General features: G+C 34.8%; 13 protein-coding genes and 2 pseudogenes across 22 annotated transcripts in view; 9 read left to right on the top strand and 6 right to left on the bottom strand.

Moving 5' to 3' along the window:
- Window positions 1-1,975: 1,975 nt before the first annotated feature.
- Window positions 1,976-3,463, bottom strand: LOC129316853 (uncharacterized; annotated as a pseudogene).
- Window positions 3,464-12,718: 9,255 nt separating this feature from the next.
- On the bottom strand, window positions 12,719-16,538 carry LOC129315880 (probable protein phosphatase 2C 4). 3 transcript variants are annotated; one of them, XM_054960014.1, is made up of 5 exons: window positions 16,154-16,538; window positions 13,937-15,655; window positions 13,722-13,835; window positions 13,204-13,468; window positions 12,719-13,121 (listed from the first exon to the last, which is right to left on the bottom strand). In XM_054960014.1, exons 2-5 carry the CDS (start codon window positions 15,596-15,598, stop codon window positions 13,006-13,008), a joined length of 2,157 nt encoding a protein of 718 aa, XP_054815989.1. In that variant the 5' UTR covers window positions 15,599-15,655; window positions 16,154-16,538; the 3' UTR covers window positions 12,719-13,005. The 3 variants fall into 3 exon arrangements, with proteins under 3 accessions (XP_054815989.1, XP_054815988.1, XP_054815987.1); XM_054960013.1 differs by having other exon boundaries at window positions 13,937-15,993; XM_054960012.1 differs by having other exon boundaries at window positions 13,937-16,538.
- A 15,045-nt stretch (window positions 16,539-31,583) lies between these two features.
- Window positions 31,584-35,431, top strand: LOC129315036 (triosephosphate isomerase, cytosolic-like; annotated as a pseudogene).
- A 2,547-nt stretch (window positions 35,432-37,978) lies between these two features.
- Window positions 37,979-40,717, top strand: LOC129316095 (probable serine/threonine-protein kinase PBL9). 2 transcript variants are annotated; one of them, XM_054960357.1, is made up of 7 exons: window positions 37,979-38,304; window positions 38,399-38,488; window positions 38,932-39,257; window positions 39,402-39,537; window positions 39,632-39,774; window positions 39,890-40,013; window positions 40,095-40,717. In XM_054960357.1, the coding sequence occupies exons 2-7, from the start codon at window positions 38,437-38,439 to the stop codon at window positions 40,514-40,516; spliced, it is 1,203 nt and encodes a 400-aa protein (XP_054816332.1). In that variant the 5' UTR covers window positions 37,979-38,304; window positions 38,399-38,436; the 3' UTR covers window positions 40,517-40,717. The 2 variants fall into 2 exon arrangements, with proteins under 2 accessions (XP_054816332.1, XP_054816333.1); XM_054960358.1 differs by having other exon boundaries at window positions 37,979-38,488.
- Window positions 40,718-41,523: 806 nt separating this feature from the next.
- LOC129315169 (serine/threonine-protein kinase PCRK1-like) lies at window positions 41,524-44,499 on the bottom strand. The gene is made up of 4 exons (XM_054958726.1): window positions 43,896-44,499; window positions 43,202-43,462; window positions 42,670-42,792; window positions 41,524-42,396 (listed from the first exon to the last, which is right to left on the bottom strand). Exons 1-4 carry the CDS (start codon window positions 44,295-44,297, stop codon window positions 41,827-41,829), a joined length of 1,356 nt encoding a protein of 451 aa, XP_054814701.1. The 5' UTR covers window positions 44,298-44,499; the 3' UTR covers window positions 41,524-41,826.
- Window positions 44,500-58,712: 14,213 nt separating this feature from the next.
- On the bottom strand, window positions 58,713-60,295 carry LOC129315792 (expansin-A4-like). The gene is made up of 3 exons (XM_054959844.1): window positions 60,030-60,295; window positions 59,622-59,940; window positions 58,713-59,238 (listed from the first exon to the last, which is right to left on the bottom strand). Exons 1-3 carry the CDS (start codon window positions 60,175-60,177, stop codon window positions 58,929-58,931), a joined length of 777 nt encoding a protein of 258 aa, XP_054815819.1. The 5' UTR covers window positions 60,178-60,295; the 3' UTR covers window positions 58,713-58,928.
- Window positions 60,296-69,612: 9,317 nt separating this feature from the next.
- Window positions 69,613-74,223, bottom strand: LOC129315337 (RHOMBOID-like protein 1). The gene is made up of 6 exons (XM_054958968.1): window positions 73,621-74,223; window positions 72,758-72,921; window positions 72,402-72,565; window positions 72,039-72,292; window positions 70,538-70,664; window positions 69,613-70,123 (listed from the first exon to the last, which is right to left on the bottom strand). Exons 1-6 carry the CDS (start codon window positions 73,965-73,967, stop codon window positions 70,001-70,003), a joined length of 1,179 nt encoding a protein of 392 aa, XP_054814943.1. The 5' UTR covers window positions 73,968-74,223; the 3' UTR covers window positions 69,613-70,000.
- Window positions 74,224-79,179: 4,956 nt separating this feature from the next.
- LOC129316020 (oxysterol-binding protein-related protein 3C) lies at window positions 79,180-85,560 on the top strand. The gene is made up of 11 exons (XM_054960249.1): window positions 79,180-79,558; window positions 80,529-80,622; window positions 80,946-81,062; window positions 81,148-81,220; window positions 81,762-81,880; window positions 82,198-82,319; window positions 82,821-82,997; window positions 83,487-83,631; window positions 84,035-84,213; window positions 84,591-84,838; window positions 84,950-85,560. The coding sequence occupies exons 1-10, from the start codon at window positions 79,461-79,463 to the stop codon at window positions 84,835-84,837; spliced, it is 1,371 nt and encodes a 456-aa protein (XP_054816224.1). The 5' UTR covers window positions 79,180-79,460; the 3' UTR covers window position 84,838; window positions 84,950-85,560.
- A 17,592-nt stretch (window positions 85,561-103,152) lies between these two features.
- Window positions 103,153-108,130, top strand: LOC129315384 (scarecrow-like protein 33). Of its 4 annotated transcripts, XR_008594474.1 has the most exons (3): window positions 103,153-105,887; window positions 106,391-106,474; window positions 106,560-107,039. XR_008594474.1 is itself a non-coding variant. In XM_054959028.1 (2 exons), the coding sequence occupies exon 1, from the start codon at window positions 103,571-103,573 to the stop codon at window positions 105,869-105,871; it is 2,301 nt and encodes a 766-aa protein (XP_054815003.1). In that variant the 5' UTR covers window positions 103,153-103,570; the 3' UTR covers window positions 105,872-105,887; window positions 107,391-108,130. The 4 variants fall into 4 exon arrangements, 3 of the variants coding, with proteins under 3 accessions (XP_054815003.1, XP_054815002.1, XP_054815004.1); XM_054959028.1 differs by lacking the exons at window positions 106,391-106,474; window positions 106,560-107,039 and adding an exon at window positions 107,391-108,130; XM_054959027.1 differs by lacking the exon at window positions 106,391-106,474.
- A 509-nt stretch (window positions 108,131-108,639) lies between these two features.
- LOC129315383 (scarecrow-like protein 34) lies at window positions 108,640-111,579 on the top strand. The gene has a single exon (XM_054959026.1). It carries the CDS (start codon window positions 109,092-109,094, stop codon window positions 111,438-111,440), a length of 2,349 nt encoding a protein of 782 aa, XP_054815001.1. The 5' UTR covers window positions 108,640-109,091; the 3' UTR covers window positions 111,441-111,579.
- A 3,875-nt stretch (window positions 111,580-115,454) lies between these two features.
- On the top strand, window positions 115,455-118,603 carry LOC129316824 (protein FAR1-RELATED SEQUENCE 5-like). The gene is made up of 4 exons (XM_054961191.1): window positions 115,455-117,491; window positions 117,639-118,286; window positions 118,416-118,479; window positions 118,566-118,603. The coding sequence occupies exons 1-4, from the start codon at window positions 115,455-115,457 to the stop codon at window positions 118,601-118,603; spliced, it is 2,787 nt and encodes a 928-aa protein (XP_054817166.1).
- A 3,243-nt stretch (window positions 118,604-121,846) lies between these two features.
- On the top strand, window positions 121,847-124,396 carry LOC129315385 (scarecrow-like protein 11). Its single transcript, XM_054959030.1, has one exon. The coding sequence runs from the start codon at window positions 122,240-122,242 to the stop codon at window positions 124,217-124,219; it is 1,980 nt and encodes a 659-aa protein (XP_054815005.1). The 5' UTR covers window positions 121,847-122,239; the 3' UTR covers window positions 124,220-124,396.
- Window positions 124,397-124,780: 384 nt separating this feature from the next.
- On the bottom strand, window positions 124,781-127,779 carry LOC129315386 (uncharacterized). Of its 3 annotated transcripts, none has more exons than XM_054959034.1 (4): window positions 127,572-127,779; window positions 127,341-127,446; window positions 125,049-125,147; window positions 124,781-124,932 (listed from the first exon to the last, which is right to left on the bottom strand). In XM_054959034.1, the coding sequence occupies exons 1-3, from the start codon at window positions 127,681-127,683 to the stop codon at window positions 125,069-125,071; spliced, it is 297 nt and encodes a 98-aa protein (XP_054815009.1). In that variant the 5' UTR covers window positions 127,684-127,779; the 3' UTR covers window positions 124,781-124,932; window positions 125,049-125,068. The 3 variants fall into 3 exon arrangements, with proteins under 3 accessions (XP_054815009.1, XP_054815008.1, XP_054815006.1); XM_054959033.1 differs by having other exon boundaries at window positions 125,028-125,147; XM_054959031.1 differs by having other exon boundaries at window positions 124,781-125,147.
- Window positions 127,780-135,380: 7,601 nt separating this feature from the next.
- On the top strand, window positions 135,381-138,190 carry LOC129315178 (uncharacterized). The gene is made up of 2 exons (XM_054958739.1): window positions 135,381-135,825; window positions 137,474-138,190. Exons 1-2 carry the CDS (start codon window positions 135,453-135,455, stop codon window positions 138,004-138,006), a joined length of 906 nt encoding a protein of 301 aa, XP_054814714.1. The 5' UTR covers window positions 135,381-135,452; the 3' UTR covers window positions 138,007-138,190.
- Window positions 138,191-140,851: 2,661 nt separating this feature from the next.
- LOC129315857 (methylsterol monooxygenase 2-2-like) overlaps window positions 140,852-143,296 on the top strand; it is a 3,417-nt gene continuing 972 nt past the window's right edge. Inside the window, exons 1-5 of one of the 2 annotated variants that reach the window (XM_054959972.1) lie at window positions 140,852-141,008; window positions 142,091-142,228; window positions 142,742-142,897; window positions 143,065-143,141; window positions 143,266-143,296. The exon at window positions 143,266-143,296 is cut by the window's right edge and continues 182 nt beyond it. In XM_054959972.1, the coding sequence (XP_054815947.1) occupies window positions 140,979-141,008; window positions 142,091-142,228; window positions 142,742-142,897; window positions 143,065-143,141; window positions 143,266-143,296 (432 nt within the window). In that variant the 5' untranslated portion in view covers window positions 140,852-140,978. Of the gene's footprint in view, window positions 141,009-142,090; window positions 142,229-142,741; window positions 142,898-143,021; window positions 143,142-143,265 lie in introns of both variants that reach the window. The other variant, XM_054959971.1, reaches the window with a different exon arrangement.

Consider the following 143,296-nt stretch of genomic DNA (forward strand, 5'->3'; position numbering starts at 1 on the left):
ACTCTCAGCCCGTGACACTGTGCTCATGCTTAATGAAGATCAGTTCCCATCTGAGATCATCATGCTTCCCATCCCTGACAGTCATGAATCGTCCCTCCCTATCTCCTGCAAACATTTCAACCCAGGCCTTCCTTTTCCACTTTCTCACACACACACACACTTCCTTCCCTTCCCGGCATTCTCTTTCTCTTAATAATAGAGAGAGATAAGAGGTGAACATTCAGTCAATTTAGTTTTAATTTCTCTAAAATGAATCGATTAAATTACATAAAAATTTTGGATTAAATCAAATTAAAACCAAATCAAATTATAATGGTTCGATTTGATATAGACTTTGATTTTGGTTTGTGAACTCTAATTATTCATACATTCTTTTATCCAATTTTTTTTTGATGTTGAAAGCCCAATAAAAAAATGGCAATTGTAAATCATAATTCATGAAAAAATTAACAAAACTTAGTACTATTGCATTAAAAATTAAATTATAGAAATAAAAAATTAGAGCATTACATTAAACAAAAAAATATTATTACTGTAAATGGTAGAAAAATATTTCTTAATTACCTAGATGAGAATTTATTCACATTATTAAAAATATAAAAAAATAGATATAATTTGGTCAGTTTAATTTATTTAATTTAAAAAATTTTAGATTAAATCAAATTGATCAATCAAAATTTTTTTATAAAAAAATCAAATCAAACTAAAAAATAAAATAAAATAAATCAAGTAAATAAAATTTAATTTGATTCGGTTGAATTTAGTTTTGCTAACCCCTAGAGAGATTGATAATGAATGTGTATATGGACAGCACTGCGACCAACGTGCCTTCTTGTTGCCTCTGCCATCTTCCCAATTATTTATACCTATGTACGTTCCCTTCAACTCCCTCCGCTCTCCACATGTTCCCCGTCACTCTCAACAAGTTCCTAATCAATCTCTCCATATGCCTTTTAGTTTCCTTGTATCTATACTGTTAATCGCTTAATTAATGTTTTCCATTCACCCTCGGCCTGCGCACCCAACCTAATGCCCTCTGTGCTCAGTTTCTCTTTTTTCTTTTCCACCAAAATCTCCTCAGTTTCGTTGTCCCAAAAAACAAAAAAAAGGAGAATGCACTTCACTTGGGCTATTTTAACGACTTATTTATTTCTCGGGACACACAGCTCAGTGTTATACTTTTGAAAGGAATGAAATTTGGGCCGTGGGGGGGGGGGGCGTTGATAATGGAACATATGTTTAATGTCCAAAGTCGAGGTCTTGGATTTTTTTTTTTTTTGAATAAGTTGAAACATGCATAGTGCGTAGGGTAAGTACGATTAATTAGGTAGAAGGAAATAACATTAATTCAGGGCTAATGATGAATGTTTTAATTTATGACTTCATAGGAAACATTCGATTCAACGAACTAAAAAATCACTGCCTCAAGCTCTCTGTTCAAGCGGGCTTTGTCTTAACATCGTTGCACGTCATCGGTCCCCTTCCTCTTTAATTTCATTCCTTCCTCGGTTCTTTCCTTAACGTTTTTTTTTCTTTTAAATTTTTTTTCCCTCCAACCATTTTTCTGGACAGCTCATTAATTATCGTGATCTCTATACTTGAATGTGATGGAGCATCAAAACCAAGAGCTTTTAGGCATTTTAACCCTCAAAAATTAAAATTTTATTTTTTTTGTGGAGGGTTTACCCCGTATCGTATGTTTCTTTGGTTGAGTTGTGACTTGGGAGAAACCCAGGAAGCAATTATGGTTGACTATTGAAAGCGGTGATAAACCAGCAGTGGCAGGGTGGCTTGGTGGAAATACCCTCTTCTTATTTGCATAAATTGAATTGTACCTTGCAACGAATCAAGTTTTCCCTTACCAACAGGGTTCAAGTGTAATGAAAGAGAGTAGTTGCTTATAATATCAGTGAGATATCCACATTTAGCATTCGACTATGCCTACAATATAACGGTACATGTGAGCACTAAAAAAGGTTTTCCCTTCAAAACTTTATTTATTACTCATTCTTCTGTTGTTTTGTTGTACCCTTTGGCGAAACCTCTGGTGATCATAAATCAATGGCATTTGATGCATGATTATTTCTAGTTATTTATATTAATATTAGGATTTTGATATGTAAAGTCAATTCTTTCGCTAGAGTTGTTAAAATAACAGCAAGAGCATGACTTCCATACTTTTTAATAAAAATAATCGAATAGCCGAGTGGCGAAAACCCTTCACATTTGAGGAGCGGGACAAGGTTGGTAGCCCAGTCCGTGTTGGTCTTGCAGCAAGGAACACGCAAAATTTGCAAACTCCAGACAGTTTAGCATCCTTGGAATATAGTGTCTCCAGCAGAGAGCAGGGAAGCATTGAGATGCATATCTGTTGAATGATATTCTTCTTCCACCAACATATTAAGCCCGAAACACTCTTTGTCACGATTGATAATTGGATCGCACTCCCCTTTCAAGTTCCGAAGATGTAACTCCTCCTTTTCAGCACCCAAATCATCACGAGAGGACTGCGTGCTTGAGCTGACCGTTCGCTGAAACTCCCAAAACCTTGAATTCCTCTGGATAGTTTCCGAGCACGGTCTTGCTCTTCCTTAAGAAGAGGTCCTTCTTCCTGCAGCATCAATATACTGGAAAGCTTTTCATCTGATTAATGACAACTCTGTCGCTCTAGAATTCCACAGCAACGCAGGCCCGTGTGTCAGTAGGTGCTCCAGGACTATCAGAGAATTGTGAGATGCCCTCCAATTCTTCTTTTCAAATTTCAGCAATCTGTTTGGGAACAATGCCTGTCAGCTACCCATGATTACTCACTGCCGAAATTAAAGTTGAGATAAAATGAAAACCTTTTGTGCAGAATCTCGACGATCCTCCAATAATCTTCCTGTTCGAAAGCAGCTCTAGAAATTAATCTGAGTGTCGGCGAATCCGCGGCCCACGGATTTCCATTGGTAGCCTCTTCTGTCATCCTGCAATTTAATATACAGTGGAAAGACCATACAGAAAAGAGATCAACAGAGCCGAAAACGAGACCTAGAGATATCAGTACACAGGAAGTCAAAAGTGCCGAGCTTTACAGTTCGGCGGGGGTGACATCGATGAGTGTTAATCTAGCTGTCTTGATTTTCTCCTTGAGGAAGAAAGAAGCTTGCTTTCTGAATTCGTGGAACAGAGGCGTGCTCATTTTGCTGTTTCTCCTCTGTCATCAGTCCACCTAATGATCTAAACTTGGATTGAAATAATTAAGTTGAGCGCACTGCTCTTTTGATACAAGGAAACCGGCACCTCCTACTATGCAGTCAGAAAAACGTAGAATTGATGGCCCTTGCGCGAGGATGAGAATTCGATGAAGAATTTCGCAAGGAACTTACGGGTCGGATTTGAGTTAGGAGACGAAAATTTTGACTTGAAAATGATGACTTGCCTGGAAGTCGTCAGTTCTTTTCTGGCTTTTTTAATAGCAGTAAACGCATGATAAAACCATGGGGCGGTATGAAGTCAACCTGTCTAAAGTCAAGTCATAGCTTCGTTTCTGGGGTTTGAAATTTGAATAAACTTATTGCTGAGTCCTTCTGCAAGGACAACAGGAAACGCGAGTTCAAGTTAAAAAAAAAAAAAAAAAGGAGCGCAAGGGCATGATGATATGAAATGCATGCGTGACATCTCAACCATGAATGGATGAGGACTTTAGGTCACGGTTTCCTTACTGAAAAAAAAAAATAAAATAAATTAAAAAACATATTTTTTCTCAATTTTTTATTGTTAGAGAAACTATCATTTTTGATTTATATTTTTTTATAAAAAATTATCTATTTCAATAAACATTTATTAAAAATTTTTTAAATTATCCATTATAATTTATATTAATGAAAAATAATTAATATATATTTATGTCAATTCGCATATGACATTTTAATCTATTTTTTATTTTCAAACATAATTATTATAATTAATTAATTTTTTTAAACTGTGTGATATTTTATATATATATATATATATATATAAAACGGAAGGAGTAGGTAAGTATATTCATAGAAGTGAGGGATAATTTAATTTATAGAATTGAAACTCATCACTCATAAAATTTTTAAAATGTGTGATGATTCTTATATTTATAGTATATATTAGTAAATTTTATTATATTTATCATAAAAAAAGATAATTTAATTTATTTTTTAATTTATTCTATTCCGTCCTTCTTTTTTTCAAATCAAACAGAACACTAGTCTTTAGCTAGTGTTCGGCGCCCTCTCACCTTATCTTCCATGAAATTTAAGGATGTATCAATAGCATTAAAAATGTGTTCCGCGCTGTTTTTGTGCTCTTCTTTTTGGGTAATGATTTTTTTTTTAATGGAACTTTTTGAATAATGAATGAATCCCTCTCCTTTACTTTGAAAAAAAAATGTTGTTATTAAATTACATATGGTAATCTTAAATATTTCAACTGTCCCGTTTTTTTTTTAAAGTTCAATTTTCCCTTCTAAAAGTCTATTTTATCCCTTTAAAATTATGATGATGGTGGCGGATGAGGCAATTTATTATATTGAACTACTCTCTTAAATTAACTTTGTCGGAAGATGCAAGAAGTATCCAATTTTGCCCTCATTGAAATCCATGTAACGTGATTTTGGACAAATAAATCAATCTTTTGAATATCAGCAGTACAGGAAACGTGTAATAAACATTCAAAAGACCAAAAGAACGGCAATCATTTGTTTATGTTTATAATTTACTGTTGTATTAAAATAAAAAAATTTAAATTTTATTAATTTTGTCTTAACAATTAACAAGTTTTCACCTTTGTTTTTAATAAATATTTTTAAATCTCATTGATAATATCTTAATAAGGGCGAAAATGTTATTAAAATTTCATTAAATAAGTTTATTTCAATATTATTTTTTCTCTCTTTATTAAATACTCCCACCGTCCCAAATTATAAGATACTGTTTGCACCTAAATTATAAATTTGGAGGCTCAAGCCCCACTCAATTTAATTGACTTTAAAATAATTATATAAAAAAAATATTTATGAAGTCTTAGTCATTAAGTCAAAACTATCACTCATGATGAGTGAACATAATGGAAGAAATGCTTCCTAAATTCAAGAAAAGCGGCAATTATAGGGCTTGGGCATCAAGCCAGAATCATCTACAAATAGAAGAGCTCTCTCAACAATAGAATCATCATATCATCATCAGTATCAATAAACTATCAGTTTTAGACTCTGCATCTGTTACTTTATTTTTTTATCATATAACTTTAGTCTTTATTTTTCGTTGTACGGCTGTCATAGCTCGCCACCCTTTTTCTTTCATTAATGTATCTCTACTTTTCTGAATCTACATTAGTATTTTGCACTTCGCATTTTTGCATCTGGGTGAACTGTGGTAAGGGAGCCCGAGTTCCTCGCGTTTGATTAGAAGTCAAGTTCTTCCATTCTTTTGAGACCCCACGTCTCTGGCACGTCTTGCGACACCATGCCTTGATTATTATTTTTTTACGAATAATTTTTGGCACGCCCAGTAAGACTCGTGTGAAAGAAATGCCTAAGACGCATAAGGATCAACATGTTGTTGGAAAGAATAAACCTAAGTCTTACGACTCAGAGAACGTGGCTACACGCGCAGAATGTGAAATACGAGCTAATGAGAGGCAAAGAGCTCTATTGCAAACTCTGAAGGAAGGGCTAAAGAATATCCCTGCTATGTTGTCTAGATCGTCACAAGAGCAAGCTCCGATTGGCTCACATCTTTAGAGAATGGATGGACTTGGGGGGCAGTCTCCCAAAGTGCCCTTCGACCAAAAGATAAATAACAATGACCGCTATAACATCCCTCAAAAGATATATGGCAAGTCTAATTCAATAGCAGGCCTGTTCGGTCACAAGGGCCAGAGCCATTAGGGCTGACACCACAAGGGTCAGAGCTATTGGGGCCGGTACCATCGAGGCCGAAGCCATTAGGGCCATCACCATAAGGGCCAAAGCTATTGGGGTCGACATTATTAGGGCTAGCACCAGAGGGGCTGGAGCCACAAGGGCCAGAGCCATTAGGGCTAACACTATCAGGGCTAGCACCATTGAAGCCAAAGCCATTAGGGCCAACGCTAAAAGGGTCGAAGCCACAAGAGCTAGAGCCATCGAGGCTGAAGCCATTGGGGCCAGCATTAGAGGGGTCAAAGCCACAAAGGCTGAAGTCATTGTGGCCAACACTATAGAGGCCACAATCAAGGGGTTAGCACCATAAGAGCTGCAACCACAAGGGCCAAGATTAGAGGGGCTGAAGTCACAGGGGCCGCAACCATAAGGGTTGGCATCTTAGGGGCTAAAGTTTAAAAGGCAAGTTTTGTAAGGACCTTTTTCATGAGAGCTCTCTCTTAAAGGGCTCTCTCCATAGGTGCCTCGTAGTAACTAGATCTCACAGAACCAGTCCTTAAAAACTCAAAGGGCCAATTCCAAAACTAGCTCTTGAAATCCTAAAACCTTGAGAAATTTGATTCTAAACTAGACCACATGGTCCTTCAAGAAAAGTACCAAATCAACCATCAATCAGAATGAGAATGAGCCAGTCCTTCAAGACATATCCATATAAAATTGGCTTATGAAGGCTCCGGCCAATTTGTATATGGGGGGTAATGTTTGCACCCAAATTGTAAATTTGGAGGCTCGGGCCCAACTCAACTTAATTGGCTTTAAAATAATTATATAAAAAAAGAATATTTAGGAAGTTTTAACCATTAAGTCAAAACCATCACCCATGATGAGTGAACATGATGGAGGAAATACTTCCTAAATTCAAGAAAAGTGACAATCATAGGGCTTAGGCATCAAGCTAGGATCATCTATAAATAGAGGAGCTCTCTCTCACTAATAGGATCATCAGATCATCATCAACACCAACAAACTACCAATCTCAAACTCTGTGTCTGTTACTTTATTTTTCTTTGTATCATGTAACTTTAGTCTTTATTTTCCGTTATATGGCCGGCATAACCTGCTACCCTTTTTCTTTAATTAATGCATCTCTACTTTTCTATATCTACATTAGTGTTCTTCATTTCGCATTCTTGTACTCGGGTGAATTGTAATAAGGGAGCTCGGGTTCCTTGCGTTTTATTAGAAGTCAGGTTCTTCCATCCTTTTGAGACTCCACGTCTCTAGCACGCCTCACGATACCACACCTTGATTGATTATTTTTTACGAACAGATACTTTTAGATAAAATTTCACATATCAATAAATCTCATTAAATATATTTAACAACTTTATTTTTCTAGAACAAAAATATAAACTTTCAAAAATAGCTATCATTTAATATAATGAAAAGAGAAGAGGTGAAAATTAATTATAGAGAGAAAAAAGATAATATTAAAATTGGTGCATTTAATTAAACCTTAATCCATTGAAAATGTCTTATATTTTAGGATAAAAAATATCTTCAAAAGTGTCCTATAATTTAAAACGAAAGGAGTACTAATTAGGTGTGTATTTAAGGTTATTAAATGAAGAATACTTTTTAAAATTTTTATTTTTATTTTAAAAAATAAAATTATTAATTATATTTAATGAGAGTTATTAATATATAAAAATATTTTATAATTTAAAATAAAAAATATTATTTTATTGATGTAACTTGGAGGTTGAGATAAGTAATGACATAGGAAGGGAAGAAAGAGGATGGCGTTGGGTGATCTGAGATGCAGATATTATCTGTTGCAGTTTGACTTGGACCCGTCAAAAGCTGCAAGGCCTGTGTTTCAACTTTCAATGGAGCAATTAATGAAGCCAGGGCACTCACAAAGAGACGCCTACGTGGCCATTGCGTTCCAAATGGCCCGTGCCATGAAGCAGTGGCAGGGCCACAATATATGGGGACAAGTGTCTCTCAATGTCAAGAAATAATTTGAAAAAAATTACATTCAAAAATCACAGATGAAAATGGACGAGGAATGGATTAATGTTAAAATAAACATGCGTCCTTGTTGCTTTTTAAATAAGATTTGTTATAAAGTTTTGTTTGTAAATAACTTTTTTTTGAGTGATTTTTTAATATAATTCTCTCTATTAAAAATTTAGTATATAAATTTTAATATATTATTAAACGTTTATATTACTTCTTTTATCTCAAATTATAAAATACTTTTAAATAAAATTTTATATATTAATAAATTTTATTAAATATACTAAATGGTCTTATCTTTTTAAAATAAAAATATAAATTTTTAAAAATATATATAATTTAATATATTAAAAAAATTAAAAATTAATTATAAAAAGAAAAAGTAACGTTAAAATTGATGTATTTATAAAATTTTAATTTATTTAAAGTGCCTTACGTTTTAAAATAAAAAAATTTATTTAAAAGTATTTTATAATTTAAGACAAAAAAAAATGATATTTTGCATTTCCTGTTCTTGAATTTTAAGATATTGTACTTCCTCGTAGAGGAGTTTTGGTTGTTCAAACACCGGCTATGAGAGAGGTGAAGACGTTAAAGTTTGAGGGAATTATATAATTTTGTGACTTTGCAAAGTCGTGGAATTTGTCCTCTCTCTGCAATTCCTTGATTCATCGTTAAATCATTAATTCAATTTCACATCCCTTACTTGTGGTTCTTCAACACCTCCTTTGTTCCTCCTTTCACAAAATTCCACTGCCAGCCCCGCTCAGAGGATTCAAGAGTCCTTTCCATACCCTATAATTTACCAGTTTATGTCTCCATTATGTAATTTGTTCAATGAAAACTTATTCATATTAATTCTTATGTTATACCGGAATTCTGTTCTAACAAAATGATCTTTTTATTTCATATTTTAATAAATAGAATTTCTCATGAGAAGTTTTTTAGTTTAAAAATAATTTATAGTATCATGAAGTTTTTCAATTTAAATATTATAAAACTTCATTCAACTTAAAAAATAAACAAATTTAATTACTCCCACGTAACGAGGTGGTGGTGATGGACCTACGTAATCAAACATGTGCCGACCTTTTTGAGTTGCAAAAGTGACGTGGGAAACTCACACGTTTTTGATTTTTGGGGCAACGGAAACTCTTTCCTTCACAGTTCACACCATATTCCTTCCCATCACAATATAAAATATTAATAATTAATTTATACTTTTTAAAAAATATTAGTTAAAATTTTATTTTTTTAATTTTTATATTTTTTAAATCATACTCTCATTAAATATCTTATATTAAAGCATTAATACATAATTTTTTTTAAAAATAAAGTAATAAATGAAATAGGATATGATAAAAAAATTGTACTTCCTCCATTCAAAAATATAAGAAATTTTTTAAAGAGTTAGATGTTAAAAATATAAATTTTTAGTTTTTTAAAGTGTAATTATTGCTTTGTTATCAAAATTGTCCATATTAATAATGACTTTATATTTATTGTAGGGTGTTTAATAGAGATAAATATAAAAAAATTAGGTTACTTAAAAAATAGATAATTACTTTATTGAGAGGTGAGATTTGATTAAAAATATTTTATATTTTTACCAAAAAGAGTAATAGTTATTCAGTATTTTATATTTTAAATAAAGCAAGACTTTTTTAAAAAAAATTGATAAGTATGTAATACTATTTTCATCTCATCCATGTCACATCTTAGGACTTGAGATGAAAAAAAAATAGTGTTTATTATTTTATAAAAGGACTTGAAATAAAGGAAAAATAGTGTTTGCTATTTTATATAAGGACTTGAGATGAAGGAAAAATAGTGGTTACTATTATATATGAGGCTAAGGTGCAAATATTTCATTAATGTTTCTAGCCAGGCGAACGACATATTCTTAATTATATTTTGATGCAATTTTACTTTAACAACATCTTTTTCATTTTAATATAATGTTGCCCATCATCCATAGTAATCGTCATAAATTACATTTGATTGTTAAAAGTAGTATTGGTAGCCACATCATGGCATATTTTTTAAAAAAAAAAAAACACACACACACACACACACATCCACCTCAGATATTCTTCCTCATTGCAGCCTTCTTCATCCCAAACGAAATCAAGAACATAGATCAAGAACCAAAGATCTAAATCCAGAACAAAACCATAAAATGAAAAACCATCACTTAGGTCTTCTCGTCACCCTCAAAGTAGCAAATTGAGAGCATACAGCTTGGAGTTCATATCACCGGGGTTGACATAATGGAGAAATCAAGCACAGAAAAATCAGAAAAGTGAAATCAAAAGAGAAATCTTGGGTTTCGACCACTTCTCGTGTCAAAATCCCTCCTTTTATCGCTAACCTCCCTTACCTCCGCCAAACTTGCCTAACCCAATCCCATCAAAAACTCAAATAGACCTAGACAACACGAGAACGCGTTCAGCTTGAGAGCAAAACCATCAACCCTCCTCTCTAGCTTCAAATTCAACTCATCACTTCCTCTTCCTCAATCTTGATTTGTCTCTGCCGTACACCCATATTGCTCTCAACCTAGATCATAGATCGACGAAGCCATTATCCTCTGTGATTTCTTGAAATTCTTAGATCTCCTTGTGCACTAGTCTTTCTATTATTCATACATACGAAGCACACACACACACACACATACGTGAGAACAGGTTGGTCGTCATCTGGTAAAAAACAAAAGCTATGAAGGGATTGACAACAAGCATAGGGGACACGGTCTTGCGGTATTGTGGGGTGGTGTTGTTGACTCTGATACTATTAAGGACCATAAGAGAGAGCTCCATGGTGGACATCAAAGAAGAGGCTTCCTGTGCCGTCCGAGGAAACTAGCTGGGTGATCGGCCGTGCAACAAGATATACATGGTGGGAGAAGGCGAGACCCTCACAACCATCAACGACAAGTGTGGCAACCCATTTATTGTGGAGTAGAATCCCCTTATCCATGACTCGGATGATGTATTCCCTAGCCTCGTCATCAAAATTACACCCATCAACTCTCCAAATTGTGACGTTACTCAAGCTGAATTGTGTCGGAGTTGCGGTAGGATGCTTGAAGAAGAAGAAGATGTGAAATGTCGGCGGTTTCAAAGACACGATTGGAGTGGGCCACCATCACTAGCTTTAGTGAAGTTTTAAGGGGAAGAGGAGGAGCAAGCGACGACAATGGTAGGCCAAAAGGAGAGCATTGAAGTAGGTATTGAGATTCGAGGAGGATGAAGAAATGGGAGGGAAGAGGAGGACGATGAGACTTCCGCAAATGGGATCTAGGTTTGGTCCGTTGGGAGGAGAGAAGACAAAGGGTTAAGGGAGACGAGTGACACGAGGACTGGTTGCATGGCAGATAACAGTCAAATTTTTTAACTCTAACAGTCAACACAGTCAAATTGTAATGATAGGGCGAGATTGTACCTGAATGAAAACATTTAAGAGAAACTGTGCTAAAAAATAGTTTAGGATATTAAATTCAGCTGTCTAGAAACATTAAAAGTATATTTGTATCTTAATCCTTTTATATATCAGCATGTTACACAAAATATTAAATTAATTTAATATAGAATAAATGTAAGTTGTTTTGTTAAATCGTTTTAAACCAGTGAAATTAATTTAAAACACCACAACACAAACACAACCTCAGTGAAAAGAATTTATTCGAGCAGTGGATTTAAAAGAAGAAACAAGGAGTGATTTGGCATTCGGGGGAATATTTTGATTCAAAGGACAATGATTCAACATTTGCAAGTGGGAAAACCAGGCGTGGCCACCTTCTACACAACCCATTTGTCTCTATGCCATTTCTCTTACCTATTTTTTCGCACCAAACTAGATTTTTTTGGCACCCATCCTAAGTTACAAAATACTTAAAAAATTACATGTACCAGTAAAATTTATTAAATATATTTTATAATTTTATTTTTTTAAAATAAAATTACAAAGTTTTAAAAAGGCTCTTAATTTGATATTTCATTTGTAAAAAAATATTAAAAAAATATAATGAAAAAGTGATATTATAAAAGTATCATTAATAAAATTTTATATTTATCAGAATGTCATATATTTTGAGATGTCAAATCTCTCCCAAAAATCTCTTATAATTTAAATTGAGGATAGTATTTTTTTTTATTTCATTTTTTTATAAGCATAATGTTTCCCGCTTAAAAAATATATATTTTTGCTGGATTAAACTCAACAATTTTACCAAAGCATACATTCAAGAAAAATAAACAAAAAAACCAAGTAAATAATATTTCGTTTTTGAGAAAAATAAATTTTCCCGTCATTGGATCACGGAATGTGGGAATGAAATTGACTTGAATTATTTTAATTATTTCATGATGAGTGATAAGGAAAGCACAATCAGGGGCCAACCTTGGTGGTTGACTAATTAATCTAAGAACCAATCATGAGAGATGACACAATGGAACCTCAAATATCCGAACCAACTCGCGCGTTCTAAGCCGCGGTGTAGCACTACGCAGCACGATGGCAATCCCCATAATCTTTTTATGAGTCCATATACTACTTTTTACAAAGAAATACAAATACAGGAGTGAAAAGCATTGTTTGGAATGGAGTTGAGTTGGGAAGTTGAACTTGGTGATAGACCCATGATGCAGATGCACTGGGCAATATAATAGGATTTATTTTAGGAGCAACTAATGCCAGTGGTTCAGACGACGCATCTAATGCCCACCTTCCTCGCCTGCCCTGCATTTACTCCCGGCTTAGATGGTTTCATTTTTCATCCATCAACCAGCCCCACAAGTTACTACAATATTTTATACATAATTTAATTTAACCAAATATTATTAGATTTTCCTCTAATGAATGACTTGGCCAGAAAATTACAATTCACTGTAAGATAGTAGACTCAGAATGAACAACTTTACATCCCTCGCCACCCACTACATTGCCCAAGCAAGTCCCTCGGGCTCCATCCCAGAGCTTACCTGCCATGTTACAAAAGGCGAGGAGAGAGGTGAAACAAAACAACAGCAGCAAAAATGAAATGCGTGACCATTCGTCACTATACATCTCTCCGTTTTCTCCCTCAAGTATATGGATTTCCATTATCGTTATACACAGGATCTCCATATCCTTCCCTCCAGAGAAATAACAATGATAGACACATCATCATGGTAACGACGCCTGTCTCCCTGTGGTATTTCCAGCAATTCGTGGAAGTCCAGACCTGCAGGCAATAGACTTTGTGAACAATGGTCCCTTCATTTGTCAAAAGGCATAAGCGTAGTTAGATGAGAGATTAGACGTACCGGCTTTCTTTGCAGCGCGGAAGAGAACTTCTTCGACCAGATGCTGTGCTGGGTCTCCCTCGGGTTGCAGCGTGATGAACAGCTCCACTTCAGCCACAGCTTCTTCGTTCGTCAAGTACTGATAAAGTCCATCCGATGACAGTATCAAAAATTTATCCTTCGGGCCTAACCTGTGGTGCTTTAGGTACGGCCGGCACGTGATGTAAGGTGAAGTTCCCACATAGTCTATTCTGAACGTCTCCAGAAGCGCATTGTTCCACTTTGCCTGCCACATTTCAAATAGCATGAAGCAATCAGAACATCATGCCTAGAGGCAAATCCAAAAATGAAAACCCGTCCATCATATTTGGAAATATCTCTAGTTTCTGAAGACCCATTGAGATACCTCGCACGGCACATGGCAGTATGTCCGTGTTATTATTATTAGTATCATTCACACGACAGGAATCACGCATACATTGTTGATACTACATTGTTATTGCCTATGTCAAAGATTGGAATTATAGCGCAATACCGACCTGTTTGAGATATCCGGCACCAAATGCCCTGGTAACCTTCAGAGAACCCTTGACTCGATCATTTAACACTGCACAAGCATCGTCTGGGTGTTCTCTCTGTATTCTCTGGACTTCCTGAAAAATAAATTAACACTTGTTTTAATCAAGGTGAACGGTAAAACAAAAAACAAAAAAAACTGGCTCCGCACGCTTAAACAATGAGCTGGTGGACTTACTTCCTCGACATTGGTACAATGATCCTTGGTTAGCTGAAACGCACTCAGACTGGGCACCAAATTTGATCTATCATCGTCCAAACGTTCAAGATCATGCATTGTTTCTTCATTGATCCTCTCCAAGTCCTGCTTTATTTTGCCGAGCCAATAATCAGGCTCTGCCTTTTGACCCAATACAGCTCTACTGTCGCCCACGTTCATCACATAAACATCCTCTCCTTTCATTAACATTACAAGAACACACGAACCCATCAGAGCTAGCTCCGGATTTTCCAGGACCATCTTATCCGCAATTTCTAAGTAAGACTCCTCTGTTTTTCTTAGAGCTTCCGAAAGAGCTTCCAATACATCTGAATGATTTATTGGGTTGGTACAGTCATCAGAACCAGATCGATTCAGCTGTTCCTTTAATCGCTTATCAAGCTCTACTCTTTCACGATCCCACTCGCACTTCCACCTTCTCTGATTCTCCTCCCATTTCTTTGTCGCCCCTCTATACTTGCTCTTACAATTCTTACCTTGCCTTCGCTTATCAATATTCGCATCTCCACTTGTGCACACATCACCCTCCTGCTCAACACATTGAGAACAAGCATTTACCATCCTATCCTTCCCAACATCACTATCACTGCTCTGTAACGATTGTCCCACTTCAAAATTAGAAATGTTCGCCGGAAGACCGGACGTGTCGGGGGTGCCGTTGGAGGATTCAGACCCGTCGTCCCATAATAATCCCTTCAATTCTTTATGAACAGCACCATACAAATTAGATAGAAGGTAATCGGGAGCATCAGGACCATTAAAACCATCGTAAATCCCCACGAAGACCCAACCGTGCTCCTCTGACACCACAACGTGGACTCGATCCTCACCCGCTTTCCCTTGAGCCCATTGAAGATTTTGACTTTCCATCGACTCATCGTCTTCCAAACTACCATCGCTGCTGAAATTCACACTGCTTACCATCAGATTCTCGTTGTGCCTTTCTGGTTCGATAATCCACTCCGGCTCTTTAATCCCTTTGATCGAAGGGACAATCGAGTGTTGTCCCTGAGATAATGTCTTCGAAATCGCCCTCTGAAGAACTCGAATCCATCGGCTCTTTCGCGTTCTGGGTCTAAACGCATAACCCCCGTGAGAGTAGCTTCTTTGAAATTGATCAGAACTACCCCTTTCCATCGGACCCGAAAACAAGCCCCGATCGATTGGACCCGACATAAATCCACGCTCTATTGGACCTGACATAAACCCTCTTTCCAGCGGACCCGATCCAGGAATCAGACCAAGATTTCCCGAGAAGGGACCGGAGTTCATGAGAGTTCTGGGGATTGGCTGCAGGGGAAGGGAAGCAAAAGAAGTCGAGCTCTCGAAAGCTGCAGCTCTATCGATACAACCGTAAGAGTACAAATCAACGAAGGCTGTCGAAAGAGGGGTGGACGTGTTGGCACTCACAGATGCGCCGGAGATTGTTCGGAAAGTGGTGGTCTCCTCACAGTGGACTTTAGACAAAGATAGACGTGTCGGGTCAGGCCTAACATAGCAGAAGGAGTGGCCAAGTCCCTCGTCAAGAGGCTGGGTGATCAAATAAGATATATCCTGCTTCCTTCGACGGCTTCCACCGCCGGTAAAGCAGACGGTCAACTTGCATATGCCGTTGCCCATCAGAAAATCAAGGAATCCAAGCGAATGACAAGGCTTAATACAAATAGATATTCATAGCTGCAAGGTGTAGATAGGAAACGTGAGAGGAAGGGGGGAAGAGAAGCTGAAGGTGTGAAGAAGAGGTGAAGAGAGAGAAGAAGACGTTGACTTTTAAATAAAAGTTTTCTGAAAATGAAAAAAAAAAAACCTCTCGTTTTCTACATAAAATAAATTCCTTCCGATTTTCGGTGTGTGGGGGGCATTGACTAGGTTAAGTCTCAAGTATGGAATCAAAATTTTTTATAAAAAAAATAAAATAAAATTGAAACGACCCTTTTGCCCCTGTGCACAAGTTGTTCCTCCTACCCTCCCCATGGTTCTCCTCCTGTCCCGGGTGTCGTCACGAACGCCGGTTACTGACAGCACAGAGAAACCAATAAATAAGGTAATGAAAGAAAAAACAGACTCGATGGCTTGAGAGAAAAGAGCTGGAGGACGGAGGCGATGCGATGATAAGGGGGATTTAATGAAAATTGCAGCAAAATCTCAAATCAATAATGGAAGCTTAACACTAACCGTGAGCTGCAGCAAAAACTCAGATCCACTCTGATTTTACAAAAATTGCACATTGGAAAGGCCCAAGATCGAAAGTAGAAATCTGAGGGGTTTTTTCCCAAAGCGAGGAGACCAAACGATGACGGTGAGGATCTGAGACTTATCGTTCGTAGGAGTGAACGAACCTGCCACCAGCGATGGAGCTGATATGGGGCGGGGAAGATGGGCAACTCTGGTGGTGTCTTTGGAAGCTACTTTCTTGATGAGGAGCTGAGTCACGTATGAGTTGAGGGCCGAAGCTTCGAAGGATGGAGACGAGGGCAAGTTCGTCGGTCGTGAGTGGAGGATCGTAGCTTCAAAGGATGGAAATGAGGGCATATGTGGTAAAAATGGTTGGGATTGAAAGGGGAGTGGGGATTCATGAGGTTATCGAAAGCTGATTCCCAAGTTTTGACTTTTTAGGCATGGTCATGAATTCTGGTGGGTCTGGGATCAAAAAAGTCAAAATGCTGTATATTAAAAAAAAAAAAGTAGTAATGATAATAATATCGGGTTGAAAAGCATAGGAGGATCACCGTTGGATAGAGCGGAGGACGCAGAAGCAAGCAGAGTTGACTTACACGTGGCATATGGTCATTGGATGGAAGTGTCAACCGGATGTTTCCATTTGTTTTCGTTAGGTAAAGGTGTTGTGGGGCCATTTTTTCAAATTTGGAGCGTTGAATTGACAGATGAATGGGAAGAGTTCATGGAGTGTTTAGGAATAAAAGCTACTATTTGCATTAGACTGATTAGTCCTTAGGTTAATATATTTCTTAATTTGGTGGTTCCGATTTTCCGAATTGAGCAATTAATTATTTACTGCTCATTGGAAGTTTATCAGTTGGCCAAAAGAATTAAAGTACTAAGCAATTAAATAATCTAAATTCGAGATCAAAACATCAAATGAAAGTGGATCAGCAAATAGAAAAAATAATAATAAAATCTTTTTAAATTATGTCAATGATAATTTGATCCTTTGAAATGTAATAATATTAATGAAGTTTTTAGAGATTTCTTTTTCAACAATTTTTTAAAAAAAGAAGATCATTTTACTCTTATTGAAAATAACAAAACCTAATTCCGACTTTTATTTAAAAAATCACAACTTTTATTCTGTAAATAAAAAAATTGAATAAAAAATTACATGTCAAATGTAATTTCTATTATTAAAAAATCATAAGTTTTGTTTAAGGAATAATAACTTTTATTATGTGAATAGTAAGAATTGAAGAAAAAATCACAATCTGTGTTGCGTAATTTCTATTATTAAAAAACATATTCTCAAAATAATAAACTCCATTGACAACTTTTGTTTAACGAACAACAACTTTTTTCAAAGAATTATAAGAATGGAATAAAAAATCATAATTTATCAATAAAGATAAAATGGCCTTTTCCTTAAAAAAGTCCTTGACAAAAAGGTTGTAATAGCACGGCTCATAACCCCTTATGCTAGCGAATGCGATGTTAGCACATGTCCCTTCATGGGTCCATGTGCGACTTTTTTCATGATAGTATATGGGTCACTACTCACCCCACCAAAAAGATTTTTTGAAACCTTTTCAGGAATCGAGCCCCCAACCCCCTCCTACCTTAGTGAAGTTGTTGGCCAACCCTAGTCCCAACTTCACTAAGGTAGGAGGGATTGGGAGCTCGATCCCTGGGAAGGTTTTAAAAGACTTTTTTGATGGGGTGGAGAATAACCCATATACTATCACGAGGAAAGTAGCACGTGAGCCCATAAAAGGACACCTGCCAACACCGCATTCGCTAGTGTAAGGGGCTAGGTGTTGTGCTGTTATATAAAAGGCGCCTTTTATGTAACAATTCTCACCCCACCTTCTAAGGTCTTTTGGACTGGGCTAACTCATCTCACTGGAGCGGAAGCCAGATTTTCTTCAAGGTGGTACTTGAGTTATTCTTCAACTCACCAAATTGGTCTTTTAGAGCCTTCCCAAACTCAAACCTCCAACCTCTATCATCTTAAGAAAGTTGAGACTAAGTTTAGTATCATTGGGTCAACTTCTTTAAGATGGTAGAGGTTGGAGGTTTAAGTTTGGAAAAGCTCCAAAAGACCTTTTTGGTAGGGTGAGGAATAACCCAAGTATCACTTGGGAAAAACTAATTTCCGCTACTGTGAGGTAGGTTGGCTTAATTCAAAAAACCCTCGAGAAGGTGGGGTGAGCGCTATCATAGAGGTCTCTAGAGGCTTAATTAATATTACAGCATTGTGAGAGATCAAAATATTATTTACATAATCTAGAGGAATTTTATTATCATTTTTCTCATAAAATACCCCTCCTGCCAAGGTTATTAAAGTCGCGCATCTAGTTAAATGAGTGATGAGGATGTAAACTTAAACTATAAACTCAATCATAAACTCATAAAATTTTATCTCTGTTAACAAATAGCTTTTAAAAATATATAGTTAAATAATTAAAATATAAATTCTGACTATATTTTAATTTAAATATATTTTAAATATAAATCATTAAAACTAAATTCATTCGCATTTATAGATTATCATACTCAGCATAGAATTTTAAAAATAAATCAATTTATTTTTGTTATTTTCTATTAATATTAGTTTTTCCTCTTATGAACCGGATTCAATCCCTTCTATAAATTGAGTTCTACACGATATATATATACGCATCTTGCTCAATGAGTTTATGAGTGAATTAATATGATTTTATAAGTTAAAAATATAAAAATGATAAACTCGTAAAGTCAATTCACGAGTTTAATCAAGTTTGATCTAGTTTAAATTTGTGAAGAAGATAATATAATTTTATAAATTAAAAACTAAAAAATATTGAAGAGTCAACTTGAAAATTTTAGAACAGTGCCTCCCCTTCTTTCCTTTTGTATATCTTCTCTTGTTTCTTTACTAACACCATTATTGGATAATCTACGCTGTCGGGCGGGGTTCACAAAATTTTCGCCTTGAAACGGGTTATTGAAATCGAAGCATTTTTATCCCTCCCATGTTGATTAAAACGGACGGGAAATACCAAGATAGAGTCCTGATATTTGATCAGAACCCTCCTACCATCACTCTCTCTCTTCTGACTCAATCTATTATATCCCCATGATATGCATGAATAATAGTTTAAGCTCCATGTTAATTGAAAACCATTTTATACACCTATCATCCATGCCCCATCTTAAACACGCATTTTATATTATTTCCTAAACATTTCAACTCGTTCATCTAAATGGACGTGCCTCACTAATTTTAATACGTCTAGAAAACTCCCCAAGTGTGTATAATGAATGAATGCCTGTTACATTATTTATATCTTATCCGGATCGATCAAACTTTCAGCAATATTCAATAATTAAAGACAAGACAACACGAAAATACAATGCTTCAATTAATTAGTTCATTTTCCAGTTATTTAATCTGCACTGAGAAACAAAAAGGCCCAATTGAATCATTTGCTTAAATATCTTGTTTTGAGCAAGTTAGATTACATGAACGAGGCGTGCCTGATCAAGCGTTATGAAACTGCATCGGAAAAGATTGACAGATTTTCGCGGGGGATGATGAAAGGAGAATGCGAACGTGAGCGCATCGAATGAGCAAATGAACTAGCTAGAGTCAGGCAATGAAACATTAAACAGGGCTACAAAATCGAGCGCTGGAGCGTTGAAGATGAACACACGAACATGGCGAAACTAACTGGGGTTTGAAAGATCCGGGGATGTTGCTGTGAGAGATTGAGGGTCTTTCACGGATGGCCGAACACTTCCCTTTATAACGTCCAAATTTTGCCGCTGGACTGCACAACGCTTAGCTGTCCGTTTATAACTTCACCTACGCTGTTGGATGAGACCATGTGTTGCCGGATTCAACAAAAGCTCTTCACAAATTCTCCATGAAGCATCGGCCTCAAGCATTCACCGAAGTTACAACGCGGATCTTTTTCTCTTGCTGAGCTCAGCCCACTACAATTGTGGTGCATCCGAAACTCACGCATCAGTGACTCATTTCCCGCTCTAAAACACGCGCAACCGATACGTGGCAAATAAAATGGCCGTAAAGGAAAATGGTTTGTACTGTATTTTAAGTAATTTTTAAATGATGTTAAATATATTTACAAAATTTAAAAAACCACAGACACATCCTCAGCGTGAAAGGAAATTAAATAGAATGGAAACAAGGGAAGAGTGATGGTGCGGTCGGGGGAATCGATGGAGAAGGTGAGGGATTCAAAGGAATAATGATTCAATATTTGCAAGTGGGAAAAGCAGCCGCAGCCACTAGCCACCTTCTCCACGACCTGTTTCCATTTGCATGTCCCACCAACCCTCTCCCACTTTCATCTCTTAATTTTCTAATAAAGATCTACCAACCAAGTAAGGCATATTTTATTTTTTTTAAGAGATTTTTTTTTGCTCATCTGGCTCGTGAATATTTTGGGCGGATTGATATCGAGCGTGAAATTGGATATTATTAATGTTGACGCGGAAAGCATCATGAGGGGACCGACCTCGTTGACTAACTAATGTAAGAACCAATAATAAGGAGACGGCACGATGACCTCAAAAATATGTCCACCAATTTGAGCATTCTAAACCAGCGGCACTACGGCACGAGCAGTCATTTAGCTGCAGCACGATCTCGTGCCAGCCCGAGGATGGATCTCCAATGACATGTATTGACTCTCAAGCTTCGCTTCCCCAAATTAATACTAATGCATTCGGATCCTGAAACTTGACTTTGATTAAGTGGACATTATTTTATATGGTGCTAGAGATCAGAGATGATCCCACTTGCTGCGACTTCAAACTCCAACCATGGATGCTCGCTGCTCGCTGGAGACTTTGTTTTATATTTGATCAAGTTTAGTGCGATCTTTGTTACTCGCCCACGCCAATTTCCTATGATCCCTAATGCTCTCCACTTCATCCATTATCTCTCTCTATTCACTTGGATATTTAAATTTTCTTCAAAAAAGAATGTGGGGGAGAGAGAAAGAGAAGGAGGGAAGGAACGGAATGAAGGAAGGAGTGGAAAGGCATGATGGGCTGCAGGCAGAGTGAATATGTCAAATGGGGATAAGGATTACGCGTTTTGTCTGTCACGTTCTGAGTTGACAATGGAGTCATTGTTTCATATATAGTCCAAATTCTGTCCTTCTTATCTTTGACTCTCCTCGCTCGATCTCTGCACTGGCTTAAATAATATACATACTATAAGCCAGCATCTATACCTTCTTATGATGAAATTAAAGTGATCGGGAAGGATTTTTTTTTTTTTTTACCAATTGTATTTTTCTCCCCGGAATCGAATCTTCCCACCAGCCGAGCGGTATTGCTTTTTGTTACATATATCAGAAGAAGTCTGTTGATCGTTAGCTTTGGTATCTAATTTCTTCCGGCTAGGCTTTTTTTTTTTGGTGGGAAAATATTAATAAACAACCCCGAAAAACTTTATTTTTTTATAAGTTGTAAGGGCTAACAAACTGATAAGTACAGTTATTGTTTTAGCTAGTACTAAATTATTGTCTAGTGTCCTTATAAGAAATTAATTTTTTTTAGTAATCCTTCATTAATATTCTTCCCCCCTCCCCCCCGATATTTTATCATTTTATTATTTTACACTGGAGCAAATATTTTCCCGCTGTGTTTGCGTTTGTGGGTCGTGTTTAGTCGGGATCAGTTTCAGTGCTCAGCACCAAAACACTGTTTGGCTTTTTTTTTTTTTGCTTTTTTAAACCACAAATTTATTATAATAATAATAAATAAATATTATAAAATTATTATTTTAATATTTAATAAACAAATAAATCTTAACATGTCAAAATTAAATATGAACAGGTTAACTTATTAAAATTTAACTTAAACAGTTCATATATAAATTTTGGTCTGAACAGCTCAGAACTGTATTGAAAAAATTAAAATTGTAAATACAAATATTTTTTTTTATTTTATTGACTTTGTACAATTGTTTATCTATGAGAGATGATATCATTCAAGGCATAATTAGGTATTAAATATACATACTTCTCTTAATGGGAATTTAAATATTGATTTACCACAATGTAAAAAACTAGCTCATTTTGCCAGACTTGACTCCTATTTTAAATTGTTCAGATCATTTTTTATTTTTTCAATACAGTTCTCAATATTTAAACCAAAATTTTTATTTAAACTATTCAGGTTTAATTTTAACATTTTAATATTTATTAATTTATTAAATATTAAAATAATAATTATTTATTATTATAATAAATTTGTGGTTTAAAAAAAGCAAAAGAAAAAAAAAACACTGTCAAACGCCAGTATTTTGGTGCTGAGCGCCACGGAGATGAGCATCGAAATTGAGCCCTATTTAGTCTTATGCGGTTGGGTCCTGTAGATTTGTTTTATCCGTGTGTTTCCCCCTCCTTCATGGGCAGATGAAACAGACAGCTGTACCAGAGTTGATTTCCTCCTCTTCTTTTTCTTTTTTCTGGATAAAGAGTTTATTTCTAATGTTCTTCATGCTAGCTAGTAACAATTGTTGGATGGGGTATGTTTGGAGAGTTTAAAAGTTTTAATATCTTCTAATGTTTTTAATAACAAAATTACTTTTTAAGTAAAATAGAGGATTTTAATTTTATAAAAAAATCATATTAAAATAATTACTCTTTATTAAGCTTGGCAATGCTCAAATGTTACCTTTATTCCTAATTATAAGATGATTTAATAAAATGAAGTTTTTCAATATTATTCTTCTCCTTATTATCTTTCTTTTTAATCATGTAAAGTTATATTAAATGAAAGATTTTTTTTAATTTGTATTTTTATTTTGAAAAAAATTGCAAAGTATATTAAATAAATTTTATTAACAAGTATATAATTTTATTTAAATTTATGTTATAAATTATAAATTAGGATATAAAAGTATGATACTGTAAAAACAACAAAAAAAGAATGAAGCACAAGGCCACAAAACATGTAACTTGTGAATTATTGGACCACTGGCACCATTAATTGCAATTGTTGGGATGAAAATAGGTTGGGTTGAGTTGGATTTTAGTTAAATAAACTTAAGCCTGTGTGGTATATTAGAAGCTTGAGCTTAACTTAAAACCCATATAAAATTTTTTTCATGACTTAAGCCTAAACTTATTTAAAGTTTGGCTTGACTTGACTTGAAAACATACTTTAGTAGATTTACATAAAAAGCTTTAAAAAACTCACAAGTTTTAGGATTATTAAAGCCTAAATATGTACAACATGGTTTATCAACTAAAATACATGATAAAGAAAAGGATTTATTAACTACAGTATAATACAACAATATAATAACAACATTAAAATCAATACATGCATAAATTGAATCTAATTAAAAACATAACGAAAAAACCATAAGTAAAAAATAACATATTGATTAAAAATCAAGTGATGAAACTAGTATATCATAAATATTTACCACACAAAAGATAATAAAAGAGAACATAGGCAAGGAAGAATCATCTAACTTTTTCGAGTTTGATCCAGAAGAAGAACAAGAAGGGATTTAAAAAAAAGGGGGATGGAGTTGATTGTGATTGAATTTCTAAATTAAATATCATATATTATATAGTATATGCACATGTAATATATTATGTAATAATACACATGTAAATAAGCTCACTTATAAGGTTAATAGGTAAAGTCTTATAAAAATATGCCTGACTTATTTATTTAAATAGATTTAATTAAAAATTTAAATCTGACCTGATTTATTTAACAAATAGACTTGACCTGGTTTAAAGTAAACCAACCTATATGCCCTTGATATCAAATTTCTGCCCCTTGCAATCGTGTCTTTTCCTTTGATCCTTTCCCCCGAGCACCTCGATCACTCTATCTTGAAACTTACCGACTTCTTCCCCAACGCCCGCACACCACAGACAAACTTTAAAAATAATTCTTCCTTCATTGTAATACTCCACATAAACTATTTTTAAATGTTTATTTTATTTTTAAATATACAAAGTCATGATCCTTTTAAATAATTAAATAATTTTATCTTTATCTTAAAAATTAAAAAAATTATTAATTGAGTACTCAATCCACTACCATCATGATATTAATTATAATATTATTAAAAATAAAAAATATTATATTTTTTTGTGATTTTAATCAACTAATAAATTTTCATTGATATATGAGATATGGTTTAAAAAAATTTATACATAAAAATAGATGGAGTAAATAAATAAAGAAGAATGGTAGAGAATACGATCAAGGCTGCAAAACAGTTGATTTTGACACAAAACAAAGAAAAGATTAGCCGGGAAAATAATCAAATGCAATTTTAGTTTTTATGCAAATCTTGGGAAAAATGGGTAGGAACCCTGCTATTCCAAAATTTACACATTGCATATTCTCTGCAAACTAATCATTACAGGGGGAGTATAATTTTTGCCTTGTCACGTCAAAACTAGTTTCATTTCAAAAAGTTTGAATGCATAATAAAAAAAAATCTGCCAATAACTTGGAAAAATATTTTGTAAAAATTTTATTTATAACCACTTAATCACATTTAATAAAAAAGTCTATTAAATTTTGAAAATTTATTTTAGATCAAGAGTATTAAAGTAAAATTAAAATGTAACGTAAAATTACTCATTGTCGCTCGTGGAATGCTTCCATACTCAATCATCACCCATCGCCTCTTTGCCCTCTGAAGACAACAATCTGAAGCAACGTACAACCCTCCAAATACATGATCCAGGATGAGGGTCTCTTTTCAAAAGCCCTCTTCACTCTCTTCGCCGTCACTCCCTCAACCTTCATCAGCCTTTGATTCCTCCAAGCTAGGCTGGACTTTGTAGTCATGTGGAATTACTTGAAAGAATCCATGAACACATATCTCTCTCAACTTAATCCAGTAAGGCAGTAACCGCTTGATGGGAAGGGGAAGTGCATTTACGGAATCCTCAGTTTCAGTTGGATGCTTTCAGAGTGAGTGTTATCTTTATTCCTTGCTTACAATATGATACGCGCTAAATGAAATGGATTAGATTTACATAACTTATCACATTACATTACAGTACATTGAGTTCACTTCAAAGTGTTGTTATATGACTTTGCAAGCATTCTAAAACTCTTAGAAGCTATTTTAAAGTCACCCTTACTAATCCAACTTTTAACCATAATCTTCTAAATAATTCATAAAATTAACCAAAATAGGTTACCCAGCCATATAGTTAAGCATTTTTTAAATTCCATTTGAAAAATTAACATAATTGAGATTCTAAGTATTTTATATGAAAATAAGGTAAAAAAAGCTTAATTGAATCTATTTTGACATTTAAAAGAGTTACGAAAGCAAGAGATACCATCTATTGTTTCAAAATAATTATAGTAGTTAAAAAAATAACAACCCAGGACATGGGAGACCACCACAGTGTGGTGGCCCTATACCATAACTTGTCTTCACTACGTCGCACACCATGGTGTATTGTACAAAATTTGCAATATGGCTATTGTCAAATGACAGTAGCTAGGGCCAATCTTTTGCTACTTCCAATTCTCCGTCTGATGTTCGATTAAGACGATTTAAGTATTTGCAGGAAATTCTTTTCAAACTCTAACTAATGGCACTAATCTTATTCTTAGATTATTACTCAATTAAAAGTTAAACGTCCATTTGCAAAACTACACATTTTACACTCAAAACCCTTACTTGGGTGTCTAAATTCCCAATCAAGTACCAAAAAAGCTTATAATTATAAACACACCCCAACCACATTCAATAAACTTAAGACTATCTGTGCAACACACTAAACAAGCATATAACACATATTTCTCAAATTTACTTCTCAACCCCTTGAGTTTAAAAAACATAAGGGGGTGATAATTGATATCAAAAGTCATTAATGTGCTTAACAATAATCAAATACATATATTCTACTTGTACTAATATTTTGGCCCCATATAAATATGTCAAACTTTACATCTAAAACCTAAGGCCTAAAATATACTAGTCCAACACTATCAACGCTTAGTACAAGTATAGCAAAATGAATATGATCTTAGTTGGAAAATATAATTTTAAATTACACATTAACATAATTAAAGGAAGGATATATACTAAGAATGTCAATCCCTAAGCTTCAATAGCTTTCCCTTAATTTATACTCGAGTTAAAGCCTGTAAAATATTAAGAGAGAAGGGTAAGAACAACTAGGGCTGTGCAAAAGTCCTTTAGTATAGTTAGGTCTGGTCCAACCTGAGATAATTCAGTTCAGATTAAAACTAGTCTTTCAAAACAAAAAAGACCAAACTCTTTTTTTAAGTTGGACTAGATAAGAAATTGAATATCTAGACTACTTGGTCTAATTCAGTCCTATAAAATTAATTATTATTACAATAAGTTAATTTATAATAACATTAGTATTTTTTTGTGGTTTATACTTGTGAAGTTATGAATATTGAGTAAAATTTTAGCATTGACCAACCCCAGTTTTCTCCTTTTATTAGTGAATTTTTTTTTGTTAACTTGGTGTAATGGACTTTAGATATGTTAAAGGTTGTTTAATGGTATTGAATATTGTTTAATTTTAATCCTTTATGTTGTAAGAAAAATATTTTTTTTGTTGTCGTTGGAGATTATTGTGGATTTATAATTGTTGTTGTTATGATAAATTTTATATGATTATAAGTAATTTTATTATCTTAATTGAATTTATTATGTTGAAATAAATTGTTACCTCTCATAGATAAAAAGGAAAAAAACAAAGTGAGATATAGGATAAGACCAAGACTAGTTTCTTAGTCCTACTGTGTCAGTTCAATCTTGTTCAGCTTCAGATTATATCGAGACCAGACTAGTTCACAGATTGCCTAAATCAGTTTTTTTCATGAAAAGGACCAAACTTTAGATTAGGCTGAAGTTCTATCGGATTAGTCCTTTGTGCAGCCCTATGTACAACCACTTATTAACCAAAGTATATCTATCTAATGCAATTATTTATTAATTGATAGTAAACATGTGCAATAATCATAAACATATCATTTTCTCAACACACAAGGCAATCACCTTATTATTTTTCACATTATTTCGCAATATATATTGCCACAATAATAGAAATTATGTGACAATGGTAAAAGTAAATTTCACAACATGCTACAAATTTAACAACTATATGCCATATTGAATAAGAATGCATGACCTAACTATCTGTATATCTGCTTTTATCTTCTGACTAAAATCGTGGGCTATAATTCAATTAAGGCTCTGTCTATGTGAATGGACTACCCAAACTCATCAATCTCCAGGAGTAATTCAACCAAAGATCATCACACTCACTTTCAGACCATGACTTTTCCTATTCTAGTGTATTGTACACCATAGACTAATCTCCTCGACATACTAGTAGATAAGGTTAGGTTTGAGTCCCTCAATAAACAAAGGGGACAATCCTTTAATAAATAGTGGGACAAGATTTGCCCCTTGATTCCTACAATTGGCAGCCATTACTAAGTAAATTTTTATCTACTCTTCTTTTTGGGCAAACTCCCTCCAACAATGATTATGCCATGAATTGTGCTCACTCGTTTGCATACTCACACATACATTTATAAGCTCATTGTTTCACATGGCAAGCTATCACATGTGAACATCACAACTAATTTCACTTATCACACTTCACTTCTATTCTTGATATCATTTCACATTCGCATATTTTCCAGTTTACTTATATATTACATTCAAATTAATACAATGACACAAACACTTCACACTTCTCATTTCAACACATTAATGTTGCATACAAATATCTTAAATTCAAACTTTACATTTACAACTAAATTGGGTTAATCAAAACTTCACATTGTTTTTCCACATACTTACAATCATGAAATTCAATCATTCAAGTCAACTATTTCATTTTTGAAAACATAATGTCAATTAATAAACAACTATATAAAATAAATTTTCTCTAATTACCTCAAATCTTTGAGTGGTCAAAAATTTACCCCTCAACAATCTGCTTCTAAGCTTGTTCTTCAAGCCCAAAATGGTGCACAGAATAATTAATCAACAATTAATTATTTCAAATGCCATTAATATCATTACTATATAGATTCACCACTCTACTTCAACACTTTAACAACCCTAACTTACTTTCATTCGTAATACTTACACCCATTAGACATAATTACCTTCAACAACTTTCATAAACCTTATTAAACTCCTTTAGGGTCAATAACATCAATCATTACTTCTCAATAACTATATTTATTGCCCTTCAACTATTAATTTTGTCTATAATGATGAGCATATGTTTAAGAACGCATACAACCATCAATATTAAGTTTAGACAACTTAAACAACTCTTATTAACTTCATTTGAATCAATAGATTTGAATCCATAGCCCCTATTGTCTGAAAATCAACTCCCTATTATAAACCCTAGCTTAAAAATAATGCAAAGAGGAAGGGGAAGGATGGGGAAGACTTGCCTTAGTGATTAAAAGCTCTAAATCCTCCCAAACTTTTCACAATCTTGTGCCCTTGCAGAATATAGCTCATGCTCTTCGTTTCCCTTCTTTTCCTTCTTCTATTTTTGAAATATGAATGTTCTAATTTATAAAAAAATTTGACCATACGTTGTAGCGAATAGCACAAGGAGAGACTTCTTCTTGTTATGTGATGCATTGTGACTTGTGCATCGCATGTCGTAGCACGTGGTACAATAAGAGGACCCTTATGTTTTCTTCTTCTTTTAAAGCCTAGGTGGCTAAATTCTGCTCCAGATCCAATCCCTAAACTACAACCACAAGCTAAAAAACTCATTAGCCTTATCTAACTGTCCTCTAACCCAACTCTAATTAGTTAAACTTGATTTATTCTTTTGTTAATTAAGGGGTTAAAATGCAAGATGTTATAGCTTTATTGCATGGAATAGATGCTTAGATTACCCTTTGACACTTGCAGAGTCATACATAGAATCAATCATCCTAGACAAATTTATTGAATATGTGTAGAGGTGCTTGAGAAGTGGCTTCTCAGTGACATTGCTACAATCTCATCAATTGAAGATGCAAGCCTCCACTTTTTCTGTCTTAGTTCCATTTTAGACTTTGGAAGTTCGTTGTTCTCACTTCTAAACATGACATAAGCTTGATTCCTTCTCTTTTCAAGCCTTTTAGTGCTCCTGATGTAAATTTCACCACCCCCATCATCATACCATTCTATTTGTGCTTAATTTCTTGACTTGTTCAAATAATGAGATTATATATGCTTTTGAATATTTATTTTTGCCACAATATTGCATTCTACCTAAGAACTGAAGTTTCAAGAAAATTTAAGGGGGGTTTAGAAAGAAATCTACTTGATGACCTATTATAACTATGAACAACTTCATGTAAGGAAATGAACAACTTTAATATGGGGCAATGAACAATTTGTTTTACTATAATTACAATACTCGGAATAAAATTAAGATTCATCAATGACACAAACAATTATTGTAGGTCAATGAACAATTTCATGTAGGGAAATAAAAAACTCATTTTATCATGATTACAACACGAAATAAAATCAATATTCAATAATGGCATAGTTTTATTCTTAATTATGTTTTTTGTATCTTTTATCAACCTCCACTTTTTGATTAAAAAAATAATAGCACAGACAATTCCTATAAGTTAATGAACAATTTCATGCAAGAAAATAAATAACTTCAATAAATAATTAAAAAGAATGGGAGACAATGAGATAATTTTATACTGTATTTTAATTTCACTTTAATACCCTTAGTTTGAAGTGAATTTTTGAAGGTTAAGGAATCTTCTTTTTCATTAAGCATGGTCAAGAGGTCTTAAATGAAATTTTCCTAAACACTTTCATTGTCAACAGAGCCAATTCTTGATACTTACAAAAAAAAAAACTCTTAATTGCTAATAAACAAAAAAAAAAAATTATGATCCATAAATTTAATTTTAGGATTTTGCGGTTATCAATTTTCATTACTTATTTGTTCAAGTCTTTAATTGTGATTTTCCCTTCCAAAATCTCGTGACCCTGGTCGCTCATTTAATGCTTTCGAGTAACAGATCAGGTCGCTATATGATATTATCCACTGCTGCTATAGTTTTATTTTAGTTGATAAGTTAAGCTCCAATTGAGTATGAAGAACTCTTCCAACCTTTTTTTTTAATTACACGCAAGTTTTATTTTGAAATTTTCCAAATCAGGTCGCTATATGATATTATCCTTTCGATTTGAGTGAGTTGAAATATGTCATTAAAAAAAAAAAAGGAACGAGAAAGACAAGTACTCATAAGTAAGGGTGTTCATGGGATGAGATGGAACCGAAACACCTTTATCATATGTTCTATCTCGAAAAAAAGATTGAGATTAAATTTCTATCCTGTGTCTCGTCTCATTCCGTTTCATTAGATAAGAATTGCAAGTATTAAATTATAATTGATATAATTAATAAAGTATAAATTATATTAATATATTTAATATATATTTTAAAATAAAAATAATATATATCATATTTGGGACGGGACGTGATGGGATATTCCGATAGTAATTCCATGTCTCGTCCTAAACTCCTTTCCTAACTCATCTCATAAAGTCTCATCTCGATTGTTTTCGGGTTGGGATGAGACCCATCCTGATATGATTGAGATGATATCGGGCTAATCAAGATGGGTACAAATCAAACAACCTTACTCATAAGTAACAACTGATAGTGCAAGTAGAATTAAATTCACAACTTTTTAATTAAAAAAAATTTACATACGACTATATTATAAAGACATTGATCGTTGAAATATTTTTAAATACAAAAAAATAGGACATATTTTATGTACATTTAGATAGGCTAAACATATTTTTACCCAAAAAAAAAGGGTAGGCTAAACATATCAGTCAAATAAAAAGATAGGATAAAGTTAAAAATCTGGAGAAAACTTCACCCCAAATTTCTTAGCTAGTAAATCCAAAGCTATTTTTCACGTTTGACAATAGAAAAATTAACTGTGTGATTCCTGTAATTTTGAGTTAGTTTTTACAATTTTGACTTTTTAATATTTAATTTTTAATTTGGTGCAATCAATTTTAAAAATTGTAATTTCTACATTTTGAAAAATAAATTTATAAGTACTAAAGTCATTTTTTAAAAAATAAATTGTTAGATCAAATTTTTAACGATTTAGATTTAATATTTAATAAGATTATTATTTAAATTTTATATGAAATATATAAATAAATTGAAACTATCCAAATTTAATTTAAATAATTTAAAATTATAATATTTTATTTATGTATTTTATTGAAATTTAAATTTAAACAAATTTAAAAGCTTTGTTATAACGATGATTAAAAAAAAAACATGTCAATAGAAAGTAAGGGAAAAGGAAAATATTCGGATCATTACCATACAAAATGCGGAGCATATTCCGTTATAATGGAATGCGGTTGCGGTCTCCACTCTCCACCGTCATCCGTATCATATTCCCCTTAGTGCTGCCGGTGCAGCTGCTTAGTTTTTCGTCGGGATCGAAGGAAAAACAAATCTATGGGGAGAAAATTCTTCGTCGGTGGCAGCTGGAAATGTGTATGTTTCTAATTCCAAGTCCTTTTTTAACCGTCATTGGCATTTTACATTGTTCTCGCTCTACTTTTATTTCGCATCGATGAAATTTGAGAGCGCTTCCTTTACAATCTGTTGATTATTGATTTGCTTCTTGAGGATGAGGAATGGTCACAAATTTGTCCCTTCCGTGCATGCATTTCTTTATATTACTATCAGATTGGTTCTCCGTGAACAGGGGTTCATTCCTGTTTCGGAATCCATCAATGATCTGGGATACTATTTCCTTCCACAGACACCCTTGAGATCCTTCCCTCCGCGATTTGCACGAACAAATTAAGCAGTTCAATGTTCTTTAAGCAATGAGTAATTGATTCCTCAAATTGACTTTGTTGCAGAACGGGACCAACGAAGAGGTGAAGAAGATTGTTACTACTTTGAATGAAGCTCAAATTCCCGGTGAAGATGTTGTAAGTGAGTCTTAATGAGCTTCATACTGGCTTCCTTATTCTTGTTTAGCATGTAATCTGGATCTTAGATTGTTCTGAGGATGCTAAACACAAAATTATAGTGCCTAACTGAAAATTATGAATTTTCATTTAACTTGTGTAGAGACGGAGCATTTCACTTCAATTTCTGCTTGCCCTTCAACATCTTCTGCCCTATTTTCATTAATCACTAGCCTTCAGGAAAAACGGACCCGAAATTTTAACTGAAAATTAAAGTTGTCTTCAGCGACAGAAGCGGGGGCAAATTGTTCAGTTATCCCCGTTTGCAACTCTCTTTATTTCTTAAATGAGTCCATCCTATTAATGTTGTCATTGTGGCTTACAATTGAATGAACAAGATCTCTTCTTATTATTTTTGCAGAAGTTGTTGTTAGCCCTCCCTTCGTATTCCTCTCTCTCGTAAAAAGTTTGTTACGGCCTGACTTCCATGTCGCAGCACAAAGTTGTTGGGTTCGCAAAGGTGGTGCTTTTACTGGAGAGATTAGGTATGCTATGCATTGTTTCGTTAATTTATTTAAGATTTTTTCCCGTATCAGTAACTATTCTGTAGAACTTTCTTTAGTTTTATTCTCCTTTTACTTCATGTCTTTTGCACTGTGTATGTGCTCTGACCAGACCATTAATCAGCCAGTGACATGTCATTTCTTTCCTTCTCTTTCAATTTTTTGGCCTTGAAGAAATGTCATTTTGATGTCTATCATAATCACAGCGCTGAAATGCTTGTTTATTTGGGTATCCCTTGGGTCATTCTTGGTCACTCGGAACGGAGACAGCTTTTAAATGAATCAAATGAGGTAGAGTGTTCTATTGTTTATGGTCTTTCAGAAATATTTTTCTACACGTTACAATTCTTAGTGTATTGTGCTAATCTACTCCTTAGAGCAACTTGTATTAGCAACCAGACTTAACATTTGTATGTTACTCTGTACCTCTCTGTTGTCTATCACACTTTGTGGGCGATAAAGTTGCATATGCACTTTCTCAAGGTGTGAAAGTTATTGCTTGCATTGGGGAGACTCTTGAACAACGTGAAGCTGGTTCAACAGTGGCTGTTGTTGCTGAGCAAACAACAGCGATTGCAGGTGCCTTTTCTTCCTCACATTCCTTGCACAAATTCAACATCCTCAATGTTAATTGCATATTTTTTGTGAGCGAACGTTTTGGCTGTTCTGGTTGCATTAGGAGAGTGGGTCATGGCGTTAGTTTTTGTCAATTTAAGTGTTGAGGGCTGACCTTAATTGTGTTTGCAGCTAAAATATCAAACTGGGATAACGTTGTTTTGGCCTGTGAGCCAGTATGGGACTATGGGCCATTGGGACAGGAAAGGTTGCAACTCCTGCTCAGGCTCAGGAGGTAAGTGTGTCTAAATAACCTTACTCTCAGCACAAGGTACCCTGGTGAAGGAGAATGAGCCCTTAGCTGTACTGCTGCAGAACCCATTTGGTTTAACATTGCTTTGCTGAGTTGGTTTATTGGATGTTTGTTTGTACCAGGTCCATGCCGAATTAAGGAAATGGATTCATAGGAATGTCAGTGCTGAAGTCGCTTCATCTGTCAGAATTATCTATGGAGGTATTCCCAATTGCGACTTAGCATTTATCTTTGTCAGGTATACATGCACAAGCATGCTTTATTCTTGAGTTTTAATTTAAGGCTTTAGAGGAAGCTAAAGAAGAAAATTATCAGATCATACTTTTTTGAGGAAGGCAAAACATAAAAGTTTAGGTTTAAATTGTTTTGCTTTTCCACTTTATCTGCATATCATGGGGTTGTTCCCTGCTTATAATAAATTCCGTATTCAATTACCACGTATTAACTGCAGGTTCTGTTAACGGAGCAAACTGTAAAGAATTGGCAGCGCGGCCAGATGTGGATGGTTTTTTGGTTGGAGGTGCTTCTTTGAAGGTGATTTTGTTTTTTTATTGTTATTACTTCCTCTGTTTCAAATTATAAAACACTTTTAAGAAAGATTCAACGTCCCAAAATTTAAAACACTTTGACAAAAATGAGGTTTCATTGATGACACTTTTTCAATATTACCCTTGTCATATATTCTCTTTCTTCAATATTCTTTATTAATGGAGTGTTAAATGAAGGGTATTTTTAAAAGGTTATATTTTTTGTCTTGAAAAAGTAAGGTTATAAAGTGTATTTCATAAGTTTTATTAGTATATAAGATTTTGTTTAAAAGTGTTTTATAATTTGGGACGGAGAAAGTATTATATAACATAGTAGTTAACAAAATCATGCACTTTTGATTCTTTATTGGTTTCCTTTTCGTCTATTAATTTCACTGGGATCCCATTTAAATCTTTCATTTTATATTTGGTTCCATGATTGTCCTGGAAATTCATTTGCTTTCCATCTGGTCCATTAACTTGACTTCATGTTCCCTCTCTTCCTTAATTTCATTTTGATCTAATTTGATCTCTTTAACTTCAAAAAACTACCAAAATGTTTTATTTATTTAACATCGTCAAATTAAATACTTCATAGAAAAGTTCATAATTACTTTTTGGTTACTTCAACTCTGGTATTTTCTTTTCAAAAAAAAGTTAAAAATGGCTGTGTTAAAGGGAATAAAATATGCATTTGGGTCATTTTTCGTTTTTTTAAGTTGAAATGTCAAATTGTAACATAAATGAAATTAATGAAAGAAAGTAAAACTTAAGATAGAACTAGTATACGTTAGACAAACTAAAGTTTGAACAAGGAAAGTAAAATTATGGAGTGATATTGAAACAGAATTAAGTTAGAAGTGTGTAACTAGGGTAATGATGAGGAGATCAAACGTGTAGTTTATCCTATAAATATATATAATGTTCTTGTGTGTCGGTTTGCATATTCTTTGTGACTGATTATGTTAATACTTTTTGTGTATATACCCGGAGTTCATTGACATTATCAAGTCGGCCACTGTGAAGAATTGAATTTTATAATTGAGAACTGATATGTTTTGGAGTTGACTGCTTTGGTTGGCTTATGGTGCTGTGCTCGGAACTTGGCTTTGGTGAACAAAGCATCCATATAATTGCGAATTGGCTTTCGTCTTGATCGTCATGCCATCAAATGGGTTTCGTTCAATGTCTTGTGTTTCGTTGTGCAAAAACTCTGGAGTATTTACTATTTAGTAGTCATCTCATAAAATTTTCAACACTAATTTTCTGTTTTACCCTTCATTAAATGTTGAAAGAGAGAATATATTATTAAAATATATATATATTTAAAGTAGTAAAGTTAAAAACTTATTAAATTTTAAGATAAAAGTTAAAAAATTTTAAAGTTTTTTTTTGTTTCAGTGAAACATGTTGAAAATAACTTATAAATAAGATTAAAAAAGTAATTATTTGCCTCAACTTTGTTTATGATGCCATGCCCATGATCAAGTGACAGTGAGCATAGCGGTTTACTGGTATTGGGCCGAATTTTGTCTTGTTGAGTGTATCCCATAGTGCTGGGATGAGAATTCCTAATAAATTTTCAGGTCTTGTTTTTATTTTTTTTCCTTTTTAATTTGGGGTCGGGGTTGTGATTGAGGAAGGCATGAATGTGATTGGGGTTTGGGAACGAGGGAGGGGCACGAATGCTGTGTGGGTGTTATGGAGGTTGATTGATTTATTAAATCATGGCTTAGACAACTAATCAATGCCATTAAATTTGATGGAATCTCTCGGTGGCAGTAATTATTTTAAGTCGGCAAAGCTACCCCGGAGGACGTGTGTATATTTATAAATTCTGGAATAGGACAATTGTGCGGCGAAGGATAAGAAGCAAACATGTAGATGAAATGACATTGAAATTTAAAGTAGGAGATCATAACTATTTTTGGAGCGGCACAGGCCTGTGAAAATTAAATGAAGGAGGCTTCCCAACGTGATCAACTCGAGAAAGGAGGTTGTGGTGCGTTGTCCATGTCCGTGCCTGTCTTCTCTTGCTTTAAATAAATGGGTCCTCTTCAATTTATTGCACATTCCAATCACCCCCTCCCCTCCCATCCAAATCCAACCTCCTCCTCTCTGATTACTTTCCGTTCCTTTTGCACACGCATTGAGACTTGGGGAAGAGCATCCCATGATAAATTGTAACCCATGCCACTATATGTATATAATAACATAAAAAAAAAAACATATATATGTATGCACGTACAGCGAGCCGCGGAAGAATTTGCTGTGCTTTTATATCCGCCCTTGTTATCTTGAAGTTGATTGGGATAGATAAACTCGTTTCAATGATACACAGCCTGTGAATATTATTAATTCCATAATTCACGGATTCGTTTTTCCTTCGTATATCTGGAAAGTTGAGATCGTGGAAACGGGATCATAATGATCGCACACGTGAAGGGTGAAAAGTATAAAAGATGAAGTTCCAAAAGATGTTGAAACTTGAAACTTGAGAGGCATAGGCGTGGCCTTAGCGTTTCACTTGAGGGTTTTTGGTTTCCCCTGCTGGCTGAATATCATTACAAATAGCCAACAAGCGGTGCCTATATTTCCATCGTATGTGAGATAAGTGCATCCAATCCACTCCCACCAGCGCTGTAACATCACGCTCTCCCACGTCCTCACAACACTGCTTCTCAAGTGCCCAATCACAACCACGTAAAAGTGCCGCTTTTCAACGTTTTCGTCAAGAACTTCATCCCCAGACTCTCAGTTTCAATTACTTTATTTCTTTTAGTATCTCTGAATTCTGGTGAGATGGAGGCCTTATGGACTGGGTGATAAATAAGAATCAGAGGCTCCAGGATGCATCCTGAAATTCCAGAGGACTCCAACGGCATGAATTGGTCCCACCAGAGCTGTGTTTAACTTCAACTTGTTATATATTGGAATGAAAAAATTAATCTTTTAATTTTTTAACTTTTAAGTCACACGTAACTTAATCCCTCATCTATAATTTATTGTGACCCAATCTCTCAACTATGACTCGCCTATGACTCAATCCCTCAACTTTTGAATCACTTACAAATTAGTCCATTAACTTTTGTTAATTTTTTTTTCATGTTAACTTATATCTCACATCAATGAGCAAGAGGAGAGTATTTTAAAATAATATATTAGTATTTTTTTATCCCTCTTATTTTATAAAAAAAATTTTAAAAAAAATTTAAAAATAAGGACCGAGTTATATGTAAATTAAAAATTGAGAGACTGAATTACAGTGAGTTATAATTAAGGGATTGAGTCGTAGTAAGTCATAATTAAGGGATTGAGTTATAAGTAAATTAAAAGTTAAAGGATTAAAAAATTAATTTTTTCTATTGCAATTTGGACCCCTCTTCTTCTTGAGAGAGTGCATGTCTCCGTTTCTATGTGCGGAGCTCCATGTTTCCTGCTGACCAAACACACAAATTACATGTCTTCGGAATACATCTCACTGGCCAAATTTTATGTCCCTCAGCCTCACTTTAAGTTCAGGTTCAAGATCATGTTGTCTTGTTCTGTCTTCCATTTCAGGAATAATATTACAACGTCCGGAAAAATTGATATACTAATAAAACACGGATGTTAGCGCTTTTAAAGTTCGTGGATCTGTAGCATGCTTTTTGAGCAGACTCATTTTACAAGTTCCAGATGCAAATTCACTGGATCATAGACATGCAAGATAATGATAGTTGAAAAATGCATGGCCACGTTTATGTGCTTTGACTTGACGCGAGAGTTGACTGTTTTGTAAAACCAGGAATGTGAGAGAGAGAGAGAGAGAGGAGGGAGCATCAAGCATGGAATTGTAATTATTTTTTTTTTGGATCAAGCATGGGATTGAAATTATACGTACATTACAAGCTAATATTTGGTAATAAACTAATAATATTTTTTTTTAGCATCGAGAAAACAAATTAAAGAATGTGCACCCATGGTAGTTTTTTCAGAAATCAAATGAATTTAGTGGCAGCGTGTGACGAAGAGAGCAGAATTCACCTCCCATCAATACAGCTTGAAGCGGGACCATCATAACAAGGACGGGTCCATCCCAGCATGAATGCATCACCCTTTTATTTTGTTGAGCTCCAAGTCTAACCTGCTCAGCTTGCCCTCTCTAATACTTCCTCTCCCCCAACGGCTTCTTCATCCTGATAAAGGTTCGTCTCTTCAATTCTTGCCATTTTCTTCTCTGTTTTCTCTTCTTTCTCTTCCCATCTGCTATTCACGTGCTTTGCTTTTTGTAATATATAGTCGACCGGGGAACAGATTAACTCACTCTCGTTTCTGGCATGGGTGGTTGTTTGAGCGCGCAAATTAAAGCAGAAAGCCCATGCAACTCAGGTATTCCTCATATACACTTCAGTTTGACGCATGTACATGTGTGTTGGCTCCCTGTTGCCTGTTTAACTTTTTGAAATTTACACTCACCCAAACGGCTAAACCCTTATTGTACGTCATACAATCTGAGCTTTTTCCTTCCCCCTGGGACTGAATTTTTTCTGCAAAATTCTCCTCCTCTCTCCGATCGCTTTTAATCTTCCTTCCTGGAACCTTTTGTTTTCCTGCTCCGCGGTTCCCGTTCAACAAGGGATGAAATTGGGTGACTCTGCTAAAAATTCTGTCCATGAATTCTGGAGAACATTCGTTAATCAATGATTTTTATCCAGTGATAATCCTTTAAGGCTCTGTCTCTGTTCTCCACTAATGGACCAATGTGATTTTTACCCTTCTATGAACTTCAAGATCCAAGCGAATAACTCAAGATGTATAATTTTTATTTGCAGGGTTAAATTCAAAGTACGCGAGCACTGACGGAAAGGATGCTAACAGCACAGGGAGCAAGGCGTCGGCAGTGTCAGTTCCTCAGACTCCAAGGAGCGAGGGAGAGATCTTGCAGTCATCCAATTTAAAAAGCTTCACTTTAGCAGAAATGAAGACGGCCACCAGAAATTTCCGTACTGATAGCGTGTTAGGAGAAGGTGGCTTTGGATCGGTGTACAAAGGATGGATCGATGAGCACTCTTTGATTCCTGCCAAACCCGGGACTGGCATGGTTATTGCTGTCAAAAGACTTAATCAAGATGGTTTCCAAGGTCACAAGGAGTGGTTGGTGAGTTCCACTGCTCTGCTTTTGCTTTTTATTTGAGAAAAAGGAGGAAGTACAGGACTAACTAATGATAAAAATGAAGGTAGGGAAGCTTAGCAGTCTGTTCACACCGGTAAACAAGTTCCTCTGTTTTTGGTTGTGTTCCAGGCCGAAGTGAACTACCTTGGACAGCTCTGTCATCCTCATCTCGTGAAATTGATTGGTTATTGCCTGGAAGATGAACACCGTCTTTTGGCCTACGAATTCATGCCTCGTGGCAGCCTGGAGAATCATTTGTTCAGAAGTAAGGTCTTGCAGTCCCATACTTTGACATGCGTGAACTAGACAGTTTGTGCTTTGACCTCAACGGTACATGTTGTTGCAATTTGTTGTAACAGGAGGTTCATATTTTCAACCTCTCTCTTGGAGCCTCCGGATGAAAGTTGCCCTCGGTGCTGCCAGAGGGCTTGCATTTCTCCACAGCGGCGGCATAAAAGTGATATACCGGGATTTCAAGACTTCAAATGTCTTGCTGGATTCCGTACGTGGCCTTCTTTTGACGGAATCGATTTTTATGTGTTTATTCGTTATAGATGGAGTCAATCTTTTGAGTTGTGGCATATCTGAAAATTAACCGCTGCTTGAATTGATGGCAGAAATATAATGCAAAACTTTCTGATTTTGGGCTGGCAAGAGATGGACCAACCGGCGACAAGAGTCACGTCTCCACCAGGGTCATGGGAACCTATGGATACGCAGCTCCTGAATATCTAGCCACAGGTAACAAACAATGTTAGGATCGTGTCACTTAGTTTGTGCTCAGTGATGACAATAACCAAAAGCTACTCCTTGATAATCTAGGCCACCTAACAGCCAAGAGCGACGTGTACAGTTTTGGAGTTGTACTGCTGGAGATGCTATCGGGGCGGCGAGCCGTGGATAAGAACAGGCCATCTGGTCAGCACAATTTGGTGGAATGGGCTAAGCCCTGTTTGGCAAACAAACGAAAGATCTTTCGCATCATGGACAGTCGTCTGGAGGGCGAGTACTCGATCGATGAGGCTCACAAGACAGCAATGCTGGCTCTGCGATGCCTCTCCAGCGAGCCCAAGATCAGGCCTACCATGGATGAGGTTGTCAAAGCTTTGGAGCAGCTCCAAGTCTGCGTTCGTGAAAATGGAAGCCACCGCAACTCTCGGCCTCGTATTCGGAGAAGAAGCGCCGATGACTTTAAAGGCAGGAGGGCTTATCCCAGGCCATCTGCTTCTCCTCTCTATGCTTGACAGCACAGTCTTGTTTCTTAACCTGGATAGATATTGTACATAATCCCTTTTCAGCTGATATGTTCCTGGGCGTTTCCGCTTGAGATCGGCGTATGTATGTATTTTGTATGTGTCTGTTAACGAGTCACAGTTACGGATAGTTGGGAAGGTAGGCGATTGCTTTTGTATGATTGATCAAGATAGAAAGTTTCTTTCCGTACATTTTTGCTGGCTTCGTCGATGCATTCCTTCTCGTCAAAAAGGAAACCTTGATAATTTCCAGTGCAGAGGGATATCGCAATTCGTTTTGAGATCTGATAAACAAGAATGTGAGTTATTGGTTGGATGAACACTGAGGTAGTTTAACAATAATCTTGATATCACTGCGAGAGGTTTACAGAATGAAAGGAAAGTTAATATTGTGACCGATTAAAGTTGGCAAGCCACAGCCGCAAAAGGAGTTCATCTCACAGGTGCCGTGACAGTCACGTGGTCAGGGACAGCTGTGTCACCTCAAACCTCGTCCGGAAGCAGGACCCCACCCCCACTAGAATACAAAGAACATATTGGAGACTATTGAAAGGCATTGGCTGGACGTGACTGAACGTCCGACGGTCCGGATTGGACCATGATTGTACCATTAGTACAAAACTTCACCACCTAAGTGCTAGCATCTCAAGCTGTACTCTTTGATTTCGTCTTTTTCTGTGCCTTTTTTTCTCCCTTAACTTGCCAATGAAAAATTAAGATAACTCTTGAACAGACCTGTGACTAGGCACGACTTCATCGTGATCAGATCTGGATGTTCACTGGTTTTGTTAGGTGTAAGATTGTGTGACTTTTTACTATACAGTCGTCCCAAAGACGCCTAAAACAGGGAGCAGCAGATAAACTTGCCTTTCCTTTGAGGATCAATAGAAAATCTATATCTATATTTAATTAAAGTTTATACTTTATAAAAAGTCACAATAACCATAAATCAAGAACAGCACAACCTTCCTGAATTTTGCACAAATCATGAGATCCAGTGAGAATATAAATGATCTTAAACCATTCCCTGTAAATTCCAAATCCATTTGACATGAAATTACAGATACAAAACAATGCAAAATTGAACCAGACATGTACGCCTAAACATGTTCACTCAAGAAAGCCCAATTACCAAAAAAATGGGGCTTGCTTCATGATCTGTACATTCAACTATTAGAATAACAAAATATAAAACTGGAGAAATGTGTTCATTGAAACATCTGCGCCTGACATGGTTGATTTCTCATTGACCGGAATTTATGCGATCACCTAACGTTGCCAGGAGCATAAATGATTGGTTATCACCAAGTTCGTACTAACCCAGGCGCCCAATTTTTCCAATCCAACCTTCTAATAGACTTGTTTCTTAAGCTCATCATTTCTCTGAAGTCCAAGACCTTCTTCAGATAATTATTCCCTTGTTTAGCCGCCCCAGATTCAGCGTCCTCTTCAGTTAACTTCTCTTCTTTTTCTTCTTCACTCACAACAGCTTGAAGAGTGCATTCAAACTGAGAAATTGCATCGTTAATTATGCATCCAAGCATCTCAACCACCTCACTCATTTTAGGACGGGACTTCGGGTGCTTCATAAGACACTTGTTTGCTAGGGTTGCAAGTTTTTGAGCTGATTTAATGCAATATTGTCCTTCAAGTCGTGGGTCTACCAGAAGATGGAACTTTCTAGGGTCAGAAACATAATGTCTTACCCATTCCAAGAGCTTTTGTTCGTTTCTTGGGAGGTTTCTCTCGACAGCTCGTCTCCCGGTGATGAGTTCATAAAGAACTACACCAAAGCTCCAAACATCACTCTTAGCAGTTAACTTACCAGTATGAACATACTCCGGTGCAGCATAACCAATAGTTCCCACAACCTTTGCAAAGAGGAAAGCCCGTTATTAATTCCACATATAGCAGAGCATCATTGTCATGCAGAAGAAAAAAAGCTTTAATCCATCATTATGATTTCACACAAAGGAAAAAATCATCAATGAAAAAGGGTGAAAATGAACTATTCTAATGTGTTCAAGTGAACTACCAGGAGGCAAGTTATTCCATCATTTACATGCAATTTTATAAGATTTTGAAAAGGCAATTTTAGAAGAACAATCTTTAGAACTTTCTCCAGAAGATGGACACTTTCTTACAGATGTTGAAACGTGGCCAAATCCTTCTGCGGGTCCTTGCCTAGCAAGTCCAAAATCAGAAAGCTTTGCATTGAAGTCCACATCCAGCAGGACGTTGGATGTCTTGAAATCCCGAAAAATAAGCTGCACAAATCATAATGTGAATTTAATATCACAATGATTTACCAATGAAAGCTGATGCAGCACGCTATATCCAGGTTAGAAGCCGTCCAGAACAGTAAAAAGAATACAAACATGAAGTACGGGAGGACATTGGTCTTGTCCTTACAGACTTTCAAAGAGCAATGACCAACCACATAGCAATGTTAATGAGACCAGTATGTAGTTTTAATGATTTTGTTAATACAAACCATATGGATCTTGCCTTTCTGAGTCATTTAATGACCGTACTCCTATTTATGGAAATTTGATCATGAAATTTGAAGTTGCTATACATTATGTGGCTACCAACCGTATGAGGTTCAGAAATGCTGTCCACAAATATTTGACACATTAAGAATACTCTCCAAAGCAGGGGGAAAAAATAATTTACCTGAAAATCCATTTCTTCATGCAGATATGCCAATCCACGGGCTGCATCTTGAGCAATTTTTAATCTTGCTATCCATGTGAGTGTTGATGGCACTCGACCCAAAAGATGATCTTCCAAGCTCTTATTCAACATAAGCTCATAAACTAGAAGCCGCTGAATCCCCCTTTCATCATCTTCAGCGCAATATCCCAGTAACTTCACGAGATTTGGATGCTTGATTACACCCAACAAGTTTACTTCATTGATCCATTCCCTGTGCCCCTGAAGACAAGAAATGCAAGTATATTCTGTATTCCAAGAAGAGATGAAACTATGAAAACTTGAGCTTCTCCACCAAAGGTGCATCTTGAGATTTGTGTTGATGAAATAAATAAATCAGTAATAATTTTTCGGAGGAAAAATGAAATCAGCAATACGTGATTCTCTCTTCATGCGAAATCAATTCAACCTCTAAACAGTTCCTACTCTCTAAGGAGTTTCTCTCCATAAATAAACTACAAGCAGCCAAAATCTCACCAATTTGGCATAAATAACTCGAAATAGAAATTCTTGCAGAGCAAACCCAACCAAAATTACAGGTTAAAAAAAAAAATTGATGCAGACGCTCTGAGTAGAATTTGAGAAATAAATAATAGAAAATGGCATGGCCAGAGAGGCATATGGAGGGGCATAATAGAAAGAAGACGGAGCATGCCTGGTGTCCATTACGGTTCAATTGCTTGATCGCAACATCCATATCGGAAAGTGAACCGTCATTTGCATGCGCGCCGGGTACCCTGACAACCCCTTTGTAGACACAACCAAACCCTCCCTCTCCGATCAAAAGAGCTCTGCTGAACCCACGAGTTGCCAATTTAAGCTCGGAGAAGGAAAACACGCGCAAATCATTAGCTCGCCTCCGAGACAAGAATTTATGGAACTCTACGGCATCAGAGAAGTCCTTGGAATCAGAATCAAATTCAGACCTTCTAGAGCCCAAGGTAGAAGAAGCAACACTGAGAGAGCGTGCCCAGGAGAGCTTGGAAGCCTTGGAGATAACAGAGTCATCGTCTTCACGGGGATCTCCTCCTCCGTTTGAGAAATGGAAGCACTTCATTGCGGAGGAAGAGAATGGGTCAAGGAATTGAGCGTGGGAGGGAGCAAAGCATGACTAGTATCTCACAAAGAGAGAAGGACGATAGCGAGAACATTGATTATGGATTTGAAAACCAGGCGGCCATTGACGTTAGACAGGGGAAAGCAGTGGATCGCAAGCTGCTTCTTTTTTTCTTTGTCGTGCATTTGAAAAATAATTCGAAGCTGTCGTTGTGACTGTTTAAATAAGTCGCCTCAAAAGTTTGAAAGGACGCATAGTCCAAGAACGGGTCAAAATATAAACTATCGCTCGGAGATGGCCTGGACTTTCTAGGGGTTCATTAGTTTATTTGGCCAGAATAAATTTTCACATTTTACTGCAATTTTCTTAGTCAGAAACATCTTTTTTTTATAATATTAATATTAATCACAAACATCTCACTACTATACATGAACATCATTCACTTCTTAAAGTTAATATTTTATATTGATATTACTATTAATTAATAAAAGTATTTAAAGAAAAAAAACGACAGCAACAATTGAAAAAGTGTTCCTCAAGCGAAGTCTTCGTCGGCTCGTCCATAACCGTTGCTTGCTGCCCAAAATCTTACAGACATCAATTTGTGGGTCATACCCGGTTAGCTGAGGCCCGCAAAGGCCTTGTGGAATTTAGCATTTGAGCTCATGATATCTAATCATTTTATCTTTGTCACCTGATCTGGTAAGAATTTTAAAACAAATTTTCTGAATGATTAAAGTTAAAAGACATGAATTTTGACTTATACAAAAAAAAAAAACAGAGAGAGAAAAGAAAAATAGTTATTACTAATTGCGTCTTTTGAAATCACTGTCTATATATATATATATGTATTCTTTGCATCATAATAATCGTTATATTTCTTATTAACTTTCACAAAAACGTAGAGACTATATATCGAACTAGTTATTGTTATTGGTAATGGTTAATATGTTCTAAATCGTATTGTTTATACGAGACTTGAGTTTATAATATAGCGTTTTCCCTGCTATAAAATTTGTCAGCTTTATTAGTGCTTGTGAATTGCGAATGAAGTTATAAAAATGATGATGATGTATTTACCACTGAATTATACTATAAACTAATAATTAATGATTTAAAAAGTTGAGGCGTTTAGACGTATGGTATCAACTATCAAGCAATCGTACTTGATCGTCATTCGGCTCTCTGTTACTTACTGGTCAGACTCAGGCACGCTTTGTCTGTAAGTTTTACCAAACAATGCATCCATATCCCGTTCTCATTGTTCTCTCCCAAGCAACCGCGATAACCAGATTCGTTAGCTTCATCTTTTTCTAAAGATAACAAAGTTAAAAACAATAGCACGCATGATCTTAACTGATGCGTTTTTCCCTCAGAAATAACAATAGTGAAAAGCTATCGAAAGGATTAACGTATGAAGGTTGGTAGACATGTCAGAGGAAGTGTATCATTGATTGAGTATGATTGATGATGCGTTCATCCTAAGAATAGACCTGTGAAGGTATCATAAACGGTACCCATTCTACAAAATCCATTTAATTTTATTTATAAATTGTTATACAGTTTTTAAGATAATTTTTGTAAAATATTTTTAAAATCACCTTTTATAGAAGAGAAAAAATAATTTGAATTTTTTTTATATAAAATTATATTTAAAATTTTATATACTTTTATTCTTTTTATATTGATCGATATTTGTGAAATCAGTAGGAATAATTTATATAAAAAAAAAACGGAAGAATCATGTGCCTTCTTTACCCCCCGAGCATAGATTGACAACCGACGGGGAGAGATATAAACATAAAACAAAAACAGGACTTTAATTTTACACTAGATTTTTTATCTAAGAATTTAAAAATGTGACAATGGGCATTCGTTGTTATTAATTTAGAAAAGACTAATAACATTAGGATTAGGGAGGAAAAAAAACTTCACAAAACAAAGGGAGCTATATAAAGTTAAAGAATAGAGATATATACTTTTGTTAGCAATGATTCTGTAAAGAAGGTTTTCATAAAATTAAATCAATATGAAATAAAGTTTTCGTGGTTATTACAAAGAAAAAATAAGACTATGGCAGAGCTACAACCCTGAGTTACGTGGTTCAAAATAATTATATTTAAACATTAATTTAAATTTATTGTTATTGATGAATTGGCACGCAGGATCTTGATAAAAGACAATTGGTCGCTGTTGACATGCATTATGATAATTGCATTTTTAAAAATATAAAAATAATATCTACAAAACACACAATTACTCGAGTAACATTATCCAAGGATATTACTCAAAGAACTATATAAATACCTATAACTGAAAATATAAAAAGCACCTAAATACAGTATGTATATAACTCCATTTTCAAGAACCTGTGAGGAAAACATTTTAGTTTATTACAATGAAATTATCAATAATATTTTTTCTTAAAATAAAAATGGCATACTGTTCAATGGTACAACCAGATTATCAATCTAAAATAAATATTTTCGAACAAAAGTATTCTAAATGTGAACAAAAATTTTGTTAAAAGAGGGCCATGCTGTTAAAAAAAAGTAAATTTTAAACAAAAATTGTTTATATATGTTCGGGTCTAATAAATTTAAAACTTCGGACTTAAATTTATAAGACTTGAATTAAAATATTACATATCTAGTACTCCCTCCGTTTAAAAATGTAAAATATTTTTTAAAGAATTAGATGTTAAATAATGTAAAACATTTTTAATCTTTTAAAGTGTAATTATTGTTTTTTTTAAGTACTCTTATTGATAAATAATTTTATATATATTGTAAGGTGTTTAATAAAAATAAATATGAAAAGATAAGGCTATTTTAAAAGTAAATAATTACTTTATTAAGAGTGAAAGTTATTTAAAAATATTTTACATTTTTAAACGAAGAATGGCTTTAGGTCTAAATATTATTTGTTTAGTATAATGATGCAAAATCTAAATTGTAAAATTTAGAAAAAATTATTCATTTGAACCTTTAACTTTTAACTTTATTATGATTCAATCTTTTAAATTTAATTATTATGATTCAGTCCCTCAAAATTTGGTCCATTTAAAAATTCTATCCTTGCCATTAGTAAATCAAATTGAACTTTGCCCGTGTGTTATAAACAATGCTCACCTGGCATCATCATCAGCACCACATAAGATTAACATTATATGACATATTTTAAAAAAAAAAATGAAATCATGAAAAGCATAAAAGAAATATCTGAGACGCGAACAAGCCAAGAAATAAAGGACAGACCATGAAGGAAAGATGGGCATTCACCTGGACGCTAAACTTACTTTACTTCGTCGGCGTCGATTCTTTGGAATGTCTGCGAAATTTTCTTTTTCATTCCTCCTGCGATTTGTTCATAATATTTGAAAATCCCAATTGAGTATTTGGTTCTCTGAAAATCAGTAAGGCCTGTCACCCGCATCTTTCCCTGTACTGATATTTGTCTCTATCATCAACAATATCAAGCTCCCACCGCCCCGCGTCATAGCTTGTCTGCTCTGTTGTTCATGGCTGCCGTTTTTTCCTGTGCTTGTTCGTCTCGTCCGAGAGCCTGGCCCCGTCTTTGTTCCTTTTTTATTTCAGATTTCTTTTTTACTTTATGTGATTTTTTTCTTAAATATGTTATCATGTTAGTCTTATGGGGTGATAATGAGGATTCCATGCAAGCATTGTTTGACACATAAGCAAGTTTCGATCTGATTCACCAAGTACGAGGATTAAACTTTTAAATGAATTAAACTTTAAGGATTAAGTTGAGGTGAGTTAAATTTAAGAGACTGACTTATAATTGAATTAAAAATTAAAAGATTAAATAAATAATTTTATCTAAAATCTACCTCTGATCTCCAGCTTAGTTGTCTTGCAACCTTGCAGCCCAAAAAAAAAAAAATTGTCTTGCACCCCTCACTGTAGCCGGGCTCGGCCACTGAATAACAAGACATAGAATAGAGAGCGGTAGGAGTGAAAGTGATGCAGATGGAATTGCTTTTGCTAGTGAGAGACACAAATTTACCGACCATCCCTCGTCAGCTCCGTAACTTCACCTAATTTACTACAATAAACTTAACCATAACGCCATACATTGCTATTTTTATTAAAAATTAACTACTCTAATCACTTATCACCGTAAAAAAGATTTAACCGCAGTCAAAAGAGTTAATCATAGTGGAAAAGAAATGGACCAAGGTTGAAGGTCTACTATAATTAATATAATTCAAATTTAAGGTGTATAAATGGACAATATCATGGTATAATAGATTTTATTATGGTAGAAAAAATTAAAACTACTTACTAAATACTAATACACTAGAAAAAGTTGAATCTCATCATTTAAGGGGCATGATTTAACAACTCATGAGGAACCTAAGTTGAATAAGCTATTCAAAACATTTCAAGGCACAAACATCCATAAAGTAAAGTTTTAAAAGCATACAGAAGCATGAGATATATAACATTTCAAATTTTTTTCTATGATTTATTAATCTAATGAAGGATAATTATATAAATTTAAGTATAACTGAGTTTGAAGATAGTTAAAGGTAGCTATTGAGTTTGGTTTTAACTTTTGAATTGGATTTAAAGTAAATTAGGTGACTCAAAGTTAAATCATAGATAGAAATTGAATTTTTAACCTATTATGACTTATGCTACAAAATAAAAATTTATGTTGCAATATAATTTCCTAAACCAGTTTTTTTTAACATGAAAACAATCCAAGCCAATGGTAGAGACCAGAAAAAAGAGAGGGTGCAATCAAGAGAATATTTTCTCTGCTAGGGCATCATTTTTTGAGTATTTTGAAAATGTTTGGAGCTTGGTTTCACCTAAATATGCCTTCATTATCTCTTCTTCCCTTTACCCATTTGGAAGTGAGACTTAAGGTTGGGGAATGATGAATTTTGAATTTAAAGCTATGGATCCGAACCCATTGGTTTAAATGAAACTAATGAGAATTGTTCAAGTATTCTACACATAATTTAGAAGTTTTTACAAGTTTGTAATAAGCTTGGGTCATCCATTTTGGATGATCCCTAGACCTTCAAAGTATGATTTTGAATTGTTAGACGTTATATTAGTAATTATTTAAGTTAATGAAAGCTCAAATGAAGTTAATTGGAGTTAATAAACCTAATGATTATACTTAACTGCAAGATATTAGAATTTTGGGTAACTAAAGTATTGATTTATGAAAGTTAAAAGAGTGTGTGTGATGATATTTATGACCATTAGTATGATTAATTATAGATTAATCATCTCATGCATCATTCAAGCTTTGGTACAACTTGTGAAGAACTTTTATTGAGTAGTAAACTTTTGACCTTTCAAAATTTAAGGTAATTAGAATAAAATTTAATTTATATTGTTGTTTATTAATTAACCATTTGTTGAATTAAATTATTTAGCACTTGTTGGGTGATTGAAGATGCATTAGTACAAATTCTGGCAATGTGATAGATTATGTGTGCAAAATTGTGTTGGATTGTTGAGAACAATATATATATTTATATATATATATATATCTGTGTGTGTGTGTGTGTGTGATTAATGATAATAATTGAAAACATGTCATTATGAAAATGATGAATATGTGATATTTGGCACATGGAGTATAATAGAGAAAGAAAATTGTATTAATGTGATGTGATGTGATGTGATTAATGTTATTGAATGGGATGCATATTGTCAATGTGTGCAAGGCATGATTATTTAAGCGAAAGTTTGCCTGTAGGAAGAAAAGTAATTGTGTTAAACTCACCTGGTAGTGATGGCTTATCATTGGAATCGGAAGCTTGCCTAGCATCGATCGTTAGAATCGAGAGGTAGCCATTGTCTCATGATTGATTAGGGAATATCTCATTTGTTATTCAAGTAACTCGAATTAAACTAGTCTCCATTGATTCATGAGGAGGGTAGATTAAGGGAATAACACTCTATGATTATTAGTATTTAGGAAAATCGTGAATCACAAGTGAAAGGATTTTCCAGACTACCAAGTTGAGGATATAGCCACTAAATAACCACCGTTTTGATGTTAAAGGCATTATGAGGGTGTAAGGTTGGCATTGATCGTGCATTCTATTTTCAACCACATGGTTGTTATTATTGTGATCCGGCATGTTTTCTATTAGATGTGCATGGTTGTTATTATTAAGACCTCATGATGTGCATTTTAAAATTATGTGATAGATATATGTTTATGCTTGGTTACATGGGTAGTAGTTTTATGGCTGAGACTATATTCGAAATATATATACATAGTGTTTATGAAGTTATTAATTTTCATTTACATTTATAATTAATTGATATGTAATTGTATATGTTGAATTGATGTTAGTTACTGAATGGTTGTACTTATCCCCCTTTCTTCAAAATTATAGGAAGTAGCTCATCAAGATAAAATCAAGGGAAACAGTCGAAGGCTTAGGATTTTAATCCTAAATTTATAGGCCCCATTTATGTAAGAGTTTATTTATATAATTTATCTTGACAATTTCAATAGGAGATTGCATGTTTTTGTTTACTTGCGTTATTTAATTCTTGATTTATATTGTGTATTTTGGATCTTAAATTGTATGTGAATTAAATATGAAATCTAAATAGAGTTAAAATACTTTTGCAAGTGAGGATTGAATATATTTGTGAATAATGGTGGTTTAAATGTGAAATTATATGTTTGAGACTCCCCTTGTCATTTTTGAGATTAAGGGATTGAGTGTTGAAAATATGATATGCATGTTGTTAGGGTGTATTGATGTGTTGCACAGAATTTGTTAAGTCTATTGAGTATGGTTTAGATGTGGTTGTGAGCCTATGACACTTGGTTGTAATTTTAAACATCCCAATTATGTTTTGATAGCATAAATGGGTAGGTTTGCATTTTGATATCCAACTTTTTATTGAAAAATGATTTGAGTGTAAAACTAATACCATTAATTAAAATTTGAAGAAAGCTTTTTGAAAACACCTAAATTACCTCAATCAGATGTTGGATAAAGAAATGAGGCGCGTCAAAAATTTAATTGGAAAATTTGCCACTGCTGTTATGAGTTTCTGTACTTTATGCTACAGCATAAAATTTTATGTTGTCACATATTATGCTAGAATTGCTATTTTTGCTCTCAACCCCAATTTGATATTATCTTACTATGTATGATATCCATGCTTCCATATATGTGTTTTCTTTTATTTTTGTTTATGAAATGATTTTTTTAGCATGTTAAGTTTTGAAAACTTGATATCACATTTATATAAATTTAATAAATTTGATAATTTACTTGAATTAATCCTGTAATGATCTCATTATGGTGTTCATTATGAATTAGTAAGGGAGATCTTACATAATGTGGCTCTAATATCAATTAATTTGAAACAAAAAGGGGGAAAGGAGAAGAAAAGAGGTGAGATAGAACAATTGAAGAGAAGAGATGATTAGAGAGGGGGGAACTCAGAGAAAGAAGATAATTTAGTATTCAACTCAACTTATTTAAAACTAATTTGAATATAACCGATCAATCATAAAGTTATTTATAGAACTCTAGAAATATTAAAATAATAATAAATGAAATATTAACCTAATTCTAAAAGATAACAAGGACAATCTATATTTACGTATATCTAGCCTCTAGGTATCCTATTTATTAAAAAAAAATTAAAATAATCATAACAAAGATACTAATTAAAAAATATAATTAAACCGTAAATAATTAAATGGATATTCAATGTACTAATTCAACTAATCATAATAAAATAATTCTGATTATTTAAAATAAAATTAATTGAATCTCATATCTATATTCCTTGTAAGAGAACGGGGAGATGTTTGGATCCCACCTCACATGTGCTTAACTCCCACCAAACCTCTCTATTAATTTCTCTCTCCGTCCTCACTACATAATCCAACTTCTTTTACATCATAATCCGCTCGGAACAGCAAAATGTCCATATACAGAGCAGTTCGTCCGAAAGAAATCCACATACAGGCTAAATTTCTCAATTAAATGCACCCAATTGTAGACCAAACGAGCGTGACTTCCTTGTTCTTCGATCGCCAAATGGCGAATTCGGGGAATTTTTTTTTTTTTGGTTCTCGCTCTACATAATGCACAGCAGAGCGAAGCTTCCTCGAATTAATACTTTCTGAATCACGCACACAATGCTTGGGCTTCAGTTTCATGAATTATTCTTCGCAATGATGGTAAATTACCAAGATGCTGCTTATCACTCGTCACTCGGTTTGGGAGGGGTTGTAAACAATAACTAACTCCACATATGATCATCGGCATACATCACAGTACAGGTCATAAATTAATGAACGTGATAACCACGCATGCAAGTCAAGTGATGTTATTATCACAAAACATCATTCAGAATCGAATATTCAATATTCCGAAGACGAGGGATCAAAATCGTGTGAATAAGCAAAAGATTCATGTTTTATGTCACGTCAGCCCATCACTCACACAAACATGGAACAGCGTGCTCAGCCTCTCACGTGGCCACACGGCAGCTCCGCTCCACAATAGCCCTAACCTATAGCCTATCATCCTCCCTCGCCATTCGCTCCCACTCTGCTTAGCCTGCAACCACCACAGAAGGATGGATTGAAAGCAGGGCAGGATCCGTACGGTGTGGCAGGCAGTGGCCACTCGCTGCGTCTAATCAGCAGCCTTGATCTTGATTCATTTCACTTTCTCCCCCATTGAGAATCTCTCACTTCCAATAGCTCCCAATCTATCATCACACAAAAGCGACCCCCTTCCCTAGCAATCTAGCATTCAGGGACCACCCCATATCCCTTGCCCTGCTCTACTCGCGATTTCACTTTTACGTTTTACCATCTCGTCGGTCCTTCTCGCCCGTCTCATGAACCCTAGCCACTACCCACTATCCACTAGCAACCTCTTCGGTGGAGACTCTTAGACCTCAATGAAGTGTGTGATGCAAAAGTAATAAAGCACGGTATGAGAGTACACCTACGTGGCAGTTTAGGGAGGTGGATTTCTGTTGCGTTTCAGCTTTTAACAACTGAATGCCAGCAGCACCATGCCCCAAGCAAAGCATACGCACGCACGCCAAAATTTTGCAATGGCATGAAATCTCATAACACTCTTTACTTTCCACCCATTATAACTGCGCCACTGTTTCTGGTTTATGGCCGACTCATGCGGTCTTAACTAGTTAGCTGCTATTGAACCAGATGCTTCATTCACCAACACATTCAGGACTCCAACCGCGGCATCCCTGCATCAGTCCGGCATGCATGCAGCGTATGTACCAACGGCCAAGAAGGCAAATAAACAGTAAAGATAGAAAGAATCAACGAGAGCCTGAACCATGCCCAGGGTAAGAAGACTAGTAAAAAGGCACGTTAAGAAGGGATCGCAAAAAGCCAAACAAGATGCCCGTTCTCATTCCTGAAAAAAGCTCCAAGAGTACACAAATAATCGAGTCAGGTCGGTGCTCCTTGTGCATGCGGTGCAGGTATCCAGTGGGGTGGCGAATTTCAAGGAGCTAAAATGATCAGGAGGAGGCATCGCGAACTTGGAAGCAGCAAGGGTTCTTGACGACGATGTCGTACAAGTGGAAGTGCTTCAAGTTGCGGAAGTCGGATGGGAGTGAGATGAGGTGCGGGGAGGAGTGGGAGCGGTGGAACTGAACAAGGTGAGGGGTGCAACTGTTGGTGTTATGGTAGCGACTCCAGCCGAGCTCCAGGAGACGCTGCTCCAGTTCAGAGAATGAGCGTATGACGTGGTTGGTAGGCAGGTAGACCAGCACTCTAGGCCGAGCACCGGGAGCGGTGGCGGTGCCGGCGCCGGGAAGCAGCGGCTCTCTTTGCTCGAATGATTCTCGGGTCGGGTTGGAGATGAGTCTGGCCACGCCTTTCTTGTCAAATACCCACACTCCCGACATCCCACCACCACAGAGCTGTGGATATACTCGCTTCTCCGGCCGCTGCCACTGGCACGTCCTTGGGCGGGAGCTGGGTGTGAGATGCGAGGGAGGGAGGGGACACGTGATCTTTGTTATGAGAGGAGGTGTAAGATATAGTGGCATGGACGTCTCTGCAGAGTGGGTGACATAAGAAGGAGAACCCCGCAAAAACCAGAGAGCACGCTTGTGACTGACCGACCCACTGCACTGTACAACTTTACCCAATGGTCGCGCATATCATTCGGGTGTACTTCATCGAAATCTCCCTATTCACGGCACGTTCTATCTCCCTACTCCCCAGCCTGATACTCCTGCTGTTACGCACCATTAAAATTTAAATTTCACGTGAAATTTATACGGTTTAAGTAATTGTTTATTTTTTTATATTTTTTATTAAACAATTTATAATAAATATAAAATTATTATTAATAAAAATATTTAAAAAAATAATGATTACATATTAAAAAATTAAAAATATTTTTTATTTTTAAACATTTAATTTTTAAAAATATTTTATATTTTTAAGTGAAGGGAGTGCATAATAAAATTATTAATATATATTATAAATATAAAAATTATCATATTTCATAAAAATTTTGTGAATTATAATTTTTAATTTTATAAGTTAATTACTCCTTTTTTTATAAATATGCATATATCTGCGACTGTACATCTGTATCTTTATGTAGATATTTCATCTATAATTTGTAATCCATTAAAAATTGAATAAACAATAGTGCAACTTATTTATAATTTATGAATGCTACTTTTATTTGGTGCATATATTTGACTCTTATTATTAGCCATTAATGGTTGCTTTTAAAAAAAAAAAATTTGTGACATTATTTCCTCGCTGGATTTAATCATGGGTCCTTGTAGACTCTTGAACTCCATGCAAATTCCATGGTCCCAGATCAAGCTACTTTTCCATTTACCTTGTTCTTATTGTATTATATTAATATTGAAATTTTACATCAGCATTACGAATTAACAATATTTTTTTTGGTGAACTCCGGTATATTCATGCTTAACCCTTTACATAATATTTGGTTAGGGGTTATAAAAATGGAGAGAAGTCTTCTCCTCTGATTTGGTAAAGAATGGTAATGAGGTTAAAATACACTCAACCCATGCTTTAGGTCAACTGCATGTTCCTTTATTTTTTTTAAAAGTAATCGGAAACCAACAGCGACCTCTTTTGGAAATAGTCATTTAGACCATTGACCCTCCAGTGTTAATAAAAAAAAAAAAACTATTAAATGCAGGAGAGTATATGACAGATCGAAGTAGTCAGGATTGCTGGGCAGATTACATGAAATTTTTAATACTTGTGTGATTAAATCCGTAGTTTTGTGATCCCATCAATTTCAATCCTCTTTTCCCTTTGGCCAGATAATTCCCATTTCACTCCCCAATTTTTCTGCTACTGCTACTTGTTTGTTTCACCCTCAGGAATGCAGATCACCTGCTTCTTCCTTGCAATGCGGGCTTGCACAGAGGCGCGATTTTTGTAATCTTCCCTTCTCCTGCCCAGAACTGGGGTTTTTGTTTCTCAAGGGGAGAGGCCTGCAATCTCGCCTCACTAAAATAAAATATAAAATAACAATAGTCAGGCTCTTTTTCGGGGAAGCCCGGCAAGCAATGCATTGTCAGAATAAAGAAACTAGGACCTATTTCGAATATATTTGCCGTCATTATGTTTTTTTACGAAAAGTAAATAACTAACGTGCTTTCTCCTTGTCAATAATATTCAAATAAGGGATTCTTTCTGCTTCCCCTCCTTTTAGGATGGTTTAGATTTATCTTGTTATTAAACTATTATTTAAATATGAAATAGCACGATAGTAAATGTATATATTTGAGCAATTAAATTTTTATTTAAAAAACTCGAAACTATAGTTTAGAAACTACAAAAATTATATTTTATAAAATATTTTAATGATATCCCCTCCAATATATTTTAAAATTATTAAGGTCAAATTTTGAAAGTTTAAAACTGTGTTTATTTTTACAATTTAATACTCTGATTCTAATTTTACAGAATATTATTTTAAAATTAATTAAATTTAAACAAATGGTTGTAATTGTATGGATATAATCCTATCTTTAATAAAATGCATCTTATTTCTTGGGAGACTATTACAAAATGTAAGAAGAAAGGTGGTCTAGAACTTAAAGATCTTGAAAGTCAAAATAAAGCTTTTATTATGAAGCTTTGTTGGGCCATGATAAACAAACCTCATGCATTTGGGTCCAATGTGGTTGGGCAAAATATGATCGTTCGTCTCAAGAAATACCCTTTGTGATTCGAAAAAACTCATCGCTTCTCTAAAATGCAATTGTCACTGTCTGAAATTCTTTCATGATGGGGGTTGGTAAGAAAATCAATAGTGGACGTAACACGTCGTTTTGGGGAGATATTTGGACTTCATTTGAGAAACCTCTTATTACTCTTGCTGACAAGAATCTAGAGCTAATTAATCACTCCGATTCCGTTAGTGACTTTGTGCTATCCTCCGGTCAATGGAATACACAAAAATGGTCTACCTTCTTCTCAGCTGACATTAATAGTATCCTTAATTCCTTGAAACCTCTTACTTGTGTTCATGATGATGTATATTGGTGGAGGAAAGCCCGATGGAAGATTTTCTGTCAAGGCAGCCTATGAATTCATTGTTAATTTTACTAATCCAGCAATGGATCCATTATGAAACAAGATATGGAAATGTAATGTTCATGAGAAAGTGCAACCTTTCATGTGGCAAATTACTTACTTAGAGTGAGAAGAGGTCTTTCAAACACTTCAGTGTTTCCTTTTGAGTGTCACAATGAGAAAACTATTATTCATCTTCTTCATGATCGCCTTAAAGCTCAACAAGTGTGGAAAGCATTGATTACTTCTAACCATATACTTATGTTTTTCTCTTCTGATTTGCAAGTATGGCTACAATGGAACTCATTACACAACCCAGGGGATGTAAGATAAACAAATGGCATTGGTTTAGAACCTTTAGTCATATTTGCTAGTTACCATGGACTCATAGATGCAAACAAGTATTTGAAGGATGTAGCGCGAAGCCAGAAGAGATCATTCATGGTGATCTACACAAACTGATGGAAGATACTGCTCATGCTAAGTTTCATCATCAACTCTTCCCAAATCAAATTCAAATTGAGGCAGTCTGGAAACCTCCCCCCATTGATGTGGTCAGAATTGGCATGGATGGATTTTTTCATGAGAATAACAAGGCTGCTCGTGGTAGTGTCATCAGAAAAGATAGAGACCAATGGATTATGGGATTCATGAAGAAGCTTGGATCCTTTCCATCAACTATCGTTGAGATTCTTGTTATTAAATCAGGTCTAGAACTTTGTCATTAGCACCATTTCCAGAAGGTTCAATTATACTCTGACTCCATTGATGCTATCAATTGGTTATCCAAAGATTCCAGCATTGATCATCCACTTAGGATTGAGATTGAAAAGATTAGAAACTTGCTCTTTAGTCAATGGGATATTGAAATTCGGTGCACTTCACTATGGTGATACACTCGCCAAAAAGGTTCTCCATGGTCCTTATGACTTAGTCTTATTACAGGCTATACCTACTAGTTGTGTAGGTATAATTCAAGAAAACCTGCAACAAGTATTTTGATGTATTGCCTTTATAGCCTTTTTTTTTTTTGTATTTTTCCTGTAACTGTCAAGCTTTTGCTTGCCATCTTATGTCATAAAAAAGAATCCTATCTTTAAAATCCATAACCACTTTTGGGCCCTAACGTGACACCGGAGTGATGGCCCAACGCCTGATGGACTGCGTATTGACGGTATTGTTGCAGCATTCCACGTCGGGGCGTTCCTGTGCTGACAGTGGCAGGAACAGGATTCATCCATACAAGTCTTTCCACGCCACCCCATTTTCAGGCATAGTTGTAACTTCAGAGTTTAGATATCTTTTCTAACTGGGTCATAATCAGTGGGGTTGTCTTTAATTTTTTACCTTTTTATTTTAAATTGTTTGTATAGGCGAGAGGGATTTAAACTTGCAAGAGAATGCACCAAAACTAGCGGGAAATGTTTAAAGTCCTTGATGAGGGTGGAGCATAGAAGATCAAAATAAAAGAAGGGGAAAGGTGAAAGAGTGAGGAGAAGACAAGACAGGAATGACGAGAGTGATTTACAAGAGAGAGCAAAAGTCATAGAGACAAGGGCTGTCAAGCGAGTGATGCCAAAGGGGATCCAAAGTCGCCGGCTTTTGTTTTGCGCCGCCTAGGCATCCTAAGCTATTTGCTGCTCTCGTCTCATGCCATTACCGCACACCCTAGCTTTTTGACTGGTTTTTACATCTCAACCTCAAGGTCCACCCACCCGCTGCCAACACATTTCCCATTTTCTGTTCGTTTCTTCACCTAGAGTGGTTTGGTAATGTTTGTGATGCCGCGCATGGACTTCATCCAACAAATATCTCAAGGGAAAGAAAGCATAAATATATCATTGAAACGAGCCAAGTGGTTTCCTTCAACCACAACACAGTTGCTTAGATATATTAATTAATTGAACTATAAAATATATATATCTATATATAACATCATGTCTTACATTGTATAAACCACTAATCAGCTGCGGGCTACTCCTTTGATATAGCCGCTTCAGCATTCCCTACGGCTTTACCATAGACAAAATGCAATCAAACCCGGAAGTTCTTGCCGGTGAAAGTTTGACCGAATTGCCAGTTGGAAGGGACGATGTTCCAAGAGGTGGAAGTGCGTCTGTCACTGCCCGTGACCCTGAACGACAGCGACTGTCCCACCAATACGGCGTTTGACTGCCAGTTTTGACCCCAGTTCCGGCTCAGGGGCATCCACTCGGACCTCGATCCCTTCACGTACGCCCGCACTATATCCCCCGCTCCCGCCACGTTCGTGATCAGCACCAGATTGAAGTATCGAAAGCCGTTGATGGTGAACCTTATTCCCCCTTGCTTCCTGCATGCCACCCTGCGTGCATTCCACGTTCGTACATTCAATTAAACAACATCAATATTTCTAATTACTACTTATTAGTTTTAACTATCAGCACTCGAGTCGAGCATCGAGGGGAGCCGGTGGCCCTCCACTGACAGCCTCGGTCGCGGGATTTGACCCTGCCTAAATGCTTCTTTAAACTTGGATAACTAGCTGACGTGACGTTGGTTTGTGGTTATGGGCAAAAACAACTCAACTCGTGACTCGAACCTTGAAATATGGGTATATTGGTAAATTCGCCAACAAGCAACGATCAATCCCCTCAAGTAATTCCAAGGCAGAGGCAAACCGAACAGAACCCACGGTCTACGGTATCGGAATTGGGTTATGGGGGCAAGAGAGAACAGGGACGTTACCGGCGGTAGGCGACGGGGACGATGCCGGCACGGTACTCGGCAATCTTGAGGAACATGGGCATGGCCAGGTCAAAGTGGGGGCGAGGAGGGTTGCACCAGCCGCCATTGTCGTTGGGAAGAGCGTAGTTGGGCGGGCAAAAGTTAGTGGCCGTGACGAATATGGACGGGCTTCCCGAGTGACACCATTGCCTGTCATCTGCGCACTTTATCTCGAAGCACGCTCCGCAGCTCAGCCCATTGTTGAACAGTGCAGTGCTCAGCGCCGCCGTGTTCACGCCGTACCCTTGGCTGTAGAGGTTACCGTATCCACAGGCTCCACCTGCCCAACACTCACAATCTCAAGTGATTAAGCATAAACGGGAGGCACATTACTAAATAAAAAGCGTCGACGGCAGAGGAGATACAGACCCATGGTGCCGGAAGCATCGGCTCCTCCGTAGAAGGTAGCATGAGCACTCTGCCAAGGGCCCCCGGTGTAAACGCCCGGGATTCTGGCCTTGACCGTTAGGGCGAAGGAGATAACAAATGCGACGAAGACCAGAGAAGCCATAGCCATGTCAGTGAACCTAGAGAGAGAGATTTAGGGATGAGAGACGACTGGCTGTCTGGGGGCTCGTGGGAAGGAGGGAGGACTACTTATGGAGGTGCCGAGAGGAAGAGGTGCGGGGCAAATTTTGGAATTTTCAAACTTACCTCTCAATTTATTAAATTAAATAAATGTCACCTTCTATCTATCTCTTTCATCCCTGCTTTTTCACACCTCCTAACGTGTTGTAGGCGCGTAACCCGCACCTTCCGTGCTCGTTCGGTTCATTCATTATCTTGACATCTTCATTCTTCAATAATTTCAAACTAACGCCATTCCGTCCGATGAGGCTCCGAGGGACCTTTATCCCATTGAGGGTTTTCTGTTACGCTCTTTAAAGCGAGTGCTTGCAGGGCAGTGTCTTTCCACTTTCCTAGCCTCGTCTACCCTGCAACGTAGTCTCCAACGATAAAATAAAAGGGGGAGAAATAATAAAAGATCATGCTGCAGAGACGAGTAAATGAAACAAGTCTCTCGAGGCTAGGCGGATATTCCACATTTCCTCTGTCGTTCGCGACTGCACTCTTTTATTTCACGAGGGCTGAAGAGGATCACGTCTAAATTGGTCAAGGATTAAGGAAAACGGCTCGTGTGCGATGCGGAGCGTACTTGAATTGGTCAAGGAGGGTGAGATTAAAATCTACCCATTAACCATATAACATTTTAGACAAAGATGATGAATGCATGAAAAAATGAACCAGACTTAAAAAAAAAAAGTCTAAACATAGACTTTTAATTCAGTTTATTTTATGAAAAAACAATCTATTTTATGAGGTTTTAATAATATTTATTTAACTTTTTAAAAATAATTGAAATAAAAAATATTTTTAGGGAGAATTACAATCAAGTTTTACATATAAAAATTAATTACTACAAAATTTATTGACAACTATGCTAAATTGTGTAGGCAATTGATTATTTTGTCAATGCAGCTTAGCTCAATTGTCGATAGATCTTGTAGTAATTAATTTTTTTATGTAAAATTTTAATATAATTTTTCTATATTTTTATTATTTTAAGAAGTGTGTGATTAGTTAGTTTCTAAAAATAGTTTGATAACGTAGAAGAGAGAAAAGACGTTTTAAAAATATGAGATACACGAAGACATCATACAATTTTAAAATATTTAAACAATAAATTATTTTTACAAAATAAAAATAAAAAAGATAGAATAAAATTTTAAAAATAAATAATTAATAATCACTTTTTATTATTGTAATCAAATATAAAATCACTTCTATTCTATAAAACAACATATTTTTTTATGAAATTTTAAATTATTTAAAAATGATTTATTTTTTATTTTAAATAAAAGAGTTATAATTTGGTCTCCCTAATGGGCATTTTATGAGTATAGTTTATAAAACTGTGATTCCAAGTTGCTGTCAATGTCTTACCTTATCTGATGATATGTAAATAACTCAGCATTTTAGAATGAAGGCATGTCTTCAACTCAACTGTAAGGGTTCCTGAAAATCAATTACCCTAAAGCTTTTGTTATAAAAAACAAAAACAAAAAAGTGGAGAAGGATATTGAAACGATTTTTCTTCTTTTTCTTCTTTTTTTTCTAAAAAAAAAAAAAGAGGTTCCAGTTACGGATTGCGACTGTAAATGGCGGAGGTGGGGTGGGCCCCCGCAGCCGTAAATATCGGGCCTCAGAGGACGCTCCTGGGGTTGTTTGCTTTAAGGGGGCCCCGTTGGCCTAACCCCCCTCGAGCCCCACGCGCCCAACAAACAGCCATGGCCTTCAAACTCGAAGAAACTTCTTGAAAGTTGAAACCTAATATGTTTCTCCGATTCAGTGAGATAAGCGCCGTGGTGCTCAGTACCAAAACACTGCGTTTTGCAGCATTTTTTTTTTACTTTTTTAAATAATAAAATTATTATTTTAATATTTAATAAATAAATAAATTTAACTTGTTAAAATTTGATATGAATGATTTAAATAAAAATTTTGGTCTAAACAATTTGATACTTTACTAAAAAATTACAAAAAAATGATATAAAAAGTTTAAAATAGAAATTGAGTCAAATAAAATGATATAGTTTCTGACAACGTAATAAAATAATATTAAAATTCTTGTTAAAAAGAAGTACTTTTATTTAATATTTGGCCATGCTTTAAATGATAATATCTCTCATAAATGAATAACAATGCAAAATTAATAAAATAAAAAATATTTTATAAACTATATTTAGTTAAAGTTCTATTTTTTCTTTACTGCAATTTTAAGCTATTTGGATCAAAATTTATATATGAACAATTCAAATCAAATTTTAAAAAATTAAATTTATTTATTTATAAAATATTAAATTAATAATTTTATAATATTTATTTATTGTTATTATAATAATTTTGTGGTTTAAAAAAAGAAAAAAAAAACACTGCAAAACGCAGTGTTTTGATGCTGAGCACGGCGCTCATCTCCAAAACCGAATCCTATGTTCCTCACTTTACTCGCGCCCCATTCTCTTTTTCACCCAGCCCCCCATTTTACCGAACCAACTTTGTTTTAAAACTTGGAATCACTTTACACTGTTTTTTTTTTTTTTTTAACCAGAAAAGAAAGAAAGAAAGAATCCCTTGACATTGTGGGGCGCACTAACAGCGTTCAGAGGATATCCTTATCTTGTGTCTCATCTTAACAAAAAAAATTAAGAATGAATTTTTATTTTATATCTCATTTTAAAAGTCATCTCACTCTCTTAAAAATTAAAATAGAATCAAAATATCCTATCATCTTGATAAATTGGCCAATGTCGGAGAAAGATCTGTATAATGATATTTATTAAAATTTTAAATTATATAATTTATTAAGTTTAAAATTAAAATAATACAAATACATAAATTATAATAATTTAACATTAATTATTGAATTATATTAATTACAGCTATATATTGTGATAGCAATTATAAGTGATTTTTAGGTTATAAGAGCAGTGACAACATACAGGTCAAACGCAACACCAAATCATTATCTTCTACTTTAGTTGGGACGTGTTAAGCTACTTATTCTTCCAAAAATAAAACAAAAAATATGATATACATAAAAGTTATTGAATAAATAAATATTTAATCTATGTCATTAAAATTATCAATATAAAAAATTTTAATTTTATATAAGAATTTAACTATTAAAATTATAATTGATATAATAAATACAACTATAAATTATATTAATAAAATTAATATATTTAATGTATATTTTTAAAATTAAAATAATATATACAATACTCGGGACGAGACATCTTGATGGTAATCTCATATTCTATTTCATTTCAAACTCCTTTCTTATACTGTCTCGATTGTTTTTGAGTTGGGACAAGACCCATCTCAATATAATCGAGACAATATCAAATTAATTGGGATGGATACAAGTTGAATGTTTTTAAGACACACTCTTCTATATTTTTACTATATTGGAGCGTGAATGAATGAATATCAATTTTTACTATATTGTTTTTAATATATTTTTACTGAGGTGTAGAATATATTTTGATTAAGTCAAAAACAATAAAGTTGGTTTTATAGAGTAACGTTAAATTTCAAACGAGTGACTAAGACTTAGCCAAAAAAAATTTAATGGAAAAATTGAGATGGAAAAATATATATAATAATAATAATTAAATTTATATATGTATATTATTAATATAATATAAATATTTTAAAGCATATATTTACATTTTATTTTACATATATCTATAACAAAAATAAGTATATATTTTTATTTTTAAATTTTTGTTCATCAGTTTTTTATAATATGAGAATAATTAATTATCATGTCTAAAATAAAATTTTGTAAGAATTTATTTTCAATATAAATTATTATTAAATTAGCAAATATTTTGTTTTTCTCATGAACATTGAGTAATTTAATTGCATAATTAGAATTTAAAGTTTTGCTCAATCTAAAAAAACTTTATTACTTATCTATTGAAGTTACTGTTTAATTCTTTTAATTGATGATTGTAGTAAATAAATATATAAACATAGTAATGATGTTCAATTGTTATAAATTCTTATGTTAATAAGATTTAAATATATCACAGTACAAAGCATTCATATAATAAAATTTCAATATTATGGTTATTACAAAAAAGTATTTTTTAAGAAAAATATATATTAATCATAACTTTTTAACTTTTAGATAAGTAAGTTTATGATAGATATTAAGTATATACTCTCTCCGTTTAACTGAATTTCATTCTCAATAAAGTAATTAGCTACTTTTAAACTAATCCAATCTTTTTATATTTAGCCCTATTAAATACCCTATAATAAATATAAATTTATTATCAATAAAGATATTTTAAAAAAGGCAATGATTATACATCGAATAACTAAAAATATTGTACATTTTTTAATATTTAACTTCTAAAAAAATACTTTATATTTTTAAACGGAGGAAGTAAAATTTAACATGTATTGAAATTTTTGTTGCAATACTTAACAAAATTTGTTAGTAATAATTCTTATAATTTCTTTTATGGAATATAAAATGAAAATAAAATTAAATGATATTAACGCTTTAAGAGCAACTATAACATTATCTTATTAAAAATAAGTAAATTCTAAGCCAACTATATCTTAAAGTTATTGAAATAATTGGACTATACATGCATAAAAGATTATCACGGAATTGAAATGAGAATTACACATAATATCTCTGGCCAACTTTGAGGGAACAAAAATATATAATTCTTATATTTTATTAAAAAAAATTAAAAAGTTAGAAAAAGTCAAGGCCGTGCTGGTCCCCTATCTCACCCGTGTGAGTGACATGATCACAAAATGGTGCTAAATGGGTGTGTATGTTGAGCAAAGAATATGACACTGGATAGGAAACCGCAGGGAACAGTGCAGAGTAGAACCCATGCGTAGTGAAATAAAATAAAAGAGTCATTGATAATAAAGTTTGTAAGGGAAGATTTAAATTGCCATAATTTTGTTAGGGACGGGGTCTTACAGGCACTGAATGGAACTGAAATGTAGTTGGGGGTTACACGTAGTAGAGGAAGAACATGAGTCGAGGGAAGGAGTGAGGGGTAGGTATTGAGGAAAGAAATTGTCATGAGGAAGTAGATAGAGAGGTGAGCTTGTCAGCAATGAGCGCCTTGTGGCCTCCTACTTTCCTGTTTTTGTCTCTCACCACCAATTATGTTTTTGGAGAAGTGAATCAATGTATTGATCTTTTAACCTACAAAATTTTTAATAAAAATTATCATTATCTTATTTGATAGTATGTCAACTGATTGTAAAAATCTGATGGCTTTAAATATGATTTGATTTTGGTTTTTTCACACAGTTTTTACTGTGGCTTTATGTTTTTTAAAAAAAAAAACCCCTCACTTTCCTTGCTCTTCATTTTTCTTATTCTTTATCCCCACCACTTTCAATCATTTCAAGATGGTTGAAATCGGAAGCCGTTGCCCTTGCGTCGTGAGGGCGTGAGACCATGTATATCCCTCACATGCCTTGCCACCAAAAACAGTCTGGGTGACAAGTGATGGCCAGCATAAACACAAAGCAATGGCATGTGAGCATCAATATCCTTTGCCAACTTCCACCGGATCACCTGCCCCACTATATATTATCCAATCCCATCCTTTTCCGTGGTCTTGTGTCCATCTGTTTTTCCTTCAATATAAAAATTCAATAAATCAAGCCGTGAACGATCCTGTTTGTCACAACTTGAGTGCATGTGGCCCGAACGGATCGAGACTGACAAAACCTCTTCAGGATACAGGAATAGAAAGACAGCTCACATACCACCAGAGGAAAAACAGAAATGTCTTTTGATTAATGTTGAAGCCAATGATTAAAAAAAAAATTGGAAAACAAGATTGAAAAGTTTGAACATTAAAAAGGACATTAGAAAAGCCTACTAAAAACTCCTATCCCATAGTTGAGTCGTCACCAGATACAAGCCTAACTTAGATGCTGGTTTTATGGAACAGAGTCCTTCATTTAGGAATAACTGGAGGACTGGGAAAGAGTTGAGGAAAAGACAATGGAGATGCAAATCACTCTCACTCTCTCTCTCTCTCTCTCTAAGACTATCACAAAGATTTGAGATTTTATTATGAAAAACTTGATTATTTTTAATTATATTTATAAAAAAGTCAATAATTGCACAGATTGACTTACACATCAAACCCTCAATGATAGTTTAGATATTAAAATTTTAGATGAATCATCTCTAAAATGCAAATAACTTTTTGAGCATTGACATAATTTTATGGTTATCTTTTGCACGGTTTTTATTATAGCCTTTCTCATTTAAAAAAAAATCACTTAATTTGTCGACATTAATTAGTTAGGACAAGCTTGTCAAGCAAAATGATACTCATTACTCTTGAATCAAAACAAAAAAGGAGGGAAAAGAAAAGGAATTAGAATGCATGCCATGATACAGTAACAACAGCTTGTAATTGTAAGTGTGGATCATGAAAATCAAATATACAATGCGAAACTATCCCAGACATAACATTTGGCGATGTCTCGGGGATTCGTTCAGATAATTTCTAAATGGGGTTTTGTCGTTGAATAGATGTCACACATTACTCGAGTCGTCCTCATTTTCCTTGTCTATTTTTTGAATGAAAAGATCAGTCTTGCCCGGGCTTACCGCTACCGCCAGGAAGATTGAGCACTCCAAAGTTGGCGAGGCTGAATAACATGTTCATTCACGCGTGAACTATTAGTTCCACGTGCACTTTTCTACTTAAAGATCAGAGCGACGCCATCTGAAATCTCAGTCATCTATTGGGTTAATCTACCCAACTGATGTCCACCTAATAATTTTGCCCGGAGTTAATATATTGGTTTGCTGAGTTCCCAGCACAAGCCTTGCTAGCTCAGACATGCATTGTCATATGCGGTAAAATTTAACTATTGAAGGAATGAGAGCCGGAATGTGCTTGTAATTCCATGTGACCAGGGGAATTCCGACTCAACCATTATTATTGCGAAAAATAGTGTCAGTAAGATTTTGCAGATCCCTTCAGCGGTACCAAAAAAAATGAAGCATCAAGTGCTGAAAATTGAAATGCTGCATTTGGAAATTTGGAGGATGTAGAGGCATGCAGCATTCTTTCTTCTTTGGACCGTTATGCTATATCATGGATCCTATTTCATCGGCATTTTGCATCCCAACTTACCGACAAAGCTTTATCTTCATAATTCAACCTTGAGGGGAAGGGGATTTTTTTTAACTTTACCCTCAACGCTGCCACATGTCTCGAAACATTTCTTGTTTTGTAATGCGATAGCGGCAGCATCACTTTCTCTTTTCCTTTTCTTTCGTTTCTCCTTTTGGGGTGAGGGGAAAGGTAAGAAATTTCATTCCTTGTAGCGTTGTTCTTGGACATCTAGCCCGAAGCATATGATGAGGTACCACCAACTGCAACAACCGAATTAACGTCCTCTTACAAAAGGCAACATGGGGCCATAGAATCTGATGAAACAAAATTAAGAAATGGAAGGTGATATGGCAGCGCGGAGTGGATAGAATTTAGTATATGCGAAGGAGAAAGCATTGAGTCAACTATCGACAAACATTATTAATTGCAGGGTTAAGATTAGGTTTATAGGGGCAGAAAAGGGTTGTTGAATAGCATAGGTAAATAACTGAAGCTCTCCAGCAAAACAGAAATCTGATAATTGGGAGTGCTCAAGTCTGAAGAGATTAAGAACTTGTGGGCATCCTCACAGATTCTATCAATTCAGCCAGCTCTTGACAAATACTCTCTTCCCATTTTTTTTATAAATCATTTTTATTAATCTCATTAATATCAATAAAAAAAATATAAAGAATAAAAGTGTGTAGAATTTCAAATTACCCCTATATAATAAATTTAAAACATAATGTCATGTTACTTTTTCTCTCTCATAAAGATTAATTTTAAAAATACTTATTAAATATTATCTAAAAAATCACAGCATAATATATAAATAAAATCAAATCAACTTTTAACATATAATTTATAAATGAATCAAGAAGGATTACATAACATGTGCTCGCTCTGCCCACTCATGGCCCAGGAACTATGGGATAAGTGCATCCTTGATTGCCCCCATACGCTCAGATCAGATAGAAAATCACTTTACTTTCTCGTGAAGATATCAGAAGGCACTTCCCTTGCATCATCAAAGTACTTCACTCTCCCTCTCCCTCTCTCAAGAATTGAAATGTAAATGAGGTAAGGCTAACTGCATAAAGTCAGAGATAGCTAAGTTATACGATTCAGGTTTTATTGCATGGAAAGAGAAAAGAATGGTGTGAAAAGAATGGTGTGAAAAGGAAGTAGGGTAGACAACCCACTTCATTGATTAAAATTTGAAAATTTAGTCATTTATGTATTTAAAATCTTTTAGTCAATTAGCATAAAATGTGGAGCTATAAAAACTTGAGCAGTGAATGACTAAATTAGAATAAATATGTGAAATTTTAAAAAATTAATGGATTTGATCAAAGTTTTATCTATTTAAATAATGAATTTGACCAAACCCAAATATTTCTGATCCAAACACAACATTAAACAATGAGGAGGTGAAAAGAACTTGAAGAACCGAAAGATTGTTCGAAGAAATGCAAACCATCCTAAATGAGATTGAAAGTCAGGATAGCGATCATCATGCTACTACTAACAGTTGGTGGCTGTGATGAGCGGAACACTAAGCTTCTTTTTCCCACTATAATTCCCAAATCATCCTTCCAATCAAAATCTTGAGGGCTGGGCTACCTTGTAGCTGTAATAAGTAATAAATTGGAACATATATTCAAGCAATTGCTCTCCTGAATCTCAAACTGCTAGATGACACTCTCGGCTTCCCCCTGACCGTGGACTACTAAGACGTAAACTAGCTAGTCTGCGTCTCATGCGCCTCATAGTTACATTTCGGAGGTTCAAACCTGAATTTGATTTTGTATGTCAACTCATTTTTCCAGCTTCTGAAAATCGCCTATAATTAAGATGTTGAAAGCCCTGCTTTCTCTTGCCAGAGCAGGTCCTCTTGTCAACTCCAGTGACAGAAATGAAACGCTTTTGAGGACGTTATCCGGGGGACTATTAACATGTTGAATTGGGATTGGAATGTAACTATTAATTTCAAGCTTAGGAAGCTTAACCATACTGCTGACGGCTTAGCCAACTTTGGCCATTCCTTAGCTGATAACGTTTGTATCTTTGATCATAAACCATTTTTAGCAGGAGATAATGGATGATGAGAGCTGTTTCTTTGTATTTCCTTTTGCTTGTATCTGTTTTCCTTTGACTGATTAGGAGTTCAGAGTTCTGATTGGACCCAAAAAAAAAAAAAAAAAACAAACAAAGAAATGAAACGCTTTCCCCCTTGCCCCACCTCCCTCTTCGGCGCCATACATTTTCTCGAAAAAAGGAGGGAATCCCAAAACAAAACATCGATATTAGATTATTAGCCATAGCTTTACACAAAGAACTGTACAAGATCCTCAACAAAGAATCTGAAGCAATGCACCTTGCTCTGAGCAATCCTTTTGACAGCAATTCACATCTCCAAAAGTTCTTTTTTCCATTATAACCTAATACAACTCTCACCGTGCACCTTCCTGGTACAAAGGAATACTTGCACATACAAATCATAGCCAAGAAGCAACGGTGTCAACAAGAATACACTCGTGATAGTGATAATAACAATCACCGTTGCTAAAACAGGAATAAGATCTCTGCCCAAGCAAGAAGAAATCGTTTGCTAGATGAATGACTTGGTGTGTCAGGAAATATGATTAACCTCCTGAATGTGTGTATCTATCAATTGCAAAGTTGAGAACAAAGCTGTTGAACCTGGGAAGGACTACTGCTGGACAGCGGATAAATGTGACTTCTTCCATTGCTCAAGCATGTCATGTTAAGTTGCTTTCCCATTTGGGTTGACTGCATCATGACAGCAGAAAAGATTATTCATTATTGCGATAAGTAAACGAAAAGGATTTGGGGTGTCTGCATAACAGTCCCCTCAAACATTTGAAGTAGGACCTCATCAAATCATCTATCGATTTGGCTATGGAACATTATACTCAGACCACCAAACTAGATTTTCAGGCCCATACTTGTAAATAATGTTTTAAGTAACTCAATTTTCTTGGGAGCAAGACCGAACTAATAATCAAAGGGGAAGAGCATGCTTATCTTTTCTCATTTTTTTCTCCGAGAAGGAGACAAGTAAACTTTAAAATCTATTTTATTTGCACTCAGTTAAACTCCCCACTAGTCTATCATTAGAGCTTAAAGCTCCAGGGAGTTGCATCAATGGAACGTACACGAGAAAACAGCAGCAACATCACTAACCTCACAGTAAACTTGTTGAGATTTGCAGCTCCATTTTGACGTGGGGACGCAACTTAAAAAATGACACCATGAACAGTAGTTATTCAGATTAACCCCTCGAAGGAGCAGAACCAGCCCAGTTATCAATCTGTCAAAATTATTCAACTTTCAGATTTGTGAGTCTTGATATGATGACGTGAGGCATTGAAACACTATATGTTTGACATGGTATAAGATATTTAGTCTTACAAGCCCTAATTTCCAGATTTATATGCATTTCAACATGAATCATTAATCTTGCTACAGAGGAACATGTGTATAAGCAATCTCCAGCAATGAAATTAACCCTTTATTTGAATGAGAAGAAAAGTTGAGAGGAAAAAAATATAGAGAAGAGAAAACTGGAAAGAAAATGTTATCACTGCTCATATTTGGATGAACAAAAGAAACAAGGAGGAAAAAAAAAAAAAGAGCAGCAACACAATGACTATAATACCCTCATATCAAAATATGTCATGTTTCATGTAATATGTTCCTCAAAATAAATTGAAGACAAAAATTATATTAAAATTAACATCATCAAAACAATTTAAAATCAAATTAGCTATTGGTAAAAATATTTTTTTACTTTAATAATTCGTATTTTATGATCACCATAACATTACACCTATTTTTGTCCAGAAGTATGTTTGAAAGGCTATTTTTACTCCTTTCAACATTATTAGTATTTGCAGTTTGCCTCGCCATTTAATAAATATATATGTATAGAAATTAGATGCTGATGACAGCAACTAACGAAGAGGGGCATGTATGTATAGTGCTTTACAGAGCAGAATGGGATACAAATGTCAGTAAGTCCAGGACATTCAACAACGTCAATGAGACACAGAGAATTGAGAAGATGAGATGAGGAACAAGGTGGAAGATGCAAATGCAAGAGGGGGAGAGTGTCGAAGATAATTGTCCTTTGTGAAGAAGGATTGAAGGTGATGGTGAAGGTAGAGAGAACAAATAAAAGCAAACCGACATGAGGGTAAAGAGTGGAATTAATTTTTCTTCTCAATATCTCTCCATGTGTGGAGAGAAAATTTGGGGAGAAAATGTGGTGGGTCCTACACCTCATTTTCTCCCCTACTTTTCCTTCCTCCCACTTTTCTTACTTCATCCAAACAGGGGGAACTTGTTTTCCCACCTATTTTCTCACCTAGTTTCCTTTCCTCTCAAATTCTCTCTCCATCCAAACGAAGCATGACTGCATTTTTCTTTTGGATTGAGTAAAGAGGACGCACAGCACACAAGCAGGGGAAGGAAATACATAACAAGAGAATAAGGACAAGGAATCATTACTAAAATAGAAAGAAAACCTTTAAAAGAACAAAAGTACTCATGAGCAGAATCCCACATGGCAACTATTAAACAACTTGTCCCATTCAAATTTCTTCAATGTCATACCATTACAGTTTGAAAAACAAGCATTAGTGAGTCCCAATGAGTTAAGAAAAGGAAAAGAGTGAGAAATTACCCGGCAGCCAGTAGCATGAAAGCGATTACCCACAGCACGTACTGATAAGGTTTGTTTTTAGAAATCACAAGAGGCGCAGCATATGCAGAACGAGATTGGCTAACCCATTTAAACTGGGGGCGAACCAAAAAGACGAATCCAAGAAGAAAACCAGAGATAAACCCTCCAATATGAGCAAAATTATCTACATGGGGAAGTACTCCAACAGCTAAATTGATTATAATGATGACAATAAGAGTCGACAATGCAGCACACTGCACAACAGAAAAGGGAAGGACCAAAATACTATAAATTACTGTGGCACGTTGACAAAGCAGATTATTTATCAGTAATTACCATAAAATTTCACACATCTTCGTTCACCTTATTAGCATAAATTGTCCAATTTGTTAAAAGCTCTGATAGCATGCCTCCCAATAAGCCAAATAATGCACCCGAAGCACCAACCGAGATGCCTGATTGTATGAATAAAGCAGACAACAAACTTCCCCCAAAACCAGATATTAAATACAGCAATCCAATTCGAACTACAAAAGAAAAACTGTGAATTACAATCTGAAATTGTGAAGCAAAATTTTTATTTATTTGTTAGCTCTAATCATACATATTTGTTGTGCTCTTACAAAGCATTATTGTAACAAATAGAAATTGACACTTAAATAATTGCCATAGATAAAATTCACGCATGGAATATAGATGGCAGAGTACCAAAATCATACCAAACCCAAATTCTTGCTCAAGCCGGATTCCGATAAAGAGAAGACTCAACATGTTGGCAAGCACATGGATAATGCCAGCATGCAACCACATACAAGATATCAGGCGCCAGGCTTGGTGTCTACGAACCACTTTGTCCACTTCTAGAGCACCCATCTTTTCTAGTCTGAGTAGTACATAGATTTCGGTAGGATATTAAACAAGTCCAACAAAAAATGACTACAAAGCTGCAAATCCAATTTACTATGCATATTTTAAAATGATTGACATAAAAACTGAGATAAATTATGAATTTTTAGACAAGCATATATTTTGAAAAATCGGTCTTAACCAGAAGAAAATAATGGGAATTTGTAACATAAGAAGACCAAACCATCCCACAAATATGGGCGGCGCTAGGTATAATTCAGGAGGGCCAATGCATCCCCTAAACTCGGACAAAATTACAAGAAGGGATTATATGCTTCACTATTTTGAACCTTGACTCAAATATTTTGCACCCCTCAGTTTTATTTTAAAAATATTTGAGTTCCAAAAATTTTTAAATATGTTTAGCTGAAGCCCAAAAAATATTGCACCCCTGGCCTAGGGTCACCGCCATTGCCCACAAATACTAGGTAATGTGAAAACTGAAAACTAAAGCAAAGCAGATATAACTTAATGGTGGAAACAGCTGGAGAAACTATATGATAGCATTTGTTCTGCAGATACTACACCTTATTGACCCCTGATAAATGATCCAAATTACCGCGAAGTTGGAGAACTTCAGATTATGTTATTGACCCCTGATAATAACCCTCATCCGTGGGCAATGTAATTTTTCTTCAGAAAATCAAATGCAAGCTAAGGGAGAAACAAAACTCACGTTGATGAAGAAGGGCCAAAGAGAGGATTCTCTTTAAGGGGCTGAAACGAGAATCTGCCCAGAAAGCTAGGAAAGCAAGAATCGCCCACATAATGCTTGGGACAATTGTTTACGTACATAGTGAGAATGAATATAGTGATGTTGGCGGTCACAAAGCATGGCACCAGCCATGGCAACCACCTCTTGAACAGCCTGGAGTCCCGCCTAATAGGATCAACCGGCAATGGAGAGACCCTTCGCGACGCTGGCGGGGGAGTGGGTGCACCACCCGGACGGATTATGTTGCCCCCCCGCTGTGGATTAACTTTAACCTCGACACAGGCAGAAGATGGGTCCCGACCTGTCATCCTCCGTTTGATAACAAGAATGAAGATTTGACTTCAACACAAAATTCTCAGTATGGTATGAAAAATGGCGCTTCGGGTACCCAGCAATGGGATCAGAAATAGGAAGGTTTCAGCTCCCAAATTCAAATAAGTGCGCTGGTTCCTAACAAACGGAGAAAAACTTGAACAGAATAACAGGGACAGATGAGCAAAAGGAAGGGTCAGTGCTCGATTTTTAGACGGGCAATGTCGCTCATAGCTGGCTTGAGAGTGGAATTGTTTACCAACTCTGAAGGCGGTTTTAATAACATCTTTTTGGCCAATTCTTTCGATCTTTTTTTTTTTAACCTCTTCTGCTTTTTATTTAAAAAAATTATTTTTTTAATACTTTATCTTTTAACTTATTTATATAATTCAGTTTTTTAATTTTAATTTATTGTGATTTAATCTCTCAATTTTTAATTTATTTATAGTTTAATTTTTTAATTTTTAATTTATTTATGACTCAATTTTTTATCTTTTAATTCATTTATAACTTAGTTCCTCAATTTTTATTAATTTTTATTATATTAACTTAGATCTCACATCAAAGAATAAGAGAATGAAATTTTAAAGCAACATATGATTACTTTTTATTCCTCTTATTTGATAAGAATATTTTAAAAAAAAATTAAAGATTAAGGATTAAATTATAAGTGAATAAAAAGTTAAAGAATTAAGTTACAATAAATTATAATTGAGGAATTAAATTACAATCAATCATGATTGATAGATTGTATATCAAATGAGTTAAAAATTTAAAGGATTAAAAAAATTAATTTTCTCTTTTATTTAAGTCTCTTTTCTTTGGCCAATTCTTGATGTAATTAGTTTGGCAAAAAAAAAATTTGACTTAATTAATGGCTTTCTTTCCCTTGACTTGTATTCTATATTTCTAATACAGGCAACAAAGCCATTAGGCGTTAGCAAATGATACACATTCTAAAATGGTAAGAAATTTTTGTACATACCTGATACAACATGTTATGTCATGTTTATCCAATAAAAATATATAATATCAAATAGATGTAAATATAAATTTATTTTATCATTGATGATAATAAAATAAAAAAAGAAGAGAAATTTTAAAAATAAAATCATTAAAAATAATAATACACAAAATTTTATATGATTTAATTGGTGTTAACATGACATATTATTATTGAATAGATTATGAATAATATGATGTATCAATCTATGCAAACATTTTTCATAGAATGGTTGCTGTTACAAATTACTCCCATGATATACATGACATGATGCTAAATATAGGTCAATTTTTAACTTACTTTGACTTTTGACCTATATATAAGTCTAATTTTTAACATATTACAGTCACTATTTAAATATATTAGCTGTATTTCTTAATCTATATACTTGAACTCTAAAACCTTATATTCGAAAATAGGGAAATACTTAGAGATAACGTACGACATCTGAGAAAGTTTCAAATTCATGACACCTTCCCGTCTAGTTTAGAATCCAGGGTCTAGACAATCTACACAGACAAGTCAACATTTAGCGATTTGGAAGACTTATTCTGAAAAACCGGAACAAGGCAAATCTAAGAATATTAGCCTTCTCTGGATCCAATATATTTGATTTGATATGTAGCTTAGCGCAAAAAAGAAAAAGAAAAAGCTGGCAAATTATATTATTTAATTTATAGTTTGTGAATATCAAATGTAGAAATAAATTGTATATTTTATATGGATTTTGACACGCACATTTATTACAATAATTTTTGCCGCAATTATAATAGAGTGTCAATTCTAATGTAGAAAATAGTTGAATTTGTAAAGTACATCTTGCAAAACGTGAAAACTGAAGATAAATTGACATGTTAAACTTCAAAATGGCCTCAGGCAAGTATCAAAAATGAGGAGTGGCTTGCAAGGAAAACCCGAGCAGTTAACGTTAACATTCTCATTCTTTTCTTGCCCGCTCCTCTTTGTGTCAGATAAAGTAATTGAACAAACTCGGGGTTAGGGCCACCCACTACACTTCATCTTAGCAGTGAATCATGATCCTGAACCCAGATTAGAATTGATTATGTCCACGAGCCTGAGCAAGGGATAGACAAAATTACACGTAACCCCCGTGCAAGGCAAACCATCCTGCAGGAACATCAACCCAATGCTGTGACCCTCAATTTAAAGGTGCGTTGAATTTCCACAGTCCGGATCCCCCCGTCCTCGCCTTTCTCAGCAGCTCTCTGAATCTTCAAACTCAATGCACTCAAATAATCCGTTCATGTCACAATGATTTTAAAACAATGACAGTAAAGTGCGAAAAATTTAATGATAATTTTATCATGGTAAAATTTTCTATAAAAAAATATATTAAGGGGTGCTTGCTTCAACTAATTAAGAAAATTGAATCGATTTATTCTAAAGTTTCAAGTTTAAATCATAAAATATATCATCATATTAAATAAATATGATCAAGGCATCTTTGAGATACATGTGAAACCATTATTGATAATAATGATCTTACAAAACAGGAGTTCATATTGATTTAGATGGAGTGCGATAATACTTTCAAATTTTTTAGGATACCAAACTATGAAATAGAAAAATTGTTTTTTGTAAAAGTTGATAGACAGTTGCACATAAATCTTAATTGTAAATTGAGAGTTACCTTTAGAAAAATATGTCAACACAATGAATGATAATAAAATCCTAAAAAAAAGGAATTAATGTCAGTTAGACTGTTGGTAATTTTTTCTTTCGCAAATAAGTTGAAAATATTTATTTAAATAATTGCAAATTCAAATGTTGTAATTAAAAATAACGTATTTAAATTTTAAATATAGCTCTCAATTTATAATTAAGATTTCTATTTGTAGCTAACTGAATCAATTTTTACACCCATTTTTTAGGAATTTTTGTCAAAAATATACTCTATCCATTTAAAAATGTAATGTATTTTTTAAAAAGTTGAATGTTAAAAAATATAAGATATTTTTAATTTTTTAAAGTATAATAATTGTCCTTTTTTTAAAAGTACCTTTATTGATAATAATTTTATATTTATTATAAAGTGTTTAATATAGGTAAATATAGAAAGATGAGGTTAATTTGAAAGTAGATAACTACTTCATTGAAATGTGAGATTCAGTTAAAAAAATCTTACATTTTTAACGGATTGAGTAAATATCATTAATTTTTTGGGGGGACTTTGATGTTTTTTTTTCTTTTTAAAATCTTTATAATGTAGTGATTATAGATCAACTGATTATTTTAATGCACATGATTTGAAGATAATGAGAAACACTGAGAGAGTGGCCATGAAAGGATCCTATTCCGATTTCCATTCTGATTTTCACGTCCCACATCCCACTCATTGTACACCTTCATCCACAACACTGAAACGTCAAAAAAAAAAAAAAAAAGAAAAAAAAAGGCACAACGCAATTTGTACAATTGAAACTGTTGCAAAGGAGAATTGCATCACTTTTTTTTTTTTTTGAGAATAAAAGTTAAGTTCCAATAAAATACATGTCAGTTTGGTCGGCAATTTATATTTTTTAAAAAAATAAATTGCATATAGTAATTTATATAATAGTAAAAATAGTTTCAATTATAAATAAAATATGTAAATTTGAAGGGTAACTTTTAATTTGTAATTGAAATTTATATTTATATTAAAATTCATTTTTTAAAAAAATTTTGTCAAGACCTAACTATTATAAATACCTTTTTTATTACTTTTTTTAAATTCAATTGCTTGGTACTTTGGAAAACTCAAAGGTGTTACCACCTCCTACTTAAGCTAATTATGAACTCTTGCCATATAGAATAGTTATTGCTAACAGTCACTTCACATGGGTATCTCAAAAATAAGCTAGACCAAATTAAATTTTGGATGAATATGTATGAGTAAGGCTTTTTTCATGGTTTAAATTTGAACCCACATAAAACTTGATTTAACTCGAAAATATATTTAAAAGTCTACTTAAAAAGCTTACATAACAATAAGCTTTAAAAATCTCACATAAGTTTTAGAATTATTAAAGCTTATATATGTACAACTAGCTTGCCAACTAAAACATATAATAAGTGATTGATGGCCTATCAAATACAATAACATTGAAATCACTATCCACATAAGTCCAATTTAATTGAAAATACAAACAAAAAACTAGAAATGGTGGAGTCAGCATATCATAAATTCATCATACAAAGGATAATAAGAAAGAACATGGGCAAGGAAGAAGAACGAGTAGGGGTTGAAGAAAGGAGGTGAAGTTGATTATATCCAAACGTTTAAATTAAATATCATATATTACATATCATATACACATAATATATTATATAATAATATACATGTAAATATGTTGGCCCGTAAAACTTATAAGTCAGGCCTTATAAAAAACAGGCTAGACTTATTTATCTAAATAAGTTTAATCAAAAGTTTTTATCTTATCTTATCTATTTAATAAAGATTTCATGCCTTGCTTAAAATAAGTTAGCTTGTTGACCTAGAAGCTTGGTTTACTTTCATCATATTAAAAATATTTTTAATATATTTATTTAAAATTTAAATTTGACAATCCAATGCATTAACCAATGCATTAATAAACTGAATAGGGGAAAGAGACGTTCAGCGCCTCCTTGGCAATCCCATACAATCTTAAAGGACTAGATCCTTCAGAAAAGAAGTAACGCTATCATAAAAGGAGGAAGAGACATTCGGCGCCGCCTTTGCAAGTCTATCAGCCACATTGTTTCGAAGTTTTGAAATGCGAGTAGTCTTGACTTCTCAATTGTTCTTTAACAGTTTTGAAATTTCAGGAATCACCAGGCTGTGTGGTGAGAGATCATCAGGGTCAGATTCAAAAGCATCAATTAAAACTTTGCAATCAGTTTCTGGATTGACTTTCTTGAAGCCCATGTTCCAAGCAAGTTGCAAGCCTCTCAGGCGAGCCCAAGATCCAGCTTCCAAAGATTTGCATTGGCGTAAGTTGAAGGAAACACCTGCGATCCAAGTGCCCCTATGATCTCGTAGGACTCAGCCACAGTGGAGCGAGCCATGGGCTGCTACGGCAATGAGCAAAGAGAAAAGTCCAATTTGAGCTAGCGAGACTGGGATGGAATAGGAAAGTCAAGCCCAGCGGCAGAGCTCCGTTGTCATACGCCCATGCTCGTCCACGCGCCACAAGAGAAGCGTGCATTCCGTTGACCCTTGAAGTTAAATTAAACACTCGGCCGAAAGCGAGAGGGGACTCGAAACGAAGCAAAACCCGAAAACCGCCATCTTTCATCCGCGCAATTCTCTGAAATCATAGATCATGCCACACTCTTATTGATTCACTTTCATATATTTCTATCGATCTTCGTCAAGGCTTCACTGTCTCCCTCCTTCTACTGTTTAATTTGCTTCTCTCGGGCAGCGTCGAGGAACCATTGCCTTTTGATATCGGTTTTGATTGTCTGTAGTTCCCTTGATCCTTGAATTAGGGTTTGTAGCGAGATGGGTAGCCCCAAGAAGAATGAAAACAAGGGCTTTTTCGCTTCAATGAGTTCTAGCCTCTCCATTTTCAGCAACGCTATGCACCGATCTGTCAATGGGTACTTCATCTCTTCTTTTTGCGATAAAAACTTAGAATGGTTATACGTAATTCCATAAGTATTCTTTGCTTGAAGTTCCGTTGATATCACCTGTTAGTCGTGTGATGTTGAAAAGATTTGGAATTTGAGTAGAAGATGTTGGATATGAGCTGATATTGGGCTCATAATTAGTACTTGGAGCGGGATATGGGGTGACCTACGTGTATCTTTAGGCGGTTTTTCTTCCTCTGTTGCGTTTCTAAGTGAAACTGTCACGGATCATATTGAAGCTTCAAGTAGATTAAAATCGAAATGTATCATTCAGTTTTAGTCACCACAAAAGGCAAGTTGATACTGCCGTGTAAGTAATTTTTTTTTTAAACAAGAACATGACATGTTTAATGATTAAAAATATCTCCGACGAGGTGGGTGGTTATAAAATGATTGAAATGACTGCAAATGAAGGTTTTTTTATGCGTCTTGATGCGCCATCTCCAGGTTTGTGTTTCCTGAATCATAGTTCCTGATCAACTCTAACTTATCAAACAGAAATATATATATATATATATATATTTGTTGGTCTTCAATGTTTTTTGCTTCACGAGTCGCTATGCTTGGTGTTTTTCTTTATTTGCTCTGATAATCGTAAACTGACTCATGCACATGTAAATGGCTTATGAACATCCTATGTTAAAATTTAAATCCTTCCTGCGGTCGCCCTATGACATTGTGTTCACTATGGAAATGACAAAGAAATGTTTGAACTTGAAAAGTAATAGCCATTCTTTACCTAAATAGAAATTTTGAGTTGCTGTCATTCACAAGAAAGCCAATGGAAGGCTTATGCCAATATTTTGCTGTCATCCATTTTCATTGTAGTGTTTATATCTTGCTGTGGCCCTTGCCAGTTTCCTCAGCATGAAATCTTTTGATTTGGACAAGATTGTTATGGGCCGATCTGCTTATGTATGTGTTTTTCCTTTGATTCTAGGCTGTTAGGATATGAAGGGGTTGAAGTTATAAATCCTGAAGGAGGTAAAGATGATGCGGAGGAGGAAGCTCAGAGAGGAAGATGGAAAAAGGAGGTGCTTAATTCGCTCAACTGTTTGTGGATATCTTGGAAATTTTTTTTTCTTAGTTTTCATTTTAATTGTTGTGTTATTTCCAACTCCCTGTTTTGAACCTTTGAACATTCGATGTGTCATTTATTTTTAGTTCACTCTTCATCATCCCTCAAGATATTCAGTCATCTTTTTTTTTTTTTTGTTTTTAAATTTGGTTGAACAGGTGAGCATGAGAATGCTGCATTTGCTATTATTGTATTTTACTTTTTGTCTTGGTCGCACACCTTATAGGCTTATACATACAAAATGTCGGTCTGAACAATATTACCCCTTATTGTGTGAAGGAAAGAGAGAGTTATTGGAAGATGATGCACAAATATATAGGGTCAGATGTAACATCAATGGTGACTCTTCCTGTTATTATTTTTGAGCCCATGACTATGCTTCAGAAGATGGCAGAGGTTTGTGTAGCTTTCAATTTTTTTTTTCCATTTTAAATGCTGTGTTCCACGTTCAATTGATTGAGCTTTGAATTGGTTGAACTAGTTGATGGAGTACTCCAACTTGTTGGATAGGGCAGATGAATGTGAGGATCCTTACATGCGATTGGTGTACGCCTGTGAGTTCAATTTTCTCCTCATCTGAATCTTTTTATTTTTTCTTTAAGGTTAAAGGTACATTTTTGCTCCTGAAGTATTTTTCGAGGAGCACCTAGCACCCTAATGTTTTTTTGGAGCAATTTTTCCTGTAAAAATTATTAAAATGGAGTAATTTTCCCCTTGCCGGCAAATTTTTAATGGTCAACGTTTGAGATCAATGTTGGAAATTTGATGGAAAGGGCAAAAATGTTCTGTTTTAGTAATTTTAAGGGAAAAATTGTTCCAACAAAAATGTTAGGGTGTTGGGTGCTCCTCGGAAAATACTTTAGAGGTAAAAATGCACCTTAACTCTTTCTTTAATCCTTTCATTCGATTGAACTGAATAGTTGTCTTAGGTTTGCAGATGGGCAAATTTGTGGCTAAGCCTTGGTGTGGTAGTTATCATTCTTGTATTTCATTGAATTATTCACGATGCTTATCCCTTTATCTTCTGATTTATGATTCTTACTCCTTTATTTTCTTGTATTTGATTTGCTGTTACAATCTATGTAATTGTCACAGCATCATGGGCTGTATCTGTGTACTTTGCATATCAACGAACCTGGAAGCCTTTTAATCCCATTCTAGGAGAGACTTATGAAATGGTTAACCATGGTGGAATTACATTTCTTGCAGAACAGGTACTTTTATTATGTGATTCCGATGAAAATCTTCCATTTTACAATACTTGTTCCCCAAGTTATTCATGTGAGGATTTGGTAGAATTTCTTGTCTCCTTTCATGCTTTATTTCTTCTGAACTAGAATATGGGTCCTGTGCTTTGCACAAGGTATGAGGTGAATCACGATGTTTAGGGCTTATGAATAGGGCGACTTATAGATTTTATATCATATATGAATATTGCCTGTAAGGTCTATATAGTGGTCATTGAACTTCTGTCCACGTGGCCCCATTATTGGATCTAGACTTTTTTTTTTTTTTGATTTGGTAAATTCAGGTGAGCCACCATCCGCCTATGAGTGCTGGGCATGCAGAGAATGAGCATTTTACATATGACGTGACTTCAAAGTTAAAAACTAAGTTTCTGGGAAACTCTGTTGATGTTTACCCCGTTGGAAGGTATTATGTATGTTTTGCTCTTTTTTTGGTTTAAAATTGCCTCTGCTTTTTCATTGTATCCTTGTGATCACTTATATCGTTGTGTTTCTCAATCGCCACATTGGCATGCCACTATCTGGCTGAAAGATTTGCTTCCCATCCATAAAGGCTAATTTCTTTTAACTTGAATAGGCAGGGTGATGTCTATTCTTGGTTTATTGGCATGTCGGTTGCAATCTAAATATAATGCCTTATGAAATCTAGCCTTGTATCTACAAGGTCAACATTTTCAGTTTCACTAAGAGACTTGATAAATGGTTTTTATCATACTCAATCTGTATACTATTCTGATTAAGTTACAAGTTTTGTATTAATTTGCCCTTTTTTTGTTCTCAGCAGAATTCTTGTTATCTTTATTATTGTTTTTATGTCACTTTCTAGCTGGGAAGTAATTATATTCTCTTAACCCAATATATATATATATATATATATGTTGTTGCCTTTGTTTATCATGGCCTGCAGAACCCGTGTGACACTCAAGAGGGATGGTGTAGTTTTAGATTTGGTTCCACCTCCTACAAAGGTCAACAACCTAATATTTGGCCGGACTTGGGTCGATTCACCTGGAGAAATGATAATGACAAATCTAACAACTGGAGACAAAGTTGTGCTATACTTTCAACCATGTGGATGGTTTGGGTATGTAACTTAAATTTTGTAGCATTATTTTTCAAAATAATACATGCATTTATATGAGGTATGTAACTTCAATTTTTTAGCATTATTTTCAAAATAATACATGCATTTCTATGAGGTTTGTACCATTGCTATGCAGAGTTCTTGTTTACTGTTAGTATCTGCTGGGCTTTGATGTCAGATGAAAACAGATTTGTTGGAGTGCAATGCCAATAAATTTTCTTGGTTCCTGGCTTAGTGGTTTTGGTCAATCAATAATTTACCATTGTGTGCATTTTTTAACTGAGCTATATAAATAGAATCGAGTCACTGTAGTGTTGTATACTTATTTCCTATTCATCTATGATTTATTTATATTTTACTCAATCTCTGTCCATTCGGTTCATCTGTGAGTATTGTAGTTATGGTTTGTTTGTTATGTACATTTATTATACTCCTGAATATGCTGCACGATTTCTGATGATATCTTACTCAAACTTGTGTATGTTGCAGAGCTGGTCGTTATGAAGTGGATGGATATGTTTATAATTCTGCTGAAGAGCCTAGAATATTAATGACAGGGAAGTGGAATGAGTCGATGAGTTATCAACCTTGTGATTTAGATGGAGAGCCTCTTCCAAATACGGAACTGAAAGAGGTAAATTTTTTTTCAATCTTCAGAGTGACTGTAAGGAATAGTTGGGTTGTTGGTTCTCTTCGTCCATTCTTGCTGTTTTTGTATTCTCTGTTTGATGTCAGTGTGACTGTTCCGTTCTGGCACACTTAGTAGGATAGAGTCATTTAGAGACTGGTAGAAGAGGTAAAAAACCATTTTCCATTTTCCAATTTGCAATTGTTGCAGGATAAGTATCATGGAGTGTAATGCATTGCTGTCCTTTGCATGTGCAAAATACCAATACTTATATTTTTTCTGTGAAAACTTTTTTAATACAAGAATTTTTTGCTTTTTTGAGTTCTACTCTCTTGCTTTAACTGTTAAGTAAGAAATATTGCAAAGTTACTTATCGTTTACATCGACATTTCTTCTGCATATTCTACAGGTTTGGCATGTTGCTGATGTTCCACAGAACGATACATTCCAGTATACCTATTTTGCACACAAAGTAAACAGCTTCAACACTGCCCCTCGCAAGTTGTTGGCATCAGACTCTCGCCTGCGGCCAGATAGATATGCACTTGAGATGGGTGATTTATCCAAAGCTGGGGCAGAAAAAAGCAGGTGCCTTTCACTTTCTTTCTTTCATCTGGGGCTGAAGAAATGTTGGGCCTGTTTTGGAAACAGTTTTCTATTCTCAAGAACCAAAAAGAAAAAGGAAAAAGAAATTGTTCGGTAACGTTTTTTAAAAAGTTTTTCCAAGAACGAAAAAAAAATAAAATATTATTCTGGAGAATAAAAAAAAAACATTCTTTAAATGTTTTGTGATTATTATTCTAGAAAATAAAAGAGAATAAAAAAACACTTATTTTCATTTTTTTTATCCTTAGAACATGTTTTACAAAATTTAGTTTGCAGAACAATAAAACAAATATAATTTCAAATAGGCTGTTAACTCTATTGTTTTCTGGTGTATTTATGTTGTGTTTGTTCCTTGACAGTTTGGAGGAGAGGCAACGTGCCGAGAAGAGAACTCGAGAGGCTGAAGGGCATAACTTCACACCAAGATGGTTCGATCTAACTGAAGAAGTGACATCTACCCCATGGGGTGATTTGGAAATCTACCAATATAATGGGAAATACACTGAACATCGGGTAGCCATAGATAGCTCAGGGAGCTCTGATGATGTTGATGTCAAGTCAATAGAATTCAATCCATGGCAGTATGGTAATCAAGCCACAAAATGAGGTAGTACCAATTTATTTTGATTTCTCGAATGCTGCTGTTAGTGCATGTAACTTTATAAGGACACACGGGGAGAATCTGATGTCTGTTGTCCCATGTACATTGTATTCACAGCTCGCTGTTCTATCTCAAGTGATCCTAGTATCTTGACTGTAGATGCGGAACGTCTTGCAAGGCGCCTGGTGTTGAGCTAGCTGGTTGTCCGTTTGTTTTTATGCATATTTTAAAAAATAAAAACTTGCAGTAACGTTGGGGCATCCAGCCCAACAACCCACATGCATTTTTTCCCGCCCGTTCCTCTCATGAAACGTTGATGTTTTGGAAAGCCACGGGACAGCGTATTTGATAAGGTACTACGTGAAGGTCGCGGTGGAAGCGCGGCATTTTGCTGAGAACAATACGGCAACCATTATGGGTGTGATTATTTGGAATACTGAATGAAATCAGGTGCTTCTGCATTGATTTGTAGAGACGAATATCCACAAATATGTTAGGATGTCAAGTACGCCCTTGAATACTTCAATTATTTGTAACGATTGAAAAGAACCAAAGATCGCTCTTTTCTCAGTAACGGGGCATGCGAACGCCATTCGGTCTCAACTCTCAACAGGTTCCGCAATTATTTTTGATAAAAGCAGGCTTAGCCGGGTCGGTATATTCACTGGATATTAAACGCGGTGTAGTTCCCTGGTATTTTATTTCATAATACTCCCTTCGTTCCTTTATTTCAGTATGTTTCTTATTTATAAGAAACTTTGTCTGAGACTTTTATTAAAATTAGATTTATGTCCATGCGATGCGCAGGAATAGTTTAGTTTTTGGGAATAGACTTTTATTAAAATTAGATTTATGTCCCATGCGATGCGCAGGAATAGTTTAGTTTTTGGGAATAAAATGATAATACAAAATAAAAAAATTATTTTTATATAGATATAGATATTTTCTTCATTAAAAAATATAAGGTATTTTTAATTGAATTTCATCTTCAAAAAAGCAGTTACTTATCTTTAAATAAATTTTATTTTTTTATATTTATCCTTATTTAATTGAGCGTTTTACCTTAAAATAAATATAAAGTAACTTATTTAATAGTTAGAAAAAGATAAATAGGGGCATTTTTGAAAAAAAAATAATGATTAACTTTAAAAAATTAAAAAATGTTTTATATCTTTTAATATTTAATCCCTAAATAAACTCCTTATATTTTTGAATGGGGGAGTATATAATTTTTTTTATATCTAACACCTATTATTTTACTAAAAATCTTAGATTCACAATCAATTTTTAATACAATATCCTACATAATTTCTCAAAATAAAAAATCTTACTTCTTTCGTTCAAAAATGTAAGACATTTTTTGAGAAATTAAATATTAAAAAATATAAAGCTATTTTTAGTCTTTCACGGTATAAATCATTGCCTTTTTTTTTAAAGTGCTCCTATTGATTAATAACTTTATATTTATTTTATAATATTCAATAGGGGTAAATATTAAAATATAGGATTAGTTTAAAAGTAAAAAATTATTTTATTGGGAGGTAAAATTTGATTAAAAATGCTTTACATTTTTGAACGAATGGAGTATTATTTTTTACACCTTGAAATTTTTAAAATTTATAAATATATACCCCACTTAAATTTTTAATGGTAGGTCCTAGACACCACTTTTTTAAACCACACTTCTTTAATTTTTTTAAAAATCAAGTTTATTAAAATATTACATTCTCTCTATTAAGCTTAGAACCTCAATTCATATCATGTTTAAAATATCTGAACATATAAAAAATTTATAGTCGAGCATGACCCTTAACACCTTTAGCTTTTAGGTTTATTTAAATTAATTTAATTACCTTAAATTATTAAAAATTATTTTATTTTATCTTTCTCTTTATTGAGTCCATACACTAGGTCTTTTAATATCTTTTTTGGCCAATTTATATATTTAATTTTTAAAAATTTACAAAATAAATACATTTAAATAATAATAAATTATTTTTTGGTAATTTAAATAATTTTTGGATAATATTTATATCTAAACAGGGGTATTTTAATCTAACATTCATGACTCAATGGTCAACTAATGGTTAGGTGGATGAAAATAAAATTTAAAAAAAAAAGAAAGGCTTGTATTTTATAATTATCCATACTTAAAAATATTCATATATGTTTCAAAAAATAGATAAAATATTTTTCTCATTTTCAAGTATAAGTTTCGTAACTATATGAAAAAATTTAAAAAAAAAGGAGAACATCATATACATAATAAATACTTATTTCATTCAAAAATATAAGGTATTTTTTGTGAAGTTGGATGCTAAAAAATGTAAGGTATTTTTAATTTTTTGAAATATAATTATTGCCTTTTTTCTAAAAGTGTCTCTATTGATGAATAACTTTATATTTATTATAGAGTGTTTAGTAGGGATAAATGTAAAAAGATATAATTAGTTTGAAAGTAGACAGTTATTTTATTAAAAAAAATTTAATTAAAAATATTTTATTTTATTTTTAATAGAGAAAGTAAAAAATAAAAAAAAGTCGGTGTAGTACCATCCGATTCTGATGGTACCATTTTTTTTAAAAAAAAAAGAAGGCGGCCACAATGTTGCAATGACAAGAGGTAAAAAACGGAAAACACTGTGGGGCATTTTCAGGAATTCATTGTTCATTTACTATTTATTCACTGTTCATCAGACATCAAATTTATATAGATATATATATGAGAAAGGCGATGGTAATCTGTCATTAATAAGACAATAATCAATTTCTTAGAATTATCTTTAAATAAGTGAGGGTATTTATGAGAATAAAGTTATATCTACGACATATAGACGAACTTGGCTTTTGAAAATAAGTGAGGGTATTTATGTAAGTTAAAACCAGTTTCTCGTCCACTTCCTCTCCTCCTCTCCTCGTGTTTACACCTGCAATTGATTTTACCGACCTTTATTGGTCCTAATGAAGTCGGAATTTATTTTTTATTGAAAAAAGAGTAAAGAATGTTAATGTAAATTGTTCATTTACTCAATAATCTAACATTAGGTAAATATAATTTATTTACGTGGAAATTAAAATATTTAAATTGTTCATGTAAGTAACTTAATGAATTTAATTGGGACGAAAATTTGGATTAATTTTGAAGAAAGATGAAAATAAAAAAGCTTTCGAAGAATGATTTTAAATCGACTATTAATTTTAATTGATTTCGAGAACCGTGGGGGCCACAAGGGAAAAACGATGATTATGGCCAATGGGTAGACAGCAACAAAAAGACAAGACTGACATGGACGCCACTGAGGGATGATGATTTGATTATGAACGGTTTCGGAAGGCGCAAGTCAACTTATGAAATGCTAAAGCCTAAAGGGGATTGCGATTCTGATTGGTCTGCGCTGATTGTCAAGTGTACCATCCAAGTCTTAAATCTCAAAACTACTTATTAACTCAAAAATAAATAAATTAAATTAATCATGTTTCTGCATTGAAAATTGACGTTTTGGTCCTTAGATTATTACACGATCAAGATTGGATAGATGTAGCACAATCCAAGATAAAGTGGGAGATGCACGGTGCATAAACTAAAATTTTGACTTTAAATTAAGGGCTCATCTCGTAGTTCAAAGAAGAAAAGGGGAGAGAACATGACGAAGAAGGAAGGAAGAGGCTTGCTTTAGTAGGGCATAAGATCTCAGGCAATTGAAAGTTAGTTTCGATTTGTCATCTATTGGTAAGCTTTATATCTCCTTTCTCTCTTATTTTACCTAATTTTTTCTTAGTTTGAAATATGGAAGAGTCGAGTTTTGAATTACTAAGGGGTTGTTCTCTGGCCCTATAATTGTAGAAGGGTTATTATAAGTTAAATTAAGAATTTGTAACTAGTTTGATAATTGATGACAGAGTTTTAGAGCTTTGGTTCTGTTTTAGCCTCAAGAGAAAATGTTTGAAGGGTGTAAAGTCTATATTGCTAGTAATGGAGTTAGTAGAAATGGTAGGAAGTTTGTGAAAGGTGTATAAGACTTAAAATTTCCAAACAGAAGAGATTATGAGCTTAAGCTAGTTTAATTGTGTTAAAAAGTACTTTTGTTCAATTTAGAATTGACATGGAGTGCTTAATTTTATAGATTGACATGGTTCATGGGTGTTTTGAGTAGTTAGTGCAAAGAACAAAAAGTACCACCGGTAATCTTTTTTTGTAATAGAAAGGTTGAATGCATTGATTTGTTTATTTGTTTATAAGTAGATTGCAAAATTAAATATGTTATTATATATATGTATTGTATGTGTAAAATGCCTAAATTACCAAAAAAACTTAACCATAACAAATAATTGACTATCATGGTAATTAGGAATTAATCATCCTAGTTAGAGCTGTGTAAAAATCTTCCAATCTTGTTTGGTCCAGTCCAACCTGAGATGGTCTCAGTCTTGTTCGGTTTGTATAGTCACTGGTCCTTCAGGACCGAAAAGACTAAAAAGATCAAACTATTTCTTCGGGTTGGACTGGACAAGAGACCAGGCATCCGGACCACTTGATCCAATCCAGTCCTATTAATTTTTTTATTATAATTATAATTAATTTATTTTTGACAAATGTTTGAAGTGTAATTGATGCTAAGGAGATAATTGTATGAAGATTTGTTAAGTTTGTTTCTAAATTATTGTTGTAATATAGTGTTGTTGAATTTTGTTGAGTACTATTTTTGTTAAAGTTATAAATTTAAATCATTTGAACTATAATATAAATATTTTTTCTAATCGTTGGAAATTATTATGGATTTATTATTATTATAAGTGTTTTTACTATTTTAATTGAGTTTATTATGTTGAAATGGATTATTGTCTCTCATAGAATAAAAAGAAGAAAAAAAAGCTAAGTGAATACTGGACTGACAGGACCAATCTCCCAATCCTATGGACCAAATTCAGTCTTGTTAATCTTCGGGTTATCACTAGACAAGACTGGACTACGGGTTGCCTAACCCAGTCTTTTTCATGAAAGAGACTGGACTTCGGGTTAGGGTGAAATCCAGGACCGTCCTGTCTTTTGTGCAGCTCTAATCCTAGTCACCTTATAATGGTAAAAGAAATCAATAAAAAACTATCAATCACTAATAATTATCCAAAACACCACTTCAAATTTTTAATTTTCCCACTTTCATAGCCTAATTTGCCAACTAATGTAAGGTCTTCAGGTTAGATTAGTAAGGTTACTCTTGTTAATCCTCCCTAATCTCCAAACATCAATGTAATTATCAATTTATCAAATTACACAAATGGAATCTCAAGTTTTTCAATATTTAAAATATCCTAAAAGATATTTACAAATTAAAAATAAGAGTTTGATAGATGTATAGAAATATGGGATCTCAAAAAGGAATCAAGGCTTTGTTGAAAAGTTGAAAACAGTGAATCAGTACAGAAAAGAGGCGTGCACTGTGGATTGACACACATGCATTGTGGCGAATTGCACGGCTTTGATAGCAATGTTATTGTCAAATGACAACAACTAAGGCAAACTTCCAACATATGTCATTCCTTCATCTGACGTTCGATTAAAGGGATCTAGGTGTTTACAGAGAGCTTCCTCCTAACTCTAGCTAACGAATTTGATTTCACAATCAAATTATATCTCAGTCAAAAGTTGGATGCTCATTTCAAAATTCACTTTTTTTTTCACAATTTACATATAACTTGAGTGCCCAAAACTGATATCAAAAGCCAAAAGCTACAAATACCATTCAGACCACACTCAATGGACTAAAGCAGATCTATGCAATACACCACATCATTAACATACCACATAAAACACATTTTCGTTGCTTAACCCCTTAATCACATAAACAAAAAAGGGAGCTTTCAATCACACATTTTATCAATTGATCAGTACTAGCATTTTGGCCTTGCTATAAATTTTACAATCAGTACATATGCACCTTAAGGCTCAAAATATACAATATAGTTTAATAGAATACATAGTGCAAGTAAGACATAACATGAACTTTCCCTAGTTGACAACATCATTTGAATTATACACATATAAAATCAAAGTAAATTAGGCTTACTAATTTTAAGATCACAATCTTAGGCCTCAATTTGTTTTCTTTATTTATGTCCCGTTGAGCTAGTTCCTATACTATTAAAGATAATGGGGTGAGTACAATCATTTAATAGCTAAGGTCTATCTAACTAATATTAATGTATGTTAATTAATTTAAATGAAAGTGGTAATATATCGATTTCAAGTCAGTTAACATGATCAAGAGAACAAATTCAAAATCCTCATTTATAGTAACACATGCTTATGAGATAAGGAACTAGTAATACAATTTCATATAGAATTAAGACTAATCACGTGATTTGTTTTACTAGGGTTACAATATAGACAATCATGTGCCCTTTTATTACTATATACATAATCATACCTCCCCTATATCCTCCTTACGCCTCTGACATGAAATCGTGGGCTAGAACACATTAGGATTGTTTAACAACTTAGATTACCCAAGCCAAAACACGTGAGACTTATCCGGCCAAGGTTGTCCAACTCACTAGTAGGTCACGATTTTTCTCATTTCTCACACTATGAGGTATCATTCTCCCTAGACTAGTTTTCTCGTTGAACAAGTGGATAACTAGCTAAGTTTGAGTCTATCATTGAACCAGTGGGATAGTTCCTTGTGGAATAAGTGGGATGATTGTAAGATCTCACTATCTAATCACCATTAACTCTAAAATTGAGGTAATCATGGGACTAACTCGATTGAAATTCAAGTTTGTAAAATTTACATAATTGGGAGAAACAATTTCAAACCATTACAATGGGATCTTAAAATTTTCAACACTTATACTCTCATATGCTTTTGATAGTCTTAAGTCAGAGTTTTAAAATAGTGCGAAAGCATTAGAATAAAGAACTAAGGCATTTGTATAAAATCATCAAAACAGTGAAAATTGTAGAAAATGGCACGTGCGCTGCAGCCAAGCGCCATTATGTTGTCACTCATTAGCCCCTATGCCATGCGCTGTGGCGCATTACACGATATTTAATAGCAAATATCTACTGTCACATGATAGCATTAGGAGCGAACTTTCGACGCATCCCAAATCTCCATCTAATATTCAATTGAGGTGATTTCAGTGTCTACACGGAGCTTTCTCCTGGCTCTAGCTAATGGCACAAGTTTCATATTCAAATTTATTTTCTAGAAAGAGTTAGATATCCATATTTATTTTCACCATAACTCATAACAATGGTGTTCAAACTCATCCACAAGTGCCAAAAGCCTATACCGACCATGTAACCACACTCAATGAACCCTATTGGACTTGTGCAATTCACCCCATTCAACTAAATATACATATAACACAAATTCATCACTCAACCTCAAATTTCACAAAACAGAAGAGGGAGGAAATCTTTACACCAATCATTCATTTTTATTTCCAAAACATCCTAAAATACACATAACACTACCTATATAAGTATTTTAACCCTATACAAGATTTACAACAAAACTCACTAACCTAAGGCATAAAATACATAAGTTGTACATCTTAGTAATGCAACTAGCTTAAAAATAATGATGTGAAACTTAGTTGGCAAATTAACAATGCTACATACACATAAATCAACTAAAGAGTCATACAATAGGATTTACACTATAATCCTATGCCTCTACACGTTTCTCCCAATTTAGATATGATGAGCTAAGCCTTAAGAATATTGAAAATTGTAGGGTGAGTAGAACCACTCAGTAACTAAGTTTTACCTAATTTACATAGTTGCATATCAATTAAAAACATATGCAATTGATAACAAACACACATATAATGCAGATATGAAAATTATAGCCATGGTTACATCAATAACAACTATGTAACTATGCATAAACATATATCATCATCACATTAACAATTATGCATAATTAGGGTTGCAAAACTAACAACTATATGCCTTTAACACATGTCGGATTACAATAATAACAACCACATAGCTAAAATTTGATGCATGATCAAATGCTAGCCTTATACTTTTCTAGGACCTTCGATATGAAATCGATAGTTATTAAGCAACTACGTAAAGTCTCCTTACTAATCCACAATTAACTCTAAAATTTGAGGTAATTATGGGAATAACTCAAATGAATTACCAAGTTTGTAAAATTTATATAAATGGGATCTTAAGTTTTAAAACTTAACATGCTACAAAAAAATATTTCATGAAAAAAAATTAGAGGAGAACATGTATATGGAAGCAAGGACATTATACAAGATAAGATAACATCAAGTTAGGTCAAAAGTCCAAAAAAATTGATTCTGGCAGAATTATGCTGTAGTATAAAATTTTATATTACGACATAAAATGCAAAAGCCTATGACAGCAATAAGCTATTATGGCAGATTTTTTGATCAAACTTCTGACACGTCCTAATTTTTCATCTAACGTCCGATTGAGGTGATCTAAATGTCTACAGAAAGCTTTCTTTGAGTTCTAACTAATGACACTAGTTTTATATTTAAATCATTTTTCAATCAAAAGTTGGACATCAAAATGTAAACTTACCCATTTATACTTTCAAAACATAACTAGGGTGTCTAAAATCGCAACCAAATGCCATAAGCTCATAACCACCCTTAGACCATACTTAATAAACCCTATAAGACTCATGCAATACACCATACTCAACCAAAAACACATATATCACAAATTCACCACTCAACATTATAACACATAAAACACAAAGGGAAGGAATTTCTTGTACAAAACAATCATTTTCATTCTAAACCAATCAAAATACGCATATTCCTACTTGCATAAGTATTTTGGCCTTATGCTAGGGTTTACAACCAAAAATCATTAATTCAGGGCACAAAATATATAAGTGTGATCCAATAATGAAGCAAATAGTACAAAAATATTCATGTGAATCCTAGTTGGCAAGTTAACAATCTTAATACACATAAAATAACATAAAGGGGCATATAAAGGATTACTTTACAATCTTGTGCCTCGGCATGTTTTTTTTAATCTTAATCCGATGAGTTAGGCCCTAAAAATATTCAAAATTAAGGGGTAAATATAATCACTCAGTAACCAAGTTTAACCTAATCTATACAGTTGTATATCAATTGAAAATGGATGCAATTGACAATAAATGCACACATAAAGCATATATGACAACATATAGCCTTAGCTACAACAACAACAATTATGTGACCAGGCTTCAAACACAATAATCATCTATATATATATATATATATGTCAATAATGCACAACCTGGGGCTGTAATAATACCAACCATAAGCTCTTAAATTGCACCGAACCACAATACTAACGACTATGTGGTCAGGACTAAATGTATGATCATATGCCAATCTTATAACCTCCTATTACCTCCGACATGAAACTGGTGGCTATGTCCTTCATAGACAAACCCAGCCTTTTACTTGTAAGGAGCTATTGGGCTAAGATTAGCTCACTCACTTGTGTCATTTGATTCCTACCATACTAACAACCATGGGGTGTCGTATTCTTAATCTAGCCTCCTCATGCACCAGTAAAGACTAATTAGATTCGAGTCCCTTATAGAACAAGTAGGACAGTCCCGAATCAATTATAAGACAAGGGCTACCTCTCGATGCCAACAGTCAGAGCCAAGGTAAGCTCTTGATTCCAATGGTTGTTGTTAATACCATGTGGGTTTAATCAACTACTTCTCTCCTTAGGCGACCTCCCGTCAATGATCATACTATACATGTATATTACATATGTATATGCATTCTAAGCAATTATTCATATCATGGATTCACATATCCATACTCACATCCAATTCACTCTACATATCAATAAGTACATAATCATAATTTCTCATTCATTATCACTATTACTATTAGCATGTATATGAACATACATATAATTTGTAACAATAACACATCACCAACCATGCCAAATTTGCATCATGAGTTTAAAAATATTAAATATATTTCAAATCAACCATTTCAACAAATAATCAATTAATATTTATTTATATAAATTAGGTTTCTCCTTATTACCTCAAACCTTTGATACCCTTCAATAAAAGTTCTTCACAAGTTATATCAAAGATTAAATGATGCACTAGATGATTGATCTACAATCAATTATACCAATCATCATAAACACTCTTCTAACTTTCATAAATCAATACTTTAATTAACTAAAATTTCAATCTCTTATACTTAAGCATAATCATTAGATTTATTAACTCTCTTGTACTTCCATAAATGGGTTTACTAAAGTCTCTTAACCCACATTATCATTAATGAGTCATTAAACCACCATTATTACTCCTCAACACTCCCATCAAGCTCAATAAATGCTTAAATTTGGTTACTAATGGCTTCCTAAACTAACCATTCACAAAATCATTAATGTTGGGTTTAAATACCTTAAACCACTTATATTATATCCATTTTAACCAATTGGCTTGGACCTATAACTTATATGGATTGAAAATTGCTATTATTACTTAAACTCTAACTTAATCTTTCTCAAAAATGGAAGCAGAGAAAAGAAAGGAAGCACATTATATTTACTTTGGGTATTGGAAAGCTTCAAGGTATCACTAATAGTCGCAATATGCATGCCTTAGTAAAGCAATTTTGTGTTCTTCGTTTCCTCCTTTCCCTCTACTTTGATTTTTTGCACAGACACAAACTAATTTATTTAAATTTTTGGCCATGCATTGTGGCATACTAAGCCTTTCAATGCAGGGCATGGCACAGAGAGGCCCTTCCTATTGAATATACCTCTGTGCACCGTGGCAAATCATCTACCCCTCATGGGATATGGCACATATGACTTTTCTTCACTTTTTCCTCTTCTTTCCTTGCCCGAGTGACTTGACTTCACTTCAAACCCGATAAAAACACAATCAAATATACTTGTCAGACCCTTTTGGCCACATGCTTCATTAACTCACTAATTATCCTGATTAAGCTTAATTAATCATGCTTAGATTTCTAGAATGTTACAATGATAAATATGATAAACCCAGGCAAACCATCGAGCTTTGATAGAAGCCTTACCACGTGGATTTAATTCTTTACTTCTCTTCTTAGATAAATTCTCACCTTTCAAAATCATGCGATGAATAACAACACAACATTTCAAGGCATGTAATTACTTAATGTTTAGGCATTCGTAACATCATTATTGTACTCATCTCATACATGGACATCACAATAGCAAGCATAATCAAATCATTAAACTCCACTTTACCTCATTAAACTCTTCAACTATACATTTCATCGAACTCTACAAATATAACTTTATTGAACTTTACAAAACTCTATTTCATTGAACTATTCATATATTAAGTCATTGAAATTCACTTAGCACATAATCATTGAACTCCCTATCAAATCATATCATTAAACTCTAAAAAAATCATGTCATATCACTTCAATAATAATGTTTCATAGAATTTTTCATATACCATGTCATTGAACTTTACAAAATCGTTATAGTGGATTTTTCGAGTAATTCATGCCATGCTTGCATTTCATTCAATTTCACACATTTAAATTATCAAATATAAATTAATAAATCAATTAACACACAAAAGCATTAGAAAGAATTCCCTTAGTTACCTCAAACTTTTGAGAGGTCAAATGTTTACTCCTCAAATTCATACTTTCAAGGCTTCAGAAAGCTTGAATAGTGCCAAATATGCTTACTCTACATTTAACCACCATATAGATAATCAACATTCCTTTTTGGATAATTTTCAATATCTATCACTACACTTTCAAAACTCTCAGTAGGATAATCTCTCCCTTTTAAACCTACCCATTGGCTTTATTAACTCTTATTATGTCACAACAACTTCACTGAAGCTCCCATACAAATACTAATGACATTTTTCAACTCCCATCCGCACCATTAATTGTGAATTTTTAAGCATTAATGGCTATCAACTATCAAAAACACATTCTTTAATATTCTTAAGGTTTAAAGCACTTAATCAACTCTCATTAACCTTATTTAAATTAATGAGTTTGGACCCATAGTCTCTACAAATTGAAAATTATTTTTCTCAACCAAACCTTAAGGGTCTGTTTGGTTCAAGGAGAGGGGAGGTGAAGGAGGGGGAAGGTGAGGGGGGGAGGAGGAGGGAAGGGGAGGAGAGCTCTTCCTTAATTTTAAGGGGAGGCTTTGGAAGGGAAGGGAGGGAAAATTTTAAAAATTTCCCCTCCCCTCCCCTCCTCCTAACCAAAGGAGGGGAGGGGAGGAGAAGGGCTCCCTTCCTCCTAACCAAATGAGGGGAGGGGAGGGTCCCCAACCAAACACACCTTAACTCCCAACATCAAGAAAATGTAAGATAGAGAGAAGAGAGATTTAAGCTTAAGGAACTTATTTTTAATGTTTAAAAGCTTCAAAATACTTTCAAAGCTTTTAAATTTTAAGCCCTAGTAAAGCTCCTTATGTTCCATTCGTTTCCCTTTTTGTCTTTTTTTCTATTTTACATTAGTTTCGCAACTTCATTTTTGTGGAAAATGTACTGTATATTTCGGTGTCTATCCTCACGCGCTATGGCATATGGCATAGAGAGGGATCTTTATGCTCTAACTGGCTTGTGCATCACAGCATCCTGTTTACATGCCATAAAATGTGGTATAGAGCTATTTCTCTTTATTTTTCTTGCCCAAGTGACCCGGTCTTACTCTAGATTCAATCATAAGGCTGAAATCACAACCCATACTGCTTGTTTGTTCTCTATAATCACACAAACATTAATTTACATAATTAACCTCATTTACCAAGCTAATTGAGGGTCAGATTTTCCTAGATGTTACAAGGTTTCCCTTACTAATTCACAATTAACTCTAAAACTAAGAAAATCATAAAGCTAACCCAATTGGATCATCAAGTTTGTAAAATTTTAACAATGAGATCTCAATTTTTCAAACTTGTAAGACTCTTAATTATCACTTGATAAAATGAAATCAAAGTAAAATATGCTTATGAAAGCATGAGATCCCAAAAGGGTTAAAAACATTTGCATATAAGGCATCAAAATATCATTAATGTAGAAAATAGGAGGTGTGCCACGGCATGTGACTAATGCACCATGACATATCCCTCTCTATGCTATGCATTGTAGGGTATTGTGTAGAATGATAACTTTTGTTCGGGGGTAAACTTCTCCTTCTGAAGTTTGATTAAGGTGATCTAAGTGTCTACAAAAAACTTTCTCTAAGCTATAGCTAATGGCACTAGTTTTACATTCAAATTATTTCTCAAGCTTACTCCTTTTCCAATCAAATTTTAACCTAGGTGTATGATTTTCAATCCAAGTGTCAAATGCCTAAACTTGACCCTACACCATACTCAATAGACATAAGGACACCTATGCAATACACCACGACATACATATTGGACATTAATCATTTTTTAATGCTCAACCCTTTGTTCAAAAAGCAAAAATGAGAGCCTTAATTTCATAAATTATCTATCATTCATTATCAATCACATATTTTTCTCACTTATCACTTGCACTAATATTTTGGCCCTTTTTATATTTCATAATTTAATACATATATAACCTAAGGCCTAAAATACACATCTTACTTTAATGATCACATAGTGAAAATAAGTAAAACGTGAAATTTCTTAGTTGAAAATATCATATTAAATTAGACACATAGTTTGCAAAATAAATAAGACATACAACTTTAAGATGAATATCCTGAAGCTCAAGTTGTTTTCCTTGACCTTGCCTTGATGAGCTAACTCATATGATATTAAAGAAAAAAAATGAGTATAATCACTCAGTAATCAAGGTACATTTGATGGATGTTAATTAATTACAAAATGCAAGTGGCTTGACATTTTTATATTTACATCAACTTACCAATCACAAATCCCATTTTCACATTTTGCAAGCTAATGATAAATTTCATATGATTTCATCACAAGGGTCATAACACAGACAGCCATGTACCCTGCTAACAATAATATGTATGATTACTACCTCCTTTATATCCTCCTTATGCCTTCAACATGAAATTATGATCTATTACAAAATGGGCTCATCCATGTGATGAGACTACTATAGCTTTTCACTTGTGAGAAACTACCAACTAAGATTATTTAACTCACTTATGTATTACAGTTGCTCTTAAATCTCACATTATGGAGTGTCATTCTCCTTAAATTAGCTTCTCATCGAACAAGTAAAAAACTAGATTAGGTTCAAGTCACTAGATACTCATGGGACAATCACTAGTTGAATAAGTAAGAAAATAATGCATAAATAGATTAAGGCAAGCCATCAAGCTTTAAATGGTGGCCATACCATATGGGTTTCCAATCTCCACTCTTCTTCCTAAGTGAATTCCTATCTTACATGATTATGCAATGCATAAATGCAACATTTCACTGCATGCATAATTTCCATAGTATGGGTATGCCTAACATAACCATAGTACTCATACCATTTTGTTTTATCTTGAATTTCACATTACAATTCATCATTGAACTCCATTTGTCATACAATCACAATTGATCATCAATCTCTTAATCTTTTTAAAAAACACATATATTTATGTATTCCACTTTTGCAATTTAGTAGATTACCATTGCAAATTGTCATTTGTCGTGTCATTATAACACACATATCACTCCTAAACAAATTCATCAATCATTATCATCAATTAATTGTTTAAATATCACATGCCGCACTTGCATTACAACCAATTTCACAAGTTATAATAATAGTTTAATAATCAAAGTAACTAATTAATACATAAAAGTATAAGAAGATTTTTCTCGGTTACCTCAAACCTTTAAAAGGTTAAAAATTTACTCTTCAAGTACACACTTTCAAAGCTTCACAAAGTTTGAATGGTACTGGTATCTAATTTAATCTACAAATTAACATACTAAAATTATCAATATTATGATTTTCACAACTCTCACTCCTCAACTCAACACTTTGAAATTCTTGAAATCATAACTTCTTCATTTTTTAACATACCCATTAGATTCATTAACTCCCATTAGGTCACATTAACCTCATTGAACTCCCAACCAACCATTAATAGCACCACACTACTCCAACTATTACATTTATTATGGATTTTCAGGCATATATGGTCTCTAACTAACAAAAACACATTTATGGCTCTTTTTAGGGTTTGAATATCTCAAACAACTCTTATTAACTCTATTTAAATTAATAAGTCTTATAAGTTCAAAAATCAACTTCTCTACCAAACCTTAACTTCCAAACTCAAGAAAAATGGAAGAGAAAGGAAGATTAATGCTTAGGATACTTGCTAATAGAGATTGGAAGCTTTAGGTACCTCATAAATGGCATCATAATTCATGCCCTAGTAGAGCTCTCTGTGTTCTTTTCCTTCTTGCTCAAACTCTCCTATTTTCTCTCCTTCTTTGTACTAAACTTGCATATCATAAATCTAAAAATCTGGTTGTGAGCCATGGTGCACGCTGGTTACGTCGCGTGTATGGCACAAAATGATATGTCACGGCATATAGTACAGAGAGCTTACTTCATTTATTTTGGCCTCTACGTTGTGTCACACAACAAACATGCCACGACACAAATATTTATTCCTCATATTTTTTCCCCTTTTTAAGGCCTAAGTGGCCCATTTTTATTTTGGACCCAATCTTAAAGTTGTAACCACAACCTAATAGGCCCATTATCCTTCTTAAACCACATACCATGATAATTTACCCAATTACCCTTAATTATTAACCCAAACTCATTTAACTTGGTTAATTTGGGGTTAAGATTTTTGAAATGTTACAACTATAATCTAGATCTCTTATCCAATGAATTTATTAACTCCCATTAACTCTATTCAGTTCCTATTAGCTTAAATATCAACAATTACAACACCCAATGATTTTAAGTAGCTAGGGTTGGTCTAAAACCTTAGCTCCAAATTCATAACCTTATAAAATTTTTGAAACTAGGTTTAGATAAGTAAAATAACTCTCATTAATTTTGCTAGAATGAATGGGATTGAACCCATTGCCAAGAGGTTTGAAAATAACATGCCCTAACTTTAAAGCCCAGTTCTAAAATGTGTAGAGGCAAGAGGAAAACATACTTGAGTGGAATTAAGCATTAAACAACTTCCAAGCGCTCCAAAATCGTTGCCCTAATAGAAATCTCCCTCTCTCCGTTGCTATCTCTTTCTCATTCTTTCTCTGCTTTGCAACTCGCTTACGTGAGTTTCTAATTTAAAATCTCGCCTGTTTTTATGGGGAATTGTGCCCTTCACTATGGCGAATGGCACAAAATGACCAATCCGAATTTAACTCCTTAATTTTGGGCGCAAACGGCTCAAAACATCACCGAATCTAATTTATAGGCTAAAAATAAGGTTAATAAATTTATTAGTCATTTCAAACCATCCTTAAATTAATTAATCATAAATTTTACTTATTTAACCTTATTTTATTTACCTAATCTAAGGGTAGAATTTCAGGATGTGACATGAAGCTTTGATATTGGGACGTTGATTTTTTAAAGGAAAGGAAAGTGTGGAGAAGTTCGGTAGGAGCACTAAAAACAGAGTAAAGTGCGAGTGGTAGGGCCAGGGGACACGGTTTTGACTCAAAATAAAGATAAAGACTAAGGAGATGGTCAGATACACTTCTTCTTGTCTTTTTTGGAAGGAATCAGGAAGCTCCCCCGGGGGGGGGGGGGGGAGGCCACAAAAAACATTGATTGGGTATTATTTGATTGTAGAAAGGTGATGCTGATCATCAATTTGATCGTTGGTCAATCCGTTGCCCTGTATATACGTATATATAATATAGAACTTAGAAAAAGGTAGGAATAACAAATGGAATGTGTAAAAGTAAAGTCCTGGGACTTAAAAGGAGCAGATAATGAACTAGTATCTTCTTGAAAAATTTTGCGTGACCCCCCCCCCCCCGCCCCCGATTCTGATGAAATAACCCGGCAGCTAACCTTGGAGGCTTGGACTCTCAAAATGCATCAGTCAACTTCCTTTTCCAAATTCCAACCGGAAATCAAATTCATCATACCAATGTTGGGATAAGACTACGGAAATCCAATCTCAAAACACTTGCATTTATCTGCCCTCACATTACGATACGTGTGGGGTTCCTTTCAATGTTAGTAAAGGTAAACCAAATTTCCACACGCACATCTCTGGCCTCGACGAAACAAAACACGTGGGGCCCTCAGCCTTATTAATTCCATGTGTGAATCCCATGAGACTTTGTGTCTCTTTGGAAATGCTGATTTGTTTTTTTCAACATTAATGATTATTTTTTAAAAAAATGTCGTAAAATCTCTTCTTAGTTGGAAATTATTTAGAGGGCTCAAGATTAATTTAAAGACTAAATGCATACTAAATCTGTTACCTTACATATCAAGCTTTATTACCTTGCACTTCAAGCTCACAACTTTACACAATAAAATTAGTTAACCTTCAAAAAGGCCATGTAATTTATATATTTGTGGATTAAACAATTCATTGTCAATATTATTTTTTTTTTGTAAACTATCACTTTCAAAATAATGTTATATTTTCATGAAAGTTTACTTTTATGATTTGTAAAGTAATAAACTTGACGTGTAAAATTATAGATTTGGGATGCAAAGTAATATGCTTGATGTACAAGGTATAAGATTATAGGCGTAAAAGGTCATGGATTTAATGTGCAAGGTGCAAGGCTTGGAATGTAAAGTGATATGTTTGGTGTTTAAAATGATAAGTTTGGTGTGCAAAATTATCAGACCTAGTATGTATTTTATCTTTAAATTAGTCTTGATCCTTTAAAGCAATTTCTTTTATTTTAACCGATTAAAAAAATTCAAAGCAATGTTAATTATTAAAATAAATCAAAAGATATATTAGAAAGAGTTGACAAATTGATTATATTATTTTAATCAACGTGCTGATCGTTGAGCCAAATCTCGAATCCCAGCAATAGCACAAACATAGAGACGAGACGTGTTTGTTGTAGTTTGATACTGAAATTCAAATTCGTCAGAGCCACAGAGGATTTAGAAGGGAGGATGGATGCCGCGGCTCTTTCCCGCAAAATCAAAGGTGCACGTGAAATTGGGTGATTGTCTCTAATCATGTTTATGGAAAAGTAAATAATTGTATAGGTATCCTGGCCGATAGACCATCAGGTGACAATTTTAATATTACGATCTAACCCCTTTCACGGTTTAGGCCTTATATTAAAAAATATATATATATTAAAGTCCACGTGTCCCGTGCAAATGTCACGCGCTACTTGTATTGGCACCATTCTCTTCTCCCATGACAGTGTGAAAGGGAATTTGTTCTTCTCAGCAGATCCTCGGTCTGTGACATTGTGACCTCTCGTCATTGTTCCAAGAAAGTTCAGCTGCTACGACGTGCTATCTGTGCTTCAAACAATGACAATATTATCTCCTCCCCCTGCATATATCCGCGTCTCCCTCCTTCTGCTCTAAATTTCATTCCTTCCAGGTTCTTTAATCTCCTTACATCTCCTTTAATTTTTTAATTTTACCACATGCCCCTGAAAATTCATCGGTTCCCTAGGGTTTCTCCGCATCCCCTGATTTCCCCCTTCCAATTTTGCTCTGGTTTTGACTTCCGTGTTTCTCGGGCATGAACTGTCGTTGACAGAATTCTGTTCCATTTAGTTTTAGTACAGATTAGGCGAATTCGTGAACCATATATTTTTCCATGGATTCCGATTGCATCTCCAGTTTCATCAACGGGTATCAATCTAACCAAACGCCTATGACACTCAATTATGATCAGTATACTGGTCCGGCAAATGAAATTCAAATAAGCGACCCTTTCGTGAACTTTGGGTCTGTGGATGCCAGCTTTGCCGGAATTCCTGCTTCTCTGTCTTCCGTTAGCACGGACGTTGACTCTCCCTTGGACGAGACCGACTTCTCTGGCAGTTTGCTTGGGTACATACACCAAATGCTAATGGAAGAGGACATGGGAGACAAGCCCAGCATGTTTCATGATTCCTTAGCTCTTCAAGCGGCCGAGGAATCATTATACGAGGTTATTGGGAAGAAATACCCTTCCGATTCCTCCGTCCAGCGTCATCTTCCTGACTATCACCGTGCGGAGATCTCCGAGGAAAGTGTCTCGGGCAACATCAGTGATCATAGTAGTAGTGGCAGTTACGCTGCTAACGGTACTTACTCTGTTGAGTCCCAGTGGAGTAACGTGGACTTTACAGAGTACAAACCTTCTCTACTGCAAGCCACGTTTCCTGTCGATTTCGTTTTCCAGTCTCCTTCAACATCCGCAGCACAACTTTCCACGGACAATATGAGCACCTCCGATAATTCTGGTCGTAAGTATAATGGATTCGTGGGGAATTACAAGACAGGGACTGGCTTCTCTGATTCTACACTGCTTAGTAAGAATGAGTCTCTGTTTCAATTTAAGAGAGGTGTGGAGGAAGCCAGTAAGTTTCTGCCCAAGGATAATCATTTGAATAATTACACAGCGCCCAACATCATTTCTCCTTCATTCGGAAAGACTATAGAGGCTGTGGTCAAGACGGAGAGATATGAGAGGGAGTACTTACCTGCTGAGTCAAGAGGAAAGAAGAATCACGAACGGGAAGATGGGATAGATTTAGAGGACGAGAGAAGCAGGAAGCAGCCAGCTGTTTACATAGATGAGAGTGAGCTATCAGAATTATTTGATAAGGTGCTTATTAGCACAGGCTGGGGAAAAGAGGCACCTCCCATGTGTATTTGCCATGAAAATTGTAATCATGGAGCACACACAGGCGTGCAGAAAAATGAAGATCCAAACAAGTCTAGCAATGGAAAGAGCCGTGTTAGAAGGCAGAATTATAATAATAATAAGTATGATGAAGTGGTCGATCTAAGGGCATTACTTATTCATTGTGCACAAGCTGTGTCATCTGATGATCGTGGGACTGCTGATAAGCTATTAAAGCAGATTAGGCAGCATTCTTCCCCAACGGGCAGCGGATCTCAGAGGTTGGCCCACTGCTTTGCAAATGCCCTTGAAGCACGCTTGGCTGGTACTGGCTCTCAGATTCATTCTGCCTTGTCCTCCAAAAGAATTTCTGCTGCAGACATGGTAAAAGCATACAAAATGTATATTACAGCCTGTCCATTCCAGAAAATTGCAGTTATTTTTGCAAACCATACAATTTTGCATCTTGCCAACGATGCAGAAACGCTTCACATTGTAGATTTTGGCATTCGTTATGGCTTCCAATGGCCTTCCTTTATCCTTCGTCTCTCCAAACGAACTGGTGGACCCCCCAAGCTGCGTATTACAGGGATTGATCTCCCACAACCTGGTTTGAGGCCGGCAGAGAGAGTCCAGGAGACCGGGCGGCGCCTCGAGAAGTATTGTAAGCGCTATAATGTTCCATTTGAGTATAATGCTATTGCACAGAAATGGGAAACCATCAAGCTTGAGGACTTAAAGATAAAAAAAGGTGAACTCGTGGTTGTGAATTGCCTGATGCGATTTAAGAATCTTCTTGATGAGACAGTTGCGGTGAATAGTCCTAGAGACACTGTTTTGAAGTTAATTAGGAAGGCAAATCCCAGTATGTTTTTGCAGACTATAGTCAACGGGTGCTATAATGCACCATTCTTTGTGACACGTTTCCGGGAGGCTCTTTTCCATTACTCTTCAATGTTTGATATGCTTGACACTAATGCTGATGGTGAAGATCCAATGAGGTTGATGTTTGAAAAGGAGTATCTTGGACGAGAGGTAATGAACATTATAGCTTGTGAAGGGTCTGAGAGGACTGAGAGACCTGAGACGTACAAGCAATGGCAGGTCCGGAACACGAAGGCAGGGTTCGGGCAGCTGCCCTTGGATCACCATCTGGTCAGTAAATTAAGAGGCAAGTTGAGAGAAGTGTTCCACAGAGATTTCATGCTTGATGAATGCGGCAATTGGATGCTACAAGGTTGGAAGGGCAGAAGTATTTATGCTTCCTCCTGTTGGGTGCCAGCATAGGTTCCTCCCTCTACAGGTGCATTGCTCACTTTCACTTCCCACCTTCCAGGATTTTTGGTTTTCATGTGCGGGTATAATTTTATCGACTCTTCCTCTGGTTATAGTTTCGGGCATCCATAACCAATGCGATCTTGTGATAGGTTTTCAAGATCCTCCCTAACACTGTACTTTGAATCTTCATATACATGTGTCCATATACATAATGCCTGCATAATTTTGCCGCAGAACTTTATTATAACTTTATCTCTGTTGAACTATAAGCTCAACTTTTGAAAACTTGCTGGAACAATGGGTTTGAATGTACAGCTTTTTTAGATATGTACTTGTGATATCATTGATGTGTGCTTCATCTTCCTTTGATGTCTTACAACCTGTAAATCAACTTTAGTTGTTTTCTCTATCACTATCATATGATATGTTGTTTCCCATTCTCATTGTATAGTCCCGTTCGGTGCAAGACACTGGGACAATTAGTAGTTAGTAGTTAATCCTCAAAGGGCAAGCCATCTCAAATTGCAGGAACTTGCTAACAAACAAGACTGACTTTGAATTCATATAAATTCATGGATGCTTGAAGATGGTGATATGATGTCATTTTCTGAAGTATATAATTCCTCTTTGATGATTTATCTGCCTAAAATTAACTTTCTTGCATGTTTTCTTGATCAACACGTCTTCAATTTTTTAGGATACTACGCCAGTGCTGGATCGTTTGTTAGATGCACTTTTTCTTTTGATAGTTGATAGGAGGAAGACATTTGCTTAGTCATAGCTGATGTCAATTATTTTGGGATTCGCGTCGTCTTGGAACCTCGTGATGCAGCATATTGTGCTGGCAGACAATATTTTTCTAGTGGTCTAAATGGAATTGTCCAAGTTGTGTTTTCAAGATTTGACTAACTGGTCTTGATTTCTTTTCGTAAAGAGAATACAGGGGGAAACCAAGGGGGCGTTTGCGCCCCTTCCGTTAGTGAAATATTTTGATAGGAATAGAAATGAAAATGAAGATAAAAGTAAGGATGCATATATGGATGAAAAATTGAAAATGGGGGTAAGATTTGATGCCCGGCAGGATTATATAAATATTTAGTATACTAGGAAGAAGAATGGATATTTGTATTTGGTTAGACAATAACATTCCTAATAGATATTTAATATTTGTTATTAATTTTTACATTATTGGAAAATTAGTTTTCATCTAATCAATTCAAATGATGTAAAATGTTCAATTTTAATTTCTTTAATCTGTAAAATCTTTTTAAATTGCTGAAACATAATTTATATACCTATATATAAGAGTATACAACATGCATAATGTACAAGGAGTGGCGCCATTTATAAAATGTGAATAAGATAATTCATTTCAAACTCTATGCAAAGCAAGGTATGAATTCTGTATTGCACTCTTGAGTGGAAAATTTTAATTAGTTTATTTTAAAATTTATAGACATGTATGTAATTTAACGTAACGTAATTGAGCGTTAACTAGTGAATCCACTGATTGCCCCGTCTTGCGCAGCTGAAACTCATGCAGAATCGAAGCTAGTCCCTTGGCAGGCAGCTTCTCGTGGTCTGTCTGAGGTGGTGTCGGCATCCATTGTTGTTCCCTCTTCCCTGTTTCTAATCCGAGTTTACACTCCTTTCTGTGCATTCAGTTCACGAGAATCAGTTTGAGAGCCTCTTCAAAAGTTAACACGGCACTTCCCAGATTAATCCATCCCGCTCTAACTAATATTATATTAGTGATGCTTCCGTTGGAATGGCAGGATGTTGAATGGGAAAAACAAATCTCGAGCTTGAATCATGTGAAGTTGGTGGCCAGGTGAGGACACGTGAGTGAGCTTTTTTGGGCACAATATGAGGGCTTGGTGTTAATTAAGATTTTGTACACTTGCTTCAGTGTGTTTTCGCAACACCTCACCTGTGTTCACCAGCCACCGTTACAAATATCTTCAACATCGGATGATTTTATTATTAAACCCTATCAAAGCAACGATGATAATATGGGAGCGACAGGGATTGAATAAAAGAAAAAGTTGATGAAGCTTGAATTATATCCTTCAACGAATACGACAGCATTTAAATTAAGACTTTTTCCTGTTTACTGGACAGACAGAGCAACACTCAACAGGCCAACAAGAAGGGGCTCCCTAGAACCTTGTAAACTTGGTATTCTATACTCTGTTGATGTCGACCCACACCATGTACATCCCTTGAACCCAAGCAAGCAATTATGTGATCGTGTTTGTTTATACTCTCTGGGAGGCTGTTTCCATTAATTTCCTATTCCCCCTAGAGCGCTGCTTTTTTATCCTCGGTTACGCTGTGCATGAATCAAATTTATGACATTATTTACCAACACTAAACTAAATATCCAACATACAATATGTTGCTAACCATGAAATAAAATTTGAAAAAAAAAAAAAACCAAAGACGGAAAGACAGAAGAAGAAATGTAAACGACAAGAGAAGAGGAAAGAGACAGAATGAGACATTGAAATTAGGGAGAATGATGATAAGTTATAAAAATATCAATTAATTTAAATTATATTTTAAGTGTTAAACTTTAAAAATTTATAACTTAATTTCTCAAATTTATAATTATATTATAATAAATTTATAATTTATATTTTAAATTTTAACATTATAAGATTATAAAATTAAAAAATTGAGTTAAAATATTTAAAATTTAATTTAAATTAATTAATCCTTACCTCCCTCATCCTCCCTTAAAATTATCTCTAGCAGTAGGACTGGCTCAAGCTTTTGACCTTGTAAACTTGGAGCCATGTTCTTTGAAAATTCCGCTGTCAAAATGAAATGAAAGCCGGCCACTGCTACACCTCTCCCAAGTTGAAGCTCACCATCTCAAACTGCCACCCACCCTCATCTCCTGCCCCTTCCGTATCACTTTTACTCTTTCTCTCTCCGGACTTCCATCCAACGGTAGATTGCAACCCGTCAATGCTAAGATTCAGGCCTAGATGGATTCGGCCCCCCATTGAATCATTCTAGGTTCGTTCCATATTCCGTTCTAACCATACTCGGCGTTTATACTTTGTTATTTTCCCCATCCCTCTTCGCCTTTTGTCCAATCCCTAGTCCTATTCTGAAATTCCCCTGTTTCGGTTCCTCATTGGCTATTTGAGGATCTACGAGGGATCTTGTGTGGCTAGTAGCCGCAACTTCCACGCCCGCTCTTGTCGCTACCTCTAGATTTATGGATCCAAATTTGCCTGGAACTCATGATTCCATGAACGGACACAAAATAGCTGACGGCACCGTCTTCTCTGATACAAATCAATACCTAAATCCAGGAGATGAGTGGAATCCTGACGAAGATCATCAGACCGTTCTTAATTTCTACCGTGATATTTTTCATCAACCTGATGTGGGCCCCCTTAGTTATGCTCCGCACACGAGCTTGGTTTCTGAAGAAGTGCCGCCGAATCCATCCCAGAGTGCGAGTCCTGTGGAAGGAGTGCCGCATGCCCCTTATTCAGCCGTGACCTCGGCTCCGGATCCTTCTCTAGAAGACTACGATTTTTCAGAAACCATCAAGTACATGAGCCAAGTTCTTATGGAAGAGAACTTGGAACAGAAGCCATGCATGTTTTATGATCCACTCAGTCTAAAACTTACTGAGAAATCATTCTATGATGCTCTTAGATACAACAACCCTCACTCCCCTAATGAGCACCCTCTCCTTGACTTTGTTGAGAGCCCGGATGGTCATTCCTCTGGAACTACTACTGATTCTAGTACTAGCGGTGGCGGCACCAGCACCAGCACCAACGACTTAGAATTAAGGCCCTCTTCACCAGAGACCTCTGTTTTGGGGGATCATGTTTTCCAGTTCAAATCGCAACCCGTGTCTCAGCAGTCCTCACAATCTCCAAATACTTTAACTAATATTAGTGATGGACTGTTGAATTTGGATTCTTCTATTACTCAGCTTTTGGCTCAAAATATCTTTAGTGATGCAGACTCTGTCTCGCAATTCAATAGAGGTTTAGAGGAAGCTAGCAAATTTCTTCCTAGAGGAGCTCAACTCGTCACGGGTCTGGAGAGCACCACAGTTTCTGTACAGTCAAAGGGAGTTGGAGAAAAGGCGACGCTGAATAAAGAGAAAGATGCTAGGGAGAATTTACATGGGTTAAAGGGTAGAAAGAATCATGACCGTGATGGTATTGTTGATGAAGAAGAAGGGAGAAGCAACAAACAGTCAGCAGTGTATGTTGATGAGAGTGAATTATCGGAAATGTTTGACAAAGTGTTGCTTAGCGTTGAGAATGTTCCATTATGTGCTGAGCACGAAAGCTTGCACTCTGGATCAGGGAAAGACGTGCAGCCAAATGATCAGGTTGTGGAACCATCTGATGGAGGGAAGACACGCTCTAAGAAACAAGGGAGCAAGAAGGAAACGGTGGATTTGAGGACACTTTTGGTTTCATGCGCACAAGCCGTGTCTGCCAACGATAGCAGGACTGCTCATGAATTACTAAAACAGATCAGGCAGCATTCTTCTCCCTTCGGGGATGCATCTCAGAGGGTGGCTCATTATTTCGCGAATGGCCTTGAGGCACGTTTGGTTGGTGGTGGTGCTGGAACTCAGCTTTTTTATACTTCTCTGAGCTCCAAGAGGATCTCTGCTGCTGATATTTTGAAAGCTTACCAAGTTTCAATATCTGCCTCACCTTTTAAGAAGTTTGCACATTTCTTTGCAATAAAGATGATTTTAAAAGCGGTTGAAAAGGCAGAAACCCTTCATATTATTGATTTTGGGATCCTATATGGCTTTCAGTGGCCAATGCTTATCAAGTTTCTTTCAATTAGAGCTGGTGGACCTCCCAAGCTACGCATCACCGGAATAGAATTTCCCCAACCTGGCTTTCGTCCAGCAGAAAGAATTGAGGAAACCGGTCGTCGTCTTGCTAACTATTGCAGTCGTTTTAATGTTCCCTTTGAGTACAAAGCTATAGCATCACAAAACTGGGAAACCATCCAAATTGAAGACCTTAAGATTGAGAGGAATGAGGTACTTGCTGTGAACTGCTTGGTGAGGTTTAAGAATTTACTGGATGAGACAATTGAAGTGAAGAGTCCAAGGAATGCAACTCTAAATCTGATAAGGCAGATGAAACCGGATCTTTTTATTCAATCCATTCTTAATGGATCCTACAATGCCCCTTTCTTTGTTACACGGTTCAGGGAGGCACTGTTCCATTTCTCTGCATTGTATGATATGTTTGATACTTTGATACCCCGTGAAAATCAATGGAGGTTGATGCTTGAGAAAGAAATTTATGGTCGGGAGGCTATGAACGTTGTGGCATGTGAAGGATTAGAAAGGGTTGAGAGGCCTGAGACATATAAACAATGGCAGGCCAGGGTTACAAGGGCAGGTTTCAAGCAGCTCCCACTGAATAAGGAGCTTATGGCCAAGTTCAGGGAAAAGATGGAGGCATGGTACCATAAAGATTTTGTGTTTGATGAAGACAACAACTGGATGCTTCAGGGCTGGAAGGGACGCATTTTATATGCGTCAACTTGTTGGGTTCCAGCATAATACTGTGTGGCCTGTCTCAACTTGTGTTGCAATTCATGTAACAGAGTATCAGTTATCTCCTGTCCGTTCTACACTCATAGTTCTGTTGAAGTTCTGCGCTATAAATAAAACTTGGTGGTTACTTCGGTTTATGTTGCAAGCACGATGTGATGCATGGAGAACCTTATTAATTAATGTGCTTTTTTTTTTTCATGGTTTCAGGTCATGGTAAATCTTTTATCTATAACCAGTTCACTTGACCTTGAGTCGTGATGGAATTTCGATACAAGTTAGGGATTTTATTCATAAATATATTTGGTGTTAAGATTGTAATGGTCATTGTCTAAGAAATGAGGTTTTGGGATGTAATGCAAAAATCCTGTGTGTGTATATATTAGATGAGAAGATGGGCAACTATGAGCAGGGTTGCGCGTTTATGTTTGGAGGAATGTAGGCCATCAAAATTTGCTTTTGCATAGTCGGCAGCGTCCAAGTCTGTCACTTTAACTGCCATATATCCATTTTCAGGTGTAGCCCCGTCCCCATTTTGACAGTAACATAACATGTCATTTTAAATGTCCGTACCAAACTCGCTGTGTTTTGAGCTCTTTGACTTGATGCTCTGGCACCTTACGCCTTAAAAATGCAAAAAATTGTTGTTTCTGTGCTCCCCAGGGCATGATATTCTCTGGTTATGTAAAATGAAATGTACTTTGAAGTGAAATTTCTCTTGTATCAGAAACGCTACAGTTTGTCTATGTAAAATCATCAAATCAATACAAAAATAATTTGCGCTCAGCACGAATGCTATCTTAGATGCGTGTATCTCACAAACATGCCAATAAAATTAACGCAAAATGCTCGTAAACAATTCACTAGGTCTATTCTCTTTTTCGGATTTTATAATTGTTTTAAAACTGATTATCAAGTTGTTAGACAGTAGCAGTGGATAAAATTTTAAAATATTGAAAATTGAACAAGGATATTCAGTTGCGTGTTTCACTGTAACGCAGTGCGTGTCAATATATTTTGCCCCCCTAAAAACTGTTATACCAATAAGCGTACAGAGTCAAAATTGGATTGTACTGACGGCATGATGCTGTTTACCATTAGTTTTAACCACATGAACTATTGGGGGGGGGGGGGGACCTGTATTGTATCCCAGTGTGATTGACTATTGATAAAAAATTTAAAAAATAATTATTTAATTTATATAGTTTTAACTTAATTATAATTTAATTTTTAAATTTTAACTTGTTATAATTTAATTTTTAAAGTTTTGACTCAGTTGTAAATCAATTCTTAAACTTTACCTCTTATAATTTAATCCTTGAGGTTTCAACCTTTTAAATATTAGTCCTTATATTTTAAAAAAATAAAATTATAAAAATTAAAAATATTTTAAAATTTATTACTAATATCTTAAATTACTAAACCCTTTTAATATTTATAAATATTAAAATTTAAAATATTTTTAATTTTTATAATTTTATATTTTTAAAATATAGAAATTAATATTTAAGAAGTTAAAATTTCAGGGATTAAATTATAAAAAATAAAGTTTAAGGATTGATTTACAACCAAGTCAAAATTTTAAGAATTGAATTATAATGAGTATTGAATTATAATGAGTTAAAATTTAGAGACCAAATTATAATTAGGTTAAAATTATAAGCATCAAATGATTAATTTTTTTTATAAATTATATACATGTGTGTGTTATTTATTTATTTATTTTTTTTGGAGGGGGGGGGGATCTAGCGGGAATGAATCTGCATTCTCACATATCTACACCAAAAGGAAAGTGAAGCCGTGCATGAGTCCAAAACTCTCTCTTTCTATCTTCTTTGTCAGAGAGACGTACAGGGAAAAACAACGAGCGAATTGTTAAGTTATGAATCAGAAATTCAGAATCCACTTATCTAATAGCAGCCTCAAGAAATCATACCTGATCTGAGGGATCTCTCCCCTTCTCTCTCTTTTTTTTCTTTTCATTTCTCAATCATGATCATTTATTAAATTTATAATTAAAATAAATTTATTTAATAAAATAAAATTAATGATCATGATTAAAAAATAAAAAGAAAAGGAGGGAAAAGAATTGAAGAAAACTTCACCCAACCTGAAGTCTTAGATTTCATTATAATTTTTAAGTGTTCTGCTTTGCCTGTAGTTTCTTGTGGTGGCTTTCCTCCAAACCGTCCATCTCTGCAACAATCAGGATAGCGGTGTAGTGATTTGATGGAGGGGGGATGTGCATGTATCTTTGCATTATTCAGCCTTTGAGTGTGAAAATTTCATCACTCTAATTGATGGTCGATGGTGCTCAAATCTCTCCATATTTAATTCAACTGAGCGGACATTTGCTGATGATTGATATGACCCCACATCTTTTTCCCTCTCCATATTGACTTTCGACTTTCACTCTAACGTTTTTATCAAACATCTTCAACACACAGGTGGTCTATCAATAAGCTTGGGATTTGAGAGTCAATTTTTACAAGAGCCACATTTTGTACGCGAACTTGGCACCCTCACCATAAACCTCCTTTACAGCAGCAGCCGCCATGCCCTGTTTTCCCAAAAAATAAAAAATTATAATCGTATGATAGTATAAAAAAAACAAAATTATATACCCCTATAATTTTATCAAGTCTTATTTTTAATTAAAAAACTGAAATTATAAATATTTAAATAATAAACATCATCTAATATTATTAATATTATTGAAATAGAAAACACTCAAAAAATTATAAAAACTAAAAGTACTAAAAAAATTATAGAAATTAATAATTGTGTCTTCTCAACAAAAATAAACCATGGTAGATGCTACTAAACTGACCTTGACCTTAAATCTTCTTCTTATTAATTAATTTTTTTCTAAAAGAAATAAACCACTAAAACAGCCTTAAAGTATATGGAAACAATATTTTGAACTGAAAAATGTAGAGTCAGATTAATTCAATTGAAGAACTGAAACGGCTTTTGTGAGTATACAATAAAACAATTTTTTGTTTTGTGTTTGAATTATCAAGGAGAAGCTTTCTTGTTAACATGTTTAACCTGGAGGCTGTGCGAGATTCAGACAAATGACTCTTTTGTTTGACATTAGATAAAGACAGAGTAATGTGGGGGGGGGGGGTTGTAGACATAAATTTTTGACCAGTCGTTTGTGGCAACGGATGGGTTGCGAGGTGGATTGGAAACAAATGATCGTTCCCCAAGGAGGCTTGATTCCGTTGCTGTTAATTGTACAGCATGCCGTGGCCAATAAAATATTTGATTTTATTTCTTTATAGTAAGAGAAAACAGAGACAAATCTGAGTGATTGCATGTTGATGTATGTGTGTGGAAGGGACTGGGGAAGGAGACCAAGTTTGAATCGCGCTGAGGGTGTCTCCATTTTTCATTTGGTGCATTTCCCTCCACTTCTCAAAACGGCATCGTCTAAGTGGGAGGAAAAAAGACAAAAGAAAGCCAAATAATGTGTTATTTTTATCTCCACCAGCGCGCTCGGAAACCTCTGTTTTTCTCACTCTTCCAGAACAGAAATGTGCTCACACAGCAAAAAGAAATTCTGACCAAGAAAATATTTTGATTAAGGAAGGATTTTAATTATAATTTGGTATGGTTCCATTTTTTTCCTATTTGTTGATCATTTCTATCCCTCATTTAAACTTTGCTGAACGTGGTTGCCATTCTCTCTCTCTTTCTCCCTTACATTGTTCATTTTCCTCCCCTGTTTTTATGTTTAAATTAATTTTGAAACACATTACTAATTTGCCATGGACTTGTGCTGCACATAAATTTTTTTGATGACAGTCACAACTACAAGAAAGTAATGCTGACCATTTAACACGTTATTATCCCTTAGCTTTGCATAAATGAATGCATCACCAAGCTCTTAGGTTATTTTTAAATTCATTAATAGTTTTTTGTTAACTCTCATGAATAACAGTGTTTATTTATTTTTTTATCTGCTTACTCTTGGTTTTAGTGTTTTTGTTTTTCAGCTTTTCTTGTTAGCTTTAAGTAATGGACACAAGTATGACTCCAATAGTTGGTCTTGAATTTGATGATCTAGAAGAGGCATGGCAATATTGGATTGACTATGGTGGAAGAATAGGATTCAGTGTTAGAAAGCAAAACTCTAATAAGAGCAAGAAGGATGATTCTATCATATATTGCAAATATGTTTGTTCCAAGGAGGGAGTGAAAAAAGCAGATAAAAGAGACTTTAAAACTAAGAAGCCTCGAAAGGAAACAAGAACAGGGTGTGAAGTGAAAATGATAATTAAAAAGGTGAATGAAAGATTTAGAGTTAGTGAACTATTTTTGGACCATAATCACCCTTTAGAGCCCCCAGAGACTATTCATTTATTAGCATCACAAAGGAGATTACCGAAAGCACAAGGCTATGCTTTGGAGTTTGCTGAAGATACGGGGATTAAGCAAAAAGCCTCTTTTAATTTAATGAGCAAATATGTAGGAGGGAGGGCTAATTTGGGGTATACCAAAGAGGAGGTAAAGAGTTATCTAAGATCAAGGAGGCAACGAGACATGATCTATGGTGAAGCTGGGTTTTTACTTCGCTATTTTCAACAACAATTGACAGAAAATCCTTCATTTTTTCATGCTTATCAAATGGACTCAGAAGAGCAGATAACTAATGTGTTTTGGGCTGATGCACGTATGTTGATAGATTATGATTGTTTTGGGGATGTCATTTCATTTGATACAACATACTCTACAAATCGTGACAACAGACCACTTGCCATTTTCTCAGGTTTCAACCATTACAGAGAAGTAGTGATATTTGGTGCTGCTTTATTATATGATGAGACTATTGAGTCTTTTAAATGGCTTTTTGAAACCTTTTTACAAGCACATAAGCAAAAAATGCCATTTACTATGTTTACTGACCAAGATGCAGCAATGGCAAGAGCCTTAGAAGAAATAATGCCAAATGTAAAGCATGGCTTATGCACATTCCACATCAATAGAAATGGGGTGAAACATCTTGGAAACTTAATGAAAGATGGCTCTCGTTTTCTGGGTGAGTTTAATTGGTGCATGTATCATTGCAAGGAAGAAACAAGGTTTGAGGAATCTTGGAAAGAATTATTATCAAAATATAATGTAGAAGAAAATCCATGGTTGATGTCTATTTACAAGTTAAAAGAAAAATGGGCAGCATGTTACATGAAGTACTCAAAGACTCTTGGTATGAGAAGTACACAACTTAGTGAAAGTATCAATTCATTTATAAAAAGTTGCACTAATCCTGAATTGAATATTAGTCAATTCTTCAATGTCTTTGAACAAGTTGTTGTGGATAAGCGGTATAATGAATTGCAAAGTGACTTCAACTCACGCCAGAAGTTGCCAAGGTTGATATTGAAGAGTTCGTCTATGCTGCAACAGCTTTCTCAAGTTTACACACCACCAATTTTTGACTTGTTCCAGCATGAGTATGACTTACGTGATGCTACGTGTATAAAAGAGAGGAAAGAAAGAAAAATAGCTGCAGATGATGATGCTCTTGTTATTGATTATGTAATCACAATGGTTGATAAAAAAGGAGAGTGGAGATTGACATTTGAGCCATCAAGAGAAGATAAAGAGGCTGTCATTACTTGTAATTGTAAGAAGTTTGAACAATGGGGAATACTATGCTGTCATGCATTGAGGATATTGTATGACCAAGATGTAAAGCTACTTCCAAAGCAATATGTGTTAAAGAGGTGGACAAAAGAAGCAAGGTGTGGTGTAGTGCATGATAGTAAGGGAAAGGAAATTGAAGTTGATCCTAAACTAGAATGCTCGAATCGATATAGGCAATTGTGCCCCATGCTCATAAAATTAGCTAGTGATGCATCTGAATGTTCAGAGGCATTCTCTATGGTTCATCAAGCAGTGCTAGAGCTTAGCAAGAAAGTGTCTCAACTTCTTATTAACCACTCATCAGATAGTGTTAATAATGAAGGAGGTGTTGATGATGATGTTGGTAAGAATGATGGTTCAGGCATTGGATTCAAGAAGAGAGAGCGCAAAAAGATTAGTCCAAGTTGGGTCGACAATCCAAGTCAAAAAAGAAAAAAAGTTAAGACTTTAAAAAAATCTACTAACAAGTCTTCACAATGTTCAAAGGTATAATTATTTTACTTTGAATTTTTATTAGCATGATTTTTTTATGACATTTAACCGATATTGTTGCAGGACACACAAAATATATTAGAAGTGGGTAGATCATCATCTTCGGTACAATATGGCTCCCTTGTGTCAAATATGCCAGTGCAAGTGCAAAATGACCCCCCTGTGTCAAATATGCTGGTGCAAGTGCAATGTGGCCCCCCTGTGTCAAATATGCCGGTGCAAGTGCAATGTGGCCCCCCTGTGTCAAATATGCCGGTGCAAGTGCAATGTGGCCCCCCTGTGTCAAATATGCCGGTGCAAGTGCAATGTGGCCCCCCTGTGTCAAATATGCCGGTGCAAGTGCAATGTGGCCCCCCTGTGTCAAATATGCCGGTGCAAGTGCAATGTGGCCCCATTGTGTCAAATATGCCGGTGCAAGTGCAAACTGGCCCCCTTGTGCCAAGTATGTCGGTGCAAGTGCAAAATGGCCCCCTCGTACCAAGTATGCCTGTGCAAATGCTATATGGTCCTCCCGTGTCAAGTATGCTAGTGCAAGGGCAATATGGCCCCACCGTGTCAAGGATGCCGGTACAAGGGCAATATGGCCCCACCGTGTCAAGGATGCCGGTACAAGGGCAATATAGCCCCCCCGTGTTAGGTATGCTAGTGCAAGGGCAATATGGTCTGCCTGTGCCAAATACACCAATAACAACACAACATGATCCACTTCAAGTAAGTCAAATGTCATTCACAATATTGACGATGGTAAAGATATTATATTTCAAGTTCTTATTCTCAACTAACTTAAATGTCATTCACAGCATATTTCATACTATTGTCATTTTATTTTTGTGTTTGTAGGATTCATTGAACAACAATATGAAGTCACTTGAAGCAATTGAATTTAGTCAAGTATTTGAGAAAGGTAAATCATTGTCTAAATGTATTGAAACTTCTATTACAATTCAATTACATTACATTGTTTGAATATAAATTGTTACAATGTTACAGATTCAAATCTGAATGTGAATACAAATCCTCAGTTGTGAAGTCTTCATTTCAGTCCTAGCCTCTTGCTTCAGTCTCCATTCTGTTCTTAGCAGTATACACTTGTGGGCTGGTCCTCTTTTTTGTCATGCTAGCTCCTTGCTTTGATGTTTGTTCTTTTGCTATAATGCTGCCTAGACTCATTTTGTATACTTGTAAGCTTGCTTTACTATATACTTGTAAGCTTGCTTCTTCCCATTTTGTAAAGCCGAAACAAATTTCTGTTTTTGAAATCTACACAATTTATAGAGTGTAAGAGAATTATCCTTAGACAAAGAAGAAAATGAAGCAAGGAAATTCCTAAATGATTAGGTGGTCTCTAGTCAATTTACAGTTGCAGCTGGGCTTGGCAAATTTGTACTGTATGTGTAAAGTTCTAATGCATGTGTAAAGTTGATTTTGACTATGGGCTTGGCAACTTTTGATCTTTAGACCAAGGTGAATAAGAAAAACCTTAGGAATTAAGAAAATATTAAGCACTGTTCCTCAAATATATATATATATATATATATTAAAACTGAACCAACTTGTAAGGAAACATCTAGCCTGAATGAAATAAATGTTACAATGAACCATACATGAGAAAGCTTCAAAATCACTTAGCATCTCTCTCAACCTCACTCATATTACATAAGAATCAGTTGGGTCAGGTCAATCATAAACCAACACCAAGTTACCAAAGTGGAGAAAACAAGAGAAAAATAATATATCCATTGTCATTGCTCCTCATCAATATACATAACCATAGAGAGGAGAGTTAGTTCTGAGTAGAATTTAAATAACAGGCATAAAAAAACTGCTAGGATATAGTCTATGAAAGAAGCACAAGCCAAATGCATAGAAGGAGAAACAGGGAAAGAGGTATAAAATACTTTCACATAGTAAATATGGCAAAAGAAGGTGATGGAGAAAAAAATGAAATAAAGAAGAAAGCAAATCGCCATTGACCTAACCAGCACACAGTCCCAATTACCTTCTTCTTATATTCTTGACATGTGAGATTATCACCATTCTCACCATATTCCAATCATTATTCCCCGATATAAATCAACCTTGTCTGTTGGATTAAAAAAGAAAATCAACCTTGTCCTCAATGTTGAGCTAGACACTGAACAACATTAAAAGAAAGACATGCATAACCATGTCTTGCCACCCAAACCAAGCACAGCAAATTCTTTTCCACTGGATCATTGAGAAACTTGTAGAGATCTTTAATGAGTAAAAACTAAGTTACTTAATATCAACTTGCCATACTAAAAATTAAATACTAATCTGGTAACGAGGAAGACACACAGGAGACAAGAAATGTCTTCCACACGTAGCTGCTATGCGTGAATGGACATACCTTGTTTTTCTGTTCAGTACCCTTTCTGCCTTATATTTGGTTTCTTCTCTCTTTTCTTCTGCCACAATATTAAGAAGAAGATTCTGTGTCTCCCTTTACATTTCCTCCCTCTAATCTCTTCTATGTCATCTCTCTTTGCTCTCTATATCAGCTCCTCTCTCCATCAGTCTATTCTCTCATGCCCATGTCTCTTCTCACCTGTCATTTGCCTTTTTTATCCCCCTCTTTAGCTCTGTAATTTCTTCCGTTAGATCTTGGATTTCAAGGTAAACTTTGGATGTCTTGCAAAAACAAAAACAAAACAAAGCAAAAATAAAATGGTGTACCATTGGAGAAGCGAACACCTCATTATTAGAGCAGTCAATTCATCCCTGGTCAAAAGTAAAAATAAATGGCCTCACCAAATTTGACTCATGAAAACTGGCAATGGAGACACCTTGCAGCAAAATAATCATAATTGTAGTAACATTGCCTCAATGCTCTACATCTTTGACGCAGCCTGATTCATAATGATCCTCATTTGAATGATCTCACTATTGATGGATCCCAAATCTTCATCAATTTTGTCCAACAACAACCCCAATGAAGAGATAAACAGAGCAAAACACTGACCTAGATGAGGAGATAATTAAGCCGACGGCGAGATCAAAGAGGTCAACAGGGAGAAGACGAGGTGAAGAGAAGTGAGGAAGCTGGAGTTGAAGCTCGATGCTGGTCCAATGGCGCTGGTGAAAGTGGAGTTAGTTGGAAGGTGGCCAGGTGGGGCTCGGAGGACTGAGACGACGATTCGGTTCAGACTTCAGACCAGAGCGCCGAGATCAGTCTCTCATATATCCTCCCCATAGAGCCGACGACCGAGAGCGAGACGAAGGACGAGAGCAGTGTCGAGAGGGCGAGGGTTGCGTCTGAGGGTGTGAGGATGGAGAGCGCCGAGATAAGTCTCTCAGATATCCTCCCCATAGAGCCGACGACCGAGAGCGAGACGAAGGAAGAGAGCAGTGCCGAGAGGGAGAGGGCTGCGTCAGAGGGTGTGAGGATGGACAATGATGCAGACGGTCAGGATCGCAACAAGAAATGAACGATGGAGATTTCACCACTAATCAAAACGACATCGTTTTGAAGAAATGGAGGAGAAATGCACAGAATGAAAGTGGAGACACCTTTCGCCCGTTTGAATCAGGCTCTGCAATTCTTAATATAATATCATTCATTATCTCTTCCATCTCTTTTGTCTGTTTCTTGCTGGAGTGGTTGAATTGGATTACTTTAACTCGCCGCCACTGCATCAGTCTGGATTTGTTTTCTCGGTATGCTCACCTACTTGCTTCTTGAATTACAGACGAGTGTAGGCTAATATTGTATGGCATCCTAAAATGAAGTTAAATGCTAAATCTTTCAATATGTTTTTTTCCATATAAATATTCATGCACTCCACAAATCATTATTGACTTTAATTTTCATGATGCTGCTTTTTCTTCTTTTTTTTGAAGAAAAAATTAGCACTCGTCCGTCAGTAATGCATGGCCTTTTTTTAATCATTTCTCACTGTTGGAAATAATTTATCGATAATAATCAGCACAAGGAAAGGCTGATGAAGTTTGGCCACATATTAGATAGGTTAATCAAAAGGATCAACATTCACAGCGAAAGAAAGAAAGAAAAGGAGCGGGCGGCGCATCTGAGACTGAGAGGATGTCGCATCCCAATGAGCAACCACTCCCTCCTCCTTATTTAAAAAAATAAGATTTGTTCTTGGTCAAAAAAAAGAAGAAGGAAAATAAGATTTGTTTAACCTTGTCCTTCACACAATGCTGCGACTTAAGATGCTCCTGCCAAGTTGAATATTCCATCCTGTCTGGTCTGAAACCCGGAACCTGTCATCGCCTTTTTTTGACAGACTTCATTAAATAACCAGAAAAAGAAAATGTTCCGCAATGATTGATTATTACAGTACAAGGGGTGGAAGTGGATGAGGTGCGTTAATTCACATTGGACGCAGGATTTAATAAAGAATTTGGCCGAGTCAATTCCAGGTTCTCCATTTTTCAGCCATCTCTGTAGTTTGACCCTTCTTCATCCTCACACAGATCATAAACATTCCACCACCTGAACTCTTGCCTGACGCTGACATGACACTTACCGTGTTAGGATTATTTTGTAATTTGCAACTGTGCCAGCAGTTTCGCAAGCAAATCACTTGGATGTCCAAGATTCTGGATTTTATTTAAGCTTTGTCCCTGCAAGTGCAGCTACTCAGAGTTCTACTACCCCTGTTCCGGTCTTCGCACGCAACATGATCTCCGGGGACGCCCTTCTCGAAAGCTTTGATGGTTCCCTTGACGGAGAGAATGCCCCCGTTTCCTCATTCCCCAATCAAAACTCAGTCAACGGGCTTATTTTTGGTGATAAATCCGTTTACTCGTCTTCTGTTTTCCCGACTAACACAGAGTCTCCCGTTCATTCTGGCACCAGTTCAAATGAAGAATTCACGGAAATCAACAAATATTCCAATCCTATTCTCAGATACATAAACGACATCCTCATGGATGAAGAAGACGACTTAGAGAGTCAGCCCTGTATGTTGCAGCATTGTTTAGCACTCCAAGCTACTGAAAAATCATTCTACGATATCCTTACTCCTGGCTCTTCCGCATCGCCTCATCACATTCACAGCCCTGCCAGCAATTTCCATGACGAGAACGACAATTATGCACCGTGTGCTATTAGTTTAGAGAGCAGTAGCAGCTACATCAGTACTGATCGTTCGAATGAGGCCGATTGGTCTTCTTATTTATGTCCTGAGGTGGCCCCCGATCCATTAACGGGGGCGCAAGAATGGTGTTTTCAACATGGAGGAGGTGGGATGCACAATTCAACACCCAGTGGATGGAGGGAGAAGAGAAGCCATGAGATGGATGATACTACAAACAAGGAAGAGGGAAGAGGAAGCAAGATTTCGGCGGTGTACTCGGAGGATTCAGAGCAATCGGCAGTGTTCGATGAGGTACTCGTTTGCCTGGGTGGAAAAGGTCAGTGCATAGCTCAAGAACCATCGTCAGAGAGTCAGATCAGCGGGAATATGATTCCAAAAGGATCTCCTGGTAAGGCGAATCGTTCCAAGAAAGGGGCAAATAAAGGGGCAACAGTAGATTTGTGGATTCTACTGACTCAATGTGCGCAGGCAGTGGCAAACTACGACCAAAGGAATGCAAATGAGCTTCTGAAGCAGATAAGGCAGCACTCTTCTCCTTCTGGGGATGGGATTGAGCGTCTGTCTCATTACTTTGCCGACGGACTGGAGACGCGGCTGGCTGCCGTGAAGCCATCTCATGTGCCACTTGATTCCGTGGGGGCTACGGCTGCTGATATGTTAAGAGCTCACAAGCTATACATTACAGCATCTCCTTTCCAGAGAGTCACGAATTTCATGACCAACCGAATGATCATGAAGCAAATAGAGGACGGAAGAGGCCTTCATATAATTGATTTTGGGATCAACTACGGTTTCCAGTGGCCTTGCCTTATTCATCATCTCTCGACCAGACCAGGAGGACCGATCAAGATTCGGATAACAGGAATCGATTTTCCTCAACCGGGATTTCGCCCCACTGAGAGGCTTGAGGAGACGGGCAGGCGTTTGGCTAATTATAGCAAAAGGTTCAATGTGCCGTTTGAATACAATTGTGTTGCGCAGAGATGGGAAACCGTGCAACTTAAGGATCTCAAAATAGATCCGAGTGAGGTAACAGTGGTGAACTGCATGTACCGAATGAAGAACCTAGCCGATGAGACCGTGGAGGCGGACTGTCCGAGAGACGCTGTTTTGAAGATCATCAGGAAAATCAAACCGAGCATATTCATGCATGGAATTGCCAATGGGACCTACAACGCGCCATTTTTCCTGACACGAGTCAAGGAGGCACTGTTCCACTTCTCGACATTGTATGATATTCTAGAGGCTAACGTTGGACGTGAGGATGAGCAGAGGGCGGTGGTTGAGAAGAGGATGTTTGGGAGGGAGGCCATGAATGTGATAGCGTGTGAGGGGGCGGAGAGAGTGGAGAGGCCAGAGACATACAGGCAGTGGCAGGTCAGGAACCACAGAGCCGGGTTCAAGCAAATCTGGTTGGATGCTGAACAACTCAACAAAGCCCAAGAATTTGTGCGGATGGAATACCATAAGGATTTTGTGGTCGACCAAAATGGCAAATGGGTTCTGCTGGGATGGAAAGGCCGTATTATTCACGCTCTTTCCTGCTGGATAGCTGCTTAATTAACCCTTCACGTCCACCCAAGTCCCAACTCATGTAATTCCTAATTCATTCATAATGATTTAATCTGACAGCGTTAGCCTAGCTACACCCGATCGTGTTATGGACGGATTTTGTGCCCCATACGTTCTAACGTTGGTGTAAAACCCAAAGCCACTTCGATCTTTGAAGTTGTCTCTCCCATAAATGCTTAAATCGTTTGTCTAATGATTCAAAATAACTTGTCGATTGATTTACTATCTAAAATTAATAACACGTCACAATCAAAGCTTCAAGCTAAATTAAACATACATATATATCCAGAGAGAGTAGAGGATGAATGAAAACCCTCTGTCCTCATTCCTTTTCTTTGAATTTTTTAACGAAAGATAAAATGAACAGGACTATGATAAGTCCGCATGCGTGTTCTCTCCATAAGTATGGCAGAGTTCATCAAGACCCCGTCGTTATTCTTTACCGCTAAATAGAGTGCTCACATAGAGTTCGCTTTCCTTTTGGGGAAGGGGGGGGGGGGCTTCTCTGACTTACACCTTTGAATTAGTCGTCTACCCAATAATCGTCAATTGACGGCAACAATGGCCAGAGAAACCTTCAATTCATTCATAGTTACGGGGATAACTGGGTCAGATTACACAGAATACTTATGTACTAAGTTGCTACAAAGAAATAGTTTCCAACTGCAACAATGATGCATAACTACTTAGAACAGTTCTGTCTGCACAAGAATCCAATGAAAGCCAAAAATAGCAGGTTAGTACACAAATAGCATTACAAGTGAAAATGTAACACTCCCAAGGAGATACGACTTACAACCCCAACAAGAACTGTTACCATCTGTGTAATCAAAATGCTCAAGTATTCAGGTAATTGGCAGCCATCATTAACTCCAGAGTTAATTCGGGTTCAATAGGAAACTCAGTCTCCTTCCCACTACAACAAACAAACAAGAATGGCATAAAAATGAAAAGTTTCTGAGAAAGGTTTTGTAGCATTTATATATAATTATTATATACAATAAAAAAAACTGCACTATTCATGATCTATATAACCACTACGGTTCATTTGTTAAATTCTATAAATGCATATGACTCGCATGTAATGAGTCCAGGAAATATGGGCTAAAGTGGAAGGACTACAGTGGAATGAGGATTCTAATGGGACTACAGCGGAAGGGCTCGGATATGGGATTGAGCCCAAAGCAATACAATGTAGTGAGAGAGAGAGAGAGAGAGAGAGAGAGAGAGAACGTGGATGCTACACAAGTTGGAGGAGGCAGAAGGGATATAATCTGTCAGACCGTTGGTAGTGGGTGTGGAATGATTTGGGGAATCCTCTCTCTGGTCTCTCTTCCCCTAGTGTTTTTTCTCACTGCTTTCTTATCAGCTTTCTTGTTTTTCCTTGTATTCTGGGAACCTATGGCTATTATTCCATTTTCATTACAAACTCTGTTATGTAATGCCGGAATATGATTGTTGATATTCAGTAATAATACATTGTTCCTGGAATTTTCAGATAAAACATTGTGTCCATTGCATCACACGAGTTACTTTCAAAAACAAACAAATAAATATAATTTCCATTACATAAAACGATAAAATATATAATGCAGGGTTCCTCTGTCACTTGGAGTAGGAATTCTTTATATCACAGTAACACCAATAATTAACACACCATAGCCAAAAGCAAGTTTTTCCCCTCCATTCTCATACAGCAGCAGTAAAAAAGGGAATATATGTGGGCCAAGCAGCAATTTTGTCTTTGTTTATCAACTGTAATTCTACATTTTTTCTCCAACGAGCAACCTGACTTGACATGACAGCCATTAATCTTCTCATAACTTAAACCTATAGAAGCTTCAAGCATAAACTATAGCCGAATCTATATCCAAACATTAGATAAAAGGGACTTTGAAAGCCTTCCCTACCCATTTCTTTGTATTGAAAGTTAATATCTAGACATAATCATTTTCTCCTTTCTTTCTGGTTTCACCAAGTAATGTTTATCATTAAAAACCAAAAAGTAGGAAACTTCCTATTACTCAAAGAATGTACTATTAAAGATTCACAAATCTGGTATATATAGAGGAGAAGATATCCCAAAGATAGTGAGACCAACTACCAAACCTTTAAAAGCACATGAATCATGAAATCATATGTTATGCCAAGATAATAATAAAAGGATGAAACTAGCGTCAACTTATATGAGCTGGGAATGAACAAGACTAAGGATACATATCAATGCATGCGGCATACCCAATAATAGAATTTGAGCTAAAATGACACAAGAAGGACTTAGGATCATGACTATATCACGTCAAACCATGTCTCCACAATGGAGCACTAAATTCCACAGATCTCTATCAGTCTATCCTCGTTAACCCGAGTCAGAATACAGAACACAAACCATTATCTTCTGGATATACAAGAAAAAAAACTTAAAAAATGTCTTAAACCCCAATCAAAAACTAAAATAGTCAAATACAACTGCTAAATTTAAAAAAAAAATTTCAACCTGGTAGAATATTCAACTTTTGCAGGATATTGGCTCGAAACAATACAAGGATAGGGACTACAAAACTGAAGCATTATTTGGTTCCCAAGTCAGAACTCCTAGTACACTTCAAGGTGAAGATTGTTGATAGTACCCTCGGGAACAAATATTCACATAATACATTATATATAATGAAAAAGTACACCCAAAAACATGCGTCCCCCAGAAGAAAATTTTGAGATTGTCTATGGACAGGGTAAAAAAATGAAAGAACTGCTCCATAAAGTTTGTTTACAAAGTAATTAAAAGCGTTTGAGTACTGCAGGTAGTGGTTTGCATTAAAATTGAGGCGATAATGATCTCAAGGTATGATCCCTACCGCTCTCCTTTCCCCAATCCCCACTTCGTTGCTATTTAAAATCAACGATACAGGAATAAAGAAGGCACTTTAGTGTATGTCTGCTGATAGTGAAAAGAAAATAGATTCCGCAGTTATTAACACAGTCAGATTAAACAAGATATCACATCAAAGATAAAATCTCCCAAGAACACCGACAAAAAGGTTAGCATGCCGAAGCAACATAACGAAATAGCAGTCGATGATATAGTCAAGGAAAGGACAGAATTCAGCACCTAGCAAATTGCAGGTGCCAATAGAAATACTGGCAAATCTTCTCGAGAATGGTGGTGCTGATCTCAGGGAAAGTCACTTCACCGCGCTGCCTCTCAGCAAAACTACCTGTTAAAGAAATCCCTCCATCAGACTATTATTATCTTTAAGAATTTTATAGAAAATTGAAACCCTATTCCTCCTTGAGAAAAACAAAACAATAAATCCGCACAGGTAGCGAAGAATGAACAGACCCGGGGAGGTGAGCATGTTATGTATCGTCTGTGAAACCATAGCTGCTTCTTTGTCGACCACAAATTCGAATCCCTCGGCGCTGATGAGCTTCACAGTGTCTTCCTTCTTCATCTTGCCGGATTCTTAGCTTCTCACACCCAATATGGCGGAGAAATTGGTAATGGAAAATGGAAGCAACCCGAATTAGGAAAGACGGTACGCGCTTTAACTTGCCAAATGTCCTCTGAATTTTAATCGGATATAAATGTTTTAAAATATAAAATATTTTTAATTAAATTTTATTTCAATAAAATAATTATTTATTTTTAATTAATTTTATTTTTTTATATTTACTCTCATAAATATTTTAAAATAAATATAAAATAATTTTATTTAATAAAATTTTTTTTAAAAAAAATAATAATTATATTTTAAAAAATTAAAAATATTTTACATTTTTAAACGGATGCAGTAATTGATTATAAAAAGTTAATTATTATAATTAATTTTAATTATATTATAATATAATTATATTTAAATATTATTTTTTAAAATTAATTTTGATAACATAAAAATGCTTGAATGGTTGAACCAAAATTAATTTTAAATATATAAATTACTATAAAAAAGATTATTTTTTAAAATATAGATATTGATAAAGTGGTATATAATATTATTAGTGATAATTTAAATAATAAATTATATCATTTAGTAATATTGATAATTTTAATATTTGTAAAATAACAAATCAAATTTAATATCAAAAAGCCAAGTATCTTTTTTTTTAACTAAGGTAGCTACAATGTTAGAGAAGGCTCACTTTTTAGCCATATGAGAGAATTTACGCAGACCCATTTTATTGCGATCCTATTGGGAGGGTCAATCGAGAATCGGGAGGGATGATAACAAGAGAGTGCTAGCAGATCAGAGATGGAACGATGAGATCGGAGTTGGGATAAGCAAATTGGAGCAAGATACACCTTTGTTGGATGACGACGAAGCATGCAGAGGGTGGCCGTAGTGGATCAGACAGGGAGGCTGGAAGTCGGACGGGAGATGAGAGGAGCTCCAACGCGCAGCTGGAATTTGATCGAAGAATATATGCAAAGGGTATACTTGGTAGGTAAAATATTTGACAAATAATCACCATATAATTGAATTTCAGAAACTATTCTTTCCAGCTTAAGGCAAAACGTTGTTCGGGTTCAAATAACCGATTATGTAAAAATGGGGACGTTTAAATATTTTTATCATAACTATGATTTTGGTACATTTAATCAACTATGAGAGTATATCCAAACAGGCAACTTTTGCATATAATATTTTTACAAATCTTGTTGAAGTTATATATTTTATTTTAAAAATTAATATAATTTTTATTATTACAATATTTTCTATAAATTATTTTAATTTTCTATATAAAAGCAATAAATATTTTAATTTTTAAATAAAAATGAAAGAAATAATATTCCACCAAAAAAAATTATATCATAGTCTATATAAAATAATATTTTAATATTTTAATATTTATGATCTGCATATTCCATTTAAGATGATTGACCTATGAATTTGTGAAATTTGTCTTATAAATATTAAATTATTAATATTGTAAGAGGTTGATCTGTAATATAAAAATTTAAATTAATACTAAAAATTTAATTATTCATATGTTACATTTGATTTGTAAATAGTAAAATATAAATATTTTAAAAAAAATTTGACCGGTGATTTATTAACAGTCGCGGGCCACCATTCTTCTAGCGTTGGCCGGCAGTGAGTTGATGGCTTCTCAACACTGCCAAGGTAAATTTAAAAAAAAAAAAAGTTTAAGGGCGTTTCTGTCTTTTTTAAAGAAAATTAATTACAATCAATCAATTTATATAGAATTTGAGAGCCTTTTTAAAGACTTTTTTAATAAATAAACTTTTTATCTGAAGCTTATATATAATGTGTATTTAATTTTCAGTTAACATCTGATAAAAGTACATTTGTGAATATAATTATTTGTTAAATTTAACGAAAATATATTTTAAATATAATTTGAATGTGCTTTTGAGTTATCCACACAAGTTAATAGTTATCTAAAACATAAATTAGGTCACGTCAAAGTCAGAGAAATAATTCCTGTGCCTAATTGGTGGGAAACTTGAACTATTGAATTTCAGAAAAATATAAGGCTTATTTGAAACTGTTTTATTTATTGTTTAAAAAATTAGTGTTTTATAAAATATATTCTTAAAAAAATAAAAATAAGTGATTTTCACATCCTTCCTTAATATTTAAAGCAATATTCTCAAAATATATAAAAGATATTTTTTATTTTTCTATTCTTTATAATAATATTTTTTTGTTTTTTAAAATAATTTCTGAAAATATGTTACTAAGCAAAAAAAAAAATTGTTCTAAATAACAGAAAATTATTTTCAAAACGTATTACGAAACAAACCCTTAGCCTTCCTGTTTCAAGATTTGCAACGGGTGCCTATCATCCTCACAAGGTGATCTTGGCCTACATTTTAACTCTAATGATTTTGCAATTTATTTTAAATTATTTTTAAAATATTTCTACTATTATATTTATCAATATATATATATATATATAAATTCATACTAAATTTGGACAATTCAAAATATATTTAGATGATTAATTTGTAAAAAATATAAAAAATTTTAATATTAAAAAGATCATCTAGATTATATATATACTGTCTAGAGTATAAGTAGATAATTAATTTATAAAAATTATAAAAAGTTAATATTAAATTAGGCTATCCAAATTTAAATTTTTATTAACCAAATTTGTGATAAACAATTTTATTAAATATTTCTATGTTTTTACATACTTTTATTTTAATAAACATAAAATAAAAATAAAAAAAATTAAATCTGAATCGGCCAAATTCTAGCAGGAGTGATGACTAATGAGTACATGGTGTTCATCATCTAATAAACATTCAAAATAGTCCATATTTAGTATTGAAATTTTTATAATTTTTTATATATTTTTTATTTTAATAAATATAATATTAAAAATAATTTTGAAAAATAATTTTAAAATTAATACTAGATATCATTTCAAATGGAATGAAAGGCCAAGACTATCTTGGAGGTGATCATGCGGTTCTTATCAATTTTCTTTTATGAGCACCAAATGCGATCCCCAATTTTATACATACTTGAACTACAAAGTTACATCCAAAATTTGCAAATATAATAAAATAAAAACAAAAAGCAAGACCAAAAGGAGAAAAGGTTTAACTTGTTTTCTTTAAAAAAAAAAAAGGTAACAACATAGAAAAATTGGTGAAAAGAACCTGGTTGGAAGCAAAATTCGTCCTAGGGACCAAATGAAATTGAAGGATCAAGCTCATTTTAATATTCAAAAAAAGATGGGATGAACGGACCGAAATGCCCCTTGTTGTTGGAAGAGAAGAATACATTAAATCGAAGATGTTTCTAGCCGATAACACGAGTTACAACTTGGATCTTTCATCTCTTTGTGCAATTGTGCATCACCATAATTATGCAACTCTTCTTTAAAACTAATATATGAGCATCATTGGAAGTTTCGCGTAACATGGATAGAGATCGAATAAAAAAGACAATCCCTAATAGGAGAACCAAAGAGACAAACAAGGTAGAAAAGTTGAGCATAGCTGTGACGGTAGGAGGTTTTCGCTCAAGCTTTAAATGATTGGGGAACCATCATTGAAAAGTTGATTTGCATATCAGTGATATGGATGAAGGGGTTCTGACATTTGTGATCACTTTAATGGTTCCTTTTATCATGCTCAAGGGCCCTCGTAATGAATTGTTAAAGACTTAGTTGCTGACCGTGTCATAAACCCTAAGCTAGTCTCCTCGGAGAACAACTGGAAACAAGTTAGGTTTAAGTTTTTTGACAACTTATGGGACAATTTCTCGACAAATAATAGAACAGCGGTTACTTACCCGTTTCAATGGTTAGTAGTCAGGCTAGCTTTCAATTTCAATGACAAGTACCCAATACAACATTGATTTTATTACTACTCTTCTTCTAGGGCAAACTTCCACCAATACAATCATGCAATGAATTCATGCTCATATTTTCACATGCTTATATTTCACAATAACAATCACATTGCTTTCCCTCATATAATAAGCCAAATCATGCGAGCATCTCATAGAATTTTACATCATAACATCACATATAACTATTTATCTTTATATCACAAGCTTGATTTACATGCCAACACTTTTCATCATTATCATATCATAATCAATTCATTATCAAATAGTCATTATAAATTTCTCATTATTATGACCAAATATGTGATTTTATTCATTTTATCATCACATCATAATTTACATAATTATCATAGCTTCAAAAGTGCTTTACAAAATATACTACATAATGGCAAATAAGAATTTTAACTTTTCATATTAAAAACATGTCACGTAGAGATTTAGACTAATTAACACACAATTAATAGATTCTCCCGGATACCTAAAACTTTTTAGAGATTAAAAATTATCCTTCAAACACAACTTGCTTTTAAGGCCAGTTTCAAGCCAAACAATGTAAACAATTATTACTTTACTATTAATCATACCAACATACCATTAGTATCATCATAAATATGCATCCTACTCCCCTTTTCAAAAATTTAGCCACTCTATAATATTAATCTCTTGAATTTACTCACAATCAATAGGTACATTGGCTCTCATTAACTATAATTAGCTCATATGAGTTTCAAAAATATTGATTACAATATCCAATAATCCAAAAACATCATTTGAATGTCTGGGATTCATCCCAAAACTCAAGACCCGACTACTTAATCTTAAGGAAACTTCAAAACTAAATATGAAGAGCTTAAATTCAAAACTAAATATGAAAAGTTTAAATAACTCCCTTTAGTTTCAACTATCATTAATGAATTCATTAAATACCATCAATGGCGTCTAACCTTTAATGTCCAACCTAACATTACTAATTTATCATACTTAGTCCAACAAACACAATTAGAGGTCCCACAAACCTCTCTTATTATCAAAATGATAGTTATTTAAAATAATAAAAATAAATATTTTTAAATATTTGGGATCCCAAAATCTTTTTAAAATCAACAAAATTCCTTTAAAAGTCTTTATTTATAGCTCAGCAGAAACTGTTAGGTTGCATTTGCGGCATATAAAGTGAAAATGAAAACAAAACAACATTTTCTAAAAAGTGGCCATATGCCATGGCATATGGTATAAAAATAAAAGCTCTCATTTATAACATATGTCGTAGTGCATGTATCATATTTTGCTGTTAGTGATAACTCATTAATACGAACTTCTGACGTGCATCATTTCCTTATATGCAGTCTAATCGAAGTTATTTAAGCACACACACAAAGCTAATGTGATAAGCTATCTAATGATATGGGTTTGGTTTCTATCCAATATTTTGATTTAAAAGTGGGCACTTGATTGCTTTTGTCATTTTCACCCAACCCGTATGTCCAAATTCTAACTCGTGCATCATTAGCCACTCACACGAGTTCGACCACATCCAATAAAACGTATTTCACCTGATTAACCAATAATACCAATAAAATCACATATTTATACTAATTTGGCCATTAAATTGTCCTTTTTACTCAATACGATCTATTTTCATGGTTCACAATATATATATATATATATATTTTATTTATTTCCAGCCAAATTCTCCACATCGTCACCACTATATATATCTTAGCTCAACAAATAACAGTTCACCACATTCATACATATAGTCTTTTACTACTTCTCCCTACAGGTGAGTTTCCACCTTTAATATAATCATGCTCACAATGCACATATACAAACCATATGCTTGTAATCCAAGCCCCTCCACACACTCTCTTTCATAAATCCATCTCTTTAAAATTATTCAAAATATACTCATTTCTCAAACATGCGCTAATTCAAAATACATTCATAGAGTATCACATAAATGCTCACAATTAGTTAAGCGAACTAATAAAACAGAGTGAATTATTTAGTTATCTCAACCTTTTTATCACTATAGTATTGTTTTGATCATTAGCATCACAGCTTGCTTTGATTACCTTAGGTTGCTCGCACAACACATCAACCTATACAATTATCACTATTAATTAATTTACAAATTGACCACCAATACTAATTATTCACAGTTAACTATTCATTTCCTCCTACTTGATCAATCTAGGTCTTAACTATCCTCTTTAACCTTCCTATCTATAGGTCCCAACATACCTCATGCCAATTTTTACCTTTTCTTAAATTATCAATTTATGGCTAAATTTATCTTACAGCCCTAAAGCTTAGATGTTATTTTTCAAACTAGTTACAAAACTTTAGTTCAACTCTTAAGAATTTTTTTATTACTAAAGGGAAACAAATTAACCCCTTGAGACTTTTTGTGAAACTTACTTGACAAACGACTAGTCGAAATTATCTCCCAAGACTCCAAAACTTGATGTCCTAGCATACCAGTCTTCCCTCTCTTCTCCCTCGTGCTTCTTTTCCTCTTTTCTCCTTTTTAGCCATGAGTTGATCATGCAGCGTTGTGGCACAATGAAAAAACTCTTACTTTATGGCACAGTGAAAAAACTCTTACTTAGCTCACACGCTTCCCTTTGAAATACCGTTCTTTCACTCAATCCTATTCATCCAACATTTCGAGAAGTCAAAACACTAATTTACCATCCAAACTCTTAATCACCTATTAATTTACTAATTTACCCCTAATTAGCAATTAATCTCAGGATGAGGAAATCAGGATGTTACACAACCTTCCTTACAACCAAGATAACTATCTCCCAAGTGACCAAACTCCCTTGGCCTAGCATAGTGAGCTTTCCTCCCTCTCTTCTCATGTGTTTCTCCCTTTTTTCGTCTTTGGTCCATGAGCTAATTCACATTTTTATTATTCAATTTTCTTATTCATGCGTTATGGCTCTCCTTTTTTTCCTCTCTAGTCCACAAGTTGATTCACATATCTATTATTCAATTTTCTAATCCATATACTACAACCTATAGCACAGTGAGAATTTTCTCACTCTAGTTTTCTGGTTCTGTCATGGATTGCTCCACTTCCACCAATCCTAATCATACAATTGTCTAATAACCTAAAATGTGAATTCATAATTTGAAATCATGATTAACATAATTAATCTATAATTAATAATTAGTTTTCAAATTAATAACTCAGGATGTTACAACATAGAGAGTGCTTGCTTGATTTGCTCTCCTGATTTGGGCTTAAGTGATCCAAAACTCTTTCAAGCCTAATCCAAAGGCTTTATTTCGTATCAATAGGCCCATTAGCCATCACTAGTTATTATTAAACTAATTTACACTAAATTTTATTTAATTATCCTTATTTAATTAATTTAATTTAGGAATTCACAATTTAGGATGTTACATTAAATGAATTTAGTATATTTATCTATATATTGATAGAAAAAAAATTTAAGTAATTGGCATGTGATTCATGATTGAGTATTCTTATAAATTCTCAACTAACATTATTGATAATTCTAAGTGTATTGAAAAAAATTGATATCATAACCAACTCTTATAAATTTTTAATTGATTACAAATAATTTCAATTGTATTAAGTAAATTTCTCAACTAACAATTCACATTTTTTTAATTGCAAGTAAAAACTATAGTCTATTATTGATATTTTAATAATTCAGGGTTTTTGTTCCAAAAAAAAATAATTTAGGGTTTGCAATTGTCATTAATGTTTTTCTTGGGTCTCTAATTGTCATTTTCTCATAACAAACAAAAAAAAAAATCAAAATCAATTTTCATCCTGAAGCCCTAGACCACGAGTAGATTGCAATACACTCGACCTCCCACCGCTCGCAGTCGCGGTGACCGTCAGGGAAGGAAGCATGGCGTTGTCCAAAACGGCAGGACCCGTTCCGGTGGCCTCCATCCCTTCTCAACCGGCAAAGCTACGATGGGGCGAGCTTGATGAGGACGATGGTGAGGATCTTGACTTTTTACTGCCGCCGCGACAGGTCATAGGTCCTGACGAGAACGGGATAAAGAAGGTCATTGAGTACAAATTCAATGAAGACGGCAATAAGGTCAAGATCACAACCACCACCCGGACTCGAAAGCTTGCTAATGCTCGCCTCAGCAAACGAGCCATCGAGAGGCGATCCTGGGCTAAGTTTGGCGATGCTGTTCATGAGGATGTTGGTAGCAGGCTCACTATGGTATCCACAGAAGAGATCCTGCTCGAACGACCTAGGGCCCCTGGTTTGTTTCTACCTCGCTATGCTTGAGTTTACTGCCTCCGTTTTTTGTTTTAGGTTATGTTTGGAGAAGCATGAATATTCTGTGATGACTTATTGTCACGTTAAAATCAATTTCTTTCTTTCTTTTTCCCCGAATACATTAAACGCATGGTTCTACTTTGCCTCAGCTGAATAATCTTTCTTTCTGATCAGAAAATTTAGGGAAATAAAATTGTTAGCATGAAGGAAAAAAAAAGCCCGAAGGCTGCATCAATTTGATTGTTGTATGTTGTGATTTTTTTAGTATTAGCCGTAAAATATATGGCATACGTTTTGTCCAAAAAAAAAAAATATCAGTAGCTTGGCGAGTTTATTCAGGGTTTGTTTATACTGAAAATGAAGCAGTGGAATGTGACACGTTTAGTAGTTATTTAATTATGCATGACAAGCATTTTTGACAATCACTTGTTGACAACATATTGTGCGATTGATTGTGTATTTTTATATGGTGTATATGTCTCTTTGCTTGCAAGCTCAATTCTTTTGAACGCTGCCAGATGTTTTTTGGTTTTTTGGATGCAAGAAAAGTGCCAATGCTGTAGTGATATTTGACATTGGTTGTTATGGAGTTATTCATGGCCTTTATGATCAACTTTCTCTCTTATTTTAGGCTTTTTGTCGCTGGAAAAAGTTGAAGATTAAGTGCATGTTTGGTATAGGGAAAAGTGTTTCCTAGAAAGGAAAGGGAGAATGTATCTAGAAAGAAAATGGAATAGGTGCATTTACCATTTTCTCGCTAGAAAACACTTTTCTACCAGCCAAACATTGCCCAAGAGGATATTGATTTCTATTTTCCACATTGTTATCTCATAACATATTTTGTCAAAGTATGCGAAGGTAAAATCTGTGCTTTATTGTAAGTTTTTTCATTGCTTCCTCATTTAAGTGGAAGGCATTGAGACAGATCTTACTTATTTGTGTACCATATGTCTTAGAGCTTATTGTTTGCCTACTTCATTTCCCTGGAGACTACTCACTCTGTATTTGAATTGTTTCCTTGTTTAAATCCATTCATTGTAGTGTGGGAACCTGGATATGTAAGGGTTCTGTGGGAAAATAAATTTAGATGTGAAGCCCTTGTTATTATACTTCTGGAGTGCATTCAAATTTTAGAAGTGGCTGCTGGGCTTGCAAATGATTAGTGTTATGAGACTAATGAGCTTTGGTTTAGTGGTTTGGAGTCATCTTTAGGGCAGAAGTAATGTTATTAGTGACAATAGATTACACGAGTTTGCACTTGCCTTTATTTGAAAAGGGGGAAAATATTGAATATGCTGCTGTTTTTTTTTGGGTTTGAGAATCAAATTTGTGATCCTTTACTCAAACCCTCACCCATTCAGCTACATGAGCCAACTTTAAGTGTCTTTTATGCTGCCATACTTGATTTACAGTTGATATGACATCTAGCATGATAATGCTTTGCTTTTGAGGATTGACCTTGTAATTCTTGTTATCAGTAAGACTGTCAACCAAAGATGGTGTTGCATATTTGTTTATGTGCATTTTGGTTCAGGTGCCTAAATGTCTGGCTGTCTCTATTTTTACTCACCAAAACCTGCTCTGGTAGAGCAATTAGTCTGCTATATCCATAACTATGCAAGTGTCAACAGGTAGCAAACCAGAAGAACCAAAGGTTGCCGGAGACCCGTTAGCACAATTCCAGAAAGGTGCTGTTCTCATGGTCTGTAGGACTTGTGGGAAGAAGGGTGACCACTGGACTTCAAGGTGTCCTTACAAAGATCTTGCCCCACCAGTCGAGGGATTTGTTGATAAGCCTGCAGCTTCTGAAGCTGCAACTGCTGCTTCTGGTCCAGCTAAGGGAGCATATGTTCCTCCTGGCCTGAGAGCTGGTGCGGAAAGAACTGGATCAGACATGCGCCGTCGGAATGATGAAAATTCTGTACGTGTCACCAATCTCTCAGAAGACACGAGAGAACCTGATTTACTCGAACTGTTCCGTCCTTTTGGTGCTGTAAGCAGGGTCTATGTTGCTATTGATCAAAAGACCGGCATGAGCAGAGGATTTGGCTTTGTTAACTTTGTTAACAGGGAAGATGCACAGAGAGCTATTAACAAGCTCAATGGATATGGGTACGACAATCTCATCCTCAGAGTTGAATGGGCCACCCCAAGGACAAACTAAATTGTGTTATTGCCCCTGTTTTGAGACAATATTGTGAATGTCAATCTAGTTTTGCAACCAACACGATGTATTTTCTGCATCGTGTTGAGATTTTTCTTTTCATTTTTTCAGAAGACGACGTGCACATTTTTTGCCTTGTTAATCACTGGTATGAGAGTGGTGCCCCCACCCCCCCTTTTTTTTCCTTCTCTCCTTCCTCCTCCCAATTCCTATCATCACATGCGTTAGGGATGCTCAAGAGTTGAAATTGTTAATGCCCTTGCAAGGATCCGCATGAGGGTGGATTGTAGGTCTTCATTTCCAGTTCTCCAGTTCTCCTTGTAAGAATGATAGCTAAGTCTTAAAAAAAAAGGTTAATTATAATTAGGTTTTTGGTAATTTTTTTTAAGAAATAACTTGTAAATTTTAATTTTAACAGTTACCAATTTAATAATTTTAATCATAAATAAAACTTTTAAATTTTAAATATAATTTAGTTTATAATTAAGATTTTATTTACAATTATTTAAATTAATATGTACAATTAATTTTTTAAAAATTTTTGTTAAAATTTAATCGTGACAAATTTTTTATTTTGAGGATTTATTGTCATTTTTCTTTAATCCTTTGAAAGTTGCATTAGTATTCAATGATCAACATCAAATATACATACATACATACATACATACATACATACATATATATATATATATATATTTGTTTTTATTTTTCACGCAGCCCTTTCAGTTTGCTAAGCGATTCTTCTCATTATCTTTAAGGAAAGTGGCATTAAGCACCTAAACAATCAAATTTATACAATTGAAAATAGTCATAATTTTTAAAATATCTCAAGGACCTAAGATCCTTCCCTGTCATAAAAAGTTACTTGAATAAATAAAAACGGCAATGGCGGTGGCAACGAATTTCTCTTCCTCCGTCTACATAGCACCTCCACCTCTCAAAACCGCCTGCACCATTGTGGGTTGCACCTTCCGTACATTTCAGTCCCCACTTTCACTGTTGGACCTTGGGGATAACTTGTCAACCGCTTTAGGAGGTGATCTACACAGATCCAACAGCCAAGTCTCGTTAATTGCTGCATCTCTGTTGAGTCTGAGACTTCAGACTCATCATACCAATTCCTTTCTTTAGCATTCTCCGAACACAAAGATTAAGTCATATCTAAAACTAGGAAATATTTATTGTTAGAGGCATTTCATAAATTAAAATATTAAAATTATTACATGATGTTTGATGAGCTAATAGATTGACATTATTTAGTTTTTATGTAGGTATGGTCAAAAGCAACTGCAACTGTGCCTTTTTAATCACATGCCATCTGCCATATTATGAATCTAAATTAATCTAACGGTGGAGAGTCAAACAAAATAGGGATCCGAAAATACGAGCACCCGTTTCCATTTTTGGGAGGCAAGAAACTAAGAAAGCAAGAATTTGCGGAAAGTGTCCAGGGCTTTTTTCTCTATTTGTTTAATTTTTTTTTAAATGATAGACAAGGATATTAGGTGCTTGAAAGGTAATTGAAAAATTACGGTCCTTATTCATGATACTAATTGAATGTTTTATGTATTTTCATGTGATGTTTATTGGAGGTAAATCGAATAGGGCATCTCTCCAAAAATTTGAATTTGATTCGTCAGTTGTAAGGAATTAATTTGTTTAACTAAATCCAATCTCATTAATAACAACAGGGATGCTTTGTTCATCAAGTTAGGTGGGTGTGTGTATGAAAATGAAGTTAATGGGGAAAAAATTAACAGAAAGAAAATGAAGTTGATAAGTGTTTACTCTCAAATTATGAATTTGAAAGTTTGAATTCAACTCAATTTAATCGACTATCAATTATAAAAGATTAATTCCTTTAACTAAACTCAATTTCATTGGTAATGACAGAGATGCTTTGTTGACAAAGCTAGGTGGGCGTATGTATGAAAATGAAGTCATTGGAAAAAAAGAGAGAGAAAGAAAATGAAGTTGATAAATGCTTATATTTAAATTGGAAATTTGAAAGCTTAAATTCAACTCAACTCAATCAATCTTAAAATAATTAAAAATAAATATTCATAAAAACTTAGTCACTAAATTAAGATCAAGTTTAGGCTATCATCTTCACACTCCACCCATGATGCTTGAATTATGAAAGTAGAGAAAGTGATCATAATGGAGAAAATGCTTCTTATATTTAAAGAAAGTGATAATCATGAAATTTGGATATCAAGTTAGGATTGTTTCTAAATAGAGGAGCCATCTCTCATCAAAGGAGCATTATCATCAATAAATTATAATTAAATTCTCAAATTCCGCATTTGTTGCTTTATCTTGCCTCTTGTTATTCTGTTGCTTTATCTCCAACAATGAAAATGAGCTATTGTAGTGGTGAACTGGCCGAAAAGTCTCTCCACAATAAAAACAGAGCCACTTATCTCCCTTTTTGTTATATAGTCGGCATAAGCCTATATCTATATTAATTTTTTTCACTTCACACTTTTACATTTTGGTAAACTATGATAAAGAAACTCGAGTTCCTTGCATTTAATTAAAAGTTAGATTATTCTATTTTTCTGAAACTCTATGTCTCTAATATGCTTTGCAACATCATTTATTTATTTATTTTTGTTGAACAAAGTTTTTTTTTTGGGGGGGGGGACATGGATGTCATTACACATTAGCCAAAGCATGCATGATGATATCGGCAGATTTTGAAGTGCGACGCTGACATTGTCTGCTCCTCCAGTTTATCGCCCCCGCCTTTTTACTTTGCACGTGCGCGTGAGCGTGCGCGTGAATTGAGAGAGAGAGAAAGAGGGGGGGGGGGGAGGTGAAGGCCCAACAAAGTAGAGAGCCCAGATTCCCTTTACTCACTAGCATGTGGCAACTCTTTGCTTCGGTGAGCTCTCCCTGTCCCCGCCTTGACACCTCAGAAATCTCGCCCTGCTCTCTCCAATTCACTCTCTCGCGTTTCTCTAGCTGCTATGGCGTCCCTGATCGAATCTGCTTGGCAGGTCCATTCTTCTCCGCCATTCACCTCTCCTACCACTCATTCTCTGCCACTTCTTGCTCATTATTTTCTGTCCAGATTTGGTTTCTTTTGTCCCGCATTGGATTTGGAAACACTCGTCGTCATTCATTTTTTACGCATTGGACCTCGCTGCGGTTATTATGTGGGTCTTCGACAAATGATTTCTTGATCGTGGTCGAATCATGACCTCTGATTCTTGCTTTCTACTTCTTTTCTGCTGTGGTTGTTAGTTTATCTTGTTTTTAAATTTCGTATTACCTGAATGAGGATTGGATGTTGAGGTCTATTATTTCTAATTTACTACCATGCATGTACACGATTCACGGGTCCAACAGTCAAGATATCGGATTTCATGGACGGGGAATCCATGCACATTATGCCTTTTTGGCTGTTACATTTTATAAAGAACAATGATACTTGGATGAGAGCAGCGACAGACTGGTACCTTCGAATCGACTTGTTGTTATGGGTGTCCTGACGAGACCATGGTCTATGGCTGGCTTACAACAAGCTGGATCATGCTCCATTCGGAAGTTGACTTCAAGTTTTGAGATCTCCGTTACGAAGAAATTTGGAACTGAACTTGTGTCTTTTTACTCCCTTCTTGAAGTTGCCATATAAATTAATGCTTCAACTTTGTTAGAGTCTTGAAACTGGGTTCAAGTTTCATTTACAATGCATATTTCAAATATTCAAGTACGAATTAACCCAGGGGGAAAAGAAGACATGAAAGAAAAATGAAAACAAAAAGATATCGAAGTAAACCTGAAAACTATCTGTGTTGGGTTTGTGGGCCTACTTTATTTTGAATTCCACTTATTTATGGGGATTCCTACGAATTTTGTATAGAAATATGATTAAAAAGATCCTGTAGATAGTTTGGTCACCCCAGCATACCGAACTTGAAGAATTCTGGTGTCAATATTTAAGTTGTATTTTGGTTCAGGAATTTTATCTTATCTTTTTAGATATGATTTGTTATAGAATGGAAGATCTCAGTTTGAACTTGTCACGTTTGGAAAATATTATTTTACAAAATGAAGTTCTTTGTTTGCTGTGATGCAGTTTTTGATCTCACAATTCAGCGACTTTCAACTGGCATGCCTGGGCAGTTTCTTTCTCCATGAAAGTGTTTTCTTCTTATCTGGACTTCCCTTCATATGGCTTGAGAGGGCAGGATGGCTGAGCAAGTACAAGATCCAGGTTTATCTTTATTAAACTCTATCGTTATCTTGAAGTTGCAAGATTTTCTTCTTCTGTTGTCAAAGCTATAGACGAAGTACTTTATGCTGTCATTCTACCCGCCAAAGCATTTTAAACAATGTGAGTCAGGAATAACACCATTCACGACTCAACTATTTATCTTATCAAATGTAGTTTGCTTGATGAGTCTTTTTTGTTTAATACCAATAATGTGCTTCTTCCCTTTTTCAGGGTCCTAAAAGCTAATTCGTTTTGGACTTAATAAAAATCACATTATTGCAAATTCTTTGCCGTCTTTAATATGTTTCAACCTTATCTGCTTGTGTCTCGTTGCTAGAATTAGCAATGCCTGCTGGTGTATAAAACTTATTCTTATGTTGAGAATATGTGTAGTTAAAATTCCTGCTGCTAATCGATTAGTACTTTTCCTTCTTTTGAAGCTTCTACTGTACTAGGTTTTTTCTTTTGGTGGGCAAAATTCTAGTGTTGTTTCTAACGCTTACTTCACCACAGGCAAAAATCAACAGCCCTGCAGCTCAGGAGAAATGTGTTCTTCGCTTATTGCTGTATCATTGTGGAGTCAATCTGCCTGTTATGATATTTTCATATCCTGTCTTTAGATACATGGGCATGCGAAGTAGTCTTCCACTGCCGTCCTGGTACTTTCAGGTTCTTTAAGAGCACTGCCAATATTTTGAACATATGAGCTTCATGATGGGCTTTTTTTGGGTTAAGCGCTTAGAGCTGCCCACCCATCATGCTTACTTAGCTATATCCAACTATGATTCTGCAGGAAAGTAGTTTTAACGCAGGTCCTCTTTTACTTCGTTTTGGAGGATTTTGTATTCTACTGGGGACATAGGGTATTGCACACCAAATGGTTGTACAAACATGTTCACAGTGTTCATCATGAGTAAGAGATGTTTATCTTTTTTTCAGCCTTTTCTTTTTTCGAAAAGAACACACTATTACATGGTTATCTAAGTACTGCTTTATGGCTTCTTAAAGCCTATAGACGTTTCCCTATATTTATGAAGGTATGCTACACCATTTGGACTTACTTCTGAA

Source organism: Prosopis cineraria, unplaced genomic scaffold (assembly GCF_029017545.1).
Source record: "Prosopis cineraria cultivar Desert tree isolate PC_DT_omini unplaced genomic scaffold, ASM2901754v1 PC7, whole genome shotgun sequence".
Taxonomy (NCBI): Eukaryota; Viridiplantae; Streptophyta; class Magnoliopsida; order Fabales; family Fabaceae; genus Prosopis; species Prosopis cineraria.

What these genes read in the sequence shown, in the direction of transcription:
- LOC129315880 (XM_054960014.1), bottom strand. Translation starts at nt 15,598, where the DNA reads ATGGGCAACGGCATATGCAAGTTGACCGTCTGCTTTACCGGCGGTGGA. An exon ending in ATTGTACCAATGTCGAGGAA is followed by an intron (nt 13,836 to 13,936) that starts GTAAGTCCACCA and finishes TTTATTTTTCAG; the next exon opens with GAAGTCCAGAGAATACAGAG. An exon ending in CCGCGCTGCAAAGAAAGCCG is followed by an intron (nt 13,122 to 13,203) that starts GTACGTCTAATC and finishes TATTGCCTGCAG; the next exon opens with GTCTGGACTTCCACGAATTG.
- LOC129316095 (XM_054960358.1), top strand. Translation starts at nt 38,437, where the DNA reads ATGGGTGGTTGTTTGAGCGCGCAAATTAAAGCAGAAAGCCCATGCAAC. An exon ending in CAAATGTCTTGCTGGATTCC is followed by an intron (nt 39,775 to 39,889) that starts GTACGTGGCCTT and finishes AATTGATGGCAG; the next exon opens with AAATATAATGCAAAACTTTC. An exon ending in TCCTGAATATCTAGCCACAG is followed by an intron (nt 40,014 to 40,094) that starts GTAACAAACAAT and finishes TTGATAATCTAG; the next exon opens with GCCACCTAACAGCCAAGAGC.
- LOC129315169 (XM_054958726.1), bottom strand. Translation starts at nt 44,297, where the DNA reads ATGAAGTGCTTCCATTTCTCAAACGGAGGAGGAGATCCCCGTGAAGAC. An exon ending in TGAACCGTAATGGACACCAG is followed by an intron (nt 43,463 to 43,895) that starts GCATGCTCCGTC and finishes TCTTGTCTTCAG; the next exon opens with GGGCACAGGGAATGGATCAA. An exon ending in ATGAAGAAATGGATTTTCAG is followed by an intron (nt 42,793 to 43,201) that starts GTAAATTATTTT and finishes TGATTTGTGCAG; the next exon opens with CTTATTTTTCGGGATTTCAA.
- LOC129315792 (XM_054959844.1), bottom strand. Translation starts at nt 60,177, where the DNA reads ATGGCTATGGCTTCTCTGGTCTTCGTCGCATTTGTTATCTCCTTCGCC. An exon ending in CGATGCTTCCGGCACCATGG is followed by an intron (nt 59,941 to 60,029) that starts GTCTGTATCTCC and finishes AGTGTTGGGCAG; the next exon opens with GTGGAGCCTGTGGATACGGT. An exon ending in GTCCCCGTCGCCTACCGCCG is followed by an intron (nt 59,239 to 59,621) that starts GTAACGTCCCTG and finishes GAATGCACGCAG; the next exon opens with GGTGGCATGCAGGAAGCAAG.
- LOC129315337 (XM_054958968.1), bottom strand. Translation starts at nt 73,967, where the DNA reads ATGACAGGTCGGGACCCATCTTCTGCCTGTGTCGAGGTTAAAGTTAAT. An exon ending in TTCATGCTACTGGCTGCCGG is followed by an intron (nt 70,665 to 72,038) that starts GTAATTTCTCAC and finishes TAATTTTGACAG; the next exon opens with ATTGATAACTGGGCTGGTTC. An exon ending in CTCAACAAGTTTACTGTGAG is followed by an intron (nt 70,124 to 70,537) that starts GTTAGTGATGTT and finishes GTCATGATGCAG; the next exon opens with TCAACCCAAATGGGAAAGCA.
- LOC129316020 (XM_054960249.1), top strand. Translation starts at nt 79,461, where the DNA reads ATGGGTAGCCCCAAGAAGAATGAAAACAAGGGCTTTTTCGCTTCAATG. An exon ending in CATGCGATTGGTGTACGCCT is followed by an intron (nt 81,221 to 81,761) that starts GTGAGTTCAATT and finishes TAATTGTCACAG; the next exon opens with CATCATGGGCTGTATCTGTG. An exon ending in CAACCATGTGGATGGTTTGG is followed by an intron (nt 82,998 to 83,486) that starts GTATGTAACTTA and finishes TGTATGTTGCAG; the next exon opens with AGCTGGTCGTTATGAAGTGG.
- LOC129315384 (XM_054959028.1), top strand. Translation starts at nt 103,571, where the DNA reads ATGGATTCCGATTGCATCTCCAGTTTCATCAACGGGTATCAATCTAAC.
- LOC129315383 (XM_054959026.1), top strand. Translation starts at nt 109,092, where the DNA reads ATGGATCCAAATTTGCCTGGAACTCATGATTCCATGAACGGACACAAA.
- LOC129316824 (XM_054961191.1), top strand. Translation starts at nt 115,455, where the DNA reads ATGGACACAAGTATGACTCCAATAGTTGGTCTTGAATTTGATGATCTA. An exon ending in AAAAGATTAGTCCAAGTTGG is followed by an intron (nt 117,492 to 117,638) that starts GTCGACAATCCA and finishes ATATTGTTGCAG; the next exon opens with GACACACAAAATATATTAGA. An exon ending in CACAACATGATCCACTTCAA is followed by an intron (nt 118,287 to 118,415) that starts GTAAGTCAAATG and finishes TTGTGTTTGTAG; the next exon opens with GATTCATTGAACAACAATAT.
- LOC129315385 (XM_054959030.1), top strand. Translation starts at nt 122,240, where the DNA reads ATGATCTCCGGGGACGCCCTTCTCGAAAGCTTTGATGGTTCCCTTGAC.
- LOC129315386 (XM_054959034.1), bottom strand. Translation starts at nt 127,683, where the DNA reads ATGAAGAAGGAAGACACTGTGAAGCTCATCAGCGCCGAGGGATTCGAA. An exon ending in TAACATGCTCACCTCCCCGG is followed by an intron (nt 127,447 to 127,571) that starts GTCTGTTCATTC and finishes TTTCTTTAACAG; the next exon opens with GTAGTTTTGCTGAGAGGCAG. An exon ending in TGGCACCTGCAATTTGCTAG is followed by an intron (nt 125,148 to 127,340) that starts GTGCTGAATTCT and finishes TGTTTGTTGTAG; the next exon opens with TGGGAAGGAGACTGAGTTTC.
- LOC129315178 (XM_054958739.1), top strand. Translation starts at nt 135,453, where the DNA reads ATGGCGTTGTCCAAAACGGCAGGACCCGTTCCGGTGGCCTCCATCCCT. An exon ending in CGAACGACCTAGGGCCCCTG is followed by an intron (nt 135,826 to 137,473) that starts GTTTGTTTCTAC and finishes AAGTGTCAACAG; the next exon opens with GTAGCAAACCAGAAGAACCA.